The sequence below is a fragment of the Pholis gunnellus genome (genome assembly GCF_910591455.1).
Source record: "Pholis gunnellus genome assembly, chromosome: 19".
NCBI classification, from domain to species: domain Eukaryota; kingdom Metazoa; phylum Chordata; class Actinopteri; order Perciformes; family Pholidae; genus Pholis; species Pholis gunnellus.
Window position 1 is genome coordinate 9,495,268 of NC_136546.1, and position 121,896 is coordinate 9,617,163.

General features: G+C 39.4%; 11 protein-coding genes across 14 annotated transcripts; 5 read left to right on the forward strand and 6 right to left on the reverse strand.

Annotated features, from left to right (window-relative positions):
* Window positions 1-47,258: 47,258 nt before the first annotated feature.
* Window positions 47,259-49,564, reverse strand: grcc10 (gene rich cluster, C10 gene). The gene is made up of 4 exons (XM_079180836.1): window positions 49,455-49,564; window positions 48,695-48,748; window positions 48,145-48,321; window positions 47,259-47,745 (listed from the first exon to the last, which is right to left on the reverse strand). The coding sequence occupies exons 2-4, from the start codon at window positions 48,744-48,746 to the stop codon at window positions 47,606-47,608; spliced, it is 369 nt and encodes a 122-aa protein (XP_079036962.1). The 5' UTR covers window positions 48,747-48,748; window positions 49,455-49,564; the 3' UTR covers window positions 47,259-47,605.
* Window positions 49,565-49,616: 52 nt separating this feature from the next.
* On the forward strand, window positions 49,617-51,610 carry LOC306711449 (uncharacterized protein). Its single transcript, XM_079180408.1, has 2 exons — window positions 49,617-50,000; window positions 50,879-51,610. The coding sequence occupies exons 1-2, from the start codon at window positions 49,815-49,817 to the stop codon at window positions 51,203-51,205; spliced, it is 513 nt and encodes a 170-aa protein (XP_079036534.1). The 5' UTR covers window positions 49,617-49,814; the 3' UTR covers window positions 51,206-51,610.
* Window positions 51,611-51,809: 199 nt separating this feature from the next.
* On the forward strand, window positions 51,810-53,942 carry LOC306711603 (SAYSvFN domain-containing protein 1-like). Its single transcript, XM_079180614.1, has 2 exons — window positions 51,810-52,221; window positions 53,103-53,942. The coding sequence occupies exons 1-2, from the start codon at window positions 52,015-52,017 to the stop codon at window positions 53,424-53,426; spliced, it is 531 nt and encodes a 176-aa protein (XP_079036740.1). The 5' UTR covers window positions 51,810-52,014; the 3' UTR covers window positions 53,427-53,942.
* Window positions 53,943-54,706: 764 nt separating this feature from the next.
* On the forward strand, window positions 54,707-59,343 carry bpnt1 (bisphosphate nucleotidase 1). 2 transcript variants are annotated; one of them, XM_079180818.1, is made up of 10 exons: window positions 54,707-54,734; window positions 54,970-55,029; window positions 55,525-55,646; window positions 55,802-55,906; window positions 56,030-56,137; window positions 56,301-56,349; window positions 57,060-57,151; window positions 57,229-57,426; window positions 58,112-58,217; window positions 58,336-59,343. In XM_079180818.1, exons 3-10 carry the CDS (start codon window positions 55,527-55,529, stop codon window positions 58,485-58,487), a joined length of 930 nt encoding a protein of 309 aa, XP_079036944.1. In that variant the 5' UTR covers window positions 54,707-54,734; window positions 54,970-55,029; window positions 55,525-55,526; the 3' UTR covers window positions 58,488-59,343. The 2 variants fall into 2 exon arrangements, with proteins under 2 accessions (XP_079036944.1, XP_079036945.1); XM_079180819.1 differs by lacking the exon at window positions 54,707-54,734 and having other exon boundaries at window positions 54,875-55,029.
* A 1,118-nt stretch (window positions 59,344-60,461) lies between these two features.
* LOC306711170 (serine/threonine-protein phosphatase PP1-beta catalytic subunit-like) lies at window positions 60,462-66,058 on the reverse strand. Its single transcript, XM_079179979.1, has 8 exons — window positions 65,991-66,058; window positions 64,588-64,719; window positions 64,119-64,349; window positions 63,834-63,938; window positions 63,578-63,649; window positions 63,193-63,344; window positions 62,505-62,639; window positions 60,462-62,413 (listed from the first exon to the last, which is right to left on the reverse strand). Exons 1-8 carry the CDS (start codon window positions 66,040-66,042, stop codon window positions 62,309-62,311), a joined length of 984 nt encoding a protein of 327 aa, XP_079036105.1. The 5' UTR covers window positions 66,043-66,058; the 3' UTR covers window positions 60,462-62,308.
* A 1,217-nt stretch (window positions 66,059-67,275) lies between these two features.
* Window positions 67,276-84,492, reverse strand: LOC306711397 (phospholipase B1, membrane-associated-like). Of its 2 annotated transcripts, none has more exons than XM_079180336.1 (42): window positions 84,352-84,492; window positions 83,719-83,772; window positions 82,919-82,979; window positions 82,785-82,819; window positions 81,430-81,514; window positions 81,290-81,341; window positions 81,105-81,185; window positions 80,760-80,825; window positions 80,612-80,673; window positions 80,388-80,460; window positions 80,185-80,292; window positions 79,614-79,688; window positions 77,977-78,045; window positions 77,719-77,793; window positions 77,559-77,619; window positions 76,912-76,970; window positions 76,059-76,132; window positions 75,861-75,904; window positions 75,668-75,776; window positions 75,443-75,494; window positions 75,238-75,318; window positions 75,083-75,148; window positions 74,892-74,992; window positions 74,705-74,786; window positions 74,515-74,619; window positions 73,991-74,086; window positions 73,776-73,850; window positions 73,504-73,581; window positions 73,085-73,145; window positions 72,260-72,318; window positions 71,812-71,879; window positions 71,682-71,725; window positions 71,177-71,276; window positions 71,020-71,071; window positions 70,853-70,933; window positions 70,683-70,748; window positions 70,493-70,587; window positions 69,743-69,824; window positions 69,547-69,651; window positions 69,365-69,460; window positions 69,193-69,267; window positions 67,276-68,309 (listed from the first exon to the last, which is right to left on the reverse strand). In XM_079180336.1, the coding sequence occupies exons 1-42, from the start codon at window positions 84,404-84,406 to the stop codon at window positions 68,040-68,042; spliced, it is 3,288 nt and encodes a 1,095-aa protein (XP_079036462.1). In that variant the 5' UTR covers window positions 84,407-84,492; the 3' UTR covers window positions 67,276-68,039. The 2 variants fall into 2 exon arrangements, with proteins under 2 accessions (XP_079036462.1, XP_079036461.1); XM_079180335.1 differs by having other exon boundaries at window positions 80,388-80,463.
* A 5,125-nt stretch (window positions 84,493-89,617) lies between these two features.
* LOC306711554 (protein yippee-like 5) lies at window positions 89,618-92,259 on the forward strand. The gene is made up of 3 exons (XM_079180549.1): window positions 89,618-89,795; window positions 90,446-90,595; window positions 91,002-92,259. Exons 2-3 carry the CDS (start codon window positions 90,455-90,457, stop codon window positions 91,221-91,223), a joined length of 363 nt encoding a protein of 120 aa, XP_079036675.1. The 5' UTR covers window positions 89,618-89,795; window positions 90,446-90,454; the 3' UTR covers window positions 91,224-92,259.
* A 465-nt stretch (window positions 92,260-92,724) lies between these two features.
* Window positions 92,725-96,145, forward strand: slc35a1 (solute carrier family 35 member A1). Its single transcript, XM_079180084.1, has 8 exons — window positions 92,725-93,072; window positions 93,288-93,465; window positions 93,943-94,102; window positions 94,653-94,805; window positions 94,936-95,002; window positions 95,241-95,417; window positions 95,510-95,644; window positions 95,777-96,145. The coding sequence occupies exons 1-8, from the start codon at window positions 93,063-93,065 to the stop codon at window positions 95,908-95,910; spliced, it is 1,014 nt and encodes a 337-aa protein (XP_079036210.1). The 5' UTR covers window positions 92,725-93,062; the 3' UTR covers window positions 95,911-96,145.
* Window positions 96,146-96,294: 149 nt separating this feature from the next.
* rars2 (arginyl-tRNA synthetase 2, mitochondrial) lies at window positions 96,295-105,271 on the reverse strand. 2 transcript variants are annotated; one of them, XM_079180083.1, is made up of 20 exons: window positions 105,136-105,271; window positions 104,900-104,973; window positions 104,694-104,796; window positions 103,591-103,674; window positions 103,399-103,499; window positions 103,254-103,309; window positions 102,937-103,020; window positions 102,754-102,830; window positions 102,496-102,654; window positions 102,241-102,347; window positions 101,422-101,517; window positions 101,219-101,279; window positions 100,444-100,520; window positions 99,734-99,858; window positions 99,101-99,168; window positions 98,866-98,975; window positions 97,932-98,027; window positions 97,727-97,801; window positions 97,558-97,621; window positions 96,295-96,934 (listed from the first exon to the last, which is right to left on the reverse strand). In XM_079180083.1, the coding sequence occupies exons 1-20, from the start codon at window positions 105,169-105,171 to the stop codon at window positions 96,848-96,850; spliced, it is 1,740 nt and encodes a 579-aa protein (XP_079036209.1). In that variant the 5' UTR covers window positions 105,172-105,271; the 3' UTR covers window positions 96,295-96,847. The 2 variants fall into 2 exon arrangements, with proteins under 2 accessions (XP_079036209.1, XP_079036208.1); XM_079180082.1 differs by having other exon boundaries at window positions 96,295-97,621.
* Window positions 105,272-106,051: 780 nt separating this feature from the next.
* Window positions 106,052-109,482, reverse strand: akirin2 (akirin 2). Its single transcript, XM_079180596.1, has 5 exons — window positions 108,974-109,482; window positions 108,474-108,611; window positions 107,801-107,950; window positions 107,608-107,679; window positions 106,052-106,659 (listed from the first exon to the last, which is right to left on the reverse strand). The coding sequence occupies exons 1-5, from the start codon at window positions 109,143-109,145 to the stop codon at window positions 106,649-106,651; spliced, it is 543 nt and encodes a 180-aa protein (XP_079036722.1). The 5' UTR covers window positions 109,146-109,482; the 3' UTR covers window positions 106,052-106,648.
* A 1,765-nt stretch (window positions 109,483-111,247) lies between these two features.
* Window positions 111,248-115,173, reverse strand: cnr1 (cannabinoid receptor 1). The gene is made up of 2 exons (XM_079180149.1): window positions 115,068-115,173; window positions 111,248-114,250 (listed from the first exon to the last, which is right to left on the reverse strand). The coding sequence occupies exon 2, from the start codon at window positions 114,203-114,205 to the stop codon at window positions 112,796-112,798; it is 1,410 nt and encodes a 469-aa protein (XP_079036275.1). The 5' UTR covers window positions 114,206-114,250; window positions 115,068-115,173; the 3' UTR covers window positions 111,248-112,795.
* Window positions 115,174-121,896: the final 6,723 nt, after the last annotated feature.

Consider the following 121,896-nt stretch of genomic DNA (forward strand, 5'->3'; position numbering starts at 1 on the left):
ACGTTTACCTCAACATATTGTTCTGAAATACAAGGCCATGTGGAAAATACTGCTTTATTCTACACATGTTGTGTTATGTGTGTTTATACCATGGCTGCCATTAATTGTAACAGACAATATAACTGCTGTGCTGATGCAGGTGCTTGTTTGCTGTTCAAAGTATTAAACTGTAGCTGTGTAGCTTATTTCAAATTCAGATTGCAGGAGCTGTAACTTGCAATGTACTTGCATCACTTTTAAATCTGCAAAATGCATCTCTGAAGTTTCTCATTAATATTGTAAATTAATCTTATCTATCTATATAGAATGCGTCTCCACATGCGTCTTGAGTAAACCCACTTGTGGATCTCATTTCCTCGCTCTGTATGCAAATACACACAAACATCATTTCTGTTTAAAAAGATCAAATGCCTTGTTTTTTTTACCAGTTTGTGTTTTGAATGATTTCTTTTCCTGATTTGTGCCGAGCAAATGAAGCAGTTAGCTAGCTCTGGACAAAGGCTACCGGCAGCTTTTAAGGTGTAACGTTTTCTTTCATGTTATTCAGTGCATAAAAATCAACACACCTTGAATGTCAATAGGACAGCTTTAACCATTCCATTTTTTGTATTGACTCTCTTGCTTGACAAACGTATTAGTAATAATTTCAACAAAATGATGCTGCAAATATTCTATTTCCTCACTTGTGAAAAAATAAGTGGAGGTGTGTTGTTCTGATGCACTTCCTCAACCCTGCACCTATGCATTCACATACACACGTCAGTTGAGTTGGCAGTCCTTCAATGTGGCCCAGGACACATTCACGTACAAGAATGTGGCCATTTACGGCCCAGACCACCTCTGAATGTGGTCTCAATGCTGATCGGATATCAATTCATCCTTATTGTGTAAAGGGTGCGTTCACACCTGTACTTAGAGCTGTCCACTTGTGCTTGGACCACCTGAGACGCATGTTAATGCCAGGTCTAAACAAGGCCTATTTCTGCATTATCAGTCTGTGTGTAAATGCCTAAATTCCCCAGCATGCATACAATTATTTTGGCCCTCGGGACATTTTGACAAATATACCATCTGTTGTGGCTAGAGACACTGAATAGCTAAGACGGGGTTATCAAGTGCAGGGAAGTCACACTGTGGCAACAATAATACTGACAGAAAGCAGCACAAACAATCAAGCTAGATGTGTGCCAGACAACATGCATTAAACACAGACGTTAGGAAGCAGCATTAAAGGCTATTGGCCGTATAACATAACACATCTGTCCTCTCACATGTAAAAGTCTTGCTAATGCTAAACAAAAACTGATGGCAAACAATGGCTGCAAATATGTAACATTGGTGGTCAGACATTCTTGTTAGCACCCTTGGTTCTTAATTGATTTAAATAATTTTACTTAATGAACTGTAGAAACATACAGTAAAACACAAACAAACTGGTGTAATTCAAGACACGTAACAGTGACATTCAGTGTAGATGTAATACAAGGTCTTTCTAAATGTGCAGAAAGCCTGTAAACCTGTAGTTAATACTATTGACGAATACTATTTGGTCAGGTTGACTGTAATATTGTTTTTATGATATTATATTGTGTCTCTGGTTATTACATTAAAGGTATTGTAACATATTTTTGAGCACAGACAGAAAGTACAAATAGAAAAAATAAATCAAAACCAAAACTCATCTCAAATTCATTGTGCTATTTGATGATTTCCTTATTATGAGGAAACAGAATGAAGAATAAGTTTCTTCCGAAAAATGTCCCGATATCTGCACCGACTGCAATATCTAAGCACAAGCCGGGCCTCCTCCTTCATCCTGTTTTAACAGATGTTTAATTCAGAATGCTTGCTTTGACCAGATCATTTGCCAGACTCCATTACAGCAATGAAAAGTAATGCTGTTGCAATGTATATTTCATACATACACATTGACTAAGAAGCTTCTGTTTAAGTGATACACAGTATGTGGAAAAGCATCAGGTGCAGCTGGCCCAGGCCTGCAGCGATGCCCACCCTACAAAAACACATTGCCCCCTGTGTGTCACACATTAGCCTTAATCGCCGCATGCAAGGAAAAAAGTAAAATAATCCCTGTAACCCTTTCACATTTATTCTAGCAGCAACACCATCACTGATACTGATAGACAGCGTTCAGCATGCTTAAGCAAAGCCATCCAGTCTTCCCACACAGAAGGCACAGACAAATGATCAATCCACAGTTATTACATTATCCGTTGCTAGATAGTCTTTGGCAAAATTGTGCTTAAGTAATTTTTTATAGACCCTGCTTGCAAAACAGCTGCTTAGGAGTTGTTTGTATGAAACGACTTCATTATGTTTGGACACAGGCATTTGTGGCTAATGCATACATTACTGGGCATAATACACAAAGGGGTATTTAAATGTAAGTTTCATGCAGCATTGCTTGAAGTTCTTCCTTACAACATCTGATGTGTTAGTGCTGTGAGAGTAATAAAACAGCTGTTGTGTCTAGACTACAATTTGGTGTTTTATTCTAACTGGAAGCAGCCTAACCCTTAAAAATGAACACTGGAGATAATATTAGGTTATTTGGTTTAAAGTGCGAGTGATACAAACCTGCCACAGCAGAACAGCTGGTACGTGTTTTTAAGAATTGCCAAGCTGCCCATAAACAAACAGTATATCTTCATCTACATGTCAAGAAAAAACTACAACCTCTCATGGTGTGCAGGTCTAACAATTTGCCATTTTTGATCCTCACCGTGTAAATGTATTCAGCTGTGGAGCTCGTTAGGATGTTCATATTGTCATTCTGTGTTGACTGCAGGTGATGTGCCATACAAACTGCACATTTTAATGGCTTATTTGTTACATCCTCTTTCGCTTTCCGGGTGGTAGTAGTAAAAGCCGAGCACTTTCGAGGACAAAGACGGATCATGCAAATTGAAAAATATTTTTCTTCTTTCCTCGCTGCCAACATGTTCTGTCACGGTTCTGGAGAGGATTTCCACGTGTGGGAATTCAAAGGTGCACCACTCTCTTAATTAGGCTGTTTTGTCATGTACCGCTCCATCTGTCTTGAGCCTACTGCAGCAGAGTGAGAGAGAGTGAGGAAGAGAGACAGAGAAAGGATGTAGGGTGGGGTGTTGTGGGGAACAACTCCCCCCCCCCCCCCAATACCTGTACAGCCTGCACCAGATTGTCAAACAGCCAGTGTGAAAGAGTTGAGCTTTAATGATGGCTAACCAAATGGAAAGCACATGAAATATAGAGGACAGGCCCTCCTCCTGATGGCTGTGCTGAAGACAGATTAAAAGATCCTGCACTTTGCTCAAGCAGAGGCAGAGACAAACTGCCATGAGAGGAGTCTTACAATAAGCTAGGATAATACTTTGCAGCAAACTATAAAGAGCAGGATTGACCCATCCAGCAATGTTAAAGCGAACGGTCATATTTATAAAAACAAGAACAATATCAGTTTAAGTCTACGCTATATTTAGGATTTCACTGCTTATACCTTGCCACAGACAGCCCTTTCCGACGGGGAACGGAAGGCATTATCTTCGATCTCTTCAAAGCCATTAGACTCTTTGGACAAAAACAGTTATTTTACCTTGCGGAACACAGGAGTTGCTGGTCTATCGATGCCTTAATCGGTTAGTTTGTAAAGTTCTGCGAGGTAAAATGTCTTATGACTTTGATGAGAGCAAAGATGGATACGACGGCTTCAGTTCCCGTGCCTGCACTTCTGTCTGTTTCTGATAGCAAGATAATCTACACTTACTATATCACCATAACCTCCAGCGGCTAAACAAGCAAACATAGAGGGGACTGTTGGTAGAAAAACACTGTGTTGGTAGTGTGTTCATTCACAGTAGTGTGCCCTTACAGCAATCAGGCTTAATTGTGTTAGATATTTTGTACGGGGTGTTAATTACTCAAAATAAAGAATTACAGTCGGGTCCTTGATATCACAGCAGGGTGTTGCAGAGAGGCCGGGTCACGCCATTCGTCCAACACTCAAGAGATAATAGGATAAAGGCTTGTTGCTGTGGCAACCACCTCTTGAGTGACACAGGGAAGAGAGGTTGCTTTGTGAAGCCAAACTGAATGGCAAATATAATTTAAATGTGTTAACATAACAAATTGTAGAATATTCCATTTCATTAATATGATGCCAACTGATAAACAGGAAAATCTGTCAAGAAGAAGGCAGGCTGTTTTTCATCTGTAAAAACATGACTATGAGATTTTGACAGCTTTTGGGGATGATGCATATCATTAGGCAACAGTTGTTGTTTTTTTATCACTGTAGGAATAACTCTTGTTGTCAGTTGTGTCAGAAGAGTTGTGAAGAGTTAGAGAATAAAGGAGTTGAATGTTAAAAAATGGAGCAGGTCATGTGCTGATGTGTGACACGTGTTCGTTGCACCAAATACTATGAAGATTTACTCGGTTGTTGAAGTGGAAATGGGTCTGTTCCGTGATTCTCATTTCTGTGCACACGAGTCAATGTAAGCGTCTAGTATCAGTCAAGCCCTGCCTGCAGCATTGATGTCTGCTCTTAAAAGGCTTCAAAATCAGCTAATACGAGTGCATTCAATTTAAATAAAGTGTAATACAGCGAATTTATACATGGGATGACAACAAATATTTGTATTTGTGTTTATTTAAATGTTTAACCGTTACAAAATAAGTTGTCATTTCTGACAAATGTCGTAATTTACAACTTAAATTCATTTGTTTTATATTTCAGTTCCTATTCTGACTCATTGATATTCTAGCAATTGTAATGAGGATTTCACAGTACAGAAATTAAATTGTTAAGCACAATCTGAATCTGTATTAGAATTTAAAAATCTAAACCCTGCCCATGCTCATGTTATGGTAACTCAGGACTGCTTTGAGTGACAGAACAGAACCAAGTCTGTCAGAGAGCTGACTGAGAGGAACCTGCGACCACCACGTCTCAGGATTCATTACTCATGCTATGCTGTGACCTTACAAGTGGACGTACCTTGATGTACATGAAGGCAAACACGCATGTGCACAGACATAAACACACAAACACTTTAATAGACCGCTCACATTTGTTCAGTTTATATTGACAGATGAGGTGAGGAAGCCAAAGGTCACCTGAGTTTCATGTAAAACATGCCATATTTTTTTGAAACAAACTAAAAAAATCATCAGTTTCTGCAGTCCTTGTGCACATCATTGTGCACAGTCTGCCAGTGGAGAATCTCATTTATTGATTGGCAGTCTCTTCCTGAGACAGGCTGAGGTATAAATATCCATTCTCTGTATGAGGCAGAGCTCATGCATTGATTGAATTTACCTGGGATCTAAATGCGAATACAGGCTACAGTCCAGAGCCCACTTCAAAGAGCTAACTGAGTTCCATCGATGATGCTGAGTGATTTTTGATGTGGAGTCCCTTGTCAATCAAACTGTACTGTAATTTGATCTTTTTTTCAATTCAGTCATGCCATTACTCATGCTACTTTAGATTTCTATTTCACTTTTCAGACGAATTCCTTACAAAAGTGACTTTGATTCAGTATTGTGTAATATTAGTCGGTGAGTTGTGAAACTCAGTTGACAAACCAGTCTTTATGTCTGTGTGGGACCAACATAAACATAAAAGTCAAAACCTAAAAAATATAATAAAATGCTCCGCCTGCAACCCAAAGATGTCCACATTTCCTCAGACTTGACAATATTTCTAGAACATTGCACTGCAGATTAATTACACCCTATTTAATAGTTAATGAGGGTTAATGAGGGTTGAGAAGAACTTTAATTATGACTACAAGTTGCAAGCCCCAGTGCCAATCCCTCTCGTTATCAAGTAAATGTATTTTTGTTTTGTATTTTATACCTAAAGTCTCAACCTGACTGTGGTATGAGAAGAAATACTGGAAATCCCCTCTGGACTTTTTTCCTTTGACTACAGCAACACCTGCATGACTGTCAGCATGGTGCCTTTAGATCTTCAGGGTTGTCCATTCCACTTGAAGGAGCAGACAGCTGTTAGCAACTCTGAGAGGTCCCTTGTGAGGCTTACTGCATTAGACAATTACACGGTACATGTTAACAGCTACCACCCTCACATAAAGGACTATGGTAAATGGGCCAGGCTGTAACTATTAAGTGCTTTATCATACTGGTTTTAATAAAGATGTCTTTCTTGTGCCAGACAAGTAAAGTAAGTGATAGATCTGAAATGATTTTCACTTGGATATAGTGTTCATGTAAGTGATGAATTTTCCCTCAATGCCTGTTAGAGCATTGGAGCTGAAATGATTAGTTGATTAATCAATTAGTCATTCACAAAAGTAATCTTGTTTAAGTTCTGGTTCCAGCGTCTCCAGTGTGTGGCTGTTCAGTAAGTAATATATCTTTGTTTGTGGACTGTTGGTCAGATAAAATTTATAATTTTAAACATGTTAACTACAGGGTCTTTTATTTTTATTTGTTTTACTTTTTTACATTTCATCGACAAAATGATCAATCTATGAATTATGAAAATAATCAGCAGATCAATCAATTACAGAAAAAAAATGTTAGTTTCAGCCCTCACAGGCATTCACATAAGGTAATGAAATGAGAACAAAATCAGAGGTCAAAATTACACCATTCATCACCTTTTGGTCAATCAAACCACAATTTTAAACTTGTGCTTAAGTGCACTCAACAATAAAATACATTGCTGCCTTCAGTTTACATGATATACATAAGAATGAAGAATAGGAGAAAGAAATTGCATAATAAGGGCCACCAAGTTAGTATGTGAATACTAGTAAATAATCTATTTGGTCACAAATGCCTCAGGTCACAGATTTGTATTGGTCCTGTGCAAATGGGTCATTAGCTACACAGTAACATGAGACTTATTTAAAAAATATTACCCTGTGTAAGGCTGCTTATACTGCAGGACTCCAGAGTGCTGATATCTGCCAAAATGTGAAGGATTTTGCTTGCTTTCCTTGTTTGGTGCCTTTGTATTTTAGGACCCTACAGCCAGGAAGGAAGCCTTGAGCTCCTCTGCTGATTAGGTTCAGTTACCTCTAATTAATCAAAAGGATATATAGACTTTCCGCTCAACTATGACACAGGAATACCGCAGATGTGACAAATTCAAAGAAAAGCTCAGTTCGTTTGATCACAGTTTTTTTTTTTTTTTTTTTGTCCTTGTCGACTTTTCAAGAGACTTAAAAAAGAAATGTCATGTTTGTGTGTGTGGGAGGGGGTGTCGTGAGTTTTGCAGGGGCGGGGGGGTTTGAAACATCTCTTCATGTTGCATTAGAAGTGACAGTGTGATGCTGCAGCAAAACTCTAATAGTGTGATGTCGGGGAATCCCTGGATAGCAGTTTCCCCACTGTGGTGCGGTGGAGTCAACAAGAGCAGATCCTCATTTTATTGGCAGACTACTGTGTGTGGCATGTACTTGTAATGTCAGACTGTCTCATCTTGTCTTCTGATATTCTGCACTGGGCTATCCAATAACAGAAGAGTTGGTACTTAATCACTATATTTTAAATTAAAGAACTTTGGTTATTAATTCATGGCATATGTAAATGTGCAAACACTTGCATAGTTGTCATTAATTAAGGCGTATAAAAGCACATCTCAAGACAAAGGGGGCGACTGTGGGTCAGTGTGTGAGCGGGTCATCAGAGGACCGGTGGTTCAATCCCCGGCTTAACCTTATCCCGTAGGCTGTATGGGTATGAATGGTTAGAAAGTCCTGAGGGGCCGGTGGCACCTTGCATGGTAGCCCCTGCCATCAGTGAATGGGTATGACTGTGTATAGGACACAAGCATTAAAGCGCTTTGAGTGGTCGGAAGACTAGAAAAAGTCCATTTACCATTTTACCATGTACGAACAGGGCGTGGTAACTGACATTTTGCATCTCAAATAAGCAGCCTGACTATAAATTCAGTCCTCTACAATGCGGTGTCCTGACAGTTTTGTGACAGAGAGTCCTCTCCTAACAGCTTCTCTACATTGTGCGCTTTTGGGCTCTAACAAACAATCGCATTTATGAGAGTAACGTGCGGAAATCTTTGATCGTCAGTCAAAAACGTGATCCTGGATCGAACTGAGACAAGTGCAGTGTCCAAAATGTAAGGCCAAATCCCACAATGTGACTTGTTACAACCCATGTTTACAAACCTGCTAACACAGAGAGGTTGAGGATCTGTCTTTGGTTGTATCTGATCTGAGCTGATCTGAAACATCTTCACCAGCTTGACGACACATGCTGCGTAATGCATTGCGCAGTAATGCATTGTTACGATCTTCTTGCGTTACAAAACGTTTTCTACATTCATGGGACATGCTTGTTGTTGCCATAGTTTGTGCTACTGAAGTCGGCTATCTCTCATTGTGATTGCATGATTCAGTTATTATTTTAATTAGCAGAAGGCAAATGCTAAGTTCCAGCAGATATCTGCAATACTGTCTGAATCAGACCATCACAATGTTAAAATAAGCCAAACAAAACCCCATACAATATCTCATTTTAAAACCACTGACAGATAGCTGACTTCAATAACTTCATAATCTACAAACGTCAACAACAAGCGCTGCCTGTCCCAGCCGTGTGCCTCACATTTTAGTGTCCCCCAGAAACATTTTCCGTTGTGCTGTTTGCTTCTTGCAGAGCTTTTTTCAAATGGGTGCGCGTGTGTCGTCAACTAGATGTTTTCGTGTGTCGTCAAGTTGGTGGAGATGTTTCTTCATCTGCTTGTGTTGTGTCTAATTGCATGTGTTTTCTTATGTTGCAATGCGTTGAGCTCTCAGGGTCACTGTAGTTTTGCCTCTTTTCTGTGTACGTATTAGCCCCATAATGCTATGCATCTCACATTTTTTCAAAATGTATATCATGCAGTCTCACACTGACTTTATTAGACCCATCTCGCACCCCATCATGTGTTACATGCGATGAACTTGTGAGATTGATGTCATTGCACTGTGTTAAGGCGCTATAAGAGGAATCAATGTTGTTGTCCAGCAAAGTTGAAAGGCACTGATAAAACTCACTCCAACTAAAAGGCACCACATATACGTCCTCAGGGGCAATTGATTTCCCTTTCTTAGTTTGATTCACGGTTTTAGAGATTTGCAAATATGCGGTGATCAAAGAATAAATAAATCAGGTTCCTGAGGACAACTTGCAGTTTTTATTTTTACAGTTGAAATAGATTCCAAAAATGTATCTGAAGCAGAATGTTATGTTATGTCCTCATAAAGGTCATGCCTGCAGCTGTGTAATTATAAATGTTTTAAAAACGGATAACCAAAGACTGCCAAAGACACAATAGAGTGTCAAACACTGTCAAGTCTCTGTTCATTCTTCAGTTCATCTGTTCTGTTTAGGTCCCACTGTTGATTTACACTGCAGGCTCATAACATGTCTTTTGACATTAAAATCTTGTCAAGTGCAGCTTTATACTGCTTCTCAGGTGCCATGGCATTTTCTTGTTCGATTAGAACTGAAACATTTTTTTAAATCCCCTGAAGTTACCTCATAGCTAGACTCTCATGTTGTGTTTAATGATTAATTGACACCATAGTGTTCGGTTAGAACTTACTTAATTATAGAAATAAACAAGCAACCTGTAACCTCTTGTGCAGTATTGATACTGTTCGTATCGGGCTTTGAGAGGGAAAACACAGCTTCCATATCTGGGGCATTATCTGAGTTTGTTTTGGGCTGAAGCGTTGTGTGCACCACACATATTGATTTTCCCGCAGGGAAAGTGATTTATCAGAATTACTCAAGGATGCTGGACACCATGTGCATAAATTATAAGGCAGAGCAGCCCTCATTTAATTGGGTAGATCTCCTCTATCTGCCTTTAAGACTGCATACACACTCACTCATTTACTGACAACTATCATTTCTCTCGTGTCCTCCCCACTTGGCTCTTCACTCTTTCACTCACATACACACACACACTCACACACTCACACATAGCCTGCACATACAAGAACACACTTCTGCTCTAGGGATGAGTGGATTTGCTACGATGCGTTTGTGATAGAAAAGGTGTGTACCAGCCCCGGGACTGCAAATGGGAATTAGCTAATTGCTAAATCTGGCATAAATCACTTCTTTTCAAATTAATTAAAATATTTATTTTTTTGTGCGGCCCTTGTTTAATAAAGACTAATAGTGATTAAAAAATGGACACAATGTAGAGAGGAATAAGATGGCTGAAAATGACTGATGCTATACAATATGCAAATCATCCTCACAGGAACCTAAACATAGAAAGATATAGCAGTATGAAAAAAGAAAAGCATAATAGACAGCTGAAAACTCCAGACAATGACAGGTAAACGTGCTAGGTTATTTTCAGTTTCTTTCGGTCTTTAAACAAACCCATAAATATTTAAGACACATTTGTTTTCTGCAGTGGCAAACCTGGGTGTCTTGGTTCAAGCCTAAAACAATGTAAACTTCTCCTCCATAATTACATCATTAGATAAACAATGCCCCGGGAAATGGTGAGCTTTTCAGGTCAAGACACTACTGGGAAAATTACAAATTCTTTCACACATTGCAAAAATGGAACCGCTTTGAGTTTAGTCCAAGTTTTCTTTCATGCCCTTTCAATTAAGCTGCTAACTGAGTGGGATGTTGCACACAATGTTTTAAAACCAATATAAGGATTCACAATGGTCTTCATGTTCCCAAGCCAAGACAAAAATTTAATTAAACAAGCAGTATTTAGGTGACATTATATATTTTCTCTTGACTGTGACTGGATGTAGCAACACACAGTATGCGATTAACCTCAGATTAAAGGATTCTCATATTTTGTCTTTCAATATTCTCCTCCAGAGGAGAGCCAGCCACACAACACAGTCTCACTATTTTCTCCACTATTTTACATTGTTGGGCTTTTTTCTCCAAGAGAGTTGGGACAGTTCCATAGTCTTATTAATTTGTTCACATTTGGCTCTCTCACAGTTAGCGCACTATGAAGACAGGCTCCTAATGAAAGTAAAAGCAGGATGTGGAGATAATTACAGTTACAGGCAGATCAGCTGCTGTTCTGAATCCATTACCATGTCATTTGGCTGTGATGGTGACTTCTTGCAAATTTTCCTCATGACAAATAATGAAGTTATCAATGTGGCAGCAATATGTTCTCCACAGTGAAGAGGCTGTTGGTGTTCTTACTTTCAGTTAAATAAAAATCCAGCTGAATATAATAAAACTCTGTGGAGCTAAAGACTTTGGTTTAACCAAGTTGCTGTGATGAGTTCTGAATTACTTATTGTCATAGAATTTAAGATTTAAGAGGACTCAATATGCTACTTTGTTTAAAAGAATAATCATTTGTGAATATACTAGAGAATTGCACTACAGAAATGTCACAGACATAATTTAATTATTTCAGAAACAATGGTCCCTACTGTTTGTCCACTAGAGAATACTGACAAGTTTATTTTTCAACAAAAAAATGTCTCTGACTCTCTACATGTAGGATGGCGTATGAGGGCCTTGTAGGTTAACAATTACAGAGCCGGAGGGGGGATGGGTAATATTCACATTTTTGTCAGAAAGTTTGACACTAAAATGTTCATTGTAGTGTAAAGATAATCTGGTGATGCTGAAGACCTACAAGACACTTTAGGATGTCTTGGTGATACCTCCCTCTTCAGTTTGTTGGCCGCTCGTATCCCTCTTCAATATTTAAACTATCAGATTGGGCCACTCTGAAAGGCAGCCTTCAGCTCTGTGTTGTCTGCGACTGCAAGGGTCAGCCTGTTCCCATGCCACGGACAAGGACCATACAGCTAGTGCCATCAGAAATAACATAATAACATTCTATGACCACCAGCCTGGAATGGATCGACTATCTTTGCAAACTTCCCGATAGCCAGCCCGTCCTTGCTGACATTAATATGCATTGTACACACTGACGCTTTCAAGGGGACCGTGCCCAGTTGTCAGTGTGAAGGGAAAACAACACAGAAAAGGCACATAACATAACTGCTTGCATTGAACCCCAACAAAGAGTTTTCTGGGGAGAGACATCTGGAATGCTTAGCTGAGACACTGACTATGTAGAATGAATGAATGGATGAATGAACAGTGGCGTCTGTGGTGTGATGAGGTTGATTAAAGTTTGCAAAGTGAAGCATTGTGGTTCCTTGACAAAAATTTAAAAAGAAAATTATATTATTCTTTTCTTGTAATGTTTAAAGAGTTTATTCTCAGAGAATTTCTTCATTTTTTTCCTACAAATTTCTGACTCCATAATCCTTTTTTTTCTAATAAATTCACAAAGTTAATCATCAAAATTCTGATTTTTTTTTTTCTCTGAATATAACCCCCCTCCCCCGGCTCTGTAAATATATTGATATCTTAGTCAGAATTCTTTAAAAACTAATTTAATGTTCATGTAATGTGTTTTGCGTAAACTGATAAAATATATAATATCATAAGATAAGAGACTTAAGGTATGATAAGATATCTGCCAATACATTTATTTTAATGTACACAAATATCAGTGTCATTAGCAGCCTCAAAAACATGGTATCAGTCGGATACACACACATTTAAAATTGAATTACAGCGTCATTTCAGAGGGATAGTATGTCATTTGTTTTGTCTGTATACTAATTACATAGAGTCAAGCATATTTGTGGTCTTTGCTTTATGCATACATGCATGAATCGTGTGTTTTAACCTGCAGCGATTCCAACGGGCTTTTTAAATAAACAACAACATTGCCAAGACTTTCAGTTACACAGCATCCATTTAATTCCATTTAACTATAACACTCCATTCTCAAACCAGCCTCAAGGCATTGCGGCCTATTGATCTCACATGAAAAGTGTATCTATAGCTCTAACTGTGTGTCATGTCTTGCTGTACTTTCTCTGCAGCCAATGAGAGGAAAAGTTTGCAGCCTTCTTGGCAACGTCGGAGCAGGGAAGTTGACTTAAGAATAGGACTGAGATATTCCTCCTGGTGTTTGGTGAGAAACATTCAGTATTCAAAACACCCACAGTATGAGTTCAAGGAACTTAGCCTTCACCGTGCCTTTTTTTGAATACGGGTATAAGGGTATTCTTCACAAAAATGCTAAGCGGTTGCCAGGCAACACCAGATTTATCAGTGGGAGAGGATTTGCAAGGTAGGGCTCACTTACAACTTTGCACTTATCTGAAGAGGAGAAAAAAGCACCCATACATTTAGAGGAGAGTGAAAGAGATAAATACAACTCGAAGCGTATTCGAGCAATACATAAACTGTAAACTTTACAGCTTGCAAATACCAAATATATCCAGCAAGAGGACACACACGTCCAAATCAGTCATCTTGACAGATTTTCCTGTTCTTCCTGTTAATTAAACCACATGCTGCTGCGGTGTTCACTGAGCCGTCTGGCACATTAATGAGCCATAAGAACATGCTAAATGCGCCATAAAGGGTGACACAGACTTTTATGATCAAACACACCTCACTGTGCATCACATCCTCATTTATTCTTACAACTGCCTTTAAATTTGGACATCCACATTTCATGCATGCTCTCCATCCTGCTATTAGCATTTGTCAGAGGAAATAAGCATTACATATTTTCCCCAAACATCAAACGGCATCTCCTTTGGATTTAAAGTTTGGGATTTGCCAGTACTTCAAAGGCCAACCCAGCGGTGTGTGTCTTTTTTTTTCCCCCTCTGTCGCTGTAAGTTACTCTTTCAGACCTTGTCTTCAGGATTTTGAAAGTACGAGCCTGTCACAGCACCAGCCCAGATAAAAACAAGTGTGATGACCTCGGCTGTCAGCTGAGCAGCCATCCTCTCCCCCCGAGAAGGGAAAAATAGACACAGTGGAATGGAAGCTCACAGACAGCAGCCATTGACACTGGGATTACACACTGTGCTATCAAAACACCGTTGATGTACTGCAGCTGTTTGCTAAGGTGATACCAATTGTTCTCATGGTGTTTCTGCTATATTAGACAGTACAGTGAGTAGAACAAAGATAGAGGAGGAGAAGTTTAAAGCAATGACATGTCACTGTTTGTGTGGGCCTGGAGTATCAATACAGCAGTGGCGGGCCGTGCATTTTATACCTGGGCCTTCTGTGCTGTCCTTCAGTTGAACAGCTACGGTGCAGATACATGAATCCGTGCATGACGGGACGCTGCATCATTAACGGACGATGCGTAGTCAAATCAACGTAATTAACACAATGACAACAACAAAGTCATAAGAACCAGTCACATATATTTATATGACAACAAAGCATGACACATCAATCCAGCAAACCTGCAGCGGATCCACGCATTCCACCACACAAGAGCACGAGCCATTCAAATATTATTCATAAAAACGACACGATAGTAGTAACGTTACTGCAGATGTAAAAAAACAAACGCAGTTTGTCACTTACCGAATGCTGTTCACTCAAAGACAAAGTCCATCCTCCTTTCTTTGTTGACAAAGAGTTTAATCCCAGTACATCGTTTCAGTTCCAGTAAGAAGTCCTTCTCGATTCATGGACGCCAGTGACAGTCGAGCCTCCACAGTTGTAATTCGCCGGTCTGCGGCAAACCGCGGAACGTGTTCGTTGATCTGTAGATCCACTCGGGTTTCTCCAAAAGTTTTCAAAAGCACCGTGGTGTCCTGCCGTGCTATGGCGTCCTCAGGTTAGCATAGCATAGCTCCAAACACCAAGACGCTCAGTTAAAATGAAACACATTCCCAGCCATAAAATGTGCGACGCTGTCAGCCAGGAACACCGTTCATACAAATAAATAAACTACACCAAGCAAAACCCTAAACATTTTATAATTTCTTCCATATCTTTCAATTTTAACTCCTACTACTCCAACTAACTTCTGCCAGCTTCCTTAAATTTCACATTAGTCACTCGCTGGCCCACTGACCAATCACGGCACACGTTAACGGTGACGTACTTAGCAGGCTACCTGGGTAGCAGTGGCACGTCAAAGAATACGCCCAACATGTCAAACTAAAGATCTGATTGGTTGAAGACTATGACAATCAACAATAACATCCCCATTTACTTAAACTGCAAAGGCTCTCCAGAGGACCTCGGGCCTCTCTCCTTACATAGAGAAATAGGGGCTGAATCTGATTGGATAAAAGCTCTACTTAAAACAAGCTGCACTGGAAGCAACGCTGCAGGCTGGAAGCAGAGCAACAGAGGAAGACAGGAGCTGTGCAATGAGAAAATAAGCTAATGGGAAAAAAAATTACAATACATGTAGTGCATTTGTGAAAAATCAAATCGCTCACTCAAAAAACACAAAAAAAACCCCATAAAACCACACGTGTATTGATCAGAATCAAATATCATCTTCCATGGTGACATTCAGCCATCTCATGACACCATTTCTACCATTTGAGAGGGAAGCTAAAAATAAATCTGAGCCCTTTACTCCTAATTCCCCTGTCTATAGTGGCCTTTTAACTGCTCAACCATGACTAAGTGACCACCATTGCAACACTGCTAAAGGGGCTAATAATTCAAGCAAAAGCGACTGTCACAGCAGTTTTATTATTCCTGGTGATGTATTACCTTTTCAGTGGTTGTTTCTGTCGGATCCCTGCTGTAATTAGCAACCTTACTCGCCTCTATTGTGCAAATGTGTCTTGACTTTATTGTATGTGTCAAACACAGGAAGAGAGTGGGAGAAGGGTTGGAAAGAGAGGCTTTTGCAGATACTAGTTCAGGTGGAGTAATGAGCTGCCAGTGCGGTCACAATTCACATTGGTTTAATCCAGATAGCTAGGTTAGTTAATGTCCCTCAGACTGTCCAACTTTGAAAAATGTTCAAGACTTAATTTGCCCCTCCACTGTGTCAAGGCAGAATGAAATCCTTGTGTGACCAATCAACTAAACCTGTGTGAACATGATGTGACGTGAATCAATCAATCGGTGCAATATAATGTGGCATGTTAAGAGCTGTAATGGAAGCAGGTAGGCTCATGCTTCATGATTTAAAAACGCAGCAATGAGACATGGAGCCCCTCATTCCACCCATCTGTGTGAGGAAAATGAAAAAGGGATCTATGACAGGCTCGACTTATAGTTTGAAAACCAGCACAACGTGACTGTGTCAGATATGTCAGACTTTACTGCTGTCACAGTTGAAAATTGCTACATTTTACTACTCGGAGGACTGAGTCATCAACCGTGCATTCTCAACATCATTGCTAATCTGCTCCATCTCTTGTTCTCTGTGCCACAAACGACTTAATGAGGCAGATACCACTTCAACGAAAATGCAACATGAAAATCTATAGTAGATTCAACACAGGCAAGGCATCACTGACTCATCACACAGTGTTTCATCAGAACTAACGGACAGCTGGCAGCAAGAGTCCATGTCATGCACACAGGCCCAGCCAGCCCGGCCTCCCCCCAAGGTCACAGCCAGTCTCTCGCAAAGCACTGACACCAAAGCAGCAGATGGTGGTGAGATGATGGCCTTTCATTACTCATCCAGCAGAGAACATGGCTGTCCTTTGTCAGAAAAGGCTGGTGAGGATTCTGGTATTTGCTGCTACACTTAAGTTATTTCATAAAAATGTTTTCATGACCAAATATTTTTCTTCTCTCAAAGTGTTTTCCCTAAGTTAGTGTGAGGATGGACTTTTGGTAAAAGCTGTCCAAAAATCAAGGCCTTTCACAAGACAGAGTATGACATTTAAATCATGTCCGTTGTTGTTGAACTTGGCACGTTGAACTTGGGGGTCAAAAATAGGGCTGTAACTTTTATTTTCATTAACCCTCATCTACATCTTTTCTAAAACATCAGACAATATTGGAAATTGTCCATCATAGGAAGTTGTTTGATCGATTTCATTCATTTTCATCTAAGATCTGTACTATACATATACATTGCCAAAAGTACACAGAGGCAATGCTACCCAATAAAAACTAAAACTTTTATTTTACCTTTTGGCAAACCAAATATTAGATGTCCAACTCTGAGACCAAAGTGTATCTCTAAGAAGTAATTATATCTTTTGTTTAATAAAAGGCCATGCTGATGAGACATCAGTTCCTGTACTCCCCAGGATGATCATGGACTCTGACGCCTTGACTGGCAGCTCTTGGCTGACTAGCCCCACATCTTTTAAAATTCCCTGCTTAAAAAGAAATCTCAGTTTGGTGCCACAGTAACACAGCTTGTAGAACAATATTTTATCAGTTGTGATGTGATAACATCCGCCATCATCGCTGGTTAATGTGAAATGCATGCTGGGATACTTGTCAACCCTCAGAGTACAAGGCCCGGCTGGGATCCATCTTATATTTCAAGACTCCGTCTTCATGCTAATAAACAAGGCGATCCGACCATCTTCATGCAGTTTAAAGGCACTAAAAGTTTCTGTGTTGGGAGACTTTATCGCTATAGCAACAGGTAGATTGAAAGTTTGGCTGTGTTTTGGGCTAAAAACAGAATAGAGTTGCACTTAATGCAACACTGTTACTGAAGCAGAGGCTTAGTCACCACCTCCCTCCAAAGCGCACACATACAGCACTGAGACAAACATAGTGAAGCGCATCTCAGCAGGATATTGGAGTTCCCTTTCTAGCTGTGGGACGTCTGTGCGAGTGAAGGGCGGAAGGAGAGCGAGAGGAATAGAGAAGAGGAGGTGTGTGAAGGTTTAGTGAGTTTGTTGCTAATGGAGATTTTGTATCCTCAAAGCACTAATGTTATGAACAAAGATGAGGCATAACAAGATTGGGCAACAACACCTAAGGGTGCGTTCTAGAAAATTATATAATGAGAAAATCTTGTTTTTTTTAACGGAGCAGACAGGGAATGTTAATGGGGTTTTTAAATGTTTGAAGCTATTATATGTAATGTGTTTAAGGCAGACGCTTACAGAGAACAACATTTAAAAAAAAAGATTTCGTTCTTTTCCATTTCATTTTTGTGGTCATTCTGGATCCAAAAGTGAACAGCTCCTTTTTCCTCATTGACTCAAACGCTCCTGGGGGTCCTGGGGACAGAAGCAGCGAGACCTGGCTGGAGTGTTTTCCCTGCTGTCTCCCTGTATCTAGGCAACAGCAAACCGCCACGATTATTACATCATCTGGCAGAATGGGCCTCCCATGTATTCATCTCAAAGCAACACTTAGCTGAGCTTAGTGAGCGGTAAGCGAGAGCAAAGGGTGCTTCACATGTACAGAGGAGAGGATGGAGAACAGGGCAGAGGGTTGTGGCATGGGGACGGTTTTTGTGTGTGTCTGTGTGTGTGTGTGTGTGTGTGTGTGTGTGTGTGTGTGGTCATCTGAAGCATTTCACAATGTAGCACGAGGGAGTTTGTATATTATACTTCACATGCTTCTGCAGAGTAGTGACGGACACGGCATTGCTTCGAGTGAGTTTTGAGGGCCGAGATCTCAGTACGGAGTGTTGTAGTTGAGATAGTAGCACAATTCTAATAAAGCTCATTCCTTTGGCCCAAAGACTTTATTGTTGCCCAAAAAGATTAAGAGCACCTCAATAAGCCACAACGTTGGTGTTATGTTGCCTCATAACCCTGAATTTAGTTTATTTTGACTCAATCCGTCTCATGCAATCCTGAAGCCTTAAATACTCACTAAAAAAACAAATGTGCCGCAGCTGAAAATAGTCCCCAAATAAGCTAAAAACTACAGTCGTTGGTAAAGGGAATAACTTAGCTTTTTTTAATTACTTTTTATTTGTAATCTGTTTTTTTAAATTAATGTCTTCGGTACCAATGAATGGACTCGTGGCTGAGTGCCTCGTAGGAAGTGAGAAAGTTCTACTGAAAGATGCAAAAACATATAGTTGGTTTTAGTCATGGGATTTGTTCACAAAAATATAGAATAACGCCAGACATATGTTTTAAATCAAAATTTTAAAATGATCCACCTTGTCAGAAGTGGATAATGTTATGGCGGCGTTAGATACCCTGACTATTTAAAGTGACTGTAAAGAACTTTTAACGGTTATGAAACCATCTCAATTTAATGTTGATGCCTCTATGACCTAAAGAAGTAGGGACCGTCCAAATGAACACAAAATGAATGTACGTTGTCGTATTTTTAAGGTAATAATTAAACAAGAAACAGAAGGGAACATTTTCTATTTTATCTGCTCTATATTCATATTTGAGTCTGACCTAGAAACACATTATATAAACTACAGGTATATTTTATCCCCACATTCATGAACAATATTAATTTGAACCAAAAATGTAAATGCATCCAATTATATGAAAACCATCCTTTAAAAAGCCACGTAATGTGTTTAGGGGACTGCTTCTGTAGCAAAATTGTGTACAAACAAATGGGATCCCATACTCCTCTCCTCCTTCTACTTGCAGCTGCTAACCACACTGTATGAATAATACATTTAATGCATCAAACAGGCTAATAACTAATACAGTTTGTCATAGCACCAAACGGCAATTAGCACTGTTTACTCTCTTCTGAATTATTTTCCAGAAACAAGTGTCGTATATCGTGCACAAGATGTGTTTTTCAGCCACCCTTGGCCTCTTGATGTAACCAGATGTCTCCATTCTGTAGCCCATCAGTGCAGCTCGTGCATGTATGTGTGGGTATTGTTTAAGCCCACATGGGGCTCTGCAGTTATATTTGTGCACTACTGAAACCAATAACCTTGATAGTTTTCAGGCATAACAAAGTGCCCTATTGCTGTATTAGTTGGAAAATGAGAAACAAAAACTGAACTCTATATTACAGTTGAAACTAGAGTTGAGTTTCCATATTGTGTTATTCTATGGCAGAGATTGTAGAAGTGCTCTGAGCAGCAGCCGCACAAAAAAGTTGAAGCACTCTCAAAAAAAAGGTGAATAAGCTGGGTTCAGCGCTATTTCTTTTTTTCAGGCAGCCGCATATTCTTTTTCCTCATTGGGAACAATTGAAAAAAGACATTGACGGTCAGAAATATTAAATGCTATATGGACACTCAGGGCTCTAGTCAAACAATCCATAAAGCATATGGTCTGAAGTGCATGGCACAAGTGCACTTAGGGCATGTACTTTTGCGAGTTAAACGGTGCATAATCTGGTTGCAAAGTAAGGCACAAGGGGCCAAAGGGGTCGTATTTAGTATCATAATTAACCATATGTGTTTCGGGCAAAACATGAATTAGTGTCATCTCCCATTCTCTTTAAAAGCCAGGTGCACCAACATGTGAATTTTGGTACGTTCAAGAGGGGCCCACACCAGAACGCATACTCGCCCAGCAGCAGAAGTATAAATGAGGAATTATTTGTTAGACTCCAGACTGCACAGACTTCATTGTGCAGCCAGGGGACTGACAGACTGTTACCTGTTTCGTTTTCTGCTTGGTAGGGTGCTAGCTACATCTCAGTATTTCACACACTGTACACATTCCCAGGTAGGAACCTGTAACTACAATTGAACGTGTTTTGTCATTCAGGGCGTTGAACTTAAATTTCATTTTATTTCACTGATTGTTTGCATATGAATATCATTTTACCTATTTACATTTAGCTTGAACTCTTTTTTTTTCCTTCCGCTTTGTTCTGTGATTGTGACCATGTTGATATCCTGCTGAGGTGTTTCCTTCAGCTGTATCTTGCTGCACACAAGTAGCAGTGTGGCTCCCGCACTGGAGTGTGATCTGTCAAAGCAGTCTGACATTCAACAGAAGCTGTTTCTTTTTAAGACACCAAGAGCACACTGCAGTGACGGAATATTTTAATAAAGACTCTGCTGATGGAGATTACACAAGCACTAACTGAGTACTTCACACGGCAATATGTCTTCTTATGCCCATCTGCAGTCACAATAGCAAGCCTTTGTCCTGGTTTCAGAGGGCCTTGGGTGGTAGCTTTGCTGTTGTGAAGGGTTTTGTGCAGGGATAACAGCCTGAATGGATAGCAGGTCCAGAGGCAAATACAATAGAACTAAAATCAAATCAGCACCCTCCTGGGCATTAAGTGATTCATCAAAATCATTTTTCTTTGCAAGTACAGGATACAAACTATCTGGTAAAAGCTTATTCAGTAAAGGCACGCAAGGTAATTCCACAGGGCTGGTTCCTTTTTTTTATGCAATTCAAAGCTCAACAGCAACTCACATGACAGATCCAGATAAGATTTTATTGGGATTTTATGAGACAGTAAGAGAATCTATCATTGATACAGTGTGTCTACACATACCGTACGGTAAATGTGTTCCTGGAGAAATTCATTACTAGAAAGCACTCAGAGAGCACCTTTCTTTCACCACGGCTAAGCAAAACTCCAGATGTCATGCTGATTGGTTGATGAGAGCCGTGATCTTTTGACCATACCCAGATTATGTCTACTAATGTTGGGACTTTGTTAAAGGAGGGATTGTTAAAGATTTAGGCGAGTTAGACTCGCACCAGTGCGGTACAGCCATTTAAAATTGATCATGTTACTGTAGCGCCACCTATGGGCCAAATGCAAACACAATTTGCATCATTATCTGGAGTCTATACACGCATGCTTTGTCTCAATGTGTTTGCAGTTGGAAAGTGCATTAAAGGGTTATGGAAGCATCTCAAAAAGACTATTCCACATTTTTGCAACCAGCTAGAAATGTAACATGTTATGTGTCGGCTTTTATAAATATCAGATTGAATATACTGTAGAAGTGGTGAAAATGTTTATTTCAAACACTTAAATGGCTGATGTTTTTCAAATTTGCTTACCTCTTTGTTCAGATGAAATGCATTTGAACTTCAAGTCCTTCTTAAATTATATGGATGTGCTTTTCTTCCTACTTTTCTTCTCCCGATACCGATTCTGATATTGGATATCCGTGGTCTCTCTCCCAAATGTAAAAATCTGTACATCTCACTTGAATCATCATTTATGTACAATAAGGTAATGTAAGGCCAGCGATTGCCTTGGCACTAATACATCTACTATATTTAAATTGGTCACCTCATGGATGATACCTGATCCATCAGTACCAGCACCATAATCATTCCGCCATATCAGATCAGGGATAATAGAAGGGCACATGGTGGCTTTGTGCATGACATAACTTTCAATCAAATTGAGCAGTTTTAGAGATACCCTTGTGACGAAGAGACAGACAAAGCATAGCTAGTATTGGAGGCTAATAAACCGGATGCACTCAAACTGGCTGGCTGTGTGTGACACTTAGTGACTCGACATGTAACACTTGAGAATCCTGAATGGGATCGTGGGATATTGGTATTCAGCACTGAAACATGTATAGTGTGCTGATTCAAGTGAGCAGAAAGAGCTCTAATTTTTGGTTTTAAAGGGCTGACTGAATAACAGCTTGGAGAGGTGTGTGTGCTTTTAAACTCCTCTCAGCACACAGCATGACACACAGCACACACATGCCCGGTCTCTAAAGTGGTCAATCTAACCCAGGAAAACCCTGTAGACAGATAAATACTCTCTATGACTTAATCTATACTGTTTCCTCAGGATTTATTTTGTACGATTTGACAAGGAAAGTGATGGAGTTGCCCTCTGGTGGTAGCTTTCTTACCCTTTTAGAGGAAAAAAGCCATTGTCAATATTATGTCTGCAGTTTTAATGCAGCAATGCCACTTTTATACGAGTTCACTGATTCTGGTCAGCTAAACATTGACAATCTCTACTGCCTGTGTAGCTTGCATGAGTAAAATCTGGTCAGTGACAATACGAAAGTTGTTCTACAGTATGATCCCAGCCACTCAAAGGTGTATGTCAACACTTTTCACCCCATGCGGACTCCTCTTGAGGAAACCATCACAAGCTCCAGAATTTTCCATAATTAGTTTTGAATTAAACTGTCACCACCAGCGGGGTGACGGACTTAGTTGTCACTGTTTTCACCTTCATGTGTCGTGACACATCAGAGTGCAGGCCACAATCTTTAAGCCTCTTGAGTTTCTGGGGACGAACACATCTATCAAATCCCACGCAATTAAAACGATTAGTGAATGCTGATGCTGCTAAAAAGGCCTCACACTCAACGATTGGATTTCATTTTGTGTGCCAGCCCACATTTGGGAAGGCTCTGTACTCTTAGTTTGGACTTTTTAGAAACTATAGATACATATATTATTTACATTGCTGGAAAGTCAATGTTACCAAACCTCATCAGAGCAGCAAAAATGACCCAAGAAAAGCAGTCTCCGTCTATTCAAATACTTTTCTCTTAAAATAATTATCTTAATAATCACAATTTGAAAATTAACCAAACTGCTAAATTGTCTCAGTTCACTAAGTGAACTCAAGACCGCCCATGAGGGTCTTGATTGAATGAGTGGAATATCCAACATTGTTGATATTCCACTTGAAATTGTGCTGATGAGCCAAGGGTTTGCTGTTCAGGCCAGGCTGAGGGTGCTGCATGCCAGCAGCCTGCTGGAAGTAAAAACATCTTACACAGGCCGTTTCCAAGTGGGCAGAGCAGTCTGATTACGGGCTAGTTAGGGATTTGCCAAAGTGATTTGAAAGTTAAATTGAATGGCTGCAGAGTGGAGTGAAGAGTTTTTTTGTTTGAAATAAAATATAAAAGAAGTTAAAAACCAGTATTCGAGGCTGTCGTGTTCTGACTGTGAACGCAGGACAGCAGCCTAGAATAAAGCTCCACTTTATCACTGAAGTGATGAAGTTTTGACAACTAAATACAGATTTGGATGAAAGCGAATGTCAAACCAGTTGTTTCTTCTTAGCAAACACCTGCTTTTCAGGTGTTATGACTGAACACCTGCAAAGTGCTTTTCGATAGACGACTTCCTGTCTGTCGCTGTGCATGTGTGCTCACATGTTTACGTACATGATATAGAAACGGAGAGCGTCAGGGCTTTCAGCTGAGTAAACCAGCTAAGCGGTGCACGCTGCCATGCCCTGCCGGTGTTTTATCTTGTCCGTGGCGCTCTGGCTTCCCCCCCCCCCCCCCTCTTGCCTGACTGAACGCTGGTTTAGCACATTAGTATTAGCACTCTGAATTCCCTGTGTGGACGTGTACCACCTGGCAGGCATCTTTGCCCTGCATGAGTCAGAACACTCTGGCTATTAACGCACGGCAGGTACCATGGCACTGGCGAAGGATCAAGCCCATGTGGCAACCTTAGTGTGGATGCACACACATACAACACACACACACACAGCTTCTCTCTTGCCTGACTCTTACTGATGCTATAAGCGCTCCCCAGAGTGCAATAGACTGAGATGACTGCTACCTCCCAGCTTTTCTACAGGCTAACCCTGCACACAGTATATCCTATTATCAGCTATGGAGATGTTCACTATGGATGCTGCCAGAGAGAACACACACACTCCCATATCAATTTCACGCTTGATGGCATCCCGATTAAGACTACATAGGTCGATAAAGCCGATTCCGATCTCTTTCTTTTTTTTTTCCTGGTATGAATTTAAAATATAAAATCAAAAACCAAATTGGAAAAAACACATTTGCTTTATGTATCCATTATCTGTTTCTATCTAATAGCTGCTTTGGTTGGGGATGTTTTTGAAGTGTAGGCAGGGCCGTAGCCAGGATTTGAAAAAGATTCAACCAGATACCCAGCAACCTAAAGTTATTTGTAAGTCAGATTTAATTTAAATAGAAACAAAAACATGACATTTTAATTAAATCCAAATAAAGGTGCTTTAATCAAATGTCAAAAAATGTCAAAGGGCTCATTCTTAGTGATGAACCTACAGAAAACCTTCACTGGAATCTGCTGCTCCCCTCGGTTTTACAGAGCTTTATAGCGTCTCATTGTTTAGTTGTACGACCCAAAACTTTACTGTTTTGGTTCACTCTTAATGCTGTCACTGCATTGTTTTAACAGCAGGCACCTGACGCTCCAAACACACATCAAACATCAGACAGACACAGTTAAAGACTAGCTGGTGGACATAGTGGAGCATTTAGCAGCTAAAGAGACAGATATTTCCCTCGAGAGCTGGTAGAGACCAAACAACGGAACTAAAAGAGAGTGAATATTGGACTTACATTCATCAGGTGTCCACAAACGCGACTCCACATGAATGTTAATGTTGCTCTATTAACTGCTGGATGTGTAAATAAGCAACTGTTTGCTCAGATGCGGCGCTGAAACAATCTCTCTCTGAATCAATTAGTCAAGCGACAGAAAATTAATCAGCAACAATTTTTATTTTTATTTTATTTTTCAGCAAAAATGCCAAAACTTTATGGCTCCGGCTTTCACTGTGTGAATATTTCAGGTTTTCTTAGTCCTCTGTGATAGTGAACTGAATATCTTTGGCTCTCAGCAGCTATTTGAATCAATTTAAGGTCCATTTGAAAAGTTTACACAGCCCATGTCTTAATTAAGTACCGTGGGTTTCTGACAAAACCAGGCAGCAACGCCCCAAAAAAACTACCAGATATGTCCGTTGAATCAAAGGGAGGATGTACCCATCAAATGAATACAGGCTGCATATTGACAGGGCAGAGCATCAGGATTAGAAATCGTGTTGCAGGGATTGCCCTGGCCTTCATACAGCAGGGACTCTCTGTTCAGGTCTGCACTGCATCATTCTACAGAGACAGAAAGATCCTTTTTTCGCAGCTATTTTCGACACGCTCCGTCCCCGTGGTGGCCTCTTTGTCTGGCCAGGAATCACTTGTCACCTTTGTCACATTGTAACTAAGAACCAGAGTTGTTGGCCTTTACAGCCCTCAGGGATACATATACAGTAACTACACATATTCAATGTCACACATGTGGCTCACATAATGCCGCAGGATTTCTTTCAGTGAGATTACATCGTTCACGGTTTACAGTCGACCATCGATAGATCATCATGTCTTTTCACCCTCTGTTTCTCCGTCTCTCTCTTCTCAACCTCGCACTCTCGTGATCTCACTCTTTCCGTCACTCTGACTCACTATCTCACGTACCCAACATGCACACTCTCACATACTCAGTCCATGACCACTCACCATTCAGCCCGGTCGTAGCCCAGCATGACATACACCAACGTTCACACTTGGACAGCACTCCAAACTCCAAGATTAGCAGCCACTACTAGCATGTCACACCGGGAGAGAAAGAGTACAACACACACTTACACATATTATAATCACACCACTGGAGATACACTGAGCTGCAGCACACACATACACATACACATACACACTGCACATGAACTGCGGTAGAGCTTAATACTACCACAATAGCAAAAGCATATCTGTCAATGGCGCCATACATGTTTTTGTGCCTGTTTTCACACCATTACAGCCCACACACGCACATGCACACCCTGGCCCAGATCCCTCTCATAAAGCAGCACTGTTTGGTAGAAATGTACAGAAGAAGGGGGGGGGGGGGGGAACGCTACAGCAGAGTATCTCCATGGAAACAGGCTGGAGAGCAGCATATCCCACTACTGTCAGAGGCTGAGGATGAATCCAGTCCTCATTAGGATAAGCCAAACCACACCACACACCAGGCGGTTGATTCCATTATTTATTGCAACGAAAGTAAAAAAACACACACCTTGATGAGGGGTTTCCTCATCCTCAAAGTAGTCGATACAATCCAATTGGATTATTGGACTTCGACAAGAGATTCCCTTCTGAGTTTTATCTATGCAGATTATTTCAGTTCGTCTCATCCTTGCTCGTCTGCAATTTGTCTTCAAACGCCTCACAGTTACCATTATACCTCGATTTTGTACAGTAACTAATAGCTGACATGGAGTCATTCTCAAGTCCAAAGCTGGGTATTCAATTTAAATAACCCCCCTGACTTTCTAAGAATTTGCTGTTGATGATGCCTCAAAATCACCCAGAGCTAAAAGTTTGATTGTAGTAGGTCATGTGCTACAAACTGTAGTGTACTGCAGAGTAGCTTTTCACTGAGGTTGTTTTAAACTGATATTTAAGTAGCAAGGAATTAGCTTGCATTTGCCATGAAATACATTTTGCAGAGAGAGATTCAGGTTTGACATTCACCAGCACTCACTTACAAACGGTATGTGATTTGAGGCATTCATGCCATCGCTGCTTGCCTGACATACCAACATCATGTGGTCAAAACACACGTTTACGCAAACCATTTCCTGAGTCTGAAATCTTCCAAAATATTCAACCACATCTTTTGAAATTTATGTAATTCACAGTTATCCACTCAGGTCAAATGTGAGGAGAGTACGTGCTTCCACATGTTCTTAGTACAAAACAACAAATTGTATCAATCGTGCTTTCTGCTGCCAATATCCAGCTCACTCCTCTCAATGCTCTCTATATTCAAACTCATATTCACTCATCCACTCACTCATACACCCACACAGTTTCTCTCGCTACCTAACATGGTGTTGTATCAAGCACCTCTTGGAGGGATTAAACTGGAAACCAGGATGCTGGTTATTTCCATCCAGCTTCTCTTGGGTTTTGCCACGAAACTGAGCAAGGAAACATTAAGATGGGTCACTGCAGCAGCACAGAAATAATCCAACTGTAGATAAGAATACAGCAGAAGGAACATATTGCTGAGTTAAGTTCGGATATAGAATAAAGTCACTCTTCAAGAAAAAATGCCAAATATTCGTTTGGTTCCAGCTTCTCAAATGTGAGAATGCTGCTGCTTTTATCTGCTTTATATCTCTGTAAATAGAATATTCTTGAGGTTTGGACCATCGGCTGGAGTAAACTAGACATAAAAACATTTTTCACAATATACTGACATTATATGGACCAAATGATTAGTCATGGATCAAGAAAAAGTAGGTGGTAAACATAATGAAAAGTGAAAACGAATGGGGGGGGGGGGGGAGTAATCAGTTGTGGCCCTACTCCACACATACAGCAGCAAACAGTGAGGGAAATAAATGCACGTGTGTGTGTGTGTGTGTGTGTGTGTGTGTGTGTGTGTGTGTGTGTGTGTGTGTGTGTGTGTGTGTGTGATGTGCAAATATTGGCGAAACAGAGAAGATATGTGTGCAATGTAACAATGTAATGTACTGCTTTTCAAATGCTGGAACCAGTAACTACTAAAACAGTTGGGATGATATTTATCTGAAACAATCTGGTTACAATAGTCTACAGTGTTTGTAGACATGGACATGAGGCAGGAGAGACACCAAGGTGTCAACCTGTGAAGTTGTACAGCTTCAGATCTAAATATCTAAGCTGCTAAAAGAAACCAAATCCTGAATCATTCAAATGTAAGTTAATTAAAATCTAAGTTAATCAGGAAAGTGTCACTCCCTGAAGTGGTTGTCATCAACACTTTAGCTTCTCGTGGTCAAAAAAAAACTGTTAATTTATTTCCATTGTTTCAATCAAGTCTGAGGGGGAAAGAGTACTGTTGTGCAGCTCAGTACACAGACTGACATAATATACTGCCAACTTTGAAATGTTTTATGTTTGAAGTTTGAAATATTACTATGTTCTGTGGTTAATATGCACAGTCATCACCACCATTACCAACAGAAAATGAAGCTTCTTCAACAACAAATATTAGTTAGAAGGCATTACAGCAGTGCCAGTTTGACTTCCAGGTGATGTGTTGATCGTGTTTAACACCATGAATAGGACAACATAAAAGCTTCATCATTTTTTTAATTCTAAAAGTGTGAATTATCCCTTTCAATTTCACGGGACTCACTGGTATTTTTATTGTCCTGCTTTGCACCCAGCAATGAATCAGCTTGTCAGTTAATAGCTGGTTAATCATTCCATCCTGACCTCAAAACGCCTGCAGCAAAACAGAGAGAAGAGATGCCATCAACAGCCAGATGTACTGCAGCTTTAATCCTAAAAACAAACACACACTCTCTGTGAGCATAACGCAGAGGGTATATAAACAAATCATTCATTTTGTAATCTGTGTCAAATGACTAAACTCCCATTCCCAAAATAGGACACAAAAAGCAAACTGTGGTTTCAAACCAAGATTGTGAACGTTAAAATAATCTCCGACATGCAGAGGATGTTTCATCGCTCTACTAACCAAACTCAGCCATCGTCAAAACCACAACCAAGTGGTTTAGATATTAATGGTCCTAAGAAGATGACTCACTAAACATTTTACCATGACATTTGATAAAACCCCTTTTGACATTTTGGGAAATTAGCTTAGCTTAGCATTAAGGCTGGAATGGGGGAACACAGCTAGCCTGGCTTTGTCCTAAGGTAACAAAATCGGTCTATCAGCACCTGTAAAGCCCACTGATTCACACTTTATATCGTTTGTTCTATCACCAGGTAGCAAACACTACTGGAAGTTACTGGTCCTAGCCAAGAAATAGTCCGGCACACAACCCCCGTAAAACTTCCAAGTTGTCGTCTCTACATTTCTGATCCAGCCTTTATGCTAAGCTAAGCTAACTAGCAGCCATTTACAGCTACATGTGTATATCTTCTCATCTAAGTCTCCGCAAAAAGAGAATGAGCATATTTCTTGAAATATTGAGCTATTCATTGAACCATCGAAGCATTAAGCTTCTAGCAAAATGAGTCAGTCAATATGTCCATTTCGACCAACATTTCGACCAACATTTCATTGCCCAAAACTATGTAATACACACTGCAGCCTCTAGGGGCTGCTGGAATGGCTTTCCACACTTTATTCTTGTTGGGATCTTCAAGCTTTTTGCTGGAAACTGGCTAAATGAGGCGTTTCAGGATGCCAGTGTATCCGCTGGAAAATCAGAGCAGGAAGAAGCCGCCTGGGAGCTGAGACTCTGCACCTCTGAGATCCTCCTCTGCATCCTAATGTCATACATGACAAATGACCACCTCAGACACCTTAAACATGAAAGCAGCTTGATTCAGTCCACACAGCTGTCTGAGCGTGCCTGTATGCATGCATATAGGTGAGCCTTTAGCTCACTGTTTGTACAGTGTATTGGGAGATGGAGCATGTTGCAAGGGTGAATGCTGTATGTACAGTTTGTATGGGTGCCTGCATGTGTCAGGCTACGGGATTAATGCTTCCAGTGATAAAGAGCATCTGTCAGTCCTCTGCTGCATATCACAGTACAGTCATAAAAAAAACGGGCATGCTATCTGATCTGTATGCAGACATGAATGAGCAAAAACAGGTTTATGATGTTTTTTCACCTATTTTTAAGGTCATACATAACCAGCACATTTTTTTTGGGGGGGGGGGGGCAACAAATCCAGAAGCTAAACGGAGCACAAGACACTGTCAAAGGTTTCAGCACACAGACATGAAGCCCTGTCAAATAGCAGAATGCATGATTTGGATATCGTTGCAGCACCAGCTCGTCTCCATTTCTTATTATGGCATTAGGAAGGGTCTTCGTGTGTGTAAGGTGAAGGCGTTAAACCTTCATTAGGTCACTTACAGGTTAAGGCTTTGAGGCTTCACACCCAACGTGTGATTAAGAGATTTAAGGATTTGGGAGAGATCACACTGTTCAGCTGTTGGCTAGCAGGTTTCAGGAATCACAGTGATGGAGTAAGTTCTCCTACAACACCCCCTCATTCCTCTGTCCTCATCTACCTGCTACTGTTATCCTTATCTCCCCTTTTGTATCCTAATTTCATCTTGAATTCCCTCTATCTATGACTAATGAGGCATGAAGACAAACATAAATTGACAGGAAGAGCATTTCTCCTCACTTTACAACCAAACAGAACCGCTAAAAAACGATTATATAATGATAAACTACTGGTACCATTAAAGAAGACAGTCTTGCCAGTCATTTTGAAGCCAGAGATTGTGCCGACGTTATTGGCCGTAAGAAGATCGATGGAAAGCTGTTTGGCCACATTGTGAAAATCCCCTTGTTGCCCATCGAGAAGGCTTTTTGAGGAGCAATCCCTCCCACCCTGCTGGATTCTGTTACACACACTTACATATGAACACACACTTGCACGGTTCGCTGTGATTGAAGGGGGGAGAAGAGGTGCCTTTTCTCCAAAACTGAAGACATGTATTTTGCCATATCTGACAAAGATCTATTTCTACCCGTTGCATGGAATACCAATTACCTTATCTGCTGTGCCAACTTCTCATCTACCTGTTAAATTCTAACACACACAAGCCTGTAACAGTTCTGTAGAAAATGTCTCAAGAGAAAAGCAAAAAGAGCAAAGACTGGATGCAGGTTTTTTTTCACAAGTCTATAAGTCTTCTTACCTTGCAGCAAGTGTATGTTCCGGAGACATTGGAGCACATATGCGGTGCGTCTTCACACGATGAGAGGGAAGCGGCGGACAGTCATGCAGAGGTGTTTCACATCTGAGAACGGAGGGGGAAAGCAGGATCCTCTGTTTTTCTGTTCCTTTCTTGTTATTTTTTCCAAAGCCCTCAAAAGAATGGAGCACTGACAGAGGAGGAGGAAGAGGAGGAGGAAGAGGAGGTGGAGGAGGAGGAGGAGGTGGAAGAGGAGGAGGAGAAGGAGGAGGAGAGGGAAGGCTAAGGAGGGAGCAGTCTGCCAGGCTGGGCTTCTGTGGATCACCTGGAGCAGTGTTGGGCTCCGCATTTACTCCTCCACTGCAGCAGTGCGAGGCAGCGGCGCGAGCTGCATGTTGCTCCCAAAGATCACCGCAAAACAAGGACACGGAGTCTCCATCTGCTGGATTCAGGATTCTGCAGCTCTGTTGCTCAACACGCTCCTATCCCCATCAGCATGCACACTCATGCTGTCCCTCTTTAAGCGTCTCTGTCTCTCTACGTGCCTTCGCCTCACACTCCTTTTCCCTCTCGAGGGGGTTTATAGCGTGTCACAAACGTGTTGCCATGTTATTTGGCTCTCACTTTTTGCTGCTCTGTGTCCTCGTACTGACTGGTGCATGTGGTCATGCGTCTGGTGCTCTTGGTGATAAAACGTCAAGCTCAATAAAGCCTCAGCCAACCTCACGCTCTCCCTGCGATGACATCACTCCTCCGTCTGAAAGGGAGGGAGTCGTTTCCTGGTCTTGTCCCTGCTGACGTCACCGAGATCAGACACGTTTTTCAGGCCATGTGCAGGTGTTTAAACGGCATACAATCCATGCAGAAAGTTACACAAAACTGAACAACAGGAGGCAAGGCAAAACGGATGTTCCACTTCGTCTGCACCAGATGAAAGCAAATTACAGTACGAGACTTGGAACACTTTCCTGTCTTTCAAAGTCCTGAGACAACCTCTTATCCAAACTAGAACTGCAAATTTCACCAACCACTAGAGCAACACTTGCCCTCACATTCCCCTCACGTCCTCCCGCCTTCCCCAGCCTCTTCTCTGTCCTACAGCAGAGTAGAGCTTCTAAGGTTAAGAGACAATCTGAGAGAGGAATAAATACAGATTTGGAAAGGATCATATTGATTTTAGGCCCAATGTAAGACTTATTGGTATTCTGAATGAGTAGATGTGCTACTCGAGAAATATTAGCGCTCCCTCACTAGATGAAAAGGACTCATCAGCAATAGCTGATGCAGATGGAAAAGAAAGGGGCTGAAACACAAATCTAACGCAGAACAATGTAAAACCTTGTCTATGTCAGAGCTCAAACCTCGATGCCTTGATGTTTTCTTGTCCTGTTTTCTACACTTCTTCTCTGCAGGTGAATGTTTGGAACGAGAAAAAGGTTTTCAACCTACTACCGTCTCATGACAACTGTTAAACGGTTGTGATGGATAGTCACCAACATAGTACACCTTAAAGAACTGGTGGTTTTCTATCATTCTACTACATACAGTTGTGCATGCAGACTGACAGCAAATCAAAGTGGACTGATACTGGTCCTCATTAGGAAATGAATTACAGTATACATTGTTAGATGTCCCATTGTTATTTTGTCGACCCCCTCCAGATCTTAATGGTTACGATGCTACATTTTAAAATAAGCTGCTTTCTTTACAAGAGCTCTGCTCCCATTCTCTAAACTGCACAGTCTAAAATAAAACCAAAACGATTTATGTACATTCATATGTGTATATACATGAGACTGTCGGGACAACAACAAGAGCTGCTACAGTAACAGCAGAGAGACCCAATGCAAAATCTGTGCTCTGGTGATTCTTTTGCTTTTAGTCCTAACATATTTACCCATGCACTGCTGTTGACACAACTTATTGGGCAGCATAAGAGAGCCCACTAAGTAAATATGTTTTTGAAATGGTCAGGTTTTGAAATACACCAGTAGGTATGTCATAGCAGCGTTTTGAAATGTTACCAAGTGAACAGTCCCACCTAGTGGTGTAAAACTCACCTGAAGTGCTTTTAGAAATGTAAAGATTTGCACATTTGTGCAATAATCCAGTTCTAGATTAAAACCGATCGAAGCAACAAAACTTATAAATGCTCATCATGCTCATTTGTAAAGCTTAAACTCATGCACACAAAGTCATAAACAGCATCACTGATCCTGCTTGCTTAATATCCCTTAAAATCATCCAGTCCACACACTCATTAACATTCTGCCTCAACCTTGAGAAAATGATGAGCGAGGTATGATCAAGAGCAAGTTCTCCGGATGGCTGATAAAGAAGAAAAAAAACTCAGAACCATTCTTTAGGTTATGCACATCAAACAAGCAGAGATGTTCCCTCATCCACGTTCACTTCATCTGGAAACTTTGTGCTGACAAAGCTTGTAAAAAAGCACAGAAGGACCCTACACGCGATTAACTCGCAGATAATCTCTGATGTGTGCTGAAACTCCAACGTCAGCCTATTTGTAATGCTTAAAAAGACACTTTCAGAATGCGATTAACACATATACTGTATGATCATTGTTTGAGCAAATGCTGTCAATGTCGAGATCCTACAGTCTTCTTCTATGGTGTTATGATTTAGGATGACGCTGCCGCACTAAAGACACAAGGCAACGATTGGTGTTGGGGGGCTAAATGTGCAAAATGTCCCTGAGATATTGATGAGCACAACAAAAAGGTAAAGCGTCAGTGTAGAAATAGCTGAACGCGACCCCAAGTTCTATTCTCTTGTCCCGAGAATCTTAAGAATACTTTATTTATACGTTTGTGTCCGTTTGTGGTATTTATAAGGAGGAAAATAAATAAAATTACAAAATTCAACATTACTGTTTCATGATTTCGTCTTGGCCTTTGGCTTCAAAAGCATCACAGTGAAAGTGATAGTATTTGATGTTTGTGCTGATGTGAGCCAGCATTTGATCATCTCGGATGCCCAAAAAATGCCAAGAGAAAGGCAGCGGACCCCTGCAGTGCTTTTTCCTTGGATGGTTCTCAGAGCTCTGACCTCTGCTGAGAAAAGGAGTCGTGCAGAGTTTACCTAATTAACCACTATCTCCTTTATGCCATGCCCAAACGGCTAACACCTCCACCTCACTATGTACAGTTGATTTGTTAAACTGTCTGTATATCCATATATAGAGAAACATTTCATCTGTCAGATCACATGTAACTTACACAGAAAGGAAAGCAGGAAGTGACCTTTGTCATCGTAAAAGCACGGTGATAACAATCGTGCTTATCCAAAGGATTGTTGAATTGTCGTATAAAGCTGTACCAATCAATATTTTTATATTATCAATGGGTGGAATGACTATGTGTATGTGAACGTTGATGCTTATTTTGAATATTTTAACATCTTGCTTCTCATTGTTTACAGCCCGCAACTTTTTTTGTTTTGGTTGCGACTCGCTGCTCTTATTCACGTAATTTACAGCCTTGGTAGGCAGCGGTTTACAGTGAAGACAACTCTGATAGGCCCGCTGTACACTTCTTGCTCAGCACCAAACGGCAGACAAAGTTAGCGCCTAGCTGATAAACACAGTGGAGAATTTAGCAACTAAAGAGACAAGTAATTATCTCAGTAGCTGATGGGGAGAACTAAAAGTAGAGTAAATATTACATTCATCAGGTGGGCACAAACACAACTTCAAGGGAATGCGGAGGTTTCTCCATGTCTGTTGGATGTGTAAATAGGCAACCGTCTGCTGACATGTTTGCCTTATCAACTTTATAGCTTCACAATATGTCAATTTCGTGTTTACAGCTTGTTGTGCAAGCCGCCCCCCCAAAAAAAACTAAAAGCAAGTTTAAGTAACAGTTTTAAACACATCTTATGTATAATTTTGGCATTATTCTATATTTTTCTTATTGTAAAACGAAGAAGGGGCCAAAACCAAAAATGTGTCAATCCATTTCTTTATACTTTCTGACTTCTGGGAAGTATCGGAAAGACATAGGAAGTACAGAAGTCTGGATCTTGCTTTAATAACTTGTAATAAACAATAGAACGTCAGGTTGGTAAAGGACCAGATTGAGATACAACTATGTTTGGATAGATTCTCCTGCACTGATGTTGTGATGTCTTCAAACAAATCCTCATTCAGCATTTTCTCTGCCTCCGAGTCTTACAAGTACACTAGTTCAATTCAGAAAACAGATGTACCCAGCTGATTAAGTGGTTTTTGAACCTGATATATGGTACGGCTACGATTACAGAGCCTGTGTTTATTGTAATGAAGGAACATGTCAATGTGGCTCATTGATGTGGTTTTAATAGTGTTTGGACAAAAATGGAGGTCTATAACACATAGTAATGAGATAGCATAATCAATTTGGTCTTTTTGGGGGGATTATTTGACAATAAGCAAAATATAGAATATCACCACACTAACACACCAACTACAACACGCCACGATGGTCTCATCCAAACCGTGAAAACTCATCGCTTGCGAAGAACAAAGAAGCCGCCGTCATAACACTCATTCCTTCAGATCCCTCTTAAAGCCATGATACAACATGTAGAAATGTAGCCTTTTATACAAGTGAATGGCATCTCCTCATTATGTTTGACTTAATTGCCCCTCCCACCTCTTACCTGAGTCCTTCTCAAAGAAAAGACAGCAGTGAGTCTGTCGTAGCCATGGTAACACCTGTGACAGATGAAAAGATGGATGACAGATATAGTACAATACAGCTGAGTCACTCCAGACACACATTGACTGAATGGAGGGGAGCGGCACAATGGGAACGTGTGGGCATGTACAGACAGAAGAAACTTGAGGGAGAAGCTGTGGGTCCGCTCCATTCACAATCGCTCCAATGGCACCTACACCCTCCCTCCACCTCCTAACACATGTAGGCCCTACTCTATTTCTCACCCACACGCCATGCATCATTCAGTGGTATTGATTAATCACTTCAGGAAACACTCTGACAAGTGCAAAGAATCATTCGGTGAGTGACTCATTCATGCGCTGCGTAACTTTCTGACATTTACACTTTCAATGTGACAAGGTGCTGGCTTCACCTGGCCAAAAGCCCCGAACCTCCATCAGACCTCATGTAGGTGCGCTTCTTGAGGAAAAACCCGTCAATAACAACAACAGGCTTCGCTGCAGGCTCGGTTCATGCACAAACACGACACGGTGCGTCTCCTACCTTTTTCAGCGCTGACATCTTCCTCCTCGGAGAAGGTCACTTCTTCTTCGATAGTACACGGGCGGTAAATAAGTGAAAGGCGATCATGTCTCCTGGTATCCGTGAAAATGTTCATGGTCTTGTTCGTTAGAAACATCTGCGACAGAGCGGCCGTAGTTTCCCATGATGACGGCGGCTTGTGTGTGTTTTCTTGTCCGACGCAAGTCCTGATGCAGCTGCAGACTTCATTCTCTGGAGATGAATTAAAATGCACTGATGTTGTTGTGGTCACTGATAGCACAGCTTCGCTTCTGAAGGCAGCCAATATCAGACGCCATTTTTACAAAGTCTGCCCATACAGTACAGTTGCGTACTTGTATTTATAATGATAATGATAATAATAAATATTACTATTGTTTTTATTATTACATAATGTAACACGTAACTTATCAACAACCTAACAAACAAAATTAAACTTAACATTTAAAAATAATTTTAAAAAACATTCAATTTAATCGATTCAAGCTTACATTAGATAGGCTAAACGTGACGTACGTAATTCAAAGTGAATAGTGGTTGAATTGTGAATAAGAGGTCAAACAATGCATTATCTACTTCGTGACGGCTATAAATCAAATGTAGTAAATATTACATTATTGCACATATATGAGTTTACTTCACACCTACACATATGAGCTAAACTTGAAAAACACATTTTATTTGATCATTATTAAATATTGAACATAATAACTTTATTTACGTTGTACTTTTTATTACCTATAGAAAGTTCAACAAAACAAGAAATAAAAAGTAAACAACGCTTCCTCCTCCTACACACCCTAATCTTGCTTGATAGTTTTGTTTTAAAGTGCCTTGACCTTGGATACCATATTTATGGTAATTCAAGTGAGTGGGATTAGTGTGAGATTGATTTCTGATGCTAAGAAACTTCAGCGTGGTGGACAGGAGCAAGAGGTCACTGAGAAATTGTGGGTAAAGTGCAGAAAACAGCCACAAGTTAAAAAAACTGCCTGCATCTCTTAAACTTTGCTCACACCGCTGAGACAAAAACATTTTACACAGTGCAAATAAATCTGCCCTTATAATGATACCTTGGCAACAAGACAACACATACAAAGTGTTCACTGCTCAGTCAACACATTCTGCAAGTAGATTTTAATTATATTGAAGGAAAATGATTGATGTCTGGAATGTAGTATAAACAACATCACCAGTCTGAGACGCTGCAGCATGTGTTGAATATTTTGCATAAACACTGCTATTATACCTGGAACAATAAAACTCAATTTTTTTGATCAAGTGTTATTTCTTATCCACAAAAAAACTCTGTGGTACTACTCACCATAGACCCATAGGGAAACCCACCAAAGAGGAAGGAAAAACGAAACATTTGTGAAGCCTCACAATGCTTACTTAAACAAAGTAACTTCATTCAGCCTTCCAACAAGTTACTCCACTAAATGGTATGCATTAAACCAACTGTTTAATATCAATTTGGGCAAAGCAATTGAAATATAACATACAATTCTGATTTCGTTAATGACTTATTGTTTCTTTTTTTTTTAATGAAACATTTAAGTATAAATCCAGATGTTATTGTCTCTTTTATTATACCTGTCAGTACCGAGTTTTGTCACTGGAGGGCGCCAGAGACAATCTTCTTCACTGTGCTCTGTCCATGGTCCTGAAGCTTTCAAACGTAATCCACATTATAATTAAGAACTGCATGATAATAGTCCAGACTCACTCGACCCCTCTCCGTTATGCTGAAATGTTTAAACCAGGTCTAGCTCTAGTTCTCTTCATGTTGCTGAAACAAACACACATTATAGTCTTTGACAAAGTCGTTTTCACTGAATCATTTTCATTTGTAATATCTTTTGTTGTATTGTTTATATTAGTTGTATTTATATGATATATGTGTTTGTAGGCCTGTATGTTTTTATATTTTTGTAATTCTATGATATATTACTTTGGCTGTTTTTTATTCACATCTTGTGAGCTATATCACGGCTGCTATGAGGCGTAACCCACCTCCAGACCGGGTGAAGCTGCAGCCTATCACCTGCGTACCATCACACCTGCATTTAAAGGTAATTAGCCGCCAGCAGGTGTAACTAGCTCCCTGCGCTGCTTCCCCACCGCTTGTTTTCACAGCAGAACAACATTTAATTAAATATAGACTAGGCTTAATTCACATTATTTAGTGTTTTGAATCGTTACTTTGTGTTTAAACGTCTTCAAACATTGCTTTACGTGATGCTTTTAACAACACTCATGTCGTCGATCCACCGTGCAGCTGCTGCGCAACCAGTTTGTTTCTGCCTCCTTCTCTTTTTGTCGCATTGGATTTGAAGGCGAAGCGGAGTTGGATAATATCGGGAATTGGACCCAAGTTATAGATGGTGGCTGCCGCTCTGTAGCTGTATGGTGAACATGTGATATCGGGAAAACATGATTGCATGTAACTCGAACAGTGTCCTTCGGTAGATTTGATAAACGGGACGCAGAAAACGCCGACAGAGAGGTCGAGACATCCGGAGAAGAAACCCGCCGGACAGCCGGGGACTGAACTGGACGCCGTCCAGCTGGCAGGCTGAGCAGGTAGGATGAATGAAACTGAGGGTAACGGTGTGTGCAGCGTCCTTGGTTGGATGCAACGTATGCCACAGCAAAAACAATTTTTTTGGTGTTCTTTTTTGGGGGGATGACTCCAAACTTCATTCACCAACCGGACAGTTTAATGTTGCGTGGCTCCTTAGAAGCGGGCGTATGTAGCACGGCACATTTTTTATACATTTTACAAATTGATAGAAATGACTCGTTAATACGGTGCACAATTCATTTATCGACACCTTTTGATTTGACAACAAACTCCCTGGTTTTAGAGTTAAAGATTAATCCCACAATACTCAGTAAAATGATCTGCGGAGGCCAGTAGTCAGCAGTGTGACTCATTTGTGCCTCATAGTAAATCATGTGCATGTCAAATTCCCCTGGGGATAACAACAACTGACTGAGGTTAGTTGTGCCATTTAATGTAACCTTCTTTTCCATAACCACAACAACCTTAAATCGCTAGATTATTAAATAGTTTGATTAATTATTGATTGATTAATAGTATCGACCAGGTGAACTCCACAACACTGCAGAGGAGCCATTGTATAGTTGTTAGAAAGGATGTTATTAATTTAACGCAGCTGTGTTTCTTTGTTGAACAACAACACAAATTGAATTGCTTTTGTGTCAAATGTATGTAAAAGCTGTATAATGTGCAGCTTTTCATTCCTAGCTATTGGGAGATGGTCAAGAAAAACTGCAGGCAGGTGTCACAATGACTGATGACATTGGTGTGTTTTGTGGGAGACATAGAAACATAGTGTCATGTTAGAGGAAAATGTTTGGGCTCCAAGCTAAGAAGATTCAGCATGAGACATTTCCCAATCAAAGTCCTTGTAAGGTTCTTTTCTTGACATGTTGCTCTTATTTCGTTCTGCTAATCAAGAGATCAGCCCTGAGTCCTTCTCCTGAAAGATGTGTATGTATTCCCTCCCGTCCAGACAGCAGTGGGCCTCACAAAACAGAGGACACAGTGAAGGACACTGAGGTAGCCTATCCAGATACCCACCTCTGCTGGATCATGGGTAACCAGACTGGCAGAGACAGCCATGGCACTACAGGTACATGAAGACAGAGGCAATCAACACAAACAGTATAGCTGATTGAGAATGCTGATGTTTTTGCCCCTGGCCAGTTTTCTGACACATGTTTTTTTCTTTCTTCTGGTCATTATACTGTAAGACGGACTATTTTTAGACTATTGTCTTCCTGGTTCCAAGACAACAAGTGAAAATAAACTGGTTTGCAATGGGAACAAAATAACATTGTCTTCTGAAGTTTTTATTCTTTTGTGTTGCTTAAGAGTAGCAAGAGCCTTTACACAGAGTAAGGTATCAGCTGAAACATTTGTATTTGTTAATATTCTGCAATACAAAACAATAAAAATGCAGAAAACATATCTACTTACTAAGGAAAAGTTCAAAACACTATTGCGTTAAACTGTTTATTTCAGTTGGAACAGCTAATTGTATTGGCTTTAGCAGTAATATTTCATTACGTCCCCCTAATTCAAAAGAAAAAATTCGAAGACCATTCTTGTTTGTTTACCAAAAGCACACTCTTGTAGTGCAATGGTAGCAATAATTCTGTTCTGAACTTAAGTATGTCACTAATCCAGGAATAATAATAATACTGATATGAGAAAGTAACTGTACAGTAACTGTATTTAAGGCTAAATCACAACGTGGGGCTGCTGTAGAGGTTTGCATCACATTTCCACTGATGAACACTGGCGATGTACCTGATATGTCTAAATGAAATTCTGATGAGTACTGCATGAAACACAGAAACATCTCTTGGCACACAGGAAGTGATAAGTCAGAACTATGCAGTGAAATACAAACTGTATCCCAAAGGATTCAGTGAAAGTTGGATCTAGCAATGTCAGATCTTTAAGCCTCTATCATGTCAAAGCACCACTGACCAGCTTTCATTTTTTCTCGGCTAATGTGTGCAATTGCCCTGTGCAGTCCTGCACTGTTTACTACCTTAAGACATTCAGTCTGCGGCTCGCTCTGTTTAATTCTCAACTTACAGCTGTTTAAAATGCTGCTCCTTGTTTCCCTCTCATGGCTGTCAGTATGCAGGAAGCAGGCTCAGGCCAGAGGATGAGAATAGCTCCCCTGCTGCAGCTGAGCAGACTACATCATGCTGCTGCCAAGGAAATTATGAGTCTGCAGAATCCTGCAGCACAACACAAGGGCAAGGAGGGGAAGCATGAAAGGATCTGAGTCGAAGGAGGTGGAGATCCCTGTAGCCTGCCGCAACCCTTTATAACCAATGCACACCATAAACGGCATACTATCAGCATCATAGAAAAATCACAAAGCTCTGAAATTAGGTGACATTTTAGAGGCTTCATGACACAAAAAAGCCAAAAATCAATAAAAATCACTCTCCTTGAAAAAATGCTGTGCATGGTTTATGCAGAATGCTAGCAGCACTGATGATGGATGTAATCACCTCGTGGTGGCAGTGAGAGCAGCTGTTAGATTGTAGGGTAAAATCTCCTCTCCTCCTGGATCTTGCCACATGGGGGAACAGTGTGTGAGTGTTTGCCTGCCAAGGCATTGGCAGCAGAGGCTTTTTGCTGCATCAGTCAGCCCAGGACAGTAAATAAGGGAGCAGTGCTTAAATCTTCGAGTAAAAGAAGAGGGGGGACTTTGCATTCAGCACATTTTTCTTCTATTAGATGATTTTAAAGCTGAGGACATCATATTACCCTCTTTTTTTTCTCTCCGATGCCCATTTTTTTGTGCTCCCCACCAGTTTTACATTTCCCCCTCTTAGGTTCTCCTTTAGATTTCTTCCACACGCCTCCTACCACGCCCTCAGAGGGAGAGCTGACTGCCATGGCCTTATCCTCTGCAGCTTCCTCCAGTAAGGCACAGACGCCATCACCAACCGCCGCCACCACCCCCTCCATCTCCTCTCCACTTGCAGACTGGACACAGAAACTGTCTGCTCCCTCAGAATGGGCTGTGATAAGCGTAGACGGCGTCACCGCAGAGACAAATGTGAGCGACGCAGCAGTGATGCAGGTGAAGGCAGCGGGCAGCCCGGTCAGCCTGGCGTTCCTGCCTCCATCCAGAGGATCGCCTTCAGAGCAGAGCTGGCACGAGCGGGATAGTGGACTGGAGCCGCAGGCTGCAGCAGAGAGAGTCGAAGAGGAGATGACCCTGGTTTTACTCAGTCTGATGGAGCACTACAGCACCTCACTAGGCCTGACCCCCAACACTGATGTAACCACAGGAGCAGTAGGTAGGTCCTCCATCACTGTTTTTTTTTTCTTAAAGGTACATTAAAGCTAGGATTGATAATGTTGAGAAACTAGAAAGAGTAAGCTATATTTTAAAAAGCATCAAACGATAAAACCAACTCAGTAGTGCCTATTCTTTTCTAATGAAATTAGCTAGCAGCAGTAGCTCCAAAAGTTGTAGCAAGAAAGTTGCCAAGTCAGCAACACTGACAGTCTGTCCCTTCAGGTCTCTCTCTTCAAAGCCACTGCCCCCAAATTATCATAATGAACGTAAACGACAAAAATGACCATTGTTAGAACTCACAGCTGTCAAGCTAGCAGCTTGTGGCATACTCTGTTGACGAGCAGCGAGTACACATGTAGGATACGTGTAGGTAGACAAGCAGGTAGCCCGTCCAATCATTACATCCGATTGAAACAGGCTTATTACAGTCCTGCAACAGCCACAGAAACCGGATTCTTTTCTTTTTTTTGTCAGAGTATTTGCTTCTTTGATTGCTGTCGGGATGAAAACTGAATTTCAACAAATTTAACAAAAAAAATGTATGAAGAACATTACCAACCCAAGCTTTAAAGGTGCTAAATGTGGGAGTGAGAGCATTTCTATTGCCTCTCAACGGTTCTCAACATCGTGACAACTTAGCTGGCTCGCAGCTTACAGTGCAAACAGTGCTGGCAGAGCTAACAGCGTTTAACTGAGGGGAAACCAGAGGGTGGGTGTCACAGTCATTGGGCAATAACAGCTGTATGAGAGCAACGCATGGCAGCGGCCGTGAGCTAACCAGTTGGGCACACTCTCATGCACTAGCATGCACTAGCATGCACTAAAAGGCAGGCGGCTGGCCCACCTATATCAACGAAGCACAGAGAAGCTTGGATTACAACTAACAGAGGAAGAGTGACTTCAACTGTCTGGATCAGGGGGAAAAATTGCTAAATATGTCTCCGCCTTTACTTAATATAAATGAAAAGAATCGCAAGTACCTTGTTGTATTAACAATTATGACTAGTTTCTACCTACCTACACACAGATAACTGATAACTTGCCTAAAACTGTAGCTGTGCTTCTTTTGCTTTACTTAGATTCATCTGATTGTGATTTAGTAATGCAAAAAGGATGCTTTTTCAAATAGTTTTGCGTCACTGAATTCATTTAGAATATGCATTAAGTAAACCGACAAGGTAGGAGGACAACATTTAAAAAGATTATTCTGTGATGTAGAATTTGCTTGGCCAAATTGGAAACGTCAGAGGTCGAGATATCCTGACTTTTAGTCACTGGTGAGGGTCAAGCTCAAAAAACACAATTTCCTACAATACAACTCAACAATAGTATCTTTTGCTTTACCGTCTTTTCAACCCTATGCTCCCTTGGAAATCCAAGATTTTGTTCAAATTGTTTTTTAGTCCTGTCCTTTTTTGTTTTATTAAATATTTTATAAAAGTGTGTTGCTCTTGAGTAAATAATGAATTGAGTAAATAATGACTGAACAGACTTTTAAATTTACTTTCATTCAACCGTATGTGCTTTTCTTCGTTCAACTTGTTTTTCAGAGCTGCTCAGGTGCTTGATAACAGAGAGAGATGAGCTGGTTGAGGAGGTGGACACACTTAGGGAGACACTGAGGGTGAGTTGGAGCTGCAAGTCCCATGACAACCATTAAAATGTCCTAAAACTCACTCGTTTTATTCTGCTTTATTCTTTAGCGGACACTTAAGAGCCATATCAAGAACACGCAGCTTTTAAATTCAGATTTCACGGTTTCTATTCCATTTTTTATTCTCTTTCTTTTGTCCTACGTGACAGACAGAGAGGTTGGAGTGGCATCAGTTCCAGTGTGACCTGCAGGTCGCGGTGTCTGTGGCCGACCGGCTGCGGGTCGAGTCGGAACAGGCTCTGGGTTTGCTCCAGAAGAGCCACGGGGCCGTGAAGGAGCAGCTGACTCATGCCCTCAGCAGAGAGCAGGAGAAGGAGGGAGAGCTGGAGAGTCTGAGGGCCGAGCACAGAGATGTCTGCTGCAAACTTAATGAACTCACTCTGCAGCGGCAGCTGGAGCGAGCCGAGCTGGACGCTCTGAGGGACGCTCTGAGGGACGCCTGCAAGGTGAAAGATACAACAGAATGTGATAAACAGGCAGAGCGACAGGAGGATGTGCATGGGGAGGAAATACAGGAAGTTGTAGAGGAAAAACCCAGGCAAGTTGAAACCAACACTGAAGTTAAACATTTTGAAAAGGAGAATGAAACAAGTCAAGAGGTGGATGCTCATGTTGTGGGTCATGATCTCGAGGAGGCAAATGGATCAGGGAGCATGCAGCTGACAGGGAAAGGGGTGGCGGAGGGATACCTTCGTAGTTTGGCTATACTGGACAAGAAGAAAGATGGGAGAGATCCAAGGAGGATTGTGATGCTATCTGAAAGATCTTGGTGAGTCGACATGAACACATTCACCCCTGTTAACAGAAGACAGTGTTATAAAACATGCAAAAACGGTCTTTTAGGAGTCTCTCTCGTCTCCCACTCCCAACTGACTCCTCCAGTGAAAATGGGACCTCAAAAAACACGAGCACAACCCTGCCGCTATGCAAGGTACCACACTTGTTGAATTGATATTAAATGTTCTTTAACCTATCATAATTAAATAGATGGATATTTCAGTGATTAGGGAGGTGGGAAACACTTATATTACCGTTGGATGACACTAGGCATATGAAGAATCTGTTTTCTAAACTTTACAGAAAGAAGAGCCACCAAAACCGAGAAGGATGGACCGCATTTTACAGCGGCAGGACAGCTGGTCCAGCTTTTACACAGGTGAGCTTTAAACCCACCAAACCGCACTTAATGTTCTTTTAGACAGCTTAGTAAGTGTACAGTTGTATGACTGACTGCATCTTTGTCTTGCAGGAAAACCGGATGAGGACCAAAGCTCAGATTCCATCAAGTAACTAACTATTAGGGCCCTTTTCTTTGTTGATACTGACACCTCAACATACACTGAAGTCTCTGTGTAAAGGAAACGGAAAGGCTGATAAATGTTTGCTTGAATCAGTCAAAGCAAATGAGTCACATTCAATCACAATTTCCGGTTTACCCTTTTGCACACTTGAATCTGCAGAAAAAGCTTGTTTTCTCCTTGATCTCATTATGTGTGATTTTACTTCTCACTGTAAAGGTAAGTAACAAATTAAGTTATTCTTTGAAAGCTTTTCTTGCCCTCCCAGACCTCAAGATGGTTTCAGTGCTCTGCTGAGGCGTCATGGCGGCTCCAGAAGAAACTCTCTGCTGCGCTGGTGCCAGAGTCGTACCCAAGGTTATAAGGTTAGAAAGGAGGACGTAACTATCTTTGAAATATTTCGAAATTCTGTTAAATTAAGAGGAATTCAGGGTGGGCAACAAAAATACATTTTTACCAGTTATATCATGTCTTGATCAAGTGTGTTTTCTGGCAGAATATTGAGATCACAAACTTCAGCAGCAGCTGGGATGACGGTTTGGCGTTCTGCGCCGTTTATCACACATATTTGCCAACTCACATCCCGTACGACACCCTCAACCCAGCAGACAAGGTAAAACTAATGCTGTTGATTCTCAAAACAAAAGAAACGCATGCAATGAGCAGGTTATGTTTTAGTTATTTAATTTACAAATACTTTTTGACTCAAGCACAAGTCTTAAAAGCCTTTAAAGAAAACATATTGGGTATCCAGGAGCAAAAACTGATAATCTCTCAACCCATAAAACCAGGCATACGGGTTATTGATCAAGTCAAAATGATTGTACTCCAGAAAGTCATTCCAGGTGTGTTGGATCATTAACTCTGACTATGGAAGAACAAAAAAAAAAATCACTTGTACTTTACCAATGACAACAACGTTCTAAGGACCAGAACATCATTAATAAAGTCTGTAAAACAAATGCACCTGATAATGTAAAAGCTGCTTCTGACTCAAATGTTTTTACAGAAGGAAAATCTGGACCTTGCTTTTAAGACAGGAGAGAGAGTGGGAATCATCACCACACTGGTGAGACATTTTAGTCAATCCACAAGACATTTGTAAGATTTACAAATTGTGCAACTTAAACCAGCTGTGTCCACTGGTTGTATAATCTTATCTTTACATGTTAACTGTGTGACAGACATCGGAGGAGATGCTGAAGGCAGATGGACCGGACTGGCAGCAGGTCCTGGGTTATGTCGAAAGCATTTTCCGTCACTTTGAGATGTGAAGTCATTTTCTCTTGTGTCGCTCTTCATCCTGGTTCTTTTCCATCATTGTGACTCAAGGACTGAAACACTCCCACCACAAGAGGGAGTTCTACTCATAATATATTGGAGCAGCCAGGATTTTAAATGTCAGCAATATTAAACTTTATGATATGTTTTTATGCATCTATACGACGTCCTTCACACAGAAACTAAACCTTGGAGTATTTCTATTTTTCTACATACCATTTATTCAGATCCAAATAGTTGCTGGGTGATGATGCACAAGACACTAAAGGATTTGTCAGATTATAAACACATGTTCAACAATCACTGTCACATTTGTTTCTGGGTGCTGGGTGCACTGGTTTTGCACGGTTTGCCTTTTAGAAATTAATGAGCACTTTATGATTAATGTAAATTTGCGCTGTATTTTTATGTGGATGATTTCAGAATCTGGAGCACTTTTAAGTTTTATTTATCTTGACTAATAGTTTTATCATGAACCTCTCCTGCTGTTATACAGTATCATGTCTGCATGCACCCAAACTAAAACAAAGAAAGGGGGCAGACATGAACTCAAGATTTTATTTGTTGGAATGGTGATGTTTTAACCTTAAACACTACTGTATCTGTAAGGAAATATATATGTAAATGTATGTAAGCGCTTCAGTATTTTTCAAAAACATGGTAATCATATGACTATGTTGTTGCCAAATGCCTTATTGCAGTAATAAAGTTATATATATGAAAATTGTTTCCCCCGCACATTTTCTCTATAAATACCACACAGATTCACAGAAAACCTTTTAATATATAACAGAAGAATGACATTTGATACATTTGACAGCATATAAAAATGGTAAAATTTTAAACAAGATGGCATAAAAGGAAATGTTTAAGGTTCAACGACATGAGAACATTGTCATAATGCAACATGTAACAAATAAATACTGAAACATTTTAAAGGCAATAATTTAACACAATTTTGCAAGGATGTTTTAAATGAAACCTTAATGCAGATAAGGCAAGTTTTATCTTTGTTGGAACGTATTAGTGTATTGAGTTTGAAACTATATTTTGTCCCAATATTTCTCAGGATGAGTATATGATAGACAAGAATGTTCATGTTGAACAAAAGAATTAGACGAAAGTAACGTTGCAGTTGACCAATGAATGTAAAGAAGTCCTATGAAGCTGGAATGGCCCCTCCTATAGGTGGTGTTGATAGTGGTGGCAGGAGGAGAGACTTCAGCTTAACTGACATGGCTGCAATTTCAGGGTCCTGGGTTTCATACATCTTCACCAATCTGGCAAATTTTAGGACACCTGTAAGCGGAGCAGAGACGATCATGGTGGAGCAGATCGATGTGATGAAATGTGTCATCTACCCTGTGGTACATAAGGTCTATGAGTACAGTAAATATCTGCATATAATGAGAAAGTTTTCTGGAGTTCGTAAATGAGTATTTATCAATAACAGTTTCAAATAATGCCATCAATGTATGGCAGAGCTCTAGTGAATAACATGATGCATTCTGCTCTGTAGAGGTCCTGGAAGTTCAATCCGGTTGTACAAGATTTCCTTTTACAGAATGATGCTTTGGCTCTGAATTTATGAATTATCTTTGTGTTAAGAGTTTCCTCTGTTGCTTGGTCCAATGCATGGAGTACATCTCTATGGTGTGTGTGTGTGTATATCTGAATGGAAAATGCTGCCACACTTACCTTCTCCCTCATTGTTGAAGCCATACGCTTTGATAACCTCTTGTTGAATCTGGGTGGCCACAGGGAGCACAAGCTGCAACATCTTGCCCATGTCGTTGCAGGCACTTTCTCGGGCCTCCTCCATCCTTGCAGTGTTTTCAGGTGCTGAGAAGGCCTGGATCACCTCGCTCAGTACCACTGTGGAAGATACAAACAAAAGATCAGTAGTTGATCTGCTTCTACAGCATGTATATGCAACTGCGATGCAAGTCATTTTTGCATGATGTAGATAAAGACAGGATCTTGGAGATACAAGTAAACTGAATGTGCTTTTCATTAAAGTACAAGTGCAAACATCCCACCCATCCAAAGACAACAAGGAACCCCACAGACACAAATGATAAGCCTGAGTAATGATTTCAGCTTCTGTTTGAATGTAGAGGAGACAGCTCTCGGGTCATCCGGCAGTTTGACATGCTGAAAGTGTCAGCAATAATGATGTGGGGCACATAAGACAGACCATAAGAGCTAGAAAATGTACACTTATACGATCATAATCGGTTCTTCTCACCTCTGGTCTGCTCAACGGTGAGGGTAGGCTGCTGTGCTGGAGCTGAGGCCATGTCTGGAGAGAGAAAGATGTACGTATGTATGAACAGGGAAGACACTAGATGGTTTAAAAGACGGTTTTACTGTTTTAGACTAAATTCAATACTGAAGTAATCACGACGCAGTAATACCTCCTTCTGTGTCAGTTAAAGAAAAGAAAATAACCTCAGTCATAGAACCGAAGTGAGTACTTGACTAATCGATCGACAGAAAATGAATCTGTAACTATGTTGATTTTGATTATTAATTCACTTTTGATGTAAAACCTGCTCTTCCACTGTGATGATTGGTTTCTGCTATACATCATTGTGAACTGAATATGTTTGGGTATTGGACACCTGAAGATGCCCTCATAGGCTCTGATAACTAGTAATAAACATTTTGCACAATGTTCCGATACGTTGAACTACTACTACTAATAATATAAATGCCTGTTAGCAGCCCTACTTAGTTGTTTTGTATACGAGATTGAAAACGAGATGACAAAAATCATCCTTGAAAATGCGAGAAGTGAACCTGCTGTAAGATGATTATCTGTATACAGTATAAGTCTCACTAAAGTTAGCAGAGCTAACTAACGTTATAGTCTTCCACAATGACAACATAAAGAACAGTTTGGACGTTGCTTCTTCGTCCGTTTACTTTCTCCCAATCGATAGCTTTAAATGTAAAACAAGACAACGTTAGCTTAGCTACGTTACCGACAGCTGAAACACACATACCTGAACTGATCCACTGATCAATGAAATGTAGAGTTTTGGGATTTCACCACAAATGAGCAAACCTAGCTTGTAGCATAACTGGGAAAAGTAGCTGGAAAACGAAGCCTTTTACGACAATTGACAGCTCTTTGGGACATCACATCCTTCTTTTTGGCAGGCGCGGGAGTAAAATGTAAACAAATGCCTCGCTAAGCTAGTAGCATGATGAAATCTCGCCAACATGTTGTTAAAGTCGAAGTGAGTGACAGTGGACGTGATTGTATTTGACATTAAGCTTTATTGAAGCAACGGTGAAATCCAGAGGTTTTGAGTGAGTGGTGACAGCGTGTCTTTTGCCACGTACACATAACGTCCGTGTCGATGGAGCAGATGATGGCAGAGTTCAGAGACAGACAACAGGCTGAAAGTACGGTGAAAAAGGATGACAGTGCTGGTCCACAGTGCATAGCACAGATTGATGCAACAACAATAACAACAACAACCGACAGTCAACAGACTAAAGAGACAGAAAACATCAGAGCTTCGAGTCAGACCTCTCCAATAAAGGTGAGACGTCACTTGTTTATGATGTGACTGACTGAATCAGCTCACAACTTCATTAACTTTCTGATTAAATGTTTTCTGAATTATTATGTATCACTTATTGATGGTGTTCAATGCAGCTGGCTTCATAATTTAAGATACATCTGTATTTTATTTATGGATCTACAATAGTGAAACACATATCCTTGCAAAGTTAAACACAGACACGAAACATGTAGCTAAGGCTACAACTATTTAAACAATAATTTCATCGTGATTAATCAGTCCATTACTATATTTGATAAGTGATGTGTCATTTTTTCTATAAAATGTAAGAAAATATAAAAAACTGCCCTTAAAATTACCCAAATTCCTTGTTTTGTCTGACCAACACTCCAAAACCCAAACGTATTAACTCTAAAGTAATATAAACACACATGCAAGCAGAACATCTTCACATTTGAGAAGCTGTGAATGTGAAATCAATTCAGTAATTTACTGTTTTAGCCCTACTTGTAACATATTTCACAAAAACCTCTTTAAATACTAAGGTATACAAGTACATTGTAACTAAAAAAATAAATTATGAAAAATGTAAAATGATATATAATGATAAATTATAATCAATATCCAAACACGCCACTCCATGATACTCCTGGCCTGACCTTCCGTCTTATCTGTCTATAATGGTTGTAGTTTGAACGAGTTTGAAGTGAATCAAACTACAGTAGACCAGCAAGTAACAAGTCCTCCCGTCTTAACTGAACATGCCTACAGTCTCCTAACATGTGGGCCCCTGGCAGAGAGAGGCCTGTTTTGTGCCCAGACCCACTGTAAGCTGTAAACTTGTGATGTTGAAATGCGTTGAACATATTGAACCTCCTGTTGCGTCTTCTCTACAGGACCGTAGTGACTGGCTGCTGGACAGCACTGTGGGAAGATGGCTGGCTTCAAAACAATTTGTCTTCTCAAACCTCACTTGGCTCAAAGTGCTGCTGTGGCTGTCGCTGCTCGGCCTGTTTGTTGTACTAGAGTTTGGCCTGCCCTTCTTTGTCATCTCCCTCTTCTACTGGCTCTATAAGGGACTCCGTAGCCCAGCTGCCCGCAAGCCTGGAGAACTGAGCGCTTATTCTGTCTTCAATCCAGACTGTCAGCCTCTGCTGGGCACTCTCACTACAGAGCAGCTGGACGTAGAGATGGGTTACAGTCACTTGTTATTTGCACATTGATATTAAATAATCACATTTCTTTTATCCTTACAAAAATGTAATTTTTTTCAGGAATATACAGGGACTTACAGTGATGATATTAATTAATATTTCTGTATTACTAATTAAGTTAAGATTGGTCTGCTTCCAGGTTTATTCATGTTTCTGTGCCTAAAAGCAGTTTACTAGTGGCTTCACTTCAGGTCGTGAAAGAGAACTAACACTCGGTGCACAAGTTTTAATTGTTTTAATTTATATAAATGTGAGAATGGTAGTGAGTGAACTGGGGAGATGCAGTGGCTCATCCTTAGTCATATGTGCTAAAAGACTAAAGGGCAAGCTGCTTTGAAATGTATATGGAAACAAATGTTTCTTACTTCAAATAAATGGCTTTTCAAGTTTAATAAAATATTCTGATGTATCGAGCAGTGTTGCATGTTGTCTCTATCGGCCTTGATATCACAAATTACAAACACACCGATCCCATTATGTTTTAGCAGTGTTAAAACAAATGAACAAAACTATAGCTTGTAGCATACCTGTGAAAAGTAGCTGGGAAACGAAGCCTTTTACGACAATTGACAGCTCTTTGCGACATCACATCCTTCTTTTTGGTAGGCGCGGAAGTAAAATGTAAACAAATGCCTCGCTAAGCTAGTAGCATGATGAAATCTCACCAACATGTTGTTAAAGTCGAAGAGGAAGTGAGTGACAGTGGACGTGATTGTATTTGACATTAAGCTTTATTGAAGCAACGGTGAAATCCAGAGGTTTTGAGTGAGTGGTGCCAGCGTCTCTTTTGCCACGTACACATAGTAACGTCCGTGTCGATGGAGCAGAAGCTGGCAGAGTTCAGAGCCAGACGACAGGCTGAAAATACGGTGAAAAAGGATGACAGTGCTGGTCCGCAGTGCATAGCACAGACAATAGCGGACACAGCTGATCAGATTGATGCAAAAACAACAACAACAACCGACAGTCAACAGACTAAAGAGACAGAAAACATCAGAGCTTCGAGTCAGACCTCTCCAATAAAGGTGAGACGTCACTTGTTTATGATGTGACTGACTGAATCAGCTCACAACTTCATTAACTTTCTGATTCAATGTTTTCTGAATTATTATGTTTCACTTATTGATGGTGTTCAATGCAGCTGGATTTTACAAATTTAAGATAAATCTGTATTTTATTTATGGACATACAATAGTGAAACTCATCCTTGCAAAGTTAAATACAGACACGAAACATGTAGCTAAGGCTACAACTAATTAATTAAACAATCATTTAATCATTGATTAATCAGTCCATTACTATATTTGTTTAGTGATTTTTGCTATAAAATGTAAGAAAATATAGAAAATTGCCCTTATAATTACTCAAACCCAAATTCCTTGTTTTGTCTGACCAACACTCCAAAACCCAAACGTATTAACTCTAAAGTAATATAAACACACATGCAAGCAGAACATCTTCACATTTGAGAAGCTGTGAATGTGAAATCAATTCAGTAATTTACTGTTTCAGCCCTACTTGTAACATGATATTTCACAAGAACCTCTTTATTAAATGCTAATGTATGCAAGTACTCATTGTAACTAAAAAAATACATTATGAAAAATGTAAAATAATATTTGTTAAATTATAATCAATATCCAAACACGCCACTCCATGATACTCCTGGCCTGACCTTCCGTCTTATCTGTCTATAATGGTTGTAGTTTGAACGAGTTTGAAGTGAATCAAACTACAGTAGACCAGCAAGTAACAAGTCCTCCCGTCTTAACTGAACATGCCTACAGTCTCCTAACATCTCCTGCAGAGAGAGGCCTGTTTTGTGCCCAGACCCACTGTAAGCTGTATACCTGTGATGTTGAAATGCGTTGAACATATTGAACCTCCTGTTGCGTCTTCTCTACAGGACCGTAGTGACTGGCTGCTGGACAGCGCTGTGGGAAGATGGCTGGCTTCAAAACAATTTGTCTTCCCAAACCTCACTTTGCTGAAAGTGCTGCTGTGGCTGGTGCTGCTCGGCCTGTTTGTTGAACTAGAGTTTGGCCTGCCCTTCTTTGTCATCTCCCTCTTCTACTGGCTCTATGAGGGACTCCGTAGCCCAGCTGCCCGCGAGCCTGGAGAACTGAGCGCTTATTCTGTCTTCAATCCAGACTGTCAGCCTCTGCTGGGTGCTCTCACTGCAGAGCAGCTGGAGGGAGAGATGGGTTACAGACCTCTGGCTAACAGATGAAGCACTTGTGATTTGCACATTTATATCAAATAATCACATTTCTTTTGTCCTTACAAAAATGTAATTATTTTCAGGAATATACAGGGACTTACAGTGATGATATTAATTAATATTTCTGTATTACTAATTAAATTAAGATTGGTCTGCTTCCAGGTTTATTCATGTTTCTGTGCCTAAAAGCAGTTTACTAGTGGCTTCACTTCAGGTCGTGAAAGAGGGCTATGCCACATCAAATAACTAACACTCGGTGCACAAGTTTTAATTGTTTGAATTTATATAAATGTGGGAATGGTAGTGAGTGAACTGGGGAGAAGCTGTGGCTCATCCTTAGTCATATGTGCTAAAAGACTAAAGGGCAAGCTGCTTTGAGATTGATATGGAAACAAATGTTTCTTACTTCAAATAAATGGCTTTTCAAGTTTAATAAAAGATTCTGATGTATCAAGCTGTGTTGCATGTTATCACAAATTACAAACACACCGATCGCACATGTTTTGTCAGTGTTATTAAACAAAAGCTGCAATTTAAAAAAAGTAATGTTTGATAAAATATTGAAAAAATATTCATTCAAAACTTGCAATGAATTTATTGATAAAAGTAATGAGTGTTGAGCTTAAACGAAAATCTTATTGTATAAAAATCTAAAGCAAATATCTTTGTCCTCTTTTTCCCTTGAATGAAACTCGGTGGACACTTGAGCCATATTATTGCCTCCAAGCAAGTGTCTGGTACACTCATAGACTGTATAAAGAGTGCATGACGCAAAACTTAAACAAAACCATGGCTGTTCATGACAAACTGATTTTTCTTTAGCTAGTGTACACAAAATTGAACTCTGAATAATACTTGTCCAGATAAGATAATGTTGAATGAATGACATTTATTTATACAGCGCTTTTCACAGACTAAACAGTCACAACGTACTTAACAGAGCAGAAATGTAACGTTCAGAGATTGTTCAGCTACTAATAAAATGAGGGATCCCATCATTATTCAAGAACAGGTCCTACTAAAAGCAGGTCACATTTTAATTAAATGCTGGCAATTCTACTGGCCTACTGGTTGATGGTTTACCACAATGGTTGTATTTACCATTAACAATGTACATTTATAAAGTGTATAAAGGGAGTTGAGTGGTAAACTTATTTCCAGAAGGTGTGGAAGGATCTCGGAGATTTGTCAGTTCCGAGTTCTCTTGAACGCAGCATATGACTATTTGCACAGAGAGAACAACTTTTACGGACAAAGCTAGATGCTTCAGTCCCATCTACTTCCGTATTTGCTGAAAAGCCGTTGGACCATTCCAAGGTAGATTTGATCGTTTCTCTGTTTAGCGAGGACAAAAAAGAGAGACACACGTTCAGTTTTTTGTAAGGATAATAGTTCAACTGAAGTTGACGTTCTCGTTGTGCGTGTCAAGAGCAACATTAGTTTGCGTGTCTGTTATTGAATGTCATGACAAGCTTGTTAGCTGCGATCTACTTGTCTCTTGAGTGTTCTGGTAACTATCTTGGCACATCATTTTTGGCTCTTTGGTTCAAAGGCATTGCTCTTCCTGTATCAGTGAAAACTGTTTAGTGGCTTCTTCTCGGTGTTATCATCAGTAAGCATTCACCCAACACCACCCCCACCACTTTTCTACTTGATACGTATTAATATTGTTGGATTAATATCTCCGATTTTACTAGCTATCAACACTAGCATGTTAGCTAAATAGCCAGAAGTGCAGAGGTTTGCAGCTCATTTTAGTTAACGCTTGCTAGCCTAATTGCTCTGAAATAGATAAATCAAACACAGACGTTGTATATACAAGCAGAAAATACTAGCTCGTAACAAATGTAATTTTGTTGCATGATCAGGTAGTCGTTTCCACTTACTATTAATTGTCCACTCTCTGTAAGATATTCACTGAAAAGGAAGATTTTTACATTTTATGACAAATTGCAAGAGGGGCTAAAGATTAATTTTGTTTGAGGATGTCCTCATCATTTTGAACATAGTGTATGGTCATTATCTCAATTGTATTATTAATCACAAAGGCTGTAGATGTACCTTAGTTGTTGGTCATGATTTTGAATGTGTCTGCTCTGTCTATCAGCAATGTCTGGAAGTCCTGCTGTGCTCATGCGGCTGGTGGCCTCTGCCCACACTGTGGCTGAAAAGGCCGGGGCCATTGTGAGGAAGGTCCTTCACAGTGGAGAACTTGGCATTGTAGAAAAGGTGGGATTAATATATTTTTTGGTATTTAAATCAGAGCAAGTATAGCATGTCCCAGATGGACACATTTGCTGTGGAAACCTTGGGCCATTTATAATGCAGGGCACGGACTGAGATGAATTGTTTTAACCTTTTTTGATTCCTGTATCCGGGCACAGACTGGAGCTAATGATCTGCAGACACTGGCAGACAGACTAGCACAGCAGAGCATTTGTGCATCACTGTCCAGACGATTCCCTAAAATCACCATCATTGGAGAGGAGGTGAGGAGATGGCATATTTGTTTAGTGTATTGGTTATAATGAGGTCCATGGACACCCAACCATGCAAGGGTATTTCAGTATTAAGAGTGAAAGACGGATTATCGTGTATGACTTGTTTATTAGGAGCTCCCAGCTGAGGAGATAAAGGAAGATATCATTGAGAGCGGCTTCTCAGAGGAAATCCTTCAGAAGACATGTCCAGAAGAATATAGCGGTCTCAAGGAGGAGGAGGTAACCACCAATAAAATTAGTAATAAAAACAATATTTTCAAGTTATTAGGTTAAGAAATAGAATAAAATTGTATTTTCTATGTATCATAATTATTAAAAAGAGGTGCAGTACAGTTGTATTATTACATATATGAACTTCTGAGTGTTTCTTTCTTAATCTCAGCTAGTTGTGTGGGTTGATCCTCTTGATGGCACAAAGGAATATACTGAAGGTAGGCTCTTCAAATATACTTCTTAAAAAGTGTGTGTGTGTGTGTGTGTGTGTGTGTGTGTGTTGCAAATTCTGCAATGTGGGCTGAGACATTCTGTGAGTTTTCCAGTTCTTGGTCCAGAAACTCCCTGAACAAACAAACTTTTAACACTAAAATGACTCCACCAGCTTGTATGGAAGGTATTCAAGGACACATGCAGTCGCCACATGTAGCACATTCTGGCTTTGCAGTGTGTTGCCACTCTAATCAACCAAACACTGCACCCTGTGCTTGTCTATTAATCATGTATCGTTAAAGTCAGCAGTAGCAATAACTTGTTAGATATTAAAAGCACAGCTTTGTGTATCCCTGCTTCTGTCTACCCGTTTCTCTCTCTGTCTCTCTCTCTGCTGACCCCAGCGTCAAGGTGTCTCCATCACCAAACTGAGGCCCAGATACCAAGCAAAGGGTCGGACACCTGTCAGCCTTACAGCACAGCTCTTTGTATGGAAAACTGATAGGAAGATTAACCCTGGCGGTGTATAATATAAATTGTTCTGCACAAACAAGGACACTTCACTATAACTTACTATCCTTTCCTTTCTGTCCAGCATGCAATTTTCATAATGACACCTATATGTAACTGACCACATCCCAAATATATGCTTATGTCTTAAAATGCATTAAAATTGGTGGCTTTTATCTAACATCCTGCTATTTTCTGATTGAAGGGCTCCTGGATAATGTGACGGTGCTTATTGGTATTGCATATGGAGGTAGAGCAATTGCAGGTGTCATCAACCAGCCTTTCTACAACTACGAGGTACAGACCACACTACATGATCATGTAGCCGTGTCCTAACAGTTGTAACTCTGGTTAATTCAAAGTTTCCTTGTCAGCTTGGAGCAGGAGCAGCTTTAGGAAGAACCATGTGGGGAATACCGGGACTGGGTGCCTTTGGATTTCAGCTGCGGGAAGTTCCAGGTGACAGACGCATTGTCACCACCACACGTTCACACAGCAACAAGCTGGTAACGGACTGTGTCGACGCCATGGAGCCTCATGAGGTTGTACGAGTTGGTGGTGCTGGGAACAAGGTGAGGTGGATGTAGAGCCAGCCGAGTCCTGTTTCTGACCCTGATCTGGAATTATTTCAAGCTTTTACTCTTCCTAACATCTGCCATCAAAGGAATGTCTTTTTAAGATCAGTATGTGCCAGTAAAAAGCAGGGTCCTGTGTTTTGTAGCATTAAGCATCGTCTTCTTGTGACATTAATCAGTGCTGCATAATTGCTCCCAAATGTGACGCACACAAACTAAAACGGCTGGCAGACACTGCCAATCTTCTCCTCTACGGCCTCTTCGTGTTTTACGAACATAAATATTGTAGAGTGGCTTCGCACTTCCCAAAATCATTGTAGGCAGGCGCTTGAACAAAACTAGATGGCAGTGAAAATATAAAGGTCTCACACTGTAGCTTCCTTAAGTGCAATTTACTAGCAAAGTGACGTTTCGAGCCAATGCCAGTTGACATGACTTATCCATTGATGGAGCATCTGTTCTTCTCGCTGACCAAGAATTTAGCTGCAAATGTTTAATGCTTACTGTAGCTAGAGGCCTTAGTTTTGTCATTAACCCCAAAAAGTGAACCAAAGGTTGGCTGGTAGCCTGGCGACTCATGACCAGAATTAAGATGTTTTATAGCTATTACACTACCAGTCCATATGTAAAAGAGCCTGTTGATGTTTAAAGAGTATTTGTTTATCAAATCATCTTTCTGCAGATAATCCAGCTTGTTGAGGGAAAGGCTTCTGCTTATGTCTTCGCCAGTCCAGGGTGCAAGAAGTGGGACACCTGCGCTCCTGAGGCCATTCTGCATGCTGTTGGAGGTAAATACCTTTAGGGTACAATTCAAGCATTACATTTGACAAAATGCATAGTTTACTAGTCTTTGAATTGCTGCTTAAAATGTTTATTTTCCCTTTTCTATTCCTTTTCCTTGTGCAGGTAAACTGACTGACATGCATGGCAATGCATACTGCTATGATGCTAACGTCAAGCACATGAATTCGGGCGGCGTTCTTGCAACACTACGAAACCACGAGTACTATGTTAGCAGAGTACCACAGTCAGTGCTGCAGGCCCTCAAGTCAGAATGACGTCTTCATCAGAAATCACACTAACAGCAGACGATATTCACAATGCACACAATTATTCAGAGATTTAACACTAATAATCTATCCACACATGCAAGAACCTTCTTCTATATGTGAAACTGTCATCAAATCAATCTTGGACGACTATGTTTCAGTAACATGCAGCGCTTCATTAACCAGAAGCAGAGAGCAGACTTAAAAGGACTTCCATTTATTTCACTCGTTTCAAACAAACTTGTATATATATATACTTGACCGCTTTGATTTTACATCAACCAGGACAAAGAACCCGTCTCCATCTCACAAGCATGTATGCATTCAGAAAATCAATATGGAAATGTAGATCACCTCTTTACGGTGCAACATTATTGATGATAAAAAATTAAAATTTTCATGATTCATTTAAATTGACCAAAACTTCTTGCAAGATTGCTCTAAAAATATATACAATAGTGCTGATATGTGACAAAGTCAACTACAGGGAAGTAGAGCTGCATTATTATGGCTAGAACTTACAGATAGGGTTGGACTACATGCAACTCATCAGCAGGTCTGCTTCATGGCAATATTGATGATGAAATACCTTGAATAGCCAAGTATGTATTCTACTGGTTTAGTCAAAACACATCCACATCTTGTTATTTGATCATGATTCATTCATCTTTACAAATGGTGTATTTTAACAGAAACCTGCCTTGATTTTAACAGATGCTGTAAATAAGTGAGTCTTTCTTCACATGTAATCAGTGTGACCTCTATGAATGTTGAACTGATTAACAATATATTTTGCACAGTCATGTGAATTTGTAAAATATAATTGTTCCAATTAATTTGCCTTAATAAAGAAATTGAAATGCTCTATGGTAATATGTTGAATGTTGTCCTTAAAGGGAAACTTTGTCAATTTTCAACTGGCATTGGATTGTTGCCGCCCGGAGCTCCCTGCTTATCACATTGCAACGATACAAAGTCGATACAAATCAGTTGAAACTCACCAAAGTTTGAGAAACACTCTGGTAAGGTTTTTACAACATACTATACTATGACTTTTTTATGAATTTTCAACATGTTATACTATGACATTTTTCGACATGCTATACTATAAATCTTTTTTTTTATAGTATTTTCAACATACTATATTGTGACTTTTTCAACATACTACACTATACAAGGACATCGTATTTTATTTCATTGCTATACCACAATATGACTATTTACAAAAAAATGGTTATATACTACACTTTTATGACATTTATGACATTATCATGACATACGTTAATACCACTCCAATCCACTAGGGGTTTGTGTCCTCTGTCCTGCCTCTTCTTTGTCTTGCAGGATCTGGTTCGTCAGAGGATGAGCCACTTATCAGCCAGGTGTGGTTCCGGCTATGAAAGATCACCGCTTTATCAAGGAGCTCTCTCTTCCTCGGCTAAATTGGCTGCTGTTTTTTTTCTTCATTTTCGATTCAGACACTTTTGCATATACACAACAGTTGACGTTACTGATTACTGACATTCAATGTCTGTACTGTTCTTTTTGGTTGCTTTGTAAATAAATCTTATTAGTTTTATACTTGTCTGGTTTCACAGTTTTATGACTTTTTTCGACATACTACAGTATGACTTTTCATAAATTTTTTCGACATACTTATACTATGACTTTTTATGACTTTTCAAAACACACTATACTATGACTTTTTAACTTTTTCGACGTACTATGATTTTTCTTGAAATATTGTTCTATGACCTATACTATGACGTTATTTTTTTTCAAATTCAACTTTGATTATTTTCGTCAAACTACTTTATTACTTTTTCAACAAACTACGATAGGAATTGTTTAAATATATTATACTACCACTATTTTTCAACTTTAGTAAGACTTTGACTTTTCTTTGACTTTTTTGTGACATAGTTCATTGGACATCGTTAACTACCATTGTTTGTGTTACTCAGAACTCAAAGGGAAACAGAGAGCAGGCTCAACACCTTTTATTTCACTCGTTTCAAACAAACTCGTACAAATCTCAAAACGTCTTAACATACGGTTTCTAACTTGAAGACCAATAAATTTACAAAGCAAAAGGCAAGATTTAAATAAATAAAAAATACGTTGGTTCAGTGTTCATTAAGGAGTTGGAAATATATAACCAATATAACTAGCCAACAATAATCAAAAAACCATCGTCTTGCCTTGATGAGTTTGACCTCTTTACAATGTCATGCAATGAAGTAGGCCTGTCACGATAACTACGTTAACGACGTATACAACAGATGGACATGACCTCAATAATCTTTACGTTGTCAACTTATCGTACGATTAATTGACATGACCTCAATCATTTCTGCTGACCTCAATATTTGTTTGTTTACAGAAGAATGTGATCAGCATTTTAGCCAACATGCCAGAATAAACAGCAGGGTTTTCCATTACAACACGTGTACATTGTGTGAATCATTGCTCTTAGAAAGGGTGTACTCGCATTATGATGCTATTAAATTATCATTATATGAATGGCATCAAAGTATCTTGTAATAAAAATACAACAATATTGTACATTTGTACAACAATAGGCAAACTCAATTATTTCTGGGGAAATACATCGTCCAACTTAAGTTATCGTGACAGGCCGAACTAGAAGTGCAACAATGTTCAGTGATTGAGAGGTCAACATCTACTGCTGTTAAGATGAATGTACTGACACCTACTTTTGAATCCTGTACTTTACCACAGTTGTCTACTTTTCTACACAACTTCTGTAATTGCTTTACTGATGTTTGATTTCATCATACAATCAGTTTAAATTAGTCATCAAAAACTGATTGAATTTAGAGCATCGAATGAATATTAATGTCCAAGTAAAGGTACAGCATAGATGGCTGAGAACTTTTCAAATATTTTTTTACACAATGATGCTTGCAAATGGCAAGATTTTCACAATAATTTATTTTATATGATCAAAATATTTGGATATTATTGGTATCTCTTTGAAGAAAAAAACATTCTTAAGTCAAAAGGAAAGTCATAGCAATCTCCAACTTGCAATTCTTCAGGAAAAATTTACATTTTGGAAATTATGTTCAATTGTGTTCTTGCCGAAAGTTAATGTAGATGAGAAGATCAATGCTTCATCTTTGTTCTTCAAGTTTGTTTACTCCGTACCAAAAAGATGGATGAAACAAACACCGTGCTGCTGGTAGGTGGAGGTTAAGCTGAGTTAGCCAGCAGCTGATGTCAGTTTCATATTTGACAGAAAGGAGAGTGGTGTAGACTTCCTTATCTAACTTTTTATAAGAAAGCATATACGCATATTTCCCAAAATGTAAATCTATTCCATTAAGCAGTGTAGCACTTCATCCAACATAGAAGTGGGCAATGGCAGTAGGACGAGAAACAATTAGCCCTGTTGTCAGTGAGAATTTATGGTTTTACATTGGCTAGAGCAAAGAACCCATCTCAACCTCACAAGCGTGCATGCATTCACAAAATCACTATGGAAATTGTTAATGTGAAGGAAGAGAAACATCTTTTCTTAACATCTTGCTCATTCCACAAGAGTTTGGTTTAAATATTGCTGAATGGAGTGAGTAGCAGTTAATGCAGACCATGGCATCAAATAAGAAATTGAAAAACACATGTTCATAAAAATACCCACAGAACAAGCAAAAGACACTCCTGGAGCTTTTGTCTTCTTTTTTTTTTTTTTTTTTTTTACACATGAACAAGCTGACTGAGAGAAGGCTGGAGTGTTTGAGGCAGCCTGCAGGGAACGTTGGCCAGTGATCGACCGGGGGAGAAGGAGGAGAGTCGGGGCCAGCCGCTCACCTCTTTTTTGGTGCCTGAGCGGTGCGAGGCGGGGTGACAGGGCGTCCTGCATTAACCCCTCCATACTGGTATTTCGCTTTTTTTTCTGACGGCTTCAGGATCTGAAAGAAAGGACGATGGTCCTGATGAATACATTTTAAAGTCCACAAATCAGCGTTTATGTTACAGTATAACAAACGGAGGGTTCTCTACCTGAAAGGAGCACATAAGGGACTCGTCCACACTCATCATCCCACCTGCGTTGTCAAACTCCCCGCAGTAGTTGGGGGCAGAGAACAGCGTCACCAGCTGTCGCTTGGCAAAGAACTCATAACCGTCTTCAACAACCTGTAAGATCATTTTCAGCTTTAATCCTGCTACCTACCACTGAAGATATGTTTTAAGCTAACTTTTTAAGCAAAATTGCCTTACAATTAGATTTGAACAACATGCAATTTATCAGCCAGTCTGCTTCATGGCAATATCAGTGATGAAATACCTTCTGTATGTGACCATCTGGTATCATAAATATTCATTCATTTTTTTATCAGAAACTGTAACAATGTTTCCCCTTGATTACCCCCCAAACTCTAGATAAATGTAGAGTAAAAAAGGACAATATTTTCCCCTGAGATGTAGTGGACCCCTGAGAAGTATAAAGTTAAATAAATTAAATCAAAGTACAAGTCACTCAAAATTGTATGAAGTACAGTATTTAAGTAGCCTAAATGTACTTAGTTACATTCAAACACTGCTAAAACAAGAGCTAAGGGTCCAAGGTCCCCCCACCATATGCTCACATTGTTCACTTGTGCATACCACCCACACGGCAACAATACACAGCCAGTTGAAAATCGGCAAAATTCTCTTTATCTTAATAAGAAAGAAGCACAAGAGTTACTTGATGTGCTCGGCAGATGAGGTCCAGGTCGTGACGGTTGAGAAACTTGCTGACCACATCGGCCCCGAAGGTGAAGGAAACTCCCCGATCGTTCTCCCCCCAGCCCTGGACGTCTTTGTCTGGATCCGACCACAGCAGGTCACACAGCAACCCTGACACAACAACTTTATTTTAGCCAAAACTAAATAGCATAATTAATTAATCTAAAGTGGCACATCAGCATTACATTTTTAACACAAATTATAAGCAGTTAATGAACACAATCAGCAATCTATAATAATGGAGCAGTGCAGACATATATAGAAACATCTGCAGCTTGTGAAAGTTGCTATCAGCTCAACAAGATATCGTCCTCTTATAGTTCAGCAACACAAACACAACCGACCTGTGTCTGGGACATCAGTGGGTCTCATAATGCGCCGAATTTGTTCCATGGACTGTAGATCAGGTGAGAGCCCTGAGGAGCAAAATGATAATATGATGACTTACAGGTATTGCACTGATGCCACAAAAATGGGATTTAAAAAATAATGATATAAGCCTCAATTTCAAACCAATGTACAGGTACACTTTGATTTCAGGGAGACATGTATTATCCACATTATTCAGTGGCTGCTACATAACACACGCGCTTCACAAACCTCCATGGCAGCAGAAAATCTTCTCATCAATAATCGCAGCAATGGGCAGACAATTAAAACAGTCTGTGAAGGTCTTCCAGAGCTTTATGTTGAACCTGCGCTTGCCTGAGGAAAAAATTAGGAAAAGTGGCAGAAAAAGAATGACTTAACTAATAATACTGGGTTACTACATTCAGATTTGATATTGCTTCTTCTGAGTTTTTGCAGTAGTCCAATTTATAATTAGGACTGTGAACAGCATGCACATGTAGCATAACAAACAAACAGGTGCGTTTTCCAACTTACACTCATCATAGAAGCCGTAGATGCGATTGATGGAGGCACACTCGTGGTTCCCCCTGAGCAAGAAAAAGTTTTCTGGGTATCTGATCTTGTAGGCGAGCAGCAGGCAGATGGTCTCCAGTGACTGCTTCCCTCTGTCCACGTAGTCCCCCAAGAACAGATAGTTGGCCTCGGGTGGGAAACCTCCATACTCGAATAGCCTCAGCAAGTCTGTGTACTGTCCATGGATATCACCTGGAAGGATATGTTCATCAATATCACAAGTAACATTACAATCTTGATCAATTATGTGAAATTAATGAACAGATTAGATAACGTTTTTGAATAAGTGTGTGTGTTTTATCCTGGTGAAATCGCAGGGCTTATGGAACCATGTAGAGTTGCCACAGTTGCCTCTAATAACTATCAACATGTGTTTTCTCATCACCCTGCACTGGGATATTTTTAAAAAGGTGATAGGTGCCGTTCTCACCGCAGATTTTGAGTGGAGCCTCCAGTTCTAGCAGGATCGGCTGACTGAGGAAAATCTCTCTGGACTTGATGCAGAGCCCCCTCACCTCAGCCTCTGTCATCTGTACCACCTTCCCTGGACGGCATCCTCGCACTGCAAGACAAAAGAGTTCAACACCGGCTGATTCTCTAACAGGGGTGAGTAAGTATTTGACACTAGACATTAACACATTAAGCATTAAGTAACCTGCCACAGCGATCAGAACTAATATGCATCAAACTATTCAACATCATGGCAATGGGACAGGTAACTATATTTTCAAATTGTAGGCTAAATCAGTATTCTGACCACAAAAAACGTCAGTGCATTCAAATTAAATTTAAGACGGCGTTATAGCTATAAAATCTCATAAATTACAAGCATTTTTTAAACAAACAAAGACTTTTTAGAATTTAGTTGTTATCTACTGTTAGTCCTTGTGTTAAAATAAGAGTGATATCATATTCGAGTCAACACAAGTTGTTATGAACTGGCAAGTATAGATATGAAGTGAGTGAATGAGGGCAATGCGGTGCAAGCTAGAAGAAAAGTCAAGAGTGGAGTTTTCATAAATTTGTTTTGGATAAATTATACATTTGCTGTGATCATAATAGTGTTCATTAGCAAATTTCTATTTATCCTTTATTTCCAGACCAAACATGCAGAATGCGACTTTGTTTCGTTTGCCTTCCATATAGTTAGACGTGAGAAAAATAAAAGACATGTTTTAATATGTGGTTTAGGAACAAACGTTAGAAACTAACGAAACTCGCCGGATATAGTTGATGAATGTAAAACAGTAGCTTGTTATGCAGGTTTAGGTTTCCTTCGTAAGGGGGCGTGTCCTGGGTGGTAGCCGACATGCTAGCAACCTGCCTAGCCAAGGAGAACAGTTAGTAATGTTGCTTGGTAATCACAGAATCCCACGGTTCTCTCTCTCTTCCCATTACATCCCGTGCTTAACGATAAAACAGTCACCTGCCATAACTATGCTAACGTTAGTCGGCTAGTTTGGCCGTTAAGTTATATCACTAGCATAGATAGCTAGCTCTCTAGCGGGCTAATTGTTACGCCACTCTCCCTTTTTTACGCACAGTGCCACGACTAACGTTGATTAACAATCTAACATTAGCGAATACATAGCTACAAGGGACTGTGACACCATGCTAACGTTTACTAAAGTTTACGTTTCTCCAGCAGCAGAGAGCTTTTAACGCAACGGTTAACGTTAGCTTACGGGTTGCCGCTGAACGATAGCAGAGAACGCGAGATGCTAAGATGTTTTTAACACATTGTGAAGTTACTCGTTACAAACAAGAACATACAATTCAGTCATTTTGTCGATGAAAAATGCGGGAAGAAAGGTTATCACGTCGCTACAGTACCTTCCAGTAGTCGAGATATGAGGCTGTCAACGTTCAGTTCGCTTTCCGCCATGTTTCTGATAGTCACAGAGGCAGGACAGCGGGAAAAATAGCCCTGAATACTGACTTGTAGGCTCAATAGAGCTTTAGCCTACCCAGGCATGCACACAGACACACGTTTCAAGCAGTGGTGGTATAACTAAGTAAACGTACTCATGTGCTGCACTTAAGTACAACCTCGAGGTATTTTTTGAGTTTGATTAATATACAGAAAAAAGTGGAAAAAAGCAAACACATAAAATGACACTAAAATATACAGTGTTTTTTAAACAGACTGTTGTGTTGTAATATTGAATCATAGTGAGTTTTCCATTTAATATACTCAACAATCATGAGAAAGGATATGCGCAACAAACAAAAACGTGTAGTAATATATAGAGGACTTATCTTTCCAATAGTTTTTCAAGTATTTTTGCTTTTATTTGATAGCACCAATTGAGATTTTCTTAGTTTCTCTTTTCAAGGGACATTTTGGATGTAAAAGATCTTCCAAGCAAGTTTGAAAGGGAAAAACTGGTATTTCTTGAAGAATAATCATTTCAAATCACCATCAGCCTCCACAAGGAATGGTTGTAAAAGAAAAAATGCCTGAACAAGACGAATAAACTATTAATTTAAAGCTTAAACCTGTGCAGCCCTCTTTTGTTCCAGACAGAGGTGAAAGGGGAGAGAATGCTGACTCAGTGTGTGAGTTTCACTCACATTAGAAGAGACCTAAAACACCTCTTTAAATCAACATGTAAACATGAACAAAATATGAGAAATGCAGGAAGGTTTTAAATTTCAATTAGTAAAGGTACAATATTATATTTGATTTAAAAAAAAGAAGAAGATCAGATTGATATCCTAAAACAGAGTTCTAAATACCTGTCTTGGAAGTACTGGCTAGATATTTTTGATCAATATATTTTCTTGCACATACAGATCCTGATGTTGAAGTCATTGTAGCGTTATTGCTTGTAGCAGATTTCATAATTCATAATTAATTAACATCAAAATATGTAACATTATTAATAAGTGAGAACTTGAAACCCATAAATTAGTATAAAGAGAATGATGACACTCAGCTTCTGCCATAACACATTTAGTTTAAGTAAGATCATTTAACATTAGATAAAGTTTAGGATGCATGAATTCATAAACGATAAAATGAACAAAGTGAATTGAATGAATAAAGAATATGATAAAGAATGAATAATGATGAACCACAAATAAATGAAAAGGATGTGACCCGGTAGAATCAGTGACTCATATCATTGATTGATGTTTATTCATTACATTTGTTGTTTGATGTTTATATAATAATTTAGTTCAAAAGATGTATGCACCGTTCAGCAGTTGAGAGTTTGAGAAGCATCAGGGAAGAATGTAAAGCAATTTCATAGTTCTATTATTAGTTTTTAGTTATATTACCTATTTATCTATCTAGCTTACTTCAAATGTATTTGGCCTAGAAACATCAAACTCATTCACATCTGGAAATAAAATGTTTTCACGTGCCAGCTCTGATGGGCAACGGTTAAGCTGTATGAAGTGGTTTCTCTTCAGGCATCTGCATCTCTGCATCTTGGAAAATCAATCAATCAATCAAGAAGCTATAGCGATTACAAAACATCAGATGTTATTGTTTCAAAAGTCAATCAACCATGTCTCCAAAATTTGAGAGATTTTATTCTATCAATAAATACAAATGAGAACAGAAATGTACAAAACATCTGGATTCAACAAGGTCAGTCTATTACATATGGGATATTTCACAATTTCTGCTGAACAGTGGTTTGGTGGCTAGCACTGTCGCCTAGCAGGATGGGCCAGGGTTAGATTCCGGGTCTGGACGACCATTCTGTGTGGAGTTTGCATGTTCTTCCTGTGGCAGCGTGGGTTTTCTCCAATCTAAATAGTCAGGAACTATTCAACGCAAGTGTAGGAGTCTACTCTCTGCCCTCTAGTGATAAAAAAGTGCTCGATGCAGCTTTGAGGCTTAAATACAGCTTGATAACAACAACTGTATCAAAAAACACTTGCTTTCATTTCTACTGCTTTCTCCACTTTACTTTTACGACGCTGACAGCTGGCGAGAATGAACCAAGCAATACTTATGCCAGCCAGTAAACTGACAATTCCCACAATCACTGGCACCCACACTGGTATAGAGGAAGAACATCTTGGTACAGGACTGGAGTTGATGGTGGTACTGGTGACTGTGGAAGTTGTTGTGGTGCTGGTGGTTACTGGTGGACTTGGTAGGCTGTTGATCTTAGTGAAGATGAAGGGATTGGCCTGTAGGAAACATATCATAGCTCAGTGCAGATATATTAAACATTAAGAACTTTCAAATATACATATGGAAGAATCTTTGAGAAATTGTGTCAAAATGTATTGAAAAGTCAACACCACAAAGACCCACATTTCAGTTAAAGGATTCTGGCTTGATGCATAATATGGAGACCCAAAGTGTTCTATATTAAAAACCTGAGACATGATGAAATAATTATCCAAATAAATAAATAAATACAGACAAATTATAAATTATAAAATTGTGGGATAATATAATACATATTTAAAATCAAGCTCAGAGTTTAATTGCTCTTATGTCACTTCAGTCATTTTTACTTCAAAAGGACATTTTTGCAAAGTCTTTTTAATTTCAAGCCATTTTCCCAATTGAATGTTTAATATCATAATTAAAATGAAAAAATGACCTTCTATAAACTCTGTTATTGAAAAAAGATGCAAAATGAAAGTAATCATTATATTTCTGTTTGGTAACAGAAGCATATAGATTCAACCCAATGTAAAACATGGACACACAGAAACACAAAACAAACTAAATACAACAAACTATAACAGCATATAATATAAAGTGTTGTCCATAAAACTTAATTATGGTACAGGATACACTAAAAGTTAAAATGACTTATTTCCCTAATTTATATTTGAGCTGTGTTTTAAAAATGTATTGGTTTATTCTACAAGTTAACTGTTATGTTATAGTTTTGTCGGTATTCTGTCATATTGTATTATCATAGTCTTATTTATTTTATATTCAACAGGTTTTTTTCTATAAAACTAAGACTAAACGATGCTTAAAACTCTAATTAATAAACAAATAGATCTAGTTTGGTGATAGAATAATAATTTGAGTTGTGGGCTCCACACACACCTCAGAGGGACAAAGCATCTTGGAGCGGTCATATGTGAAGTTGTTGTAGGTCTGCTTTCTGTCTATGGGCTCCAACTGAAGACAGAAAGAAACATTCTGTAAAACCACCAAAAACCACTTGGAAACACTGGTCGTTCCGATGCAGTTTGGTACATTACTGCTCCATGCTCACCATGTTATTCCACAAGGCAACGGCCATCTCAGCATGAGCTCGCTCACTTATGTGGAAACAGTCCACAGAGAAGAAACTTGAGTCAACCTCACCCTCCTGGTGAACGGAGTTGATTATTAACATGGGTATATTTCATCATTTATATGCTTGTTTGGATACATTTGTATGTCTCTGTAACTCACTCCAATATGAGGAATGAAGGAATTGTGTAAAAAGGGTTGAAGGACAACAGCAAAATCTTCTTTTCCATCATAGCGATTTTCAGAAATAAGATGTTGGATCTCAGCCTTGGGGAAAAAAGAGAATTGGAGGAATGACCGAGAGAATCACATTTTTTTTAAAGAAATCGAAATGATTAAAAGAGATCTCTGTTTTTACCTGGTACTCGCGATTGATTCGTTTTATCTCTTGAAACTCCGGGGAGTTTTCAGCTGGGTTGATAACGCAGGGACAGCTGGTCCTGTGAAAAAGAGATTCCTGTTCATTATTTGTTTGCTGAGATGAGGAAGGAGCCGATCCCAAAACAAAGAATCACAATAAAGACATTTGTATGCCGAGATTCCTGAAATCCAAATCATAATTCTTGACTGATCAATTGGAAATAGATGGTTCTAGGTTAACAGTATATTAATTACTGTATATGCAGCAAAATAACTGAACCAGAGGTATTTGCAACACCTCAAATGTTCCTCGTAATATTTGCTTTCTGTCCGCAAGTCGAAATGACAAAACAATTCTAAATGAGAACATATCAAAAAGAAACTTATGCTTTTACAATTTGGAAAGCTTGTCTTTTATTTCTCACATTTGCTTGAGAAGATCTTGATCTTTATAAGATGCTTAGAGAATAAACTCTATTTTGACTAGATTTAAATAATTTAGGGGAAACTACACCACTGGAAGGACCAATCTATTGGAAGGTTAAACAGGATTTCTTTTTGTTACCACTTGGAGGCAGCAGAAACGTGCTTTACACACAGCAATGACGTGACACCAGAAATTGATATTGACATAAAGCAACAGTATAATTTAAATGTAAATTGAACATTCACTTTAGCTATGTTTTGGTCTCCAGCAAGACCAAGATGCCTAGATGTCTGAAACAGAGAGAAAACAGGCTAAACAAACCTCTGCAAGAGGGAACAGCCTAGCGTGTTCCTCTGAACTGATTTCAATGGATCTATCTGCACGATTGCCACAAGATTAACCAACAGCCTCGGTACCTAAAGATACAGTGAGAGAGAGAAGAACAAAACATGACACACTTGTACTCATGAGGACAAGAGATGACAATAACTTAGAGTGTTTAATATCTCACCTCTTTGTACAACATGTCCAAACTGAGCATAATATTGTGGCTGTAGTTATGGGGCGACAGATTATTCTGTAAAGAAATGGGAATTTCTTTTTTTTTTGTACTGCAGCTCAGAAACTTACAGGAGAGTGTGGTTATTTATGTACTTATCAAACATTTTAAAGAACACTTACTTGGTCTATGCAGTAATTGCAAAGATCGTTTCCTCCAATAAATATTGTCACAAGCTTCCAGTCCTTTTCAAAATTCACGTCCTGTGTATCATGTGTATAGAACATGAGAAGAGGCAGAAACTATTGAAGCAATCTGATATCATTATTTATCTTTGGGGAAGTCTTACCTTATGCTCTCTCATGGCCTTAATGAGAGCTTGGGCTTGCACTGGGATCTCTCTGTAACCCAACAAAAAGGAAAAGTAAATAGGCGTTGGAGAGGTGACGATGGGTTGTTCAAAAGTGTTTAACCCAGGTGGGAGAAATAAAAGAATATGCACATACGAGGTCTTAGCTCCAGGTACAGCAACGTTAAAGGCCTTCTGTCTAGAGCCCTGGCCTCTGGAGAAGCCCTTTAAGGAAGGGTTGAACTTCTTCAAGATGTCTGAGAAGATAAAGAGGAAAAATGATTGAGTACCAGCTGAGAGGTAGTGCACAGCTAGTTCCTGTCGCTCTCGCAACTGAGTAAAGGTTTTTCTCCATCTATTCAACTGGTTCCCAGACTACAAGTGAAGCTTGTGGTTATAGTGGCTCCCATTTAGGTATCTATGCCTAAGAAACAGCAGACATTGGGCCTCATGTAAGAACAGAAAACTATCTTTGTATGACTTGTAGGACAGATCTGGACCGAAAAGAAAATTGTTTAGAAACAACCAACAGGTTAAAAATGTTTTCCAATACTACAAAGAACGCTCCTCTGCATCATAAAGCCGGAGATATTGTTATTCCTGTCACATATAGTGAGTCACAGAAACAGAATCTTTTCCCCAAACAAGTGACATAAACTCACTTGGGAGTGTTGTGACCGTCTCCAGAGTATTATCCCCTCCAATGCTGCAAGACAACCCAACAAACATCAGCATGGTTTGTAAAATATGATGGTTAATGTAAATTGAATTAATGCAACATGCATGTCGAACCTCCATGATACTCCTCTGTAGTCTCTATTGAGGTTAAACAGGTTCTTTGCCTTAGCGCCTGTGCCTGCCTGTGAACAGAGAGCCAAATAATCGAAAAATAAAATAGAAATAATATGCTGCAGATGACAGTGAGACACTGACAAAGATAAGTCTTATATCAAAGGCTAAACACATAAAGGGGATGATCATCACCGGTGCAAGCTATGTGGCTGATAACAAATTGATTAGAGAGTTCATAGTTCAATGACGCTAAATAGCTGATAACAACAGGTTCACATTTGGTGTTAAACACACAAAGACACATATATTATATTATGCAAAAAATCTCAAATCCGTCAAGTTTTTATGGTCTGTGCTGATTAAGTTAGGTAAAAGATTAGTGATTTTCAAACATATTTACATTAAGTCTACTGTGGTTATAAATTGGATATTGTGTTACGACACTAACCGTGGAAGAATCTCCCAGTGCTGCCACCACCTTGATGTCTGCTGGTCTCAGCTTGTGAACTAGAGTTAAAGACAAAAAAGAGTTTAAACCTACTGACGTCAAGATAAACAACAAACATCGTCGGGTGTTTGAGGGCTCTCTCGCAGACATTTTGAGCCCTTTATGAACCCTTTCATTAAGGGCAAGGGAATTACCCACAATTCATAGCAATGTGACATTAAGCACGGGTTACCAGTGGAAGCATGGAGATGTAAAAAAAAAGGTAAACAAAGAGGACGGGTACATGCAAATTACATTTACTCAGAAACATGAAATCATAGGAAAGGAAGCAGAGATTATACTACACAGACTTATTTATCAAACATTTTTTTTTGTCAATGAAGCTATTTTGACAAAAACTAGTAAATAGATTATTTGAAATGACCTCTCATCTTGTGAGATGTTCAAATCAGGGAGTAAAAAGTATAAAATAAATACCCACAATTGAGCATAATATTTGTTGAGGTTTTCATGGTGACGTGATATGTTGCAGCAAAGTGCTGTCCTGTTCGTATTTACACCATTTCAAGCCCTCACAGTCTCTCACACTCAATCATTTACCTCGTGACCTCAGTAGGACCCTGAGGGTTCAGTGTTTACGGCCTTAGGGGGGACATTGGGATTGGGCCATTGACACAATCCAGGTGACAATTGGTGCAGTTGATATCAGCCCTTTCATTGACAGTGTCACTAGTGTGCTTAGCTATCTTTGTTTCAGCTTTCAGATGAAAGAGGACATTGAATCTCATATCGACCTCTCTACTGATAATGCAGAGTCTGTCTTACCTGATGTTGGCACAGTGTCGGATGGAGCAATGTCCACACAGGAGAAATCTCTCCCCCAGTTCTAAAATAGAGAAGAAATGCCCAAAGGAAGTCCCCAGAGTCAGAAGCCAAGTTTTTACACTGATTTATTTGTGCATCCAAAAATCCCAAACTCAAAGATGTTCAATTTATAATCATATAAAACAGATGATACATTTAAGACATTTAAGTAGCTGGAACCAGAGAATGTTTGGGATTGTTCCTTGATGAAAGTCTTGAAAATGATTTATTGATATTAGCTGATGATTTATGTTCTATTGATTAAGACTACATGAGATTCTGTGAAATGTTAGCTTCATTCAGGCCTTTAGTAAATCAATCATATTCCATTTGTACTGGAAGTCACATCTCAGCCTCTCGGATAGAGAGAAAATTCTTACTGTGTTAGGTCCTGGTGTTGGAGAAGGACCAGCATACATGTAATTGCTGTTGTTATAGGTCCGGATGTATGGGGAAGTCTGCAGACAAAGGAGAGGACTTACATTACTCGATGGCCTCAAAATATAGAGAACTGAAGTATACATTCAGAAATATTATATACTTTTAATAACAAAAGCATTGGAGATGCATTCATAGCATTTTCCTCACTGGGTTTACAAAAAACACATTCACCAGCATATAAAGCACTGACTGTTAAATCAAAATGTCCCACCTTGGTTGGACATTTCAGGTTTATGTCTGAAGCAGAAAAATCCTGTAATGTAGTCTTATTGCCCAGAGGTTCCAGCTGGGAAAACATGAGTTAGAGTAAACGCTGAGTATCAGTCAGCAAAAAAGCTTTTCCTTAAAACTCTAGTATAAGAAGGGAAGCAGAGATTTTCCTGTATATTTATATATATATATATATATATATATATAAATACTTACCATGTTGTTCCAGAGGGAGCGAGCCATCAGCGTCTGGGCCTTCTGGCTGAGATGGAAGCAGTCAGCGCTGAAGAAGGAGCGATCAGCACGGCCATCCTGCGGAAAGATTACACCATATGTATGAACTTTAAGGATTACTGACTATTATTTCAAAGTGGGGAAAGGAAAACAATGTAGTTGACTTCATGACTTTGAAGCTTGTGTCCTTAAATTCAGTTATTTGTGATAGCTATAACGGCTGACCCCCAAATAGTCTCTTAGTGTACTTTTTGTCATTGCAAGCCAGGTTCTCAAATGTCACTTCTGTAATCTAGGGAATTTCCGAGTCATGTTGGCTGTTTCCCCCAGTTTCCCGTCTTTGTGATAACATGTGCTAAAATACTGCTAAACACTGTATACTATAGAATATATACTGTCATGATTCTGGGGCTAAGCCTGTGGTTATGTATTGGATAAAGTGATGGGACTAGACTCCCATTAAGTCTGTGCAGTCCACATATAAAAAACAGAGCTTTGTTACTGACCGGCAGTTTGGGGACGATGATGTTTCTGAAGAAAGGCTGGACGACCACAGTGAAGTCTGAGCGAGTGTCGTACCGGTTTGACTCCACAAGCTCATGCAGCAAACGCTTGAAGAAAGAAAGAGAAGCTCTCAATGCCTACAGGTGAACTGGACTGTTTAACATTCTTAGTATGTTTTTTGGGGAGTCTTACCTGATAGCCTCTATTGATGTCCTCCACCATTTGCAGAGCTTTAGAGTCGGGCTTTGGCAAGATAACACAAGGACACAGAATACTGGCGAAGGAGGGACAACAAGTCGTTTATACCACCGTTCATGATCATTTATTAGATTTTCAATACCAGTGAGGAATTGAAAAGGCAGATAAAAGTGATACTCACTTTACCAGCCAAGTTGGACATCTAAGTGAAGAGTCAATGTGCATTTCTCTCAGAGGGGTTATATGGAGAGGCTCTACCAAATTCACCAGAGCTCGGGGCACCTGACAGAGACAAGTTCAGTTAATGCTCATAAACAATCAACCAGACCAACATATATCTGAAAATGTAGCTGCATGTCTGTTCATCTTTACCTCTTTGTGCAGATAATCCAGGCTGTCTCGAACATTACGAATAAAATTTTCTTCAGAGTGAAGTAGCTGTCAATAAAAGGAAAACATTTTCACATCGTGTCTTTTGGCCCCTCCATGAAACAACTGATGAATTATCACTCCACATTAGTACTTACAGAGTTGTAGCAGTGGTCACAGACGTCATTTCCACCAATAAAAACGGTGATGACCTTCCAATCGGATTCAAAATTGATTCTCTGTACAAGAAACAAGAATGTGAGGGGATGTAGTATGTAGTGTTGTTAAAAGATATGTTTTTTTTTATAGTGGAGTTAGCAAATTTAAAATAGCTAAAGAATAAATATAAACTTGTAAACTTACAGAGTCATTCTTCATCTTTGCCACCAGGGCTCGCACCTGTGGTAGTATGCCACTTAAAACACAAACAAAACAAAATATCACAATGAAATGGCAAATATTTATATCAGACAATTAAAATCACATTTAATTCAACAAATATACTGTATATTCATTTAAATTCTACTTTCTTATAACTTTTTAGAAAAGTAATTTTTTTAACCGCTTTGATCCTCTGACAGGACTCACTTGCTCTTAGCTCCGGCTACAGCCTGGTTGAGGAAAGCCTGAGGAGTGTGCTGCTTGCCCATGCCAACAGAATAGCCCGTCAGGTTGTAGTTGAAATGTTTTAAGATGTCTGTTATAACAAATTAAATAACAATAAAAATCACACAACAACAAAGCCTGACTTTATGTTATTTGAACCATTAAGGAGACTCACTGGGCAGCGTGGTTACAGTTGTGAGGTTTTCATCTCCACCAATACTGCAAAAAACATATCATATAATGTTGAAATTATGACTTAAAATTATTTTCCAACTAAAGAAATGGATGGTCATCGAACCACATTCATACCAACACTGCACAACTTATAACATGAGCATTATGTTGCAATGTGTTGTGATAATTGGGGAGTTACCTCCAGGATAAACCTCGGTACTGATTCAAGACATCCAGGACGTTATTGGGGCTCGATGCGATACCGTTCCCTGCCTGACGGATAGACCAGGACAGTGTTTCAGTAACATGACGAAACAAGACAGAAGTTCTCCATATTTTACAGTAAACCAGTAGATCAGGCTCTTCTCTCACTTTAGATATTAAAGATGTGTTACTATTGTACTAAATTCATCTTTCCATTTCTCTAATATGATTATCTTGTAAAGATCTACCAAGGCCTTGAGATCTTTGGGCTATTCACACATTTAAGCCAACTGTTATGTAATTAATCCATATAATATAGTTTTAATCAATCAAATTGGTTTTAATACAGCTAAATAACTGTGGTAATTACAAATTCCAATTTCATCCGGCAGCATTTGATGTGGTTCAGATATAAATGTCAGGTCATTCAATGTTTATCAGAATTTATACAGATCATCTATAATAATAAACATCCATCTGTTGTATCTTTGCAATACTATCTGCTGTTCTCGTGCACTTTTCAGACTCTTTCTATCTGTATATACAACTATATACATATCTATCTCTAAATTCCATGACTAACCTTTCCTTCTTCTTGTGGGTAAAAATATATCCAACGTACAGTTATTCTAGTTAGCTCTAGTTTGAGCTACTAATATGCAGTATTTTACTTGTCATTTTAAACTGCATAAATAATATATGTTACAGCTAAAGATTATGGTCCTAGATCTAGGATCTATTCTCAGTTCTTATTTTACATATTGAATTCTACTTGATACTTTAGATTATAAGGCTTGTACTTTACTATAACCTTTCTATCCACTTAAAAGAATGACAAAATGACTCACTGTCAGAGAGTCTCCCACAGCAGCCACCACTTTGATATCTCCAGGCCTGAGTTCATGGACTGTGAAAATAAAGGAGACAAGTCAGGACAGTAAAGGTTCTAAACTTAACAAGTTATACAACACAAGACTTTCAGAGAGACTGTAATGTAATATACTACTGATATAATATGTGTAATTATAATAATATAGCAGTAAAACTAGTTAGAAATGCTGTATCGTAGGACAAAAATACAGTAGTGTTTGGAATAAATAGTAGATTATCAGAAGCAATATCACATAATATAAAAATGACATAAAAGGTTATTTAGACAGAGATCGGCAAGACTGGAATGAATAAAATAAATAATAGAAGTGATAAATATACAGATTATTGACAGATGAAAGGAAAAAATATAAATAAAGTGTGTTGTATATATTGTCAATGTGAGAGCTTAGTTTTGTATTTGCATATGTTCATGTGTCACGTACATAAATATTTTAAGTAAAAAAGAAAGACAAAATCTTGTCAACTTCTTGTTACATGAAAAACGTATCCATGAAAAATGACACATGAATACACATTATGAATAAAATCACCCACGAAAAGTGAGAGTCACCGTGGTGCCTGATAAATGCCTAACATGTAAGTGTAAATCATCTTACTGTACCTGAGGTGGGTGTGGAGGGTGAAGGACTGAGGTCTTCACAGGGCATCACTGTGCCTGTAAACTGACCGCACACACAAAGCAGATCCACAGTCAGAACTAACCAGGAAGCGTACAACGCTGCCACCACCTCCATTTGGGCTCAATACCACACTGTACTCACTGGGTGGAGGAGAGGAGAGACATCACTGTGGTGATATGAAGGAGAGTTTCCCTCCGTTCTCAGGAAGGGTCGGTCCTATGAGGGAGGCAGACAACCGGAGAGAGGAGGAGGAATAAATGAAAGAGAGGAATGTTGAGAAAGAATATTAGCTTGGAACACCGAAACCTATTTTCAAGTACAGTAGCCTACATCTAATGATGAAATTTAACATGCTGACATAACTCCATGTGTGTGTGACATTGTGTCACAGTTACTAACCTCAGTTGGACAAAGCAATGCAATGATATTTCCATTGTCTTCTGTGTTATGTTGGCCACTTGGCTGCAGCTGAAAGACAGAAAACTCATTGTCTTCATGTTTACGACAGAGAGAACAATGACTCTGAATGTTTGTGATTATGTGTGTGTGGTGTTCGAATGTAACTAAGAACAAATACTCAAGTACTGTACTTATATACAAATGCAAGGTACTTAGATTTTACTTGAGGCTTCACATTTTATACAACTTTATACTTCTACTCCACCACAAATATTGTACTTTTTACTGCACTAAATTTGTCTGACAGCTTTAGTTACTTTTCACATTACACATTTGTATCCCCTTTGCTGCCCAGTAAAAACCATGTCTCTCCTAAATTGGTGATTAGGAATCAGATTTGTTTCTGATAAACTGAATGATTAAGTCTGCCTTTATGGATTGAGAACATTCTCCTACTTCTCTAGCTTAATAAACTATTCCAAAAGTGATGCTATACAAACATATAACAATCTTATAGAATATAATGCATTGCTGTAGATTAAACTACCCAACAGTATGTGAAAATTAGCACATCTATACATATCTGCATCAGTAAAATGCAACATGTGCATTAATGTAGCAGTAATATTATTTAACCCTCATGTTATGTTGCGAGTCAAATTGAAAATCTAGAACAAATATCTTAAAGTACTTTTTCACTGCCGGGTCAATTTGACCCGGCAGTGAAAGTGGAGGGTCAAGTTTAGAACATTTCTTTCATTGAAAATGTGAGACAAAGTATTTCTTACTCCTCCTACCATGTTTCACCCCATTTCACACACACACACACACACACACACACACACACACACACACACACACACACACACACACCTACACTCACACACACACACACACACACACACCTACACTCACACACACACACACACACACACACACACACTTTGGCTTGATTTTGAGTGAGCGGGTCAATATGACCCTGAACAGCAGAGGTGTCCCATCTCTATTTATCTACATCACTCCATGAAAAAAAGAAAGTTTCAAAATGTAAATTTGTTTTAGAAAAAAATACATGTTATGGTAGACTAATGAAATTTACATCTAGGTTTTTCCAATGTACCTAAAAAATAGATTGAACATGTATTTTTCATTAAAATGAGCGAGTTATCCTAATTGAACTATGATCTATGGAGGGGTGAATAACTCCATTCCACTAAATACTGATTGAATTGTTAGTAATGGTGTTGGTGATGAGGTACAAACTATATTTATTAGGATTTTTTTTTGGTTTCTGACATCTTTTGGATGATTAAACATGCCCGGATCATTTTGACCCGGGAACATCATGGCTGTACCTGAGAAACGAACATAACAGGAGGGTTCAAATCATATACTTATACACTGACAGGGAACATTGTTCTGCATTTGAGTACTTTTACTTTTGATACTTTGATTAGAAGTTGTTGCACTGACATATGTTTTACTTTGGGGTTTCAATGCAGGGCTTTTGATTGTGGTGGAGTATTTTCACAATGTGGTATTAGTACTTTTCCTTGAGGAAAGGACCGCTGTGTTTGTGTGTCTGTATTAGAAAGAACGAGAGTGCAGGAGGTTGATTAGATTGCTGTAGGCCTCACCAAGTTTGTCCACATCTGCACCATCAGTTTATCAGCTTGTTGTGCTGCTTGTGACTCAGAGAGAGGCTCCCCACTCTGTTAAAAAAAAAACATTAACTTGTGAATTAAAATAAAAAGCACATACAAAAGCGAGTAACCCAGTAAACAATTAAATGGAATTAAAATAAAAACTGTTTCACTTAAAGGAGGGATTTACATTTTATATAAAAGGAAAATCCAATCAAGAACTTAGATGGTCCAAAACAACGTATCTTGAGTTGATTCCATCTTCACAAATGCCCTTTATTTTGCTGAGCATAGACTCAAGATATCATCTGCTCTACTTTTAGCCTTTAAAATAACCTTTTTCACAAACTATATGTTGACATGTCACAGTAGGAAAGGGGTTTAAGTTATAAAATGAATGATGGTTGAATCTCGTTTGGCTGCCTCAGCTTCAGGGTCCTGGTGATGTACATGTACAACACTGTCACTCGTTTACGGCTTACTAAGAGAACTGAATAGCATATATGAAGAGTCTAAACGTATTAAACGATTAACAAGGGATGCAAAATGGTGCAGGTGAACTCACAGAGACAGAAGAAGGGCCTGAGATGGAAGGTGTGTCCTGCACAATGACAGTGAAGTCCTCTCTGTCACCGTACCAACGCCTCTTTATCATGAGCTCATCCAAAGACTCCTGCTCAGTGAAAAGGAGTTGAGAAGAACATTTCACAGCAGCTAAAACAAACTGAATGAAGCTATCCGATATTCTGATGTGAATAATCGACAAACCTGCAGAGCATGACTCAGCATGGCCCTCTGAAGTCTGGCTTCTCCTTCATTAATTGTCTCCATGCATCGACACCTCCTGTCAGTATAACAGATTTGCTCGTCAAAACCTAATATGTGTATTACTATTCAGAGAAAGATTCTCTTTTACAGTGTGTGATTAAGTCTGTTTGGCCAAACACTCTTTTCATTAGGCCAGAAATTAGTAATTTCACAAATGAACTCACTTGTTGTGGAAATTGTCACGCTCTCCATCCCACAATGCAACACTGACAATGGCTCGCTTCAGCTGCGTGAAACATGTCATTTGTGTAAATATCAGCAATGCAGTTATAGCTACTGAATGAAAAATACTGTACACAATCTGAAATATACCTGAGAGTGCAGCAGCTGCAGAGCATCATCCACCTCTTCAACCACGGCTTTGATAACAGACTGAAACTTCACACAAACACAACAGTTTGTGACTTCAGTAGCCTTTATATCAATCTGTCGCGCATCGATTATTCACCTGCCTTGTTTAAGCTCTCGTGGTTTGTTCTATTGTAGCTTTGTGTGATATGTGATACACATCAAGTTAATTATTTATTAAGTTATAAGTTGGACTCTGTAGCTTGGGTGTTTGATGCAACACAGTTTCAAGAAACAGCTCTAAAAATATATCTGTTTTTCCCGAACAATAGTTTTGTAAAATCAATATTACGGTATTTTGCTGTTTACCTGCTGCTGCTCACAGGCACAGAGCTGATCCACTTGAGCAAAGAGAAGGACCAGCTTCCAATCTCTGTCCAAATCAATGACCTGTAGGAGTAACAAAAAACCATCAGGAATTATTTTCCTTTTTGATTATTTAATTGTTTTTCTTATAATTTAAGATGGGAGTGCAGACACTGGAGCACCACTACCTGACTGTTTTGGAGGGAGAGGGACACTTCCTTTGCCTGCTCCACCAGCGTGCTACAACAAGGAGAAAACAACAAATCATTGGAAGCAGCAAGAGTCATTGGTACGATATTTCTCATGTTCCAGAAGTTGCTGTCTGTACCTGTGTTGAACAAACTGAGGGGCATACAAGTTTGTTTCATCTGAAGTAGTACTGATGAGTGCAGGATTGAAGACTGTCATCAGCTCTGATGGAGAGACAATAACACGAGTTTAACTCCAACACCCAGAGCTTCTTTTCCCACATGGCTTGCAGGTGAAACCACAGCAGAGCTCAATCAATTTCTACATTATCAAAGTAGTCAAATGACAAAAAAAAAGTATCTGCAACAAATAATTATATTGTATCAATCATTTAAAAAAAAAAAAACTGTATTTGTGATTTGTCGGCATCCAGCGGTGAGGATGCAGATTGCAACCAACTGAAACCAACGCGAAAACATTAAAATGCTAAGGGCCCTATCTAGTGCAAACGTTTGGTTTGTCCTTTCTGGGCTACTGTAGAAACATGATGTCCGGCTGCATGAAGAGGACCCGCTCCCTTTATAGATAAGGTTCTTAATTTCCGCTGATTATACACTAAAGAAAACATACTTATTAATATTATATTGCATTTTTGCTAATAGATAAATGTTGTACACTGTACCTTTAAACCATTAAAGTAAAAAGGACCAAAATTCACTGGTTATAACTTTCAACAAATAAATATTTGCTGGTTTTATAGTTTGGACTTTTTTTACAATATTTTCATTGATCAAACAATTATAAGATAATAAGCAGATTAATTGATTATGAAAAACAGACAGATAAGTTGACGTGACCATGAAGATAATACTACATCCAGACTTACATATGTAACAATTGATTACAAGCCACCACATATTTATTCTATAAATTAAACACTAATTTGACAGTAAAATATATATATTGATTCTAATAAAACAATATATTACTGAAGAAATTACAGTGTTTCAGAAATGTTTAATCACACTTCGACAACACGACTTCACGACTTTAACAACTGTGAATTTCCTGCTTTGTGTCAGACAGCATTTTATCTCTATCAAGCACAGAACATTATATTTCATGAATGGCTTTCAAATTAAGAAAGATTTAAAATTAAGTGTGGCAAGTGTGTCAGAGTTCATTGTTTCAAATTATCCCGGTCAGTGTAGATATCAAAGATACTGCACAGTAGTGTAATAGAAGTTCATATCAACCACTTCGGATGACTTACACCGTGCATTTACACTATTCATCAATAAAAGGGAAAGCTACATTTTGATTTTATCACCAGCCAAGTTATTAAAGCTTTCCAATCAGGCCTGTTTAATGGCAGCTTAAATAATGAGAGTGAATTAATTAACTTTTTAACAGAATTAAGTAAACTATCCAAGAAACATTTGGCTTGAAGTCCTGTGAACACTACAAACAACAAAATAAAACTTTATATGTTACCTCTGAGTCTTGATACCACCGTAGTCAGCTCAGCGCTGCAGCAAAAGAAAAGACCACGGTCTACATTGTTGAATTTTTACTTCCTGGTGCAAATAGCACTTCATGGATGAAAGTGACTGGTGACCTGTGCTCACCTATGCATGTGAAGTCCAATGGAGGAAAGCACCGCCACGTCTGAGGGCTTAATGCTGTTAACTTGAGAGAAAGAAATTGTTTAAAATTGAATCACAGATCTGAGGCACATGGGGATTTGCCATGTTGTAAATCAGAAGTGAAATGTGTTTGTAGTGAATAAAAAAAGAGCTGATTATTCAGATGATTTACTTCAGTAAAAGAAAGAATGCTACAATATAGATATACTCCATGACAAGTAAAAGTCCTGCAGTGAAAAGTAAAAGTATGCAAGTTTTATCAGCAAAATGTCATTATGTGTATTTCAGTAATGTAGGTAAGTAGGTCAAATACATATGGAGTGGTAACAAAATATATATATATTAAAACAATAATAAAAAACAATATTTCCCTCAGAATTACAGTGGAGTGGAAGTATAAAGCTAGTATATCTAGAGTTTAGCATTCTTTCTTTTACTGAAGTAAATCATCTAAATACTAAATATCACAAACAGATTATCCGTTCTTTTGCCATCCACTACAAACACATTTCCTTTCTGGTTTACAACATGAAATGGAAACACTCAATTTAAATACAAGTAATTAAAATGTGTACTTAAGAATGAATATATTCAAGTTAAATTTGACCACTGATGTATTTGCTGGTATAGAATAGTCATTGATATACTGAAATACTGATTATTACATTGAAAATACACCCTCAAAATCAATAATGAAGTTGCTGTAACTCAAATGCATACATCGGGAAATCAACTGAACTTGTAGCCATTAATATTAGCCGGGCTCTAATAATCTGATTTACCATTTGAAGGGGGCGGCTGAGAGGGAAACATCTGAGTGCAAGGCAGTCCAGTTACTGAAATGAGAAAGAGTACACCATTATACACATACATATATATATATATATATATATATATATATATATATATATATATATATATATATATATATATGATAGTGGATTAAATATAACTTTTAACAGCGGAACAGCATGCAGAGTATTTAAATGTGCCTGTTGAGCAAGGCACACGTATTGATATTCTGTACAAATATTATTCTTCTTCCAACTTGACCTTCCCATATTTTGCACCACAAACATGACAAACATATAAAAACGTGTCTCCATGAGCTCAGCTCAAACGTGCTTTAGAGACACACAAATACATTACACTAAGATACTAGTGCAAGCTACATTAGTGGATCAAATATCACTCTGATCACTCATGACTTTTAACACCATTTTGTTGTCATTTCAAAATAGGTAATGAACTAGAGAACCATCAAATCTAGTTAAACCCTCAAATGATCCTTAACAAGTTTTTTAATATTTAGATCCTCGTTAATAGTTTAAAACAGTGATGATCAGTTTCTCCTGTCAGATTTTAAAAACTGCCGTAGAGCGACATGAGCACTAAATCAAGTAAACAGTAGAGACCTGTAGTCCACGTGAGCCCCAGGACTGTGATCAGAACCAGCGGTGGAAGCATCATCTCTCTTTTTTTCCCAGATTGTGTGCTCGTGGATCTTTTCTACAGCTTTTCCTTCCTCTCTGCTCTCTCTGTGTGGTGGTCAGTCGTCTTTCAATGTGATTATCAGTTATATCTGGTCAGCATAACTGATAATGATGAATCATAAATGTGCACAGAGGGGAGGGACTGGCCTCCTTGTCCAAAGGACACAGCCATAAGGTTTTACAATGAAAAGGTGACACTGATAATGAAACTTTTATTGTAATAATGAGTGAGAGTGAACTTCAGGGTGTTAATGACATTCTCTAGACTATCTGATGGTTTTTGCTAAATCTATTAATATATTTTACAAGATAATAGCGTTCTCATAACATGTTACCAAATGACATTGCTGTTGGTGAGCTACACTGTAATATACTACTACTGGGAAAACGGCCATAATCAAGACAGGTAGAGTTGCCAAAAAGATATCACTTTAAGGCTCAAGCATTTATCTGCTAAAACTAAAACATTATAGGTTGTGCTGTTAGACAGAGAAGAAAGTAAGTACGGTATTTTTCTATTGGTTTAACCAGTAAAAAATAAAAAGCACTGTTCTGTAGTTACAATCAAATCTGCACATCTGCATCTACACAGCACGACTTCATGTGTATAGGCTTTGTTTTGTCTTCAGTGTTTAAACTGTAATTGTAACAATGATTCAGGCTCACCATCCCACAGTGGTGAAGACATACAGTTCTCTTTGAAATTTAATGCAAATTTCAATCAGATTACTTCTGCTAATATAGTCTCGACACACATTGCTCACATCCACTCTCACATCTGTATAGTATGTGGCTGGAGCCAGCAGCCCGTTAGCTTAGCATAAAGACTAGGGGAAACAGCTTGGCTTTTTCCAACGGTAACAGAATCCGCCAATACCAGCATATTTTTGGGATAATGTCCGATCAAAAAATGTTTTTATATCAGAATCAGAAACGGTTTATTGCCAAGTAGCTACGTTACACATACAAGGAATTTGGCTAGACGATTGGTGCATAACAATAAACACAGTGCAAAATAAGACATCATTTAAACCAGAAAATATGAAAATGTACGATAAAATATGGTAAACAAAAAAACAAATAAAATACATTAAAACAAGTTATTAAAGAGTCAAGTGTATATTAATAGAGAAGAGTTGAGCAGGGGTATGTAACTGTAAGAAATTGTGCGGGGGATGTAGGTGTCTGAGTCAGTGGGGGTCCTGGGCTTTATTGATGAGCCCAACTGCAGAAGACAGTGAGGTTTTGGAGGGAAGGGACTCGAACAGTTTGTTTCCGGGGTGAGAGGTGTCGGCTACAGTCGTTCTTGTCCGCCTCAGGGTCCTGGAGGCGAACAAGTCATGGAGGGAGGGCAGATTGCAGCCAATTACTCTCTCAGCAGAGTGAATAATGCGCTTACCAGACCGTGATGGAGGAGCAGAGGATGGACTCAATGATGAAAGTGTAGAAGTGCATCATTATTGTCTTTGGCAAGTTGAACTTCTTCAGCTGCCTCAGGAAGTACATCCTCTGCTGAGCCTTCTTGGTGATGGAGCTTCGGGGTGGAGCCCGGGAAGCTGGAGGACTCCATGGCGGCGACAGGGTGATGGGGGCAGGTGGGGCTGCTTTTTTCCGGAAATCCACAACCATGTCCACTGTCTTTAGAGCGTTGATCTCTAAGTTGTTTAGCCCGCACAACGTCACCAGATGGTCGATCTCCCACCGGTAGGCGGACTCATCCCCACCACAACAAAATCCATGTGGTTTTGTGTACTTTTCCTTTAACACCTGATATAAGAGTCCTTGGAATGTGAACTTGACCTCTCCACTACAATAATATAAGGTCAGGAATTACTACACTTTTTATGATGACCGTAACAACAGATTCATGGTGTGACAGGGCAAAACTCCTCCGGTGCAAGGGGAAAAGATTATCTTGGTTATTATCAGAAACAGTTGTAGCTATCTCTTTTTTTAGACGAATTTATGAGTTCAGTGGCGGAAAATAACAAATTTCCCCCCAAACATGCTCCCTGTTGGCTTCATGTCAGAATGAGTTACATACATTTGGTATAAATGAAGTGTAATGTCTACTCAGACTAAGATTATTGAAGATAACGGGTTTTGAAAATTTGGTTTTAAGTTTAAGAATTGGGTGGAAAGATGGTGTCCAATGAGTTGCTTGTGTATTGAACCAGATGTGGATTTTTATATGATTCAATGAAACATCTGTATCTATATCCACTTAATTATTTGGATACAGTGGAGATGACCTGAAAAATGGTCATTTAAACCACACTCTGCATGAAGATGTTGTACGTACTTAATATATTTATGCAGCAAAAGGAACTTGCTCTTTTTTACATAACAGTGAAGTTCGACTATCTCTTATCTCTTCTCTGATTAGAGAGGTGACCAAGAAGTTAAGAAAACATTGTTTTTTCTACAACGACTACTGTTTTTGTGTAATGAAGCACAGACATTAGCACCGCCTCTAATCCTGCCAGCATTAGTACTGTATTCATTGTTTTGGACAGCTGAACACAGTCACATACTGTACAAGTTCACAAGCTGAAGTTCACTTTGTACTGAAACATGTGCAGTTATGATCTCTTCATCAGAATCAGAATCAGCTTTATTGGCTGTGTATGCGTACGCTTACAAGGAATTTGACTCCGGTTTTCACTTTGCTACAGAATATATAAATAAACAAGAAAAATATAAAAAATAAAACAAGGAAAACTAAAAAGTAGAACAGATGTAAGTATAAACATTTAACGTCTATGTACAATATAAATACAATGACAGTGGAATTGAGGTGAAAGTGCAAATGGAGGTGATAGTGCCCTTGATGGTCTCAGCAGATCTTACATGATGCAGAAGTATGAATGCTGTCTCTAACCGAAGACTGGACTCCAATCAAGATTACTGTAATACAGATAAGAGGTTGTACTGCCTTTAAAGTCTTTTATCTTCCCTCAAGGACATCAACACTGCATGAACAGCCTGCTGAGACATGACTTTTATCTCCCCGATCTACACTAATCTTTGAACAACCTTAGATGGGCTGAACAGTTTGTGCTAGAGTTAGTGTACAAACAATTAAAAACTGATGGGAACTGGGCGTAAATCACTTCCTTCTTTGTCTCAAGAAAAGGTGCAACGGACAGGATTTCATTGCATAGCTTAAAAGATGTGATCACAAATAAGGCTGGTATACAGAGAAAAAGATGTTGGACGTTAGCTCTGTACCTGGGGACAAAGAGATGAATCAAGAGAGGAGAGGACGCATGAGAAAAGTAAAATTCTGGATTTAAAGTGAAAGATAAAAGTAAAGATCTGTCACTTTTGTGTCCTCAAGTAACCGATTAACTTTACATATTTCCTAAACTTTACATATCTCATATCTCTTTACATATCTCATATCTCCTACATATATACATATCTCCTAAACTTAAGAATCAAAGCTATTCATCTAATTTCTTATAACTTAAAAATGGTCATACATTTCAGAAAGCTGCAGAGGTTTCTTAACTTTGTCCTTGACAACTTCAGTACAAAAACAGAGGTGAGAATCCAGCTTCTGAGACATGTTTTTGAGAGACAAAGCTTGACGATTCTTTCCTCAGTCAGTCTTTTTAGTTTATTAAAAAGAAGCATCAAAGTAGGGAATATAAGAAACAACATGAAAGAGTGTAGTTCTGCTTTCATATCCCACCAACAGCAGCGGCAGACCACTGGATGGATGTTACCAATTGCTGCTTCTCTGGCTGCTAAGATCTCTGTGTGGTATTTTGGGACATTGCTAATGGCCTTGGCTCACTGTCATGTAACTTCAGATGAGAGGCTTTGGGGTTTCATGAACACTCTGGTGAACACATATGAGATGGAGGGTAAAGCACACAGAGAGGCGGTAGATGTGGAGCAAGACAGCATGTGATTAAAGGAATTACAGTCAAGCCTGTTGGCATTTATACAACACCTATCTTTTTATTTGAATGCATGCCATGTATCACCAGTAAAATCCCATTTGTCTTGATTTTCTTTATCATAGCTGTAAAGTTAATCGGTTACTTGATTGCAGGGTTTTGTTATAGAACATGACGATAAGTATTTGGCTGTATATTCACGTGGGTTGCACACAGGAAGGTGTGACCTGTGGTAACCTTGATCAATGCTAAATTGGTCTATATTTGATAACTACATGCACGTTCTCCCGCTTTTCTTCTCGCTTTCCCGACAGGCTTATAACTCTGGCACCGTAGCAGCAAAGTATTAACTTTTATGACACATTAAATTAACACACGTTAATATTCAACACCTAACAAACCATTGACTGATCTTAAAGGATAAGGCTGACTATGTTCTATAGTATTTTCCTATCAACAAATCCCAAATGTGTTAGCCCCGTCTCTCAATACTCTCTGAAGTCCTCTGTTTTTGACACGTTCAGCAGAAAAATGAACTTTAACAGGTTGGGACAACAATGAAGCACTGTGGAATAAACTACAACAGTCTTTAACTACACAGACAATACTTGTTCTAATTCATTCTTGGTTTTGGTCAATTCATGGGATTTGTTGACAATAAGAAAAACATATAATATCGCCAGACTTTTAACAAGCTTTAATGTTTGTGATTATGAAACACTGAAGAGTAGAAACTCTTCCAAGATGCAAAACGTTCTCTTGTGTTCTTTGAATCCATAGCTCTCTGTCAACAGGGGAATTCAATACAATTCAATTTACTAATTTAATCAAGAAAATCCACTCAATATCAGTACTGCTGTCCTGCAGTCCTTGGTGCAACTTTTTAAACATAATAAAATTGTATACATCTGCAAAATACGGCAACATCTAATGCTATGGGTCAATCACATTCCTTGATGTTTGTACAGGTGTTCTCTGCTGTCCCCTTGTGGTCATTAAATGGAGCTACATTAAGCTATCAAAGAAACACTGAAATACTGGGGAGAATTTGCTTTCAAAATAAAAGCATATACTTTGTAATTGGAAAAAATAGTTTATTACACATATGGTGTTGTGGACTGTAGCCTTTATTATGAATAATATATAAGTTCATAAGTAGTAGTTTACAATGTATACAAGTTAAAATGGCCTTTACTCAATACATGTTTTTAGAGGGGATGTACTTTGAAAGTCCTGGGCGGAAGATGTCGGTCTCATCAACACTAACGTGATTAAGCTAACGCCACTAGCACGGCTAGCTTCATCAGCTCTCTCTGTCGAGATTAACCACAGTAACAGAGGAGACGGGGACCGGTGAAGACTAAAGACAAGCCGGCGATTAGCGTTAATTTAAAGACACTTCGAGGACAAAAATCTACGTTTCTTGGCAACTGCTATTCAGCTAGCTAACTTTAGCGAGGTGAGAATTGTGGCGTGGACTCAGCGTTAACCGGTGCTCGGCCTACTAATGTTATCGGGATGCATTTGTTCTCTTTAATCCACAGTGAAATGTTTTTTTTGTTGACATACCAGGCCAAATGTTGCCTTCAAGTGAATCTCATAACCCACACATAGTACTATTTTCATCCCAGTGAGTGTATCTTGTAAATAAACCAAACTTCATTGTTAGTTTGTGTTGCAGAGACGATCAAAGTTATAATTTATATCATGCATACATTTCTCAACTGAGGACGTAAACACCTGACATTAGTGAGAAGAGGAATGCCAAAAACAAATCACTATAAAATGCTTTTTCTTCATATGTCACACCTGTTACAACAGATGGCTTAGCAAACAATAACTGTATAAAGTCCTCTGTCACAGTATATGTAATGTTATGGCATCTATATATTTTGGAATGTAATAAAAAAAACAATTGAGATTTTGTTAATGGAAGAAATGATCAGACTGGAATATCTCTGGCAAATCCAGCTAAAAAAATACCTCAATATATAACAACAATATAGCAAAATGCCTGATGTCTCAAAGTATAAATCATCCTATTGGTAAAGCATGAAAAGGTTTTAGAACAAGGTAACTATCTTTTATATGTTTGTTTTTACCTTGTGGTGGACAAAATGGGGCGTATCTTCTTGGATCACATTGGTGGGACTCGCCTCTTCTCTTGTGCAAACTGTGACACCATTCTGACCAACCGAGCTGAACTGATCTCCACGCGCTTCACTGGGGCCACTGGACGAGCTTTGCTGTTCAACAAGGTACCTGCACATCACCACCTCCTTCACTTGGATCGTGGACAACAGTAGTGTTGCACTTCCTTGGTTTAATTGTGAAATGATATAGGATCACCACTGTAGTTTAACACATGTGTTAGGACTGTGGTATAAGTTAATAGCTCAGTTAATATTAACAAAGTGTGTTATCCATATAATGACCAGTTCCTCATTAAGTTAGGAGGAGAGTAAGATAGTATGACTGTGGACAATTAGTCCATTAATCCAAGCAAAATGCCAAACACGTGATGGTTCCAACTTCTCAAATGTGAGGATTTCAAGCTTATCACTGTTTTATCATTCTACATTGTATATATTTGGGTTTGGGTGTTGGTCAGACACTATAGCGATTAACTGTCACAGGGACTGATATCTGGCTGCTGCTCTCCAGGTTGTGAATCTGCAGCACAGCGAGGTGCAAGACAGAGTCATGCTGACAGGAAGACACATGGTGAGAGACGTCACCTGCAAGAACTGCAACAGCAAGCTGGGCTGGACGTACGAGTTCGCCAACGAGGAAAGCCAGCGCTATAAGGAGGGCCGTGTCATTCTGGAGAGGGCGCTGGTGAGGGAGAGCGAAGGCCTCGAGCATGTTCCCTCTGACAACTCCTGAGTTCACTTTTGTTGCAGTTACAATGCTCAATCCGTGCACGCTGCATCTTTTCCCTCCAGCAGCAGGGCATGGATTTGATGGACACTGTGCCATTTGTGAGTAGAGCGACACCAAAACAATATCCCAGGCTGGGGTCTTTGTGGGAAGTTTAAACAACAAGTTGTGGATATTTTCCCATAACTTTTAACATCTAAGAATATCTTCTATGATGGGTAATACCATTGCTTCTCTACCATTTAAAATCGCCTGCAGTTTCAATGTGTTACCAGCATGCTGTGATGTGTGTTGTGGTATTTTGGCTGCAGTCAGAGGGAGAAGATTCGCTACTGCTGCCCTGGAGAAGATCAGAGAGATTGTGATGTAGAACATGAACTATGTTGTCACTTAGTAGAATGCTGCAATATATTTCTTGTGTTCAGAGTGTTTAATGTGGCAGTCAGAAATTCTTTATTTTAATTAGCTGTATCTTCCTAAAAACTTCCATAATTGTGATCATATTGTTGTACATTTATGACCTGTAGAGTTCATATATCCCCACTTTATTTGATGTTATGATAAATGATGACAAAATCGAACCAGTGATGGGAAATTGCATTTCAATACAATCTCACTGCAAACCTGATTTCAGTGATTTCTTGCATATATAAAATATCTGGTAGCAATTGGCATATTACTTGAACCAAAACCGGTTTTTCATTGTCAAAAATAAATACATCCAAACATGTATTCATCGAATCTGTGTTTTCTTACATGCCTGTCATATGCAGATTTTAATATTGTGTCCTGCCTGAACGAAAACAAAAGAGTACTTTGGGGAATTCATTGTTGTACGTATCAGTAACAGTAGATACCTGTAAAAACACTAACTTGAAATACCTTTAAGGGTAACATTAACTGTTTAGAGGAGAGGACCCAGGGGGGGCACACTCTGACTACTGTCGGCACCCTTCTGACTGCTGGCGGCACTCTCTGGCACCCTCTGACACCCTCTGACACCCCTCTGACTGCTGGCGGCACTCCTGTGACAACTATTGACACTGGCAGCTTGTGTCTACTACTGACACCTACATATGACATGTATTTTTGTATTGGAGATTTTATGGGTTTTAATTTTGAAACGTTTTTATATATATACTTTTAAATGATAATAAAACGGATGATTTATTTTCATTATTTTAGCTGATTGTTGTAAATGACTATAAAAGTAATAATTTGGAAGGAGTGTATTATGTTCCCTTTTGTTGCAAAACCAGCAAAATCATACTTAAATAAAATGAATAAGAAACAAAAAAGTACAACGTGGTTACTCTCAGGATGTATACAGAGAACGGATGGCTCCGGTGACTCAACTAAAGTCATAAAACTGATTTATGGCAGCTGACCTGTCATAACAACAATGGGTGTTCTCAAGAAATGTGGCTCCGCCCACTCCGCCCGCTCAGCTCGGCAGCTGCCGAACGAGTGTCGCTCAGGTGCCGAACAGTGCCGCTCAGTGCCGCTCGCCTGCCACAGTTGTGGCACCTGACTGACACAGTTCCGACACCTGCCACTGGGGTGCCAGTGCCGCAAAAAGGATCTCGGCCCTGCACCACATAGGACGCTTGCAGACTTTTCGGGGTAGAGAAAACAAACGCACTCTTCTTAAAGTGGACTCGCGCTGCTTTCTGGGTAAAGTGGGCTATGGCTACTCGGCAGGAAACCCCGAAGCAGGTACAAAAACATTAGTGTAACCGGTCGAGCGACAATCTTCACTCCGGACTGGCTCCGTTTTGATGCGATGTAAAGCGAGCAGGCAGAGCGACTTCCTTTCCTCTGGGACGGACACGGACCACAGAAAAGATGGCTGTCGGTGAGTTTTTACGATTTATTACAAGCTAGCTTGATAGCTTAATGTTACCAACGGTACCACAGACACTGAGCTAAATGCTAGTAGTTATGTGTCGCTTTATAGTTCTCAGCTAACGGATGTGATAACGCTCTTTGTGACTTGTGTAACTGTCGGGAGTGACCGTTAGCTACATTAAAATAACATCGTAACGACATTTTCACCCCGTCCCTCCACAGAAAATGTGAGCGTGGTCTTCAAGCTGTACTGCCTGACAGTGATGACACTGGTGGCGGCTACATACACTGTGTCACTGCGGTACACGAGGACCATCTCAACAGATCTGTACTTCTCCACAACTGCCGTGTGCATCGCTGAGGTCGTTAAATTAATACTGAGTCTGGGGATGCTGTCAAAGTAAGTGTTAGTAACTGTAACATGGTCAGTTACACCTTTCACCACAGGAGACCACTTTAAAATATACACTGAAAAAAGTGTTTCTACAATTCCCAAGTGGATACAAGAATTATGAATAAGAAACCTAGAAAACTGTGTGCGTGTATAGCACAATTCATACACATACATTAATTCACATTCAGCACACTCTAAAGTACTTTACCGGTGACTGGAGTTAATAGTAAGATAGTTGTAGTCTACTGCACATTTAAAGCAGCCTCACTACATCTATTTGTCATCAACGAAACTGTCAGAGGTTCTGAGCTGCCTTCCTGGTTCGTACAAATGTGTCAGACACTGTTCGGTCCACTGTGCTTACACATGGATCATAGAAGCAAATTCAAGAAAAATGATTTAAAGTGGAATTGGTGTCTATTTAAATGAATCATCTAAAGTATTTACAATCTTCATGAGTGTGTTTTGTGCCTCTTCTCCCAGAGAAACAGGAAGCCCCACCAGACTGAAGAATGCTTTAGTGGAACATGTATTCTGCAGCCCCAAAGAACTGCTGAAGCTGAGCGTGCCCTCGGTAGTGTATGCAGTTCAGAACAACATGGCCTTTGTTGCATTGAGTAACCTTGATGCAGCGGTTTATCAGGTATGAACTGAAAATTGTTTAAAGTATGTTCCCATGAATGAACTCATAATATAAGGGCTGGGTGTCCATTGTTGTTGAACCTAATGTGTCTGTGCTGCACCCACTTAATGTCGAAAGACTACTGTCTGAGAACTGGCTGTATTGATGAGGGCGGATACATATTTGATCAAATGTAGCTTAGTTAGCAGTTAGTCTAATCAAATACAATCTCGTTGTATATTCATTGACTAATTTGTTTATTTCTTTTATTAATCGCTTGTTTAGGTCTTCCAAATGTGAAAAAAATAAATAGGGAAACTGTCTATTACACATTTCCAGATCCTATGGTGACATCTTAAAATGTCTCTACTTTTCCAACCAATAGTCCAAAACTCAAGACATTCTAATTAAAACAGAAAAAAGCAGAAAATCCTGACTTAAAAAAAAAATTAACATATTATATATAATTATCCCATAATATCCACAGTATGTGTGTTCACCTGACTTTTATAAATAGGTTTTTTTTAAAAACCAATAGTTTTTAGAGCTAACTTGTGTTTCTTCTGTGTAGGTGACCTATCAGCTGAAGATCCCGTGCACAGCCTTGTGTACAGTCTTCATGCTGAACCGCTCTCTTGGCCGGATGCAGTGGTTCTCTGTCTTCATGCTCTGCGGGGGCGTAACACTCGTCCAATGGAAGCCTGGAGAGGCCACTAAGGTTCAGGTGGGGGTGGCATATATTAAAATGTAAATGTTATAAACATCCCGACTATCCACTAAAATATATGTCCTGTGACTCACACTATCTCTGGTGGCTCATGCCATGTCTTTTTCTTTTTTTTTCTCTCTTCCAGATTGAGCAAAATCCTTTTTTTGGGTTCATCGCCATCGCTATTGCTGTCCTCTGTTCAGGGTTTGCAGGTAATTTTGGCAAAGGATTCAGTGAAAATCACTGATGGTGGATTCACCTTTTTGTCTAATATTGGTTTAGCTACCAAAAACAAAATACCCGACCAGCCAAACAGTCTTTTCTCATCAGGCGTTTGCTTAAAGTGAATTGATTATTTTCTTGATCTGTCATGTTCTTTTTAAGTTATTTGAGATACCTGTCGCAAAATATTCGTGCACTAACAGTTTCGTGTCTACTTTATGGTTTAAGGTGTGTACTTTGAGAAGGTGTTGAAGAGCTCAGACACGTCTCTGTGGGTGAGAAACATCCAGATGTACCTGTCCGGTATTGTGGTCACACTGTTTGGCGTTTACATAAACGATGGTGACAAGATCCTGGAGAAAGGTTTCTTCTTCGGTTACACGCCCTGGGTGTGCTTTGTAGTATGTAAGTACGACTAAACCGGAGGATGTCGTCTTTCTTTTTAATTTCACTTATCTTCACAGTATTTTAGCTGACACTGCTCTTTGTGCTTCCAGTCTTGGCCAGTGTGGGTGGTCTCTACACGTCGGTGGTAGTGAAGTACACAGACAACATCATGAAAGGCTTCTCTGCTGCAGCCGCCATCGTTCTCTCAACAGTGGCGTCTGTCGTCATGTTTGGACTAAAGATAAGTACGTTTCTCAAGATACCACATTGTTGGTATGCTGAGTCCTTCTGGCTCATGAGGTGTGGTGTTATGGCTTATGATTTTCAATTTAAATTACAGAAATGTCTCATTTTGATATTCTTTCCCTATTGCGCAGCGATCCCATTTGCCTCTGGAGCACTCCTGGTGTGCGTTTCCATCTACCTGTATGGAATTCCGAAGCAAGACACATTAAAGCTGAGCCCGACAGATAAAGACGACGAGTCCAAACAGAGACTGATCACTGTGTGAGCCGCCGACCTCTGAGAGTCTCTCTGGCTGGTGGACCTGGTCTGTGTTATAAAGAGCTCCTGCCCTTGGGAGCCAAATGAACACTCGGTTGAGTCGTCTGTGTGTTCAGGTCACCACATAGACGACAGCTTTTGATCCACTTCAATACAAAGAAAAAAGAAAAAAAACAAACACATTTGATCTTAAACTGGCCTTTATAGCTAGCCGTTTAAAGTTCGTAAATGTTTTGAAGCAATCGGTGAAGTCTTGTAATTAATTTTCGGCCGTGCTGGAGCAATAAGCTGTAACAGGACTCTGTTACTCTTACTTTAATTAATGCCTCCATATATATCCGTTCTAGGGGGCTTATAAATATCACAACTTCTTATCATGTACTTTTTGGGGGGGGTAATTAGTGTTTTACACTGTGCAATGTTATTGTCCTATGTCCATATCATATAGTGCTGATTCTGAAGGAGAACGAAAGACTGCATATGTGATTATAAGTTTATAATATCATCTTTTTGGTGTCTTGAATTTTTTGTGTCGCATTCTGTTTGAAAGTCACTTTAAAAGCTTTCATTGAAACCGAATGGAAAAAGCAACATGAGCGACGTACTTCATGATTGTTCCTCAAGTTGGACTCGTCTAACCATGTATGCTATTTACGTACCTGGAACTGCCATACGTATAGGAGTCGAGTTACACCCTTTACATTTTGTGTTCGACAAATCTCCAGCTGTCAACAGACGATCAGAAAACCAAGTGACTCACCGACGAGCAACTGGCTTTGATGACAATGTGTGGGTGGAAACTACCCAAGACAATAGAAGGACAAGAAAAAGCTCCTGTGAATTGAGGACGATGGTATTTTATTTTGAAAATGCAAAAAGGCATGTATTTATAGTCAAGATGAACTAAAGCAGTTAAAATAACAGTGATGTAATACAGTTGAGTTTCACATTTTATCAACTGGTGTGATGCCCAGGATCCTCATCCCATTGGCCAGGACTGAGCAGGCCCCACTGAACAGTCGCAACCTTGCCTGTTGACATTCGGCAAATGAGATAACGCTTAATTTTTACTTTTTGCAATTAAGAGCATTTCCATTTGTTTATCACTGAGTTTAGCTAAACCAGGATGCTGTTTCTCATTAATGCATTAACAGGCAGATTTTTCTGTGACATGATGCAGATGATTAATGGTTTCACAGTTATATCAGGATCTGAAAAAGTGCTATTTTCAAATTGCAAGACGAGCAATGGTAATAATATTAGCAATGTCTTATATTGTAAAAACAACCTGCGACCATCTGTAAATATAAATGTTTCCTGCTAATTTATTCAGCTGCAGAAAATGAACATACAAAACTTGTTTTGTTCACGATTCACAGTTAGAATGTCTTGCTTTAATACTACGCAGACCACCAATACAGAATTAGTTTAATACAATAATAGTCACAATTTGAATCAGAAATATTTGTGTAGTAATACCGCAAACCTAATCTGTGACTGGACATGATAGGGGCAACCAATGTGCTTATTTTTTTAAATGTCATTACTTTAATGTCTAAGTTGATAACGATTTACTGACTGAATAATATTGCATGATGGTGCATTTAAAAAGAAAAAAACCCACAGATATGTTCTCGAGTGATTCTCTTCCTACCTGTGCAACATCCTGAGAGCTTCCTTTCACCGGCAGCTCTCTATGTGCTGAGGCGATCAGGTGGCTGCAAGAGATTGAAGAGGAATAACATCAATACACAAAAAAACATTGTGGCTACGCGCACGGTAAGGAGCCAGTTAAACGTCCTCAAGACCAACATCCTTCTTACCAGAGCTTCAACAAAAAGTTGACGAGGTGTTTGGGCTGCAGATCCTGGGCCGACTGGTACAACACTTCATCGTAGCTACACAGAGTACATTGAGTTCTTTATTAGATATGGAGCAAATATTGATAAAACACTGACATACTGTGACAACTTCTGTCATTGTTTGACGTTATGCAGAAGACTTGGGGGGGGGGGGGGGGTTTCTTACCGAAGGAGGTGCTGCAGTATCGTGATACTCGTCTGCTCGAGTAGGAGGGATGGATCAAATATAACTGCCTCCACACCTTCGTTCCTCCGTATTAAACTGCAGTAACAACACCATGATACAAATGTGAATGAGCCAATGTCATACAGATGATGTACATTTATAGATAAATATGTATAAATACTAAATCCCTCAGAGTGACTGTAAATTATGAATTAATTAACTATTGTCTCTTTCAGAGAGTAGGAATTGAAATCGGCTGGTGTATTTTAAATAAAACTTTTCCTGACAGTGTAAGATAGATCAGTGGTGGTTAATAAGTACGTGCACTTAGCATCTATTTTAGGCCACTTTATGTTTATACAGCACCACATTTGAGACTTTTTACAGCACTACATTAATCTGACAGCTATTGTTACTTTGCAGATTCAAATTTGTCTCCACACAAAAACATATGATCAGTTTATGAAACAACCCAGCGGCGAATTTAAGGACCAGTGTATAGGATTAAGTGGCATCTATTGGTGAGGTTGCAACCAACTGAATACAACATTTTGCTGATACACTACCTCCAATAAAACATTACCTCCAATAAAAAGAATGTATTGATTAGTAGATCAAATAGAAATTAAATCAACAACATGCAAAAGTTAGAATCTGATATTCTCCGTTTTAAGTAATTAATAACTGGACACAAAACATTTGAACCCTAACTCTCACCATGGGCTCTGGGAAATTGTGATTTATATTGTATTTGTTTGTATACATATGGCATTTAAAAACTAAAAGATGAATCAATCATAAAAACATTGATTTGTTGCAACCATACTGTAATGAAATAACACTACAAACTAAACTAAAATCGACAGACTGACTACAGCACTACTAGAATACCTAAACAGAGTTTCATTATTTTCAGCAGGTGGTGAATACAGACCTGCGGAGTCGAGCATGTGTGTACTGGAGGAAAACTCCCGTGTCTCCCTGAGCCTGCAGCATTCTGTCCCAGTCAAACTTATAGTCTGACTGCAGCGCGCCTCTGAAGTCCTGAAACAGAGCCAATAAAAAATAGAATCTCTCTACTCACATTGTGCAAATAAGGAAATGAAACGGTTGAACATGTGACTTGACGGTAGAGCGTAGCGGTAAGGTTTAGAACTGGAACAACTCACCTGCACTATTAGCGCACTGATTCCCACTTTCTCTGCTGTGTCCTCTGGGTTATCCATTTCCTTTGTTGCTGTGGAAAAATGCAAATACAGGCTCATTGTTCTCACATTGGCAGGTTTTCTTAGTATTTGCCATTTTAAAAGAGATTGAGGGACACATGTGACAGCCGCAGGAGTTTCTCATGTACTATAACCGAAATGATCCCACTATAATGGAAAAAAATATCCTAAATTACAGTGGTTGAGACAACTGGGAGCATCCACGTTGAGCTGGACTGAACTCTATATGTAATATAAACTAATCTTTATTGCAGTTAGTATACGTGAAGTCAACATACTTGTAAAGGAACAGGGAATGATACTATACTTCAAACATTAGACATCAATCAAACTGTAACTGATACCGATGCAAATTATTGTTCACAAAAGTGTAACTGTTGTATCACCACCACCCACGAAGCACACTGACAGAGAGAGACACTGTAAAATGCACCACATGTGAAGCAAATGTCTGTTTTTAAATACTGCACAAACCAGTTGTATGAGCGATTGCTTGAAGTGTCAGCTGCATGTGAAATACGAGGACACGTGCAAATACACCTTTGGCAGAGCGCTATAAGGTGAGGCAGGTCTTACTTTTTGACTGGTTCATGTTGTGGAGCATCCTGGCCCGAGCTTCGTCCAGCACGTCCTCCAGAAACACCACATCACCCTTCCGGGTGTTCATACCCAGCACCAGGCCAAAGGGCACATGCTCACACCTGCAACCAGTGGTGGAATATGCATTTATATGCTTTACTGAACTATAAACAAGCTGTATTATTGTGTTACAAGTAAAGGTCCTGCCTTAAAACTTCAAAAAATGCTAAAGTATCATCAGCGAAATTTTCTTTTTTTTATCATATTTTATAACTTTATTATACATTCTGAAAGAAAATGTTCAACTTTAACCCTCAGATAGTAGAAGTGGAGTAAGAAGTATAATATTGTAGTGAAATGTAGTGGAGCAGAGTTAAGCAAAAACATTTCACATGGGACAAAAGGCATCTTCGAAGACCAATGTTTGTTATGAAAAACAGATGTCTGTGGTGGGTGGGGTGCCAATTACATAATTAAGTATTGAGAAATCCAACTTGATCGACTTGTTATTCCAGGCGAGACTACTTTTACAATTCAAACATAATGTGCCTTTCCATCAGTGTGAAACGTTTTTAAAACCATTGAACAAAACCATTCTTTGAGCTCTAAGAGACAATTAACAACTAGCATTAGCTAACATCAGCTGGCAGCTTCCATAACCTGGTCTGTGTCATGTGTGTAGTTGTGTTGAGGTGTTTTACTGCCACCTGTCAGCCCAAGAATGTCCCATAGCGAGCAGGATGTGGAACAACTGGTGGAAGTGATTCGCTTGACTTTTATCTGTCTTAAAAAGAAAAACAAACACAGATGCAGCAAACTGAAAAATATGCATCCATAAGGGTTCAAGGAAACAACAGTAGTGGTAGTAGCAGTAATAGTAGCACAAGTGGCTCTGCTTATAAACAGAGAACCTGGCGTACCTGTACTAAATATCCAAACATCCATTTTCTATTGTTGTGTTTGGCATGTTTTTCACATTCGTTTCTGCTGCTAACAAAGACGATAAAAATGACAATATTAGGGGAAAAGGCAGCACAAACAAAATGTAAAATGCCACCTCTTTTTTGGCCCATTTCTTAGATATAACCTGACTTCATCCGAGCATAATGGATATCCTACGTAACACCATTTAAATAAATGAGTAGGGCTGCAACTAACAATTATTTTCATCATCTATTAATTTGCCAATTATTTTATTAAAATCGATCAGTTGTATCTATAAAATGACCATCACAGTTCAAAAATTATAATTTTAAAGTGTCATCTTCATATGTGATGTATTTTCCATCCAACAGTCCAAAACCCAAAAGATGTTCATAATGTACTCATCACTTATGACTGCAATTAAACGTCTATTAGTACTGTCCACCATGTTGGAGATAAATGTGCCTTGTATATGTTCCATCACGTCTTTAAAAAAAGACAGCAATTTTACAATTTAAAAAGTAAAGAGGCAGAGAGACCGTGCATCAGTTTCCTTACCACATAAATCATCTCATCAAAACGGTATTTTTCTTTTCGGTCAATCGCTGCAGCAAGGTCTCTTAAATGCAGAAAGTGGAAAATAAGCCATTATTGCCACTTTCTTATGCATTATTCATCTGATAACTCAGCTTTGATCTGTCATTTGAACAGAATGTGCATTTTCCTGCACATTTGAAATGACCATTTGTACTAGTGCTGACCTGGTGATGTAGAGAGTTGTGCCGTCACTGCGGAGCACCGTACAGACGCTGCTCATGTCTCCAGTAGAGGAGAGATCCACTACACCAGTTCCTTTCCTGTAAACACAAGTCCTTGAAGCTCAGGCTTGGCTGTCATTATTTTAACTATACATCAATGATTACTACAATGAAAGAGCATTCATTGAATTATTGTTACACATGAAAAATTATACAAAAGGATATCACAGGTATTCAAAATGACTGAAATCTGTCTCCACCTTGTCTGATGAGATGCTAATAATATGAATTAAGTAGTATTTGAAGTATATGATCGATGCTGCATTTCGTTTGTCTCAGAGTGACAATTCAGTTGATTCTAATCTAATCTAAAGATATGTACTGAGCAGTTACCGGGTGGAAATAAACCAGCGCTCTCTGGTGGACAAACTGAGTAATGAAGACTGTGTCTGAACTTCCTGGAACACACATTCCAATGAGGATATAAAGACGAAATCAGCTTCCAACTCAAGTTATAATTTCACGATCTAAAAGCATCCGGAACAGCAAAAATCTTTAGTCCCCGTTTCAAAATAAATAAATAATAAATACATCTGCCAAAACGTTTTAACACCCTACACATACAAAATCAGTGACAGCCAACTAAGCATTACTCATTAAAGCGAGGATGGGTCGTGTATTTTAGAAACACCTTTGCGTCCGTGGCTGTCGTAGGGGTTGTAATAAGCTCGGGTGAGCCACCCGATCATTTGATCTGTTTTACTTTAGAGTGCGTCATGCCAGCTGCTGATTAAAAGCCGTCACACACACACAGTCACATACTCAGAGGTTTTCAACAGGCCTCGACTCTGAAGCTGCTGCACCACCTCCTGGGCTTGATGGTGGTGAAAGGACTCCCCGGAGTAAATATCAAAGTGGACTCCTAACCGCTGGAAAGATTTAAAAGACGAATGTCAAATCTTACAGTAGATTATATTTATCCTTCTGATATGTTCTTTAGTTTATATTGCAAAGTTTCGGTTTTTGTGACTGTGGTGCCGGTTGGTCCTGCATGTTATTCAGTCCAGCTCGTTGTACCTTGTAAACATGTTGATACTCGTCCACTGTGATCTCTCTGAACTGTTGCCATAAGGCCATGGCCTCGCTCTCATGCTGTTCCAGCTGTCTAAAGAAGTCTCTGGCAGCCTGCATCATATCCTCATTGTGCTCTGCCTCCTTGTTTACTTGAACATAAACCTACAAGACAAAAACAACAAACACACACACACACACACTCCTTTAACACGTCTCTTTGGTAAAGGATCTGTGTGTCTTTATCCGACCATGCAAAGTCACCTCAAACAAATGCTGCAAGGGATTCTGTTTCAGCTTCTCCTGACATCCAAATTGACTAAACCCAGCTCCCAGCAGACCTGAAATCAAAGATGGAAAACAGTTTTGTCAGTAAAATGCACTCAAAGAGAAGCATTTATGACCCCAGAGGACACCTGTTGAATATGTTGCACATTATTTACTCACCGAACTGCATACCCCAGTCTCCGAGGTAGTTCATTCGAAAAACGTCGTTTCCAAGACTCTGCTTTAGGTTCGCAATAAAGTTACCTGGAGATCGAGACATTATTTTATTTTTGAACTTCACTACTCTGGTGGGTAAAATATGATTTCAAAACATATTTTTTGGCAATTCTACACTTCTATTTCTTGTCATTTCAGATATATCAGAGATATCTGCAATGCGCTGTAATCTAGTTCACAGTACAACTCACTTGCATATTAATCTTCATCACTATTCTGGTTTTAGTTGCTGAACAAATCAAATTGAATCCAAAACTCACCAATAATTGTAGATCTTAAGTGTCCAGCATGGAATTTTTTGGCTATATTTGGAGAGCTGCAACATAAAAACTCATTCATTCTGACTTCACTCTACAAGTGAAGACATGGCATGTGCTGAAGCAAGATATACAAACACTAACATACCTGTACTCAACTAATGTTGTTCCTCTCTTGAGAGTATTGAAAAGTTCACTATTTAACGCAAACTTCTCATCCTCGTCCTTTCCGAACGGCTCCAACATTTTCTAAAACGGAGGGAGTCAAACGGATTATAATCACAACTGAAGCAGACAGGACGACTGTTTTCACCACAGTGGAAAAATTAAATTGACAAACCTGGACAAGAAGTTTGCGATTCACTTTAAAGTTGATCACTCCACACCCAGCAGATATGTCCTCCACCACACTGTCTGGCTCCAACTGAAACATACAGAGAAGATTTTAAGGAAGATAAAAGCCCTTTTGGGTTTTTTTTAGTTCAGGATTATATCAAGCAGAATAGACTTAGAGTGCATCTACAAACATGAAGTAAATATTCAGTTAACTTTGTGATTTTGTTTCCAGGTGAAAGAGGAAGGACAACTTTATACTACACGTTTCACACACACAGGAAAACTCAGTGTTCTTTACGTAGAAAACAATAACAAAAGAAAGTAGGAAAATAATAATAATACCCATTCACAGCAAGCGCAAAGGAAGGTGCTCACATGAATTAAAAAGTAAGGTTGTTCAAGCAAAGAACAAAAGGCAGCTTTAGATGGAAGCTAATGCAGTAATTTGAGGACAGATGTGCAGTGATGAGCTCTCTTTCTTAGCTCCTGTTAAAAGTGATGCTGCAGCTTTGTGACTAATCGGCAAGAACCGCAGCATCTTCTTTGGAATACCAGAAAGGTGGCCGCCATGAAAGTCTATTTTATAAGTTACAAAAGCATGAACAAGTTTCTCTCGGCCTGTTTTTGGTAAGTATTCACATATTTTTCTGATATTTTAAAAAGGTTAGGCTAAATACTGACGTGTATCAAAAAAAGAGATTTCCAACATCTTCAGATTTGAGGCCCGATGAATAAAGGTGACTGGCTGTAACTCAACTCGTAGAGCTGCTTGGTGGTTAAATCCCTGAGCTCCTCCAGTCCACATGTAGATGTGTCACGAACATAAACATTGAAGCCCAAAGTGCAATCAATGCATTGCATTAAATCGATTAACATGCAAACATGTTAATCGATTTAGAGAAAAGCTGTCCGACAAATGAATGTTATGAGAGATGAGACTTAATTCGTTGCTTCTTTGCCTTGGCACCAAACAAACCTTTGTCCTCATCCACTTGTATGTCTCCTATACATAACATAATGACATGCAGTCTATTTGTGAGCTTAAAACAGCTTGGTGTCAAAACAAGTTGTATCCTTAACCCATGCTTCCTCCAAGATGAATCTTACCCGAGAGGCCAAGCCTTCAGTCTGCAGCTGAATGTCACCACTGGATGGTAAAATCCCTCTGATCCGTAATGTGCCGATTGATAGTTTGAAGTCAGCAGCCTGCCTGAGGAGAACACGTTCAGGAAGCTTTAACACACATAGAGCATATGTCTTAGTCTCATTCATGCACACCAGAGGACTAATGGAGTTAGTTGAACGAACTTAACTGTTTCTTAAAAACTGGAACTGCTGACAGAGCTGGTATGAAGGCATCCTCAGACTGCTGCAGCGTGCGACCCAGCTACACACGAGACACACGAACATTTAAATAAATAGCATGTGATGAGTTTATAGACCATGGGATCAACAGACAGTCCTGCAACCCTCTTGTTTATACTTGCTCCAGGGTCAAGGCATGTTGCTAGGTTAGCATTAGCATATTGTAATCTTTCTGCTTCGTTACCTTTGCTGCTATTGTTCTTCTGAAGAAACAAGCCATGTTTGTTAAACGTGAAAAACAACACGATATTCATAAAAGTGTTGCAAAATGTGCAACAATCAATGTTGTGTGATCCATTCACGTTGACATAGCTTCTGTACTTCCGCATTAGCCACACTACTTCCGTTAGGCTCGTCCAATCACAGGCTTCGTCGTGCACTAAGAGAACGGGTTCGTTTGATTATAGTCTCCGTTCCTCCCGACGGTGAATATCGCCTATTCGGGCACTTAATTTCGGTTTCATACCTTAAATGGTGTCCTATAACATTACAATGCATCACTAAATAAGTTACCGTTAAAGTTAAAGTCTTAAAAGCACCCTTGTTATGATTTATTAGGGGTTTAACAACTCAAACTCAGTTTAATTCATCAAGACTGTTGGGTGAGGAGTTCTGCAATTTGGCGTAAATATAAAGTTGTATCCTGTTCATCATGAATGCAATTTTGAGCAGAGTGCTTTTTATACTTTATGCTTGAAATTGAAAAAAACAATCCTGCCCCGTTATTGGAGTAACACTCGTTTCCTATCAGCTTGTACTCTAAAAGTCCACCTATTGTCGGCTCAGCTACTTTAAATTGGTTTTATTCCTCAGAATTTAAAGATTTCCAATCACTGACAAACTTCAGGCTAATTAGTAGTTGCAATTCTCAACAGAAGAAATGGTCCCAGTGATAATTGACTGGAGTGTCTGGAACTTATCCTATATAACAGGGACAGTTTGTGTAAAGAGACTTAGTTTTTTGGACATTTAAGATAAAGACAAACAATATTCATAACAGTATGGTGGAAGCGTGTAAAAAACAGCAACGCTTATAAGAGTTGTGTGTGATCCCTTCTTACAGTCATAAATAGAAAAACGAAGACAAGCCCAAATACTTGTGTAAACACTTTATTTACTTTTCTTGAATAAAAGCCCCTTTATACCTACAGCAAATAAAATCAAGAAATTTTGGTACAATAAACAAAAGTCACGCAAAAAATACAGTGTATACAAATGTAATAACAGTAATTGCCAGTACAGTTTAAAAACAATGCAGAAAATATCTGTTCCTGGAGCCCAGTCTAAAGGCGGTCTTGGTTTATCCACTCGTCAATGTTCAATCCCTTTTTCAAAATGTACATATAGAGAAGCTGCACAGCTAACATCCTCTCTGTGAAATAACTTTGTTTAACAAAAGAAATAAAATCAAAAAGGCCAAGTGTGTGGTGGCAGTCAGCCTTTTACGAAGGCATCAGGACAAAGCCAAATAAATATTGTTAAGAGGCAGTTAAGAGGCCACTGGTAGAGTCGCAGAGAGTCCTTAAACAGGTTGGCAGCAGGAAGCCCTCCTAACCCTGGTAGACACAGCAAATGTGGATACCACAAACTGAGTCCACATAGAGGCGATATGGCACAGCTAGGAGAAAAGTCCAACCAGGCCGAGTCCCTGGAGCAGCCTGCAGAAAATTGCATTCCTCGATATCAGACGCTGACACTCAGGAAACATCTGTGGAGGACAAATAAGACAAAAGAATGAGGACGCGCCAATATTAGAACATTTCATATCATATCAGGAGGAGAGAGCTCAGCATTGTGACTTGTGAGTGTACGCGATTGAAAACGCAGCATTCTTTACAGCATGAAGCAGAAATTACTGTTTCATAAAGAGAGTCAAGTCGCCCCCACAGCACTATTACATTCGGCTGTACCACTACTGTTAATTGTGAAGTTACGCCACGACTTTGACAGCCAGATACCGTCCTGCTGTGCAAAATGTAAACACTTGCAGTGACTGACTCATGAGTCTTGGCTAACAGCTGATGTAGACAGAAGAAGAGCAGGACCAAACTTTGCTTTCAGGAGTCAATAATGTTTAACAAATGTCCAGTTTTTACAAATTTGGAATCGGCTTCCGAGTCCAAACCAGCAATTACAAACACCCAACTCTATTCCTAAATGGGCGATATGGAGAAAATCAAATGTTAATATATTTTGAAACAAATAGCTCGATCCAGATTAACGACTTTGTAGTGTTGACTATTGGTGCCGTCACAAAGTATCTCCACAATGAGATTTTTTGATTCATAATCATCAGTAATGTAGCAATAATGACCAAGTGTGTAAAGGCAAATAATAGAACAGCTGGAAACATTCTGATGGATTCCAAAAATGACATCACTTTACTGTAATGCAGCCATTAAAACCAGAAAAAGACTTCTAACGATATCCAAGAGCTAAAACGATATCCAGTTTCATATCAGGATATCGATATGTTAATACATTGCTCAGACCTACTTAAACGTTTTCTTAATACACTATGAAAACATTATTTTACAAATCATTATTAACAATTAACAAACTGTGGATGACTGAAAAGATAAAACCGCAGAGGCAAATTTCGTAGAGACGCATTAATGAGCTAGAAGTATTAATTCACAATAATTAATATACTCACAGCTGGCAGGCTGCTCTCCGAACCTTCGCATCAGTTGATCATGGGTGAACTTGACAAACGCATCATATTGCTCTGTTGGAAGAATAAACATTCATTGGCACACGGTATGGATTAATCTCTACACATAGTTTTCTATACCTCTAAATAATAATAATAATAATAATAATAATAATAATAATAATAATGGCCATACCTGCAAGCTTTGTAGTCAGTATCTCATCGTACTCCTCGCGGATTTTGTCCTCTCGCTCTTTCAGCAGTCTTTCACAGATCATCCCAACCTGTCTGAGGGAAAATAAAGGCTGCTCTTTTCTGGTGGGAGATGAGGCACCGGAGGACGTCCCTGTTAGGAGAGTTAAGATCATACAATGTATACGAGACACAAGACATTTAACACAGTAACAACACTGCAGCTTGCTATAGACAGTACACACACATTATCCAGCTATAATGCATCGGTCCATTCGACTTTTCCCACAGAGTGACGTTGTTAAAAAGTGAAAGGATAAGGGGCTTTCCATCGCTACTACTTTCACTCTGAGTTGTTGAAGGATATGGGATTTCCCACGGTTGTTGGCAAATCAAAAGTAAAACATCTTAACTTGTTGAAGCCAAAGAGGATGGATATGTTAGTCACGAGTAACTGGGTGTGCCAAATCGAATTACCCTCCGAGAGAACATGGCTACGAAGAAGGCATGTAACCATGTGCATTGTTCAGCTAATAGCATAAATGTTGTCATCATAACCAGGAACTAAACCAACCAGATCTTGATAAACGTATGTTCGAGCTGATCAGTAAAATGTTTGGTGTATGATAGATGTATTTGTGAAAACTGATCAATATCCTCATGAAGATGGTAGCTACCTGGTAGGGCGGGTCCACTGTGAGCATTCTGCAGGTCCAGAGGACAACAGCTGTCCGCCTGCTGGAAAGCACTGCTGTCCAGGTGTCGCCGTTTCTGCAGCCGCTTATACTCCTGTTTGATGTTGTGTAAAATTTCCTCTGAAAGCAGGAAGATAAACATTAGCTCCATTGTATAAAGAGGCATCTTTGCACAGAGGGGCTTCAATTGTGTGGACACAAAGCCGCTGCGGAATGCACACCTTTGATACCTTCACGTGGCCTCGCTGATATATTGAGATACAGAATGACTTTAGTCATTTTAGGAGACGGTGTAAATCATTCTCCACATCAGCGTGCATCATCTGTTAATTACTCACAGTCATCACAAACCTTAAGTTTCCTGCTATTACCAGACATGCTAATGGCGGATGCTAACTTTGTTCAGTGTCCAATGAATCCTGGTTTTACCATACCGGATTTAGATACCATTGAAATATGAAAATGTAGGATTAATTGTTTACCTGTGGTGAGTCTGGACGACACTTCCCCGAACGGAGAGGGCTCCATTCGCAAATATTTCTGTGGCGAAGAGACTGGAGACGCGATCGGGGCGCATCTCCTTCTTTTGGGTGAAGCCTGGCTCATTAGTGGATCGAAGTCCATAGTCCTTTTCAGGGTAGCCCCACAAGCCATCACGCTGAATTGTGTCTAAAACAAACTAAGACAGAAAGGCTAAAATCCCTTGTTATCTGGGAATGTTGCTAACCTGGGCCCCGATCTGTGCCGCTAGTTCTAGGTAGCGTTAGCTAGTTAGGTCAAACGGCAGCAGCGATTCCAGTCAGCAGATAAATTCGCACTATTTTCCTCTCTTGTTGCCTTCTGCTGATAAATCTCATACAGATTACGTTACCAGATATATGTTAAGATGATCTGGGTAGAATAATCTACAGTAAACGTCCTATACTATCGGATGATTGCAGATTTCGCAGGACTTGTACCGAGTTACACCCATAAACGGCTCAGAATAGTTTACCTTGTTCCGTCCTAATTCATCGGGTGTGCGCATGCGCAAAGAAGTGGCTTACACTGGTAGTTGTAGTTTTTGTTCCTATCAGGTTCATTGTTTTATTAACTTAGATACTACATTTCCCGAAGACGTTGAAATTGTTCTTTTTTTTCAAATGTGTCGTTTGCTCAGAAACCCCCGAAACAACGTCAGACTTTCAGTTTCACTTAAAACGTTTAAATAAAAGCAGTAAAGGCATTTGTTAACGTTCAAAAAACTTTATTTATTCCTTACAGTTAGTTTTTTTAGAAAATACTCTATCACACTATATGAGCATTCAAATGTACACATAATTACTTAAAATGAGGATGTATGGATTAAAATACACCTACAAAGAAGAAGAATTATGTGTAGATATGTAATGTTATTCCTCAGAAGTATTTATTAGTACAGATCAAATATTTAATGTGAACCCATGGTATTGAATTAAGAGGAAATTTCTGGTTCATAAGAAATAATAATAATAATGCTGCCTCAGAATGAAAACATTTGAAATAAAAAATGAAAATGAAGGTACACCTGTAAAATTAGTCGCCAACTAATCGTCTGTGGATCAGGATTGAATGAATTAAGTTTTACAAAAGCTAAATAGTTCTGCAGTGGGGTACCAGGGTATGATTTAGTGTGATGAATAAGTATTGATCAAAATAAATGACTTGTCCTAATAGTATCCTAGTGGTAGCCTAATGCACTTGGACTTTTCGAAGCTGACTCTGGCTGCAAAACTCCCTGTCTGGCTTGTACATTTTCATTTGAAACAACACCCCACCCCTTGCACACACACGACCAAAAGTTTGAGACATTACCACTTCCTCAACCCCCCTTATACACAAACATATTGGAACCGTACCAAATGAAGGAGGATGTGTGGTATTTCAACATTTGTTCTGCAGCCAAAAAGGCATAACATTTGATATCTATTATAATATAAGACTTTACTAAACTACTTTTTTTGTCATTATTTGGCACTGTCTAGCTGTAAAGTTTACAGTGGACAATATGAACAATATGAACAATATGACAATATATAATATGAACTCTTAAGTTAAGTAATGGTGTTATACGCCATTGATGACTCCTGCAGCTTGGTCCCATCTAGGACTACAACAAAAGATTATTTTCATTATCAATTAATCTGCCACCTGTTCTCTCAGTTATTTGTTTGGTATATAAAACGTCAAGAAAAGATCTTATTGAGACTTTCACACATGGTAGAGTAAACCCGCCTCATGGCTTTCTGCAGATTGGAGTATTTGGTAAATAAATGAACAAAATCCTTTTTGACATCTGTGTGAACATATGTTGTTTAAATTCCCTAGTCCCTCTGAGCCACGAGATGAAAAGGGAAGAGCAGATGTTGGTGTCAGAGGATGCTGTGGTAGCTCTTCTTTTGCAATTTGTCAGTACTGCGGTTACAAGAAGTAACAACAGTTATTCGACTTTCCTTGGGAAAGGCTGCCGCTATTGGCAATGACAAATCTTCCACAAGGGGGCACTGCAACATCACTGATGCCTTCAGCTTGCTGTCGGTCCAAGGCTTGGCCTCCTCTCAGTCTGTCCCTCTTGAATCAAGGATTGTTGGATGAATTAAGCGACATTTTCTGCGACTTCCTATTTCCCAGCATCAAATAATCAATCAAATAACTACAAGCAAAATGACAACCAGCTGCAACTTTATTCAAACGTTTGAAAACAGCAATACTAAATACACTTGACTGATTGTGGTTTTTTAAGTCATCGATTCCTCGTTATGCCACCACTGTACAGAAGCCACTTGACAGTTGACATTTTGATCTTCAATACTCAATAATACAAGAGGCAGCAAAGCATACTGATAAACAGCGGTCTGGATAACTTTACACCAAGATAAATGTCTACAGAACAATTGTGCTGTGAGATTTCTAGATTAAAAGTTCTACATCATCAATTAGAAAACTCACATCGTATCAGATTCTTTTGTAAGGTCAGTTGTCGAGTCTCCACACAATGCATACCATACGCACAGATTTCCATCCAAGTTACCAGCTAATGAAAAGACCCTTGTTTCTTTGTTAAGATAAGTAAAATTAACAGCAGACATATTTTTATTAAGTGTTACGCCATAAGTACTTCACTAGGCCTGTGCATGGGTTGCTTTTATTTTCCGAAATGATGCCCCCCCTGCAACAGTAGCACTAAAACAACTCACTGCAATGATCAAAAGGCTCGGGATTGGAAATATATCATCAAGTCACAAGTTATCACACACATACAAGGCAATAAAATCGTACATTTGATGAAAGCAGCTCAGAAACTACTTCAGTTTGTTACAGTAGTGACCAGCACACTGCGTCCAAATTCAGTTTTGATGTGTTCAAGCTTTGGTCAAAAGCTTGTTGTGGTTGTTGTCGTGTTGGCTGTAAAGCTGAAGGAGTCAATTTGAACACTTTATTTTGCAAGGAAAGACTGTACAGTTGTTACACATTTGAACAAAGACACGTTACTCTATAGGTCTAACAGCGAGCGGTTAAGGAAATGGACAACAGGGACGATCGTCACTCTGCCACAGAAAATGCCATTTCAGATTTGATACATTTAAAAGCTGTGAATCTATTTACCTCCATCTCATTTGGATAAAGATGTTATTTTTATTTTTTTATCTTGAGCATGAATCAGCTGTCATTTCTCAAAATGTCTTCACGCAGTTTGCCACTCACTGAGTGTTGTCAGAAGAAGTACTAAAATTACACGTTTAATGTTAATTTTGGAAATAAACAATCAGTCATTTGAACTTTATTTTTATCATTCCCTCAAAGAAATGTCTATATGCAACATGTACATGAATCCTGCAGAAAGTCAAGACAAGAAGATTTGTTATATTTATGGTGCACGATACATTTTAAAGTCTAAACGACACAGTAAAACACCTCAAATGAAAAATGTCAGTAGCCCCTTATCCCATAAATGAAGATATATTGTTTTCAAAACCTGAATTCACAGTACAAAAATATAATATGCCTTAACTAACTGGACATAATGAAGTATATGGTTAACAGCAGACTTATGATAGTCTTTGATAATCCTTTCAAATTGCGAGTCCTTCCTATGAACTTGCTATACGGTTTTGGCACTTTGGCACACCATATGCTCACAGACCAACGTAAAGTAATGCAGCCACTAACTATGTGAGGATGTAAGTCGAGGATTTATTTCTCTGGGACATTGAACCTTTGCTTTATTGTGTTAAATGGCATTGTTTGGGGAGGATGACATTTACAGTTTACCCCGTGACGGCCAATTAGACAGCCTCCGCTGAAGTTTCAGTTGACACAGACATTGTTACTTTGGCTATTTTCACAGTGGTCTTCACGCAGCTCTCTGCAGCCCTGTTGGCAGAAATGTTGGCATTTCTGTTCTGGCAGTCTGACTCGAGGCTATTGTCCAACTGCTGGGCACTGCCCCTGCAGGCATGGCAGGAGCTGAGTAAGGCGTGCCGCATGTCCTTGCTCCTCAAGGCGTAGATGATTGGGTTGACAGTGGAGTTGAGCAGACAGAGCATGCTGCAGAATGCAAATACTGTCTTGATGTCATTGTCCATCCTCCAGAAGAGGTCATATACCATGATGGCCAGCACTGGGCCCCAGCAGATGACCAGCACCGCCAGGATGAGCACTAGGGTCTTGGCCAGACGGATGTCCATGCGTGTCTGCTCAGGGCGTGTGGTCTGCACTTTAGTCCCGTCTGCTGAGTAAACAACAAGGCTCTTCTGGGAGGTGCGGCTGAGCATACGCACAGCGTGATGGTGTGCTTTCCACAGGATGTACATGTAGGCGTAGATGATGAAAAGAACCAGCACGCTGGTTACACCGATCCAGAACAATAAGTAGTTCTCATCTATTAGAGGGAATATGTCTGAGCAAACAGAATTGAGACGTTTACAGTTCCAGCCCAGCAGAGGTAGCACTGCAATGACGATGGAGATGGTCCACATCACACAAAAGGCAATGACAGCCTTGGTCCGTGTCACGATGCGCCGATAGGCGAGAGGCCGGTGTATGGAGATGTAGCGGTCAATAGCAGTGAGGAAAAGGCTCCCCACAGATGCAGTGAACGACGCCGTGACTCCACCCAGCTTGAAGAGAAAAACATTGGGGCTGTCCTTCCTGTGGAAAACATGGAAGTCCAGAAAGCTGTAGACAAATATGACACTTCCCAGCAGGTCAGCCACAGCCAGACTGCCTATGAAGTGGTAGGACGGCCGGCAGCGGAGGGTGCGGGACTGGAAGATGACGCAGAGCACCACCAGGTTCTCCAGCACCGTGAAGGTACCCAGAGTCAGAGACATCACAGCCACAGCCAGCTGCTGGCTGGGGGTCAGGATCATGAAACACTCCATGTCCATAAAGTTCTCCCCACACTGTATATTGTTAGTCTCATCTCTGAACGTGCTCCTGTTGCCAAACAAGTCTGTGGCATTTGTGGGGTAGAAGGGGATGCCCTTGAGAATGAGCTCCTCGTCCGCAGGTACTTTGTTCGGGAAGGAGTTGCTGCGGAAAGCAGATAAGGGCTTCTGCAGAGAGAAACCCGCCTTGAAGTCTACATCATTGAGGGGGTCTTCATAGTTAGCGTCATTGGAGCCCAGATACTGTAAACCAGATGTAATAGTCCGGAAGGTGGTGTCCGCCACACCATCCAGCACAGATTTCATGGCTGTGTCTGAGGGAAATACTGCAGTCTAAGACGCCTGGACAACCTACAAATTGATGACAAACATTTCAGACTTTGAAAAAAACTAAAAAAGAATCCCATGCATATTACGACAGGAAATTTAATTTGCAGCAGTGCAAACCTTTGATATAAAAAAATGCTATTTAATATGAGATAACCTTCAAATTATGCAAATATTTGGAAATCTTTTGATACTTTTGCACAACTGTAGATGTTTGTTTTTAATTATTTAATAGAATTCCTGAATTGGGCAAAAACCACACCTGGTCTTTGAAAGCTGATGTACTTATACATACTGTATCATGCACCCTGTACTTATCAATACACATATAATTATAAATCACTGAGGGATTTTCTATTCAAGACCAGAAAACCCACATTTAAAAGTGGAAACATGAGGCTGAGAAAAAATCCGAATCAGACAAAGCAATGCAAGTCCTTTGTACCTGACTGGAACACAATTGGAAAATAAACTAATTACCTCTGTGTAAAACAATGCACAGTATATGCATGCTCAAATGTTGGCAATGTAATTTACTGTAAGAGTAAAGAGGTATTTAACAGCGGGATAATTGCTATTACATAATTAAGATTATGTTTTTTAAGAAAAAGTTATCCTAATATCAGGCTTTTAAAAAAATATAGTTATCAATGCAGGAGAGTATATTTATTGTTATTGGGTTGGGTGCAAAAAGCAAAAATTAGTTCAGGAATAATTTATTTATGTTAATTACGTGTATGCTTGGACACACATCACAAATCATATAAAGTCCAACTATATAAAAGAAAACAATATCAAAAGCCGAAACTAAACATTTTAAAGAGGAAAAGTGGTTCCTTACCTTACATAATTTTCCAAGTGCGCAGATTCGCCCTTAACCACCGCGCGTTAATCCAAGTCAGAAGCGCATTATCCAACCAACACAGATCTTACAAAGAAGGAGATACAACCAACGTGCATGTGTTTAAATGTGAAAGCACTATTATCATCATAATGATTAGTTTCTTTTTCAAATGCTAACAAAAGTTGATCAGATGTCTGTGTGTGTCTTGTCGCTCTTGGAGTGCGCTCCTGTTTTGTGGATACAGGTTGCTGCTGCTGCTGCTGCTGCTGCTGCCGCTGGCTCCATCGTCTCTCCAGTCTTTTTCTCTGTGTCTTCACACTTATGAAGCGTCGCTCCTACAAGCCCTGTCACGTGTTTCCATAGCTTTGTCTGCCCAACCCATGAGGCTGTCAAGTGCGGTGCATATGGGAACAAGGGAAAGGACAGTGGTGGCGGCTTATAAAAAGGATCTGATTTGAATTTCCAAAGCTCCGCCTATCAAACGATGTGCGCCACGGACAAAGAACCGGCATCACCACAGCGCAAAGCACAAAAAAACTACACTAAGAATAGCTTTGAATAGCCTTTTTATCGTCCTAATTCATAATTCTGAACTCAATTTCTACATTTTGCAGGAACGAAAAGCTGCATTGGTCGCATACAATTTCCACATGAAGGCAACCTTTCATGTAGGCTTTCCATTCCCTTCGTGTGCATGCATCCAAAAGGCAGATGGAGGTTGCAGACTTCATTGCTAGTCAGTGCATGTCTGTTTATTGTGTGAATAATTGACTAAAATTGAGAATATCAAAGAACAGAAAGCAGTCTTCATCATTGTGATGTTGGCGGAACTCATGTGAGGAATCATCCTCTTTTTACATATTTAGATGCTCACTTTCCTGATATTATGATTTTCTGAACCAAACCAATTATTTGGAGCACAAGTTAGTCTGTGTTTGTATTTGGATAAAAACGCAAAAGGAAAGTAGAATTCTAGGAGCCGAATATGTCATTTACACACTTACAAATGAAACGCAGAGGAGCTGAGCAGTGAAATGACAACACCAGATGATTCATACACATTTTGGTTTTTTTGCAGTTAGTTTTCAGCACATCCAATCAGATTACACATCACCAAATTAACGAGTCAGATCCTGCTATGAATCACAATAACAACGATATGGCCTTTGCTTGGCCTTTATCAAAACAGATTAAATTCACTGATTACGAATGGTCCAATTTACATGTTTTCATTAGGAAATATCCATGTAAATGTATTTCCTCACACAGTAGCAGAATAAAGGGTGCAGGCCAAGGAGGCAGGAGTGGAGTGGCTTCGTGGTCGTAGATAAAATCAGAATAGACATTTCACGGCCACAGATTGCCTCGGCCGAACAGAACATGAAGACCTTGTACCCCGTCGGGACTGAAATGAGGCTATGGCTCAATCACCACCACCATCATCATCATCATCATCATAGGTGTAATTATAAATATCACTCAGCTGTGGCTGCCATGTCTGTCTGAAATGAACAAAATGTTCTACTTCACAAAATGAGGAGACATTTGCAGTCAGGAAATTAGATAAAATTCTAAAAAAAACCATACATACTCATAGTTCTCTGAATTAATTTCCCATTTTTGGCTAAATTGTCTGCTGGCAGATTGTCAGTGTAGGCAGCTGAGTTAGGCTAATTGTAAATCATCTCCAAGCTGATTCTCATCAATCTTTAGGCAAACTGAGAAAGAACACATTATTTACAGTCATGATCTGCTGGGCTATACAGATAAAAGCTGAGCTCACATACTGATTCAAATCTGAGAGCGGCCCAAAATAAAAGCCCTCTTCCTCGCTGATAACTGATTTTCTCTTTTAGAGTAAGCAGATAAATGCCTTGTTCCAAGGACGCATTAAAGCACTGGGATGAGAGAAACACCGGTTCACCTCCTCTCTTCATGGCTTCTCAGATTGTACAGAAGCCTGAAGTAATGATGTTTCGGTCTCCAGTTTTCCTTTTCAGCCCAGGAGGGAAAACATCACCCTCAGACACGCTTTCACTATTAGAGAGCTCCCCGTCTGTGATGCTTCAGTGCATTCTAGGAGAAATGTTTTGATCATGTGTTGTAGTTCACCTTTTCATCGTTTGTACCTTTAATGTTTCGTATCGACTTCTGTTTCTTACATTTCTGGAAATGTCGGCAGGAGGGTGATGAAGTCATTTCATGCAATTAACTTTTTAGGCACGTACGTGTAGTCTCGGCAGTAAGCCAAATAACAGTGTTTCTATGATTGCATTCTACGTTTATTGAGGGCATCTTTTATGAAGAAATCCATATTGCTGCCCCCTCCATGATTGATTTCTCTGTGTATTATGTTTCAGTGTCTTTGTAAAATTGCAGAATTATTGAAAAAAACAACTTTCTACAGAGGGACTGAAACTAAAGTGCTGTTTATCATTGCAAAAATATACTATGTTTTAATCCCTGTATGACATTTGGCTTGTTATACCACTATCAAACCATAACATGCTAGTGCTACCAAATGAAAATGCTAACATGCTCACAGTGACAATGCAAAAATGTTGGTGTTCAGCAGATAGGATGTTCACCATCACAGTTTAGCATGTTAGCATGTTAAAATTAGCTATTTAAAACTAAATACAAAGTACAGCTTATAGGCTGATGGGAATGCAATTAGTTTTGCGGGTATTTGGTCATAAATTAAAATATGGGACTTGTTGAAATGTTGACTGCTGGATGAACGGTCAGGGATCATGTTACAATTCAACCTGACATGAGTGTCTGTATGACATTTCTTGCCAATTCATCAAGTAGGTGTTGATATATATTCTGTAAGTCAGGGATCATCATAGTTATTAAGAATCATCATCTGGGGAACTTGAATGTCTGTGTAAAAAATGAATGCCAATCCATCCAGTTGTTGAGATCTTTCAGTATGTTCCAAAGTAGTGCACGAACCAACTGACCACCTCGAAACAGGACCCAGAAATGGAGAGTGCATCAGCAGCAGCGGTTCTTATACATTTGAAATGGTGGATTTGACTTAAGCTTGATTTGTATTATTTGACAGCATGCTGAAATGTGCAGGTTATTCTTACATCTACATGTCATTTTTACAGAATGCTCAATTGAGTATTCACACTCATTTGATTGACAACCGGCAACAGCTAAATGTGTTTCTGTGAGACTGATATATCTCCGGGGCCTGCAACCGACAATCCTCCCTGTCACCCATGTGCAAAGTGAGTGATTGCCTTTTATGTCTGTTTAGACATGCAGCATATATAAATATTCACACATATGCCATAAAACAACTGCAAGGATGGTTTAGAATGAAGCACGATGCAATCTTACTTCTGACATGACAACACCTGACGTAGCAAATGTGAAATGTTCCTGCAAAAACGTTTGAGCATCATTTGAATTTCATCAGCTTGTTATTCTGATCACAGTTACTGAGACGTTGTGATATCCACCACATGGAGCAGTTAGAATTTAAGCAGCAGGGTTTGCCAAACTGACTGGTTGTACTGTGACAGTTTTCTCTGACTTTGTTGGCACGCTAACCTGTGAGTGAGCAATGAGCGATGGCTCAAGCAAAGCTCACGGCCATCTGCGTTTTAGTTGTGGTGCATAACATTTTGTCCTCCAGTTACTCATTTTGAGTCCGGGGATCAGAGGAAAGAGCTCAGGGAGGGAAAGAAAAACTGCAGTCGGAGGAAGGAAGTCTCTATTCCAGTTGTAATTTGACGAACTATTCAGTGCTAAATGTCAGACTCCCAGTTTAGGTCTGGTTGGTGCACTTTATTGCCATTTGAGCGCATTATTATGCAGAGAGAGAAAAGTACCTCCATAAATAAACAATTAATTTCTGAATATGTCATCAACACCAGCTGTTTGTAAGTTCAAACACAGCCTATTATAAAATTAAGTGTTTGCTAAGTGAAGATATATGCATCATTAAATTGACATGGAAAATGTAACAGCTGCGTAGCTAACTGAACTAGCTAACTGGCAAAATTCACTTTAGCTTGCTATATGAAGCGATGAATTGACGCGTTAGTTGGGAATATGGTTGTGACCAGTCTGACCTGACACTTGATGTTAACTGCAAAGACTTTAATTTACATTTCTAAAAAAACTAAAAGAAAATATACCTCAAATTACAAAAAGCTAATAATAATATTTGATGTAATGATCAAATTATGTTGGTCAATTGTTAGCATATTTGTATATTTCCTACTCATTCCAAACTGCTTGAATAGGCTACAATTGACTTAAACCAATTAACTTTGAAACAGCCAGATTTCTCCATAATGTGCATGAAGCAAAGTTAATGGATTGGCAGATACATGTAATATATATGGTTCGTATGGCCTCCTAAACTGTTATTTTTGGAAGTTTTGTTAAAGCGTGTTGCTGCAGTTGATTGCTTGTTCTTGGAAAGGACTTAGTGCACATGCTTAGTGAATGAAGTGCTTCTTTGCCTCTCATGGTTCACATGATTACAGTGATGTTGGATGAGAAGCAGACAGGACTTCACTCTGGACTCATAATGCATTTTGCACTAGCTTCTCTCCTGCAGGTTGTTCCATATTCAAGGCTTTTTCAGGAGGGAACTCTGGCTGACAGAATCCGAGCCAGAGTTTTCCAGATACTTCGCCAATGCATCAGCAGCAATCTCATCAATATGAGAGGCCAACTAAGGTTGAATCATCAAAAATCTGTCATGAATTCCCGCATTCATCTAAGTTTTGTTTCCCGCCGGTACTCCCCTGATCTGAATCTTCAAATCGCTGCTCTCCTTGAGGAACATAAGAGTTCAGCTCATGCTTTAACTAAATAGGCTAAACCAGTGATTACGTGTATCACATGGCCTGTGCATGAGTCAACTCAATCTGAAAATAGGCCACGTGTACTATAAGCAGATACTTTTGTCTTTTTGCCAGTAAGCAGTTCTGGCAACTGAGAGCTCATTTTTCACATGTGGCTCTTGCTCATAATTCAGTGTGAAAACTAAAGAGTGCCCCTTAAATAGCTATAAAGTGTGCGTGTTTATGTTGCAGAGCTGCAGCTGCACCATCGGTTCATAACAAATGACAGTTTATACTGAACTACAATCATACTGAACTTTTGCTCATTATGCTAAACAACAACTTGATCATCAGCAATTGTGATGAATATACTTGATTGGTTTCGAAACAGTAGTTAGGGGTCAATTGTTGATCTCATCTGTGCCTATTGAGGCTGGAGAAAAGGCGTCATCACGTTGTATATTACATTATTGGTAGATGGATGTTGCCATTGTTAGTCCTTCCCCCTTGAAAGCCTCTGTGATTTCAGAAGGTCACCCCATATTGAAATCGTGTCGGCCAAATACTGGGTTTGTTTATGCTTTTATTGATTTGGTATTCTGTGTTTGAGCACTCTTTTTCATGAGGAAATCAAACAACCTTGCTCTCAATAATAAAAACAACAGCAAACAAAGACAAAAACAGGTTGACAGAACAGCATTTAATGACCCAAATAAAGACTGAAAGGGTTTTTATAAAATAATAAAGTTTTATAAACTTAGTTCAGGAACAGGGTCACGCCCAGAACACAGCTCATTTCCTCCGCACAGAGTATTAAAGCACAACGAACCTGTTCACTTCCTCTTCGACTCTGTCTTCACATCCCTCCCACCCAACCCCATTTTGCAGGATTACAGGAACAACAGGGGACTTTGCACCGCCAGAGCTTCCGAAGACATGGCCCCCACCCATCAGTCTCCATTCCCCCAGTTCCCGCCAGCCACTGGACACCAACGGTCCGCCATCGATCGCCTAACCTCCTTTCTACAAACCCTCCTTATTTATTCTTCCTTACATCCCTTAATTTCTTCATCCCTACCCTACATCCCTCTACCACAACCCCTACCCTACATCCCTCTACCTCGACCCCTACCCCACATCCCTTCATCTCTGCATCCCTACCCCACATCCCATCATCCCTCTACCCTACTCCCCTTCATCCCTATACCCTACATTCCTCTACCCCTACCCTATATCTATTCATCCCTCGACCCTTTCCGCTTCTTAAATCTAACAATCATTCCATTATGCAATAAACCTCTCGAAACTCATACTGTTATTGGCGTGGTCCTTGTTAGTGAAAGGGGAAGTTCATAGGAACTATATATCTGCTCCTACACATATTTCTCTTGGTTTAGGTAGATATCACAAATTGCCATTGATATATTTGAAATAGAAATCTCCCTATCCTGTATATAGTATGTTTACAGTGTAAGCTAAACATTTTCATATACTTTTCGTAACTACAACTGTCGTATTCTTAGCCACGCGCGCCGATCTAGGGATGGCAATGTTGGTGTAACTGTCTGACAGCCGGTCCACTGCTTCAGACTGAAATATCTCAACAATTATTTTATTGATCGCCATAAAATTCAAATTCCCCAGAGGATGTATCCTACTGACTTTAATTATCCCCCGACCTTTCCTCTAGTGCCACCAGCAGGCCATATTTTTTCACTTATCTTGAAAAATATCTCTACGTCTACAAGGATTGGCAGATCATTTGGTCCAGACATTGAAAGTCCCCACACAATGACTTTGGTGATTCCCTGACATTTCCTTTAGGGACACCATTCGGTTGACATTTGTGGCTTTGAGTGAAATGTCTCACTGTTCAATGTATTTCTATGACATTTGGTGTTGACAAATTGTAATATCTTTGGTGATCCCCTGACTTTTCATTTATCATCATCAAGACAACATTTTTACATGTCCAATACTTTAATTCCTGAACAATAACGTAATGTAAAATG

Excerpts from the sequence above, each read along its gene's own strand:
- grcc10 (XM_079180836.1), bottom strand. The coding sequence starts at position 48,746 with ATGGCCTCAGCTCCAGCACAGCAGCCTACCCTCACCGTTGAGCAGACC. Across the intron at positions 48,322-48,694 it reads CACCGTTGAGCAGACCAGAG|TGGTACTGAGCGAGGTGATC; the intron begins GTGAGAAGAACC and ends TATCTTCCACAG. Across the intron at positions 47,746-48,144 it reads CTTCAACAATGAGGGAGAAG|GTGTCCTAAAATTTGCCAGA; the intron begins GTAAGTGTGGCA and ends CTCCGCTTACAG.
- LOC306711449 (XM_079180408.1), top strand. The coding sequence starts at position 49,815 with ATGGAGCAGATGATGGCAGAGTTCAGAGACAGACAACAGGCTGAAAGT. Across the intron at positions 50,001-50,878 it reads GTCAGACCTCTCCAATAAAG|GACCGTAGTGACTGGCTGCT; the intron begins GTGAGACGTCAC and ends TCTTCTCTACAG.
- LOC306711603 (XM_079180614.1), top strand. The coding sequence starts at position 52,015 with ATGGAGCAGAAGCTGGCAGAGTTCAGAGCCAGACGACAGGCTGAAAAT. Across the intron at positions 52,222-53,102 it reads GTCAGACCTCTCCAATAAAG|GACCGTAGTGACTGGCTGCT; the intron begins GTGAGACGTCAC and ends TCTTCTCTACAG.
- bpnt1 (XM_079180818.1), top strand. The coding sequence starts at position 55,527 with ATGTCTGGAAGTCCTGCTGTGCTCATGCGGCTGGTGGCCTCTGCCCAC. Across the intron at positions 55,647-55,801 it reads AACTTGGCATTGTAGAAAAG|ACTGGAGCTAATGATCTGCA; the intron begins GTGGGATTAATA and ends ATCCGGGCACAG. Across the intron at positions 58,218-58,335 it reads CATTCTGCATGCTGTTGGAG|GTAAACTGACTGACATGCAT; the intron begins GTAAATACCTTT and ends TTCCTTGTGCAG.
- LOC306711170 (XM_079179979.1), bottom strand. The coding sequence starts at position 66,042 with ATGGCGGAAAGCGAACTGAACGTTGACAGCCTCATATCTCGACTACTG. Across the intron at positions 63,939-64,118 it reads CTACGGCTTCTATGATGAGT|GCAAGCGCAGGTTCAACATA; the intron begins GTAAGTTGGAAA and ends TTTTTTCCTCAG. Across the intron at positions 63,345-63,577 it reads CACTGATGTCCCAGACACAG|GGTTGCTGTGTGACCTGCTG; the intron begins GTCGGTTGTGTT and ends TTGTTGTGTCAG.
- LOC306711397 (XM_079180335.1), bottom strand. The coding sequence starts at position 84,406 with ATGATGCTTCCACCGCTGGTTCTGATCACAGTCCTGGGGCTCACGTGG. Across the intron at positions 77,794-77,976 it reads CATTGCTTTGTCCAACTGAG|GACCGACCCTTCCTGAGAAC; the intron begins GTTAGTAACTGT and ends CCTCCCTCATAG. Across the intron at positions 74,787-74,891 it reads TGTCCAACTTGGCTGGTAAA|TATTCTGTGTCCTTGTGTTA; the intron begins GTGAGTATCACT and ends CTCCTTCGCCAG.
- LOC306711554 (XM_079180549.1), top strand. The coding sequence starts at position 90,455 with ATGGGGCGTATCTTCTTGGATCACATTGGTGGGACTCGCCTCTTCTCT. Across the intron at positions 90,596-91,001 it reads GAGCTTTGCTGTTCAACAAG|GTTGTGAATCTGCAGCACAG; the intron begins GTACCTGCACAT and ends GCTGCTCTCCAG.
- slc35a1 (XM_079180084.1), top strand. Across the intron at positions 95,418-95,509 it reads CTGGGTGTGCTTTGTAGTAT|TCTTGGCCAGTGTGGGTGGT; the intron begins GTAAGTACGACT and ends TTGTGCTTCCAG. Across the intron at positions 95,645-95,776 it reads CATGTTTGGACTAAAGATAA|CGATCCCATTTGCCTCTGGA; the intron begins GTACGTTTCTCA and ends CCTATTGCGCAG.
- rars2 (XM_079180082.1), bottom strand. The coding sequence starts at position 105,171 with ATGGCTTGTTTCTTCAGAAGAACAATAGCAGCAAAG. Across the intron at positions 102,655-102,753 it reads CCTTGCAGCATTTGTTTGAG|GTTTATGTTCAAGTAAACAA; the intron begins GTGACTTTGCAT and ends TTTGTCTTGTAG. Across the intron at positions 101,280-101,421 it reads ACAACTCTCTACATCACCAG|AGACCTTGCTGCAGCGATTG; the intron begins GTCAGCACTAGT and ends TCTGCATTTAAG.
- akirin2 (XM_079180596.1), bottom strand. The coding sequence starts at position 109,145 with ATGGCTTGTGGGGCTACCCTGAAAAGGACTATGGACTTCGATCCACTA. Across the intron at positions 107,951-108,473 it reads CAGTGGACCCGCCCTACCAG|GGACGTCCTCCGGTGCCTCA; the intron begins GTAGCTACCATC and ends CTCTCCTAACAG. Across the intron at positions 107,680-107,800 it reads ACTGACTACAAAGCTTGCAG|AGCAATATGATGCGTTTGTC; the intron begins GTATGGCCATTA and ends TTCTTCCAACAG.
- cnr1 (XM_079180149.1), bottom strand. The coding sequence starts at position 114,205 with ATGAAATCTGTGCTGGATGGTGTGGCGGACACCACCTTCCGGACTATT.